The sequence below is a fragment of the Labrus bergylta genome, chromosome 10 (genome assembly GCF_963930695.1).
Source record: "Labrus bergylta chromosome 10, fLabBer1.1, whole genome shotgun sequence".
In the NCBI taxonomy this organism is placed as follows: Eukaryota; Metazoa; Chordata; class Actinopteri; order Labriformes; family Labridae; genus Labrus; species Labrus bergylta.
Genome location: NC_089204.1, coordinates 8551287 through 8688263, shown reverse-complemented (window position 1 = coordinate 8688263; position 136977 = coordinate 8551287). Strand labels below are relative to the sequence as shown.

Genomic DNA, 136977 nt, shown 5'->3' with positions numbered 1-136977 from the left:
TCACCACCATGTTAATGGACTTTTTGTAAGTTTTTCTTAGCACCCGTTATCATGTAAAAAATGGTCATGCATGTGGGAGAAAAACACCTATCACGGGAGGCCTTGTTTGAAAACTTCAAGGGGGCGCCACTGAGCCATTTTGACTAGCGCACTCTTAATCTGGGTGCAAACATTTGAGAATTTTCGTGCACTTTAAAGCCCCCAAATTAGAGATTAATTTGTGCACAGGAATACCATGGAAAACTCCTATAGACACAATAGCGTCCTCACTCCGAGGTCGGTACTCGGGCCCTCGGTACTCTTCGTTGCTGGACTTCCGGTATGTGACGTGTCTGCCTGGGAGTCCCGTGTCTGCAAGTTGCAGACCCGGATGCTGGTGGTATTCCCGTATGGATGTCTGCAGCAGGGGTAACCGAGAATAGGAGCGATAGTATTGTCTAGATACCAAGAGAAGAAGCTTGTGTGGTGTGAAGATGTTGCTTTGGCTGCTTGGAGCTGCGCTGCTAGCTCCAGCGGCCGGCTTCTACCTCCCGGGTCTGGCCCCCGTCAGCTTCTGTGAGCCTGGTAAAGACCAAGTTCCAGACTGTAAGGTAAATATAAACTACCACAGGCTGCCTGTGTTACAGCTATCAGATGGTGAAACAGAAGTCAATCAACAGAGACCAGGGATTGAAAGTCAGAAGAGGAGGAATAAACAGCTGTGTTTTGAGTCAGCTAACGGTAGCCACAGCAAAGCTAACGGATAATATAACTAACAATGTGCTTTGTCACTTGATTCATTATAAAATTAATTATTTGGCAATTAACTATCTGCAGGATCTTTCAGACGGTAAGTGAGTCCTGGTTGGAAAGTTAGAATATTGATCAAAAGTCACACTCTTATAGCTATTAGAGTGTGTGTTGAGTTTATATTGTTAAAGCCTACATGTTTATGTTTGTGTTTGTTTTCCTCCAGTCGACCATTGAGCTGTTTGTGAACAGGCTGGATTCAGTGGAGTCAGTTTTGCCTTATGAGTATACTGCGTAAGTAGAAATGTTCTGCTTTGCTCCTTTGTGTGATATTTGTCTTTTGATCGCCTCATTTATAAACATTAAGCCTTCACTACTTGTCTCACTCTTATTTTCATCCAAATAACAGTTCAAAGCTAAGGTACATTTTTAGGTAAACATTCAAAAAGAAAACAACAGTGATAACTACAAGAAAAATATTAACTACAATATCAGCAACAAATATAATAATTTTTAGGTATGAAAGTCATTATTTTCACATGGTTGGTGGGTGATGTACTCAAAGATGGTCCATATTATGAATAGAACTGAAATGGCTGTGAGGTAGCATGTTTAAGATTGTAATCATTTTCTTATATTTAGTTTTAACATAATTGCAATTGTTTATTTATTTTATTAGCATTATTGTATTTTCATGAAAATAGTAATCAGATTGAGGACCATTCCAACATGTGCTAATTTATCCTAAAATATACAAATTCAGTATTCAAAAACAGATGCCTGAAACCCCTCTCTGTAACTAATTAGAATATTTAATAAAGAAACCAAGTTACTGCAGTGTTAAGGGGGAATAACAAATTTTAAGAAGTGTAACCTGTTATTCCTTCACACTATTTAATGTATGCCTCCTTTTTTTCAGGTTTGATTTCTGCTCAGAAAAAACTTTGAAGCGGCCATCCGAGAATCTGGGACAGGTGCTTTTTGGGGAGCGAATCGAACCTTCACCATACAAGGTAACATGCATTGAAAGCAACACAGTCTCACACAAGGACACTCACTAGTGCATATACATGTTTAGTATTTGCAGTAACAAGCATTTAAACTCAGACTTATTCAAACACGGTACAACACACTGCTGAGTTAAAATGTAAGTGTCATTAAATGGTTGCTCAGAAATTTAAAGGAGGTCAGTTTAATAATCAGTGGCTCTCTTATGAGGACACGCAACATCAGACAAGCTGGAGGCTTGTCTCGAGGCCATGCTGCTTATTTCCAATTGGGATTTCTCCTGTCAACATTGTTACACAAAAAACACGGCAGTTAGAAAAATGTTTCTAACTGCTTTATTTATTATTACATTTTTATTTTAATTATTCATAGGAAAGTAAATAAAACCCTACTGTGGAGAATGATTCAGTGCAGTAGCCCCCGTCTTTGTAGAAGTAATGTTTCCCACTGCACATAAACATATAAACTGCAGATTAAACCAGGAAAATTAATATATATATTTTTTGAATATTTAATTCTGTTTTATTTTAAATGACTTTTTGCATCAATAATACTTTTTTTTTTTTTTTATTCGACCCGGTCTACTTGCTTAATTACTTACTGGTTTGTCAAATAGATTTCCTTTGGTTTATTGTAAAACTTGCAAAGTGGAGAGAAGTGTATTCATATTTTAAATTATGATATGAAAAAGAAACTAGTTGTTGGAGTACCAATAGCAAACGTGTTTTCACTTTGTGTCCTGTGTGTCAGTTTGAATTTAAGAAACCTGCAGTGTGTCAGAAGGTGTGTACTAGAACCTACGATGCCAGCAACCCAACAGACAAAGCAAAACTGGACTTCCTCAAGAAAGGCATGCTACTGAACTACCAGCATCACTGGTATGTATGATTCGTGAAAACACTACTCAGCATTCAGGAAGCTTGTATTCTGTCAATCATGAGAAATGTAAATACTGACCAACAACATAAGAGTTGATATTTTAATACTTTGTTGACTATTTGAGTTTATTCTTTGTGACCATCACAGCCCTTCATTTTGTGTCTGTGTATAGGATCGTTGACAACATGCCGGTCACGTGGTGCTATGATGTTGAAGAGGGACAGAAGTTTTGTAATCCTGGTTTTCCTATTGGCTGTTATGTCACAGAAGCAGGCCGACCCAAAGATGCATGCGTTGTCAATGTGAGTGGATCTCACGTGGAAACAAAACAAAGCCCCTTTATCAGTTATCAGACCTACACAATGAGGTACATATAGTAGTTGTTCAACTAAAAAAAAGACTACTTACTGAATATAATGCCCAAGTCAGTCATGTAGATAATTTGGTATGGGTGAGTTTTTGTTTTTTAAAGAACAAGCAAATTCTCGTGGAGTCTGGTGTCTGTGGATCAGGTTTGTTGGGGATAGAAAGGGGACTGGTGTCATGCAACATTGTTTACCACAGTGTTCAGTTTTAATACTTGTAATTGTCCCAATCTCTGAAGTTCTCTAAAGAGTTATAGTTTATTTGTTTATCTGTTAGGATCCTGGTTAGCTGTACCCGAAAGCTCAGCTACTCTTCCTGGGGTCCACGTGGTTATGTAGTAATAAGTCAAATAATACAATATTACCCTGTCAATTCTTTTAACTTTTGTTTTTTTGTTTTTTTGTTTTCCAGTCTAACTTCAATGAAAAAGATGCTTTTTACATTTTTAACCATGTAGACATCATCATCCACTACCACATTGTTGAGCATGAGCAACTCGGAGCAAGATTGGTTGCTGCCAAGATCGAACCCAAAAGGTAATCAGTGACAGTTTTTTGGCTTAGTATTTTGTTTGATGTATTTTTACATCTAGTCCAATCAGAGATCCTTTTCTAAATGCTGTATCTTTAAAACAATGAATACCAAAGATGTGTTAAAGGTCACATATTATTCTCCTTTTCAATCTGTTTAAATAAGTCTCAGAGGTCCCTAGAACATTTCTGTGAGGTTTCTTGCCAAAAATCCACTCTGATCTTGTGTTTGATCTTGCCTATAAACCCCTCTATTTTCAGCCCTGCTCAGAACAGGCGGTTTCTGCGTCTGTAGCTTTAGATACAAGAGATGGGTCTGACCACGCCCCTCTCTGGAAGGGCTCAGTTGGCTCTGGCTTTCTTGCACCATGCACTATGTACTTTACGGTGAGAAGACTGACTCAGGGGGCAGACCAAACATCTAGCTGTGGGAGTGTCACCCACCTGTGGGGGAATATTTTGTCCTTAATGATGTCACAAAGGGAACATTTCGAAACGGCTGGTTTGAGCACACATTTTTCCGAAAAGTGGAGCAGGCAAGAGTCGGAGAGGCTGGACTTTTCTCATAATTGGGGTTTTGGAGACCGGCGAGGGACACACGCATAATATGTGACGTTTAAACAATGAACCATTAAGTCATGTTCTCATTTGTATGCCCATATTATATTCAGATCTAAATATGCAAACTGGATATTTTGGTATCATTTGGTATGATTTATAACTTATTTCATTTATTTATTTTTCTTTCTCTGTCCAGTTATGAAAACCCTAATGACGACAGTCCTGATTGTTCTGGAGGGCCAAAGTTCCTGAAAAACAAACACACTGGAGTGTTCAAAATCCCATATACTTACTCAGTCAGGTTTGAGGTAAGCACGGTATTATGGCTTAAATGGAGACCTTGGCTAAAAAATGTAATTGGAACAAATACTGAAATCAGGAGAAAGTGAAAAGAGCGAATGTGCCTCAAGTAGTGAGTAAGTAAGTGATTGCACACAGGGGCTTTCCCCGTTATTACAATGACAGTTTGAGGTCCTGAGGAGAGTTTGGAAACAAGTTGTCTTGGAGTTTCAATTGGAGTGCACTTGATAATTCCTTTTAATTGAATTAATGTTTCTCACAAGATAAACCCACAATTGTCGTAACAATAAAACCTAGGTGTGGCTCAAGAAAATGCCAGTTCAATGGCGTGGAGGTTAATGCTGCGTTCCATTTACCTCGGAGCTCAGATCTTGGAGCTGGGAATGACGTCGCACCCGAGTTAACTGCGTTCCAGTTGCAAGTTGGACAAGCAGCATGGACGCCTCCAGGAGTACCTTTGTTTGGTTAGCTGATACCAGACGATAACAAGACACCACGTGATAGTTTCTGACTGAAGACAACATGACAACACCTCGTACAGAGAGAACTTGCACGATACCATCGTTGTGATTGATATAATTACACATAAAACGACTATGCTACTAATAAACACAACAGTTACAGTTTAAACATCCCTGTTGATGCACGTAGCAGCCATATTGGATCTGAACTCGGGCTAAAGAAGATTCTCAGAGTTGCTGATGACATATCAGACCAGCAACTCAGAATTCCCGACTTCCGAGATCAGATGGAACACACCATTAGTGCGCCCTGTGTGCTCACACTAATATTCAGTTTACAGCATCATTTTCAGATTACATGATTAAGACCTGGTTTTCTATTTTTTGTTGAAACAGATAATTGAATTTGCTTGTTTACTGGTATTTCATTGATGTGCATTGATTACATTATATACTAATAACCAACTATCTTTGAATGGCTAATAAGAAAGCTTTGACATTTAGATGGAGTTAATAATGGAATGTAGATCAATTCACAGAGAACTGTTTGTGTGTTTTAGGAAGATAAGAATATTCGCTGGGCGTCTAGATGGGACTACATCCTGGAGTCAATGCCACACACAAACATCCAGTGGTTCAGGTAGAAGACACTCATACACACTGGCGTACATTGGTAGAACATAAGCATGAAGATTTTGTCAGGATTAGTAGCTCACGTATGAATACATAAAAGTTGCAAAAATAAATAACTGAAGAAATAAAGATATAAGGTTTGTGTTTTTTATTTCCAATAATAACCAAAAATGTTTGACAACAAAATAGATATCTTTCTGTGAATAACAAGTTTTCTGTGATCTACAGAAATCTTTTTTTTCTTCTTATATGAGCGTTGAATTGTCTGCGCTGGCGGCACATAAGTCAGACAAAAAACACAGAGTGTTTGTCAGGAACGATGTCTACAGTTTTTGGAGCAAACACAGGGCTCTTTAACGGATATTCTGTTTGCTAAGTTTACAGCTGCAGTGTACAACAGGCTATAACGTTAATAATGTTAAGTTTCAGATTCTCTGTGGGAAATCTGTGAAAAACCATTTAAACTGAATATATTTTTAAAAGACTGGATTGCCTTCCTATTTATACAGCAGCATAAACATAACTTTAGATTCTGTAGAAAACACCGTTTTCATGGGACGGTCCAAGTCCCTGATTATACCACAAGTAGAATTGGGACTGGTTGCTAGAGAGATTCCAGTTTACTTCTCAAGTACTGCCTCAGGTCTTTTAACCAAGAGTATGGTCTGCTCCTTTGTTATGAATTAGTGCTCTACAAATAAAGGTTGAATGATATTTTGATGAGCGGGGCGCCAGTCCCTGTGAAGCCCCTTCACTCTGACATCTCTCCTTTAATTCATGTGTTTAGGTCCTGTTTGTGGTTTTAGGCCTCATGTGTGTGCGAAGCATGTCTCAAAGTGCAATGAATTCTAAAAGTCTAATTTTGTTCCATTTTATTTCACTGATGTGTTTTTAGATGTATTCAGACATTGGCATTGGCTTTTTGGTTGTATTGCCATTTTTCTTTTGTCTTTTTAACAATTATCACTTTTGGTCTTGTTCAAAGGCTCAAAGGCTTAGTCTTAAACCCAAAAAGATTGCACACCTGAGCTGTGGAATTCAGCTTTGAACCCAAGTCATTTACTTTTTCTTCCAACACGTGTGCAGACAGAAATATCAGTCATTACAGCTGAAATACAAGAGACCTCCTGCACAGGTCCTGGTATTTGTCATTTGCTCTAGCAACACAATCACTTATTGCGCTAGCTTACTGTCTTTGTGTATGACCTTTTTTCTCCATGCACAGAAAATCCATATGAAAATACTGATAGAACTTTAATGTGTAAGTAGGGAACCAAAGAAGCTGAAAGTGATTTTTTTTTTCTTTTTTTTTTTTTTTACTGATTTGTCTCACCAGTATTATGAACTCGTTGGTGATTGTGTTATTCCTGTCTGGAATGGTAGCCATGATCATGCTGCGAACTCTTCATAAAGACATAGCAAGATACAATCAGATGGACTCTGTGGTAAGAACCTCCTTTTTCTAACAGAAACACATTAAACCTACGAAGCAGCTGAAAGTCAGACAATTACTAATAGTTCTAGGTTCATACAGCTCTGATTAACTATATAATTGAAACCAAATTACTATCACATGAAATGGAATCACACAAGGCAGTCAGGGTGCCACAAATATTTTCTATGGTCACACTGGGATGGACCAATTATATCTGCATATCTGAAATATTCTACAGGAGGATGCCCAGGAGGAGTTTGGCTGGAAGTTGGTCCATGGAGATGTTTTCCGCCCTCCTAGAAAGGGAATGCTGTTGTCTGTTTTCCTCGGCTCTGGGACCCAAATCTTCATTATGACCTTTGTCACCCTGTGTACGTATTGGCTTCTGCATGATTTCTTTTAGAATTAGGTACAATTAATAAAACGGTCATTGGTTTCTAACTAGTACCACCCATGTCGACAGTACCTCATAGGTTTGTTGTCTAATTACCTGCCTGTCAAATGCCATCAGCTATTTTGGATGCGTTATGTTAATTCTGACCCTGGGTCACTTGATCCGTCTAAACCAAGTTTAGAAAAGACAATGGCAAAAAAAACAACTAAATTTCACTAAAAGGTATTATTTTTCTAACCCTGGGATTATTTTTTCCCCTTGGTTGCCTACCATTACAGCCGCTCCTAACAGCGCATGACGCAAGCGAGCGTCACCGACAAAATCGGCTTAATTCTATTGTTTCCTCTTGGAGTGTCCTAACTGCTTGCGAGAAACTTAATTGACGAGCCTCTGAGTGCTGTGATTTGAGCTCCACAATACAAAGCACCACACATCCGTTAATCCATCTTCAATACCAAAGCACCATGTGTCCTATAGTTTGAAAAGGGAATCTAAAATTCACTGAACGAAGAATGAAATCATACAACCCCTGGCATGCTGTTAGGACACGGTGTTAGAATACATTATCAGACAGTATAATTGTTTGTGTAAGAGGCTGTGGCTATCATGGCCAATCACATTCACCACTTTCATTCATTGTTAACAATAATAGTAGATGTCTTAGTTCTGACATTATTGCTTTTAATTGAATGTGTTGTACTCTGTTATAAAATACAACAACAACAACATTTTCCTATATCAATAGGTCATAATCAGATCAAACTTTCAAATAGAAATGTTTGTATCGGCTTCAAAATATCCAGTTGAAGTAGGGCTCTTTTAATGTCTGACTTACTTTGATTGACTAACTTGTCGTCCCCTGTTTCCAGTCTTTGCCTGTCTTGGGTTCCTCTCTCCGGCGAACCGTGGCGCTCTTATGACGTGTGCCGTCGTTCTCTGGGTGCTTCTGGGAACTCCTGCTGGATTTGTGGCTGCTCGCCTCTACAAATGTAAGTGAGAGCAAAGCAGGCAACTGAAAAAAACAGTGATTGAAGGGAAAAACATGGGGAATTATTTAAGGGCTGTTTTTGGTTACACTGACTATTAGTAAATCAAGGTTGCCTTTTAAAAATAAGTAAATGTATACATACAGGTATTACTTTTACATTTGCAACAGCAGTAAAAAAAAAAAAACTAAAAAAAAACTCTTCTTTTTTGTCTTTGTGTTTGCTTACTTGTCAGCTTTTGGAGGGGAGAAGTGGAAGACCAATGTTCTGCTGACAGCCTTACTCTGTCCTGGGTAAGACTTTTAATCCAAAACTCAAACACACAACAAATGATTCTTTCTCTCTCGGTCGTTAACTGCATCATGTAACTCTCTCTCTCTCTCTCTCTGGCTCAGGGTGGTATTTGCAGATTTCTTTGTGATGAACTTGATCCTATGGGGTGAAGGGTCTTCAGCAGCCATGCCATTTGGCACCCTGGTAGCCATATTGGCTCTTTGGTTCTGTATCTCTGTGCCACTTACCTTTATAGGAGCATACTTTGGCTTCAAGAAGGCTGTGAGTAAATATTAACTTACTTAGCTTAATTTATTTCCAGTCCTTCCAAATACATTTAGTAAATGTTGGTTTTACATTTAAAGCAAGTATTGTCACTGTTACATTTTCATCAGTTTGTCTATTCATTATGTAACTCTGAATGTTTGCTGCCCTCTATCTCTTACTATATCTTCTTTTACTGATTTTCTTTAAGGGTATTGAACATCCAGTGCGGACAAATCAAATTCCTCGTCAAATCCCAGAGCAGTCATTCTACACGAAGCCTTTTCCTGGTATCATCATGGGAGGAATTCTGCCTTTTGGATGTATATTTATTCAGCTGTTCTTCATACTTAACTCAATTTGGTGAGAAGAAAACAGTTTTACTGTCATTGCTTACATCAACTCCGATTATATCCTGAAAATCAATTAAGTATGGGAGGCTGTGAACCAACCCTAAGGCAGAGACTCATTTACATGTATAGAAATAGTCCTTCTACACATGAAGCAAAAACAAGTCCACCAACTTTCATCTTTTCTGGATTTATAGAGGCAGCCTGAAGAGTACTGATTGATTGATTGATTGATTGATTGATTGATTGATTGATTGATTGATGGAACTTTATGGTCAGACGTGGTCTGAAATTTGTTTCGTATCACAGCGTCTCCATTTGCGACATAGAAATTAAGACAAGATACAAACATTTGACACAACATTCAAACGCTTGTAAGGTACTTCTGATGTCATTCTAATTGCTTTTCGTCATGACGTTTATGCTCCCCTTGGACATCCCGAGCTGTTCCTAGAACATGTGTAATGTATAGTCTCTCCTGAATCTTCTGGGACACTGAAAGTTTTGACCTTTAACCAAGCTCACTTAAGCACAGAACAACAAATGGTCAATGGGCTTGAGTTTATAAAGTGCTTTTCTAGATTTTGGCAAGTCAAAGCGCCATTCACCCATTCACACTTTGATGGCAGAGGCTGCTGTGTAAAGTGTCTATCAGTAAATAATTACATTCATAAACATTCATATGCTGCCAACGCAGTAGTGAGCATTCTTTGGCCAGCAACTCACTCCTAAACCAGGGGTAGCATTCAGTCAACACAGACTTGTGTGTGCTGACCTCATAAACTACTTCACATTTTTCCTCCAGTGCATTTTGAAAGTCTTGGTCACATATTTAAAAAAAAGACACAGCTCTAAGCTGCCCCCACCCTGGCTGTGCCTTGAGCCACAGCCACTTGAGATCCTGCTTATGAATATTTAAAAAAGAGTTGGGGACAGGAGCAACCTGAGTAAATTGGTGTCCACTTATTAACTTGTATTGTTCTTTAACTGCAAAACAACCCATTCATTAAACTCTGACAGGATATATGAAAAACAATCTAAGATAATTGGTATAGGAAGCCTTTACCTTGTGCTTGTGTAGTGCCCATTCATACACACATGAATACACTGATGGCAGAGGATGCTATACGAATTACCCAACAGCACCAACTAATCCCATTCATACACATTCAATACCCACTGGCTTTGGCACCTGGAGCAATAACGTGATGACCCACTCTACCCCTGAGCAACATCTGTCCCAAACTCAGTACATCAGTGTAATAACATGACTGAAGGCAAACTTCTTTTAAAACCTTCAGTTTTCTCTGTATTATGTTTACCAAATGTGTTGGCTAACCACAACATTCATATGAATGCAGATATGTCTTTCATCAACATTATTTTCTTTAGTTTCCATGACTCAGACTTTTCTCTTCTGTTCTCCAGGTCCCATCAGATGTACTACATGTTTGGCTTTCTTTTCCTCGTCTTTATTATTCTGGTTATAACCTGCTCTGAGGCCACCATCCTGCTCTGCTACTTCCACTTATGTGCTGAGGTAAGGAAAAAAAAATACAAACTTCCCTGTAGGGAAGTGTTTGGATTGTATTTTAAATGTGTCATATGTTGCTTGATAAATACAAGCCAACATGAGCTTTGAATAATGTAATTTAATAACAATATTAAAGCATTTTAGGTTAAAATCCCACTTAAGTTCTTTAGTACTCTTCTAGTACTTTAACTATAATTCCAAAAAATGTACTGATATTATTGTTGATTTCATGTATGTCAGAAGCTATAAATCAGAGTTTACACTGATGGCCCTCACTTATCAAACGTACGTACGATAGAAAAATGGGTGTATGGTCATTTCCACGCATAGTTCAGCACTTATCACTCTGGACGTGAGCGGAGGATATGCTGAAATCACACGCCAGGGGCCTCATTTATCAACAGTGTGTAGAATTCTGTCTTACCAATTAAATTTAGAATGTGCTAAAGTACAAAAAAAATTTATTTATCAAAATATCCGCCGAGTCTTTCCGCCAAAACAAACAAAATGAACCCTCATTGAATCTCTTCCTGGTCATTTCCAGCATTTGGTCCATTCCCTTTCTGTCAATATACTGTTTGTAAATTTGTTCAGGGACTGGTAAAAGTTTTCTGTCATTTGTAAATTGTTCTCAGCCATGTAAAAGTGTTTCACATCTCGTGATTTAGTTTTATAAAATGTAAAAATGTTTTTCAAAATGTAAATTTATCTCAAATGTTGTAAAAGTGTTACACACTTTGTACTTTTGCTTTGCACTTCCCATCCACCGTAGTATTATGTATCTCCATGTCGTAGACTCAGGGGGCGAGGACAGCTGAACCGTGAATATATAGCGCCGTGGTATTTAAATGACGATCGTTTCCAGCCGCCACACAGATACGCACGTTTCATAAGTCCCACGTGGACCCTGTTACGATGATTTCTATACCCAAATCTGCGCAGGTTTCTACTCCAGATTGATAAGTGAGGGCTAATGTCTTCTGAGGTGCCATATCTGCTGTGTCAGCAAAAATGATATTAGCTGAACATGTCCTTACCACAGCAGCTCTCTACTTGAGTTTTTCACTTACATGACAGAATGATGTCTATAAACGTTATATATCAGTTTGTAAAATAAAAAAAGCCTGCTAATAATGAATCTTGATTTGGTAAAAATATCTATATGTTTGAATTAATGAAAAACAATGATACTTAAAAACTGGAAAAAAAGATAATCATGTTCCAGTTGAAAGTCTTCATGCAATTTTGGCACCTGTTTGGCAAGAACTTCAAACTCTGATGGTTGAATGTAAAATGTTTAGAGGTATTTGTAGTATAAAGTATGTAATTTATCAAACTGTTTCCTCCCTTACACATCAACTCTGACTGTGCATCCTCACTTTGTAGGACTACCATTGGCAGTGGCGTTCCTTCCTGACAAGTGGCTTCACTGCTGTCTATTTCCTAGTATATGCAATTCACTACTTCTTCTCAAAGCTGCAAATCACAGGACTGGCCAGCACTATCCTGTACTTTGGATACACAATGATCATGGCTCTCATCTTTTTCTTATTCACTGGTAGGTATCTGAGAACAGAATAATGAGGTTGAGTGATTTTCTTTTCTATGCTAAATTGTCACACTGTTCTTTTTCTCATGTCAAAGGCTACACATTTTTTACAGATTAATTTTGGAAATTAATAGGAATGTTCCTAGACAGATGATGAAAAGTCTTATTCACAAGTTTGATGTAGTTTTAAATTTGACTTTTATCGTCATTTTAAGTTTGTCAATAGCCTTAGTACATGATATCCAGTATCAGAGCAATACCGTATTTTAAGAGAAGAAGCTATCCAGTCTTGTTCATTTGCATAAAAGATGACACACTCCCTTACTTACTTTTTCAACTTGTCCTTACCTACATAAGCAACAGTCACTTTAAAATTATGGAGTAGAGTTTGCTTAAAGAGCAGAGAAAGTAAGTCCAAATGTGCTGATCAAAGCATCATCAGCCCATGACCTGAGTAAAGAATACAAATTCACACCCATACATGACTTTAGCACTAAACACTAACCCTCTTGTTCTGGTCAACTGGCTGCTGCAGAACAACTCAGCTGTTAACATGGCAGTGACAGTTGATAACCCAGAAACTTAGATGGCCAATAAGTTATCAAACATGGACGTTAGGTAATGTTTGCCAATCTAATAAATGAATCTATCAATTGATCAATCGATTTAAAATCCTAATGCAAGACTGAGCAGGAGCCGGCCAAATCAAATAGCCACTTATTCTTAAGTCTCAACAAACTATTGACAACAATACAGTATATGCCCCCTCTGTCTGGTTTTAAAGACTGGTCAGGCATCAGTGTATCCTCTGAAATCAGCTGCATTAATGGCAGAAAGGATGAGACTATAACATATGAGTAATCATTTTTGTTGGTTCATCATTTGCTGATACAACCGTCACAATTGTTTTTACAAAACATTGTTGACATAATGTTATTCAGTAGTGCACCTTAACTCTGACCTCTGATGTTTATTTCGGTACTCTAGGAACAATATATATGAGCAATGTTTTCAGCAATTACCATGATCAGCACATTTCCCCAGGATAAACTCACTAATCACACACTGATAACACACACTGATAACACACAGTCCTATCCTAAAGCTGAATAATTAAATCAGGAGAGACTTCATGTCTTTGGCGATTAGATCCCATTGTGATATCTTCATGTTCTCAAAGGGATAGTGATGCCAAGATCAGGATAGAATGCCCCCCAGAATCTAGACATTGGTGGTGGTGGTAATGGTTAAGAAAAGAAGTGGGATGAGCTTAGGAGCTTGACTTGGACACTGATGAGATGGATTGGAAGTGACTGGAGTGGAGGAGGGTTGCAATAGCTGAGCTGAAATTACAAACTGACAGCAGCAGACATGAAATTAAATTTAGAAGGCCCTGGCAAAATCTGGTTTGTTAAATACTTAAACTGCTTGGCCCAAGTTTAAGTTGTGAATCTACACTTGGGTTGAGGCATCTGGACTGGTCCTTATTGACAGCCCCAGGTTTGAGAAGGGTGAAACAAATTGGGTCAATTGAGTTCTTAGAAAACACTGATATTATACAATAAATGTATTTCAATTGACGAACATAATATTGGGAGTTATACTGCGAGGAAAATATATAAATATTTGAAACTTATCTAGAAAGCTGTATTTATTGTAACTCTTATTTGTCCACAGGTGCCATTGGCTTCTTTGCCTGTTTCTGGTTTGTTACCAAAATCTACAGTGTGGTCAAAGTTGACTGACGGATTCAAAAAACTCTAAAGAGACTGGAATGGATGGAGGATGCTTTCTCCCAGTAACCTCTTGAGCCTTCAGACCTGTCAAACTGAGCTGAACTTTAGAACCTGAACCTTCACCTCCTCATTTTCTCTAGCACGGAGGTCTCTGTGCCTGCATGTGTACACTTGTTTGTAATTATGTACATTAAGTATCTACCTGCATATAATCTGAACTAAATGAACTCTAACTGTGCAAGGCATTTTTTTCTTTGGTGATGCATTGGAAGATGGTTCATACAATGCCTACTTTATTGACCCAAAGCTAGAATGTCCAGAGACTGTGTCAGCAGCATATTTAAGGGTTGGTTGATGAACTTTGCACTCTTTGTTTGCAGATGTAGTTGAAACTGCTGTTTTATAAATAAAGCTTTGAGGGTCTGCTTCTTAGACAGCAGTTTCGCTGACCATTTGTGTCATACGTCCCCTATTACATAAAATGGGATTTATGTGCATCATATCTTGGAAGTATCTTTGGCAGTCAATCATGATAGATGTTAAATATTGTATCACAAATTAATTGGGCCAAAGCTCTTTCTGCCAGCTGACGCAATCTCAATACTGACTTTGAGCATGGCTTAAACACAAGTCCCAGACTTTATGCTGTGGTGTAGACGATACAAACATAAAGAAAATCTTTACAAAAACATTTGCAGAATATGTTTTGAAGTTTTCAGTATTTTAAACAGGTTTTGTTACAGTAAAAATGTTGTTTCTATACGACACTGAAGAATTATTTTCTTCAAAATTAATTTGTGGCATACTAATGAAGGCTTTTACTACTGCAACAACTTGAGGTTTCATTTCAGTCAACCATAAGTCATATTTCCGTACTGATAAGGTAAAGTATTTTCATGTATGTACTTGTCACTTTTACAATGTTCCTTAAACTGTCTCTTAATGTATCAACATACAACACTTAACTAACAGATAAGCAAAGTATTTGGATGTTGTATTATTTCCTGCATTGTCAAGACAGTTAATTTAACCTGTTTGAGAACAGGGAAGATATTACAGTATTGCTGTCCAAAACTCTTGGAAAAAAGTACACAAATGATGGCATGTTGAGTAACTTGTACAAACTTTTGCTTTTAATCAAACATAAACAAGTATAGGTTGTACCACAAGTGAAAAAATAGTGTTTGTTTATCATGTTTCTTTCAAACAGTGTTTTTAACCTAAAAAAGTTTTTAGTCTAAAAAATAGACAGTGCAACACCTCACCAGAAGTTAAGCAAAATAATAAAGGGCTCCCCTTACTGTGGTAAAATTTAACATCGTAACTACTGAAATCTATCAATCTACTGAAAGTTTTTGCATTTTCTTTCAAGACAAAAACCGTTAACTAGAACTCCTGAAAAGTGTAAAGTTACAAATGATCTACTTCTAGCCTCAGACAGGGGACTGCTCTCTGTGCTTGTGCTGTTAGGTCTTAGAGCTGCAATTGTAATAGAATGTGACGCTCAATCGTGTCAGAGACTGGAACAATTACTTGGCAATACTGGATCTGCTTTAAGTTGGGGCGAATTCTATTTAATAGATCAATCTCAGTTTGTAAATGTTTATAAGTCAGTGACACCGGCATGTAGTTGGGTGAAAATTCAGCTGACTACCATGTGAGTTCCTTTACAGATCAGATGCAATTTGGGTGGCCTTCCCTAACCATAGAGGTTTTATTCACCTACATGCATGACAATTTTTCTGTATATAAACTATGTCAGGACCTACATAAAATCCTCTTGCACCCATTGTCGGCATATGAGTGGACCAGACCGGCATATGCTGCGGCATGTGCTACTCGTATACCGCGGCATATGCCACATATGAGGGGCATAGGCTGTGGCACAAGTGGAACGGCCTGACAGAGCACATGAGTGGACCAAAACGGCATATACCACTCATATGCTGCATATGCCAAGGTACATGAGTGGACCCTACCAAGGCATATGCCACTCAAATGATATGCAGCATATCTCACGGCACGAGTGGACCACACCAACATATGCTGCGGCACCTGAGTGAACCATGCCGGCTTATGCCACTCAAATGCTTCTCATTTGCAGCGGCATGTGCCGGTCTAACAGAGTACATGACTGGACCAGAACGGCCACTCATACTGCAGCATATGCCACTCGTGCCGCAGCTTGTGCCGGTCTGACACAGCACGAGTAGACCTGAACGGCATATGACACTCGTGCCACGGAATATGTCATTCATATGCGGAATATGCCACGGCACGAGTGGACCAGACAGGCATGTGCCGCGCCTAACACAGCACATTAGTGGACCAGAACGGCATATGCCACTTATATGCGACATATCTCATGGGACATGAGTGGACCAGACCAACATATGCTGCGGTACCTGAGTGGACCATACCCGCATATATGCCACTCAAATGCCACTCGTGTGCTGTGGCAAAACTCTCGTCCACTCGTGCCACATATGCCACACTGATCATATATTGTCAGAGTGCTCGTCATTTAGCAGTCTCCCTCACTCTACAATGTTATTAATCAAAGGTTTTATCAATGAACAAAACATTTTAGTATGACCAGGATACTAAAGGAGGATATATAGGCCTAATGATCGTGTAAGACAGGCCTATTCAACTGCCGGCACAGGGGTCAACTCCGGCCTGCGGTTGACATCAGACTGGCACGATGGCAGCATATGCCGGTCTGGTCCATTTCTATTTACAATTAAGAGATACATTTATAAACGGGGGAAACTTGTGAATGACTGTCATTGTTGCCACAGTAAAGTGTTAAAAACAGCTGAGTGCTGCCATTTAATAGAACACCTTTGGTCCTGTGCTTGCAACCTATCACAATCTTGTGTTGTTGATGGAAAAAAACGGCTTTCGGTCCTTAGCTTACTGAAAATTTGGCACCCTGAACTATAGAGTTGAATAGCCCTGATGTAAGAGATGCCCCGACTTAAAGGCAGGGTTGGTAATTTCCTCCAGATACACTTTTTTAAGATATTGGTTTTTAAATTGTCTTTAGGTCTTGACAGAATTAAATAATTAATGTACTCTGAAAAAGGAACGGAGAAAATCCATCATCTGTAGCAGTTGTAAGTATATAAAATCTTTGACCAATGTCTGCCAAGAGGTACCAATTTGATGAACCAATCATGCGACCCTGTCTCCCTGCCTGTTCTCTACCCCTTGTGTGCACTAGCCCACACTCAGTGTCACAGTGTGTCACAGATGACTGAGTTTATACTGTGAGTTTACGTACAGCTTAATAACAGAGAGAGGCGTGGCTTTTGACGGAGCACAGAGGGACGGGGATGGGTCTTGACGGAACCCTGAGTGAATGCTACTTTAAAAATTGTGCTAGTTTTCAAAAATTACCAACCCTGCCTTTAATTTCCACATTTTAATTATTTCCACAATTGTTATATTTATTTAACCTTTATATAACCAGGAAAGAAACTCATTGAGATAAAAAAAAATCTATTTTTCAAGAGCTTCCTGGCCAAGACAAGCAGCAGCACAATTAAGAGTTTCACACAGACAACGAGCAGTCAAGCATACAAATACAAATTGCATACATACAATAAATACCTGCAGGTGATAAAGATGTGGTTAGTAACAAGAAGGTAAAACGTGTTTAACCTACGCTGTATCTCTATGCATCTTGCAGCTCAGTCATCCTTGACTGTAAATCATACTTGATAATAAATGCATGATATTGCACGCATGTTTAAATAAAACTGCAGGTCTTAATGTTTATGATGACAGAGAGATGCTTCTTTTAAGAGCTGCAACACGCTTTGTTGGGATCTTATGGTCTGAACCTGAATGTAAAGAATTTTGATTATATTATAGCTTTCTAAGTTACACATCACGGAGGTTTAAATTAAAATGTAAAAACTCTGCTGGAGCTCATATCAAAGTTCTTACCTCAGGAGACCCCCTGCCCCCCCTCCTGTCTTGACAGGAGTAGTCTCCAGCCGTGCAATGCAATGTGTGAACAGCCAGGTCAGGAGAACATCCGGAGCACTCCTCCATAAATGATCTACATATTTTCAGGAGTGGATATGTGAAAACGCCTGAAGACGCCACTGCAGCAGCACTTTGTAGCTGTGCATCATGACAGTGCTGAACTGCCTGAACTGCTCTTCATTTAAATATTCTGTGATCCTCATAGCTTTACCTGTTTGAACTTGCCAGTACTATGAATTTTACTCAAATCGATCTGCACAGCCCACTACTTAGCCACATCCCTCTTTTAAAAATTTGGTATATTATCTGTATTGATGTGGGAAGGGTCGTTGAAAGTCAGTCACAGTTGGGGGTGCTGAGAGAAGTCGTGCTGACTATTCTAATGAATTTTAATGTTCAGGATTATGGTAGAGTACAAACAGCAGTTCATACCGATTTAAGAACATTTTACAATTCAATGGACAACAAACCTCACACCAAAACACAGACGTTGTGACCTATGGCCATTTTATAGTTTATAGTTCACAAAGCAGCGAGAGCTCATTCAGTTTAAGGTAATGAGCGGATGAGAGGACACTAACGGTATGTAAACTGTTAACAGATCAATGCTGTTAAGAAAATTAAGAAAGATTATCAAATGAAGATTTTGTTTCTTGTCTTTCCCCTTCCATGCATATTGGCATGCGCCAAAATTCCAGATAAACATTTAGTTGTGCTGCTCTGTTTGACAAGATGATCAGATATTTTTTTTATCTCTTAATTATGCCGGAAACCCCTGAGAAGCACCTCAATGTGTGGGCAACGATGGATAAGCTCTAACCTGCTGTGAATGTTACGACACTTTGGAAGTATTAATCCATTTTAGTAATCATAGACTAATAGTTCACAGACAAAGAACTATCACATGCTTTAGTGTTCAAAACATGTGATAGTTGTTAATCGCTTTACCATAAAAAATGGTAAACAATTTTAAAAGTTTTTGTAACATGATAGTTTTAATAAACCTGATTATAGGTGGTAAAATGGCACCCTCAGCACCCCTACTTCCTACGTCTGTGTATGTGGGATGGATTCGGACATTTTTTAACAACAAAATCTTGGTCAGGACTCAGTAGAGTAGCAAACAATATGTTTGTTACTCTGCTAGGAACAGGGAGTCTGTTAGTGCTTGGTCACCTTGTTTTTAAAGTATGCTCTACTTACATCTCTTTCCATCTGCTTGTAGTTATTGAGGGTCAGAGGGTGCTGTGTCCACTGTCTTTACAAAAGCTAGTTTTTAGAACTGATTTGTACATGGGTGAATTTGTAGTTCGGTTTTTCTATAATTATGCATTGAGGCATGTCAACATGGTCAGGACAATATTCTGAAGTTCAAACCGAGCACCAGAATGGGGAAAAAAGTTGATTTAAGTGGCTGAACGTGGCATGGTTGTTGGTTCTAGACGGGCTATTCTTATTATTTCAAAAAGACTGGTTCGAGCTTATAGAAAGGCAACAGTAACTCGAAAACCACAGGTTACAACAGAGGTCCCTGTGTACTAATTTAGCATTGTTTTAACGCCACAGCCTACATGAGCATTGTTGCTGACCATGTCTAACCCTTGATAACTACAGTGAACCCATCTTCTGATGGCTCATATCAAACTAGTTACTTGAACATTACAATGAGTTTCCTCTACTCAAATGGCCTCCACAGTCACCAGATCTCAATCCAATAGAGCACCTTGGTGATGTGGTAGAACAGGAGATTCATCTCATGGATGTGCAGCAACTGTGTGATGCTATCATGTCAATACTGACCAAAATCTCCAAAGAAATGTTTCCAGCACCTTGTTGAATCTATGCCACGAAGAATAAAGGCAAATCTGTTACTCTCTTGTGGCAAAAGCAGGTCCAACCCTGTACTAGCAAGATGTACCTAAAAGCAGATGATTTTGAATTTATGTCATTATAAGGACTGAAAAGTTTCCCGAGTTCTTCCAATTTACTAGTTTACTTAAATATATGAATTTCCAGTCAACTTGATCTAAAGAGTTAAATTATCTCCTACGTTAGAGCAAAAATTGTTAGTTCTTTCTTGTAGGTTGTTGAATTGCATGACTTCTAGTAATAACAACTGAGACTCATGTCTTTTTCTTTTGTAAAGGCTTATAGCTACTATATAACGTTTTTTTGACTGTTAAAAGGTTTCGCCAAAACGTTTTGTGCCTTAATAAAGTGTCATAGATCATGTTAGTGGTGATCTAGTGCTTTATTGCCTTGACATGTCATGTCATTTCTGATGTAGAAGACAAAAGCTCAGTCTGACTGTGGAAAACCAGGAGCCCTTTATTGATTGTATGTACAGTATGTGCAACCAAATTGCTACAGACATTTTTTTTTAGTTACCATTTTTGTTTTCTAGCTATACAAATACTTTTGGCTTTCTGTCTCTTTTATCTCTACAGTATAATAGATGTTAATGGAAGGTGTTTTGTGGTGAAGTCACAGAAAATCATCTGTACTTGCATTGTATGTGAATTAATTTCCTATGTGGATATACATGTTTATATCACAAAACTTTGCGATATAAACCAAAACTATTGACAAAGCCAAAAAAAACAAAACTTTTTTTCATTTTTTGTAACTGACCAAAAATCAGATACAGAAAAAATAGCACCAACGAAAAACTCAGAGAAAATTGCATCAAACAAAGTAATGTGAAGGAATCCACTATGTAGAGAAGACACATTGAAACAGCTGATACAGCTGAGCTCTGAGTCGCCATCAGGGAAACTCAACTCTGCTGGGGGTCCATGTGGAGACTGACCACTGGCATAAAAAGATGATCTGTCATTGTCCAGTGTTTGATAAGCTTCTCCTTGGGTCTTCCTCTGTCAGCTCATCCCCTCACACATCAAAGGCTACAGGTTATGTTTTACTCGAGCTCTACCAGAAGGTCTCCCTCCCCCACTGTCTCCCCTTGCCTACAATGGACACTCTTGACCTGGAGGGCAGGAAGACAAACACACACACACACAATACAGATAGGAGAGAAAGAGAAAGAGAGTTATAAACTCAAACATGAGCAATTCATTGTTAAGGCATAATACCAGTTAACACTTAAAAGGACACAAACCAAGACTTTATTTGTTAAAGAGTACAAAGTATTTAAATTCTACAAATTGTGTTAATAATATTCAAAGTGACTGCCCTCTACAGGTGTTAACCCGGCTACGGCAATTGATTTTTCCTTTTGGCTGATCTGGATCTGCTGATCTGGAGCTGCTGATCTGGAGAATGCCACAGTACTCATTCATGCACGGCCTGCTCAAACCTCCACCTCAGCGGCAAGATAGTGGGGACTACAGGAACGCGAGGGATACAAAGGAGAAATCCTTCCTGCATCGTATCCCATCTCCCCCTAGCCCATTTCTCTTTTGGAACATAAAGATGAGCAAGGTCTTCTACCTGCTCTTATGTAATATTAAATTACAAAGAGTAAGGTTGTTTACCTGCTTTTTGTAAAGCATCTTGAGATAACAACTGTTATGAATTGGCTCTATACAAATAATAACTGATAGATTGAAGTGAAATATGTGGTGGCAGCGTCAAGTCCTCAGCATCGGCTGTCTCAGAATTCCTGCCTGTGCTAAAGGTTCGAACTGACACAGCGCTGGACAGCCCCGCTTGTGGCAAACAGGAGTCTCTGGAGGAGAGAAGTTCTCTACGCCTTTGCTTTCACTGCAAACGTGGCAAAACTTTGGATCTCTCTGCCTACTGGCATATAACTAGAGAGCAACAGTAATGCTTTTAACAGAGGTCTCAAACAATGGCTAACGTCAAATCAACAGTGCTAACATGAATAGCTCTGACTGGTTTATTGTTGGATCATGCTGCCTTTGCTCTACAGTTCATGTGTATATTTGACTCTGAATATATTGCTGCTCTTTTATCAATGTAATATTGCACATTTTATTATTTTAGTCATTTTTCTCTCTGTCTTATGGCTTTTCTTCCTATCTTTAATTGTTTCCTTTCAAAAGTCTCCTGTGGACAGGTGTTGAGAACTAGCATGCATGCTAAAACACTTAAACAATGCATCTGGTTCATCCAATGTATCTGTGATGTCCATGCCAAATGAAGTCTATCCATATATCTATCTACTTCAAACGACATTTCATTCACAAATGTAATTCCTGCTTCTCATGGTTGATTAACCTCGCTAAACTTGCTAATCAGTTCATGAGCGTGTATGTGTGACATGTTTAAATGAGGCTGATGGTGACTGATAAAAGGAGTGAGGGTGCTTGTCTTACACCCCCAGTTCTGTCCATGTTTATATATTTTATACAACGATGATAGGAAGGCTTTTTTTTCAAATTCCAGGGTAGATGCACTTCAGCCGATACATTACATGAAATGATTTATTAAGAAACAGAACAACTCTCTTAGTGTGTACTTTGTGGACAGGTTGTTGTCTGTATACATTAATCAGAAGGGATGCATCAATTCCATTTTTGTTTTAGTAAATGATCCATTACAATCTATTTACAATGTACAAATGACCATTGACAATAACAACAGGAGGTTATTGTCAATATTGTGTATATTTACCTTTGCTTGCTTGACAGCAGTCAAACTGTTCTGCATCTTCATGGCTTCAATCACACATATCTCCTGACCCTCTGCAACCTAAAACCACACACACAGTCAGTCAGTCATAGCATCTTATTTCACCTGGCTTGTGTGCACTTCATTAGATCTTAACTGATCAAAAGAGCTGCCACTACAAGGTATACATTGCAGAACTTGAACAACATGAAGTACATAGGTGAGAATTGCCTGAGGTCTTTTCTGTAGGTAAATAAAAAACCTATGCATATTGGGATGTGTTACCGTATCTCCTGGCTTGACAGACACAGCCACCACTGTGCCTGGCATTGGCGAACGCAATATGCTGCTTGTATCTTCTGGAATTTTTTCTGGCATGAAGGAGTTCAACGCTGCTGCCAACTTGGTTAGTACACGAACCTTAAACTAAATACACGGCATAAGGACAGGAATAAGATGTTTTGTACAACAATATAATACAAATAGCTCTTGATAAGATGGTAAATGGTGAATGGACTTCAGCTTGTATAGCGCTTTACTAGTCTTCTGACTTTTCAAAGCATCAAAGGAGTAGGGGTGAAGGCGATTCTGACCGTTTTCTTTTTTCTTTCATCTAATGTTCATCAGGACATTACATTATTTAACCGGGGGAAAGGGATTTTTTTTCTATGCCACAAGAAGGACAACCAAGCTCTGCTTTATTTGTTTATCAACTATGGCTTTTTCATTCATCGCTCACATGCAGATCGCTACCAAGAGCGATCTGAATAGGCTTTTTTTGAATAGGCAGATGGATATTCACTCTTTCCAAAAGCAGATATGAAAGTGTCCGCAATAAAAACATGCACACTCAGGGCCGTGGATAGCATAGCAGTTAAACTGGCGGCCCCTCCCCTCGACACTTTGATGTAATTTCCCCAATCGGTAATCCCAGTTTCCGACTATCCACTTTCCCCTCCTCAACTAAAAGCCCCAAAACGTATTTAAAAAACAAACATGCCAATCCTGAAGTTTAACATGCTGTGTGGTGGAATTTCACTCCAGAGCGTACACTACACTTTAGCCTTAGATAGCATGAGGACTCAGAAACATGTGTGATGTTTTTGAATTACAAACTCATGCAGATTTGTTCCTTACCGATGTGCCCAGGTACTGCAAGACAATGTTTCCTGAAGAGTCTCTGGACAGACACTATGAACAGAGAAAATATACTCTGCAATACATATATAGTCCAACTGATTTGTGTTAATACTGGTTTAGTCAATATAGATTCATTTAATATAGTTTTATAACACCTTATGTGTGTTTGTGTTACCTGAAGCATTCTTTGGGTACCATTGATGGTGAGTGGCAGCAGTGGGGATGCCAGATTCCACTCTCCTTTGACTTCCACCACTCCTCCATCCACCTCCACCTACAAAGACACACATGTTGTTTAATGTTTAATCAAAAAGGCAGATGAACTTTGTTGAAGTTCTTGAAGACGTCCCGCTTCTTGTTCTAGAGTCTTCTTCACTTCTCTAGTTAGTAATGTCACCGCTTTGGTGATTCTTTTGATACTTTCCCGGGAGCAGAGCCCTAATGCATCAGTAAAACATATAACCTTAATAAGGGAGATATATACATTTTCTTTTCACTGAAATTAATGAAATACTCACTGTATACACATTTCCTGACTTGGTGACCTCCATGGAATAGCATCCATCCCCCAGCTCCACACACATTTCCCAGTTGCTACATTCCATAGGGGTGGAGGATACCCTGCAAAACACAAATGGCACATTTTATTGTGATAGGGTTCAAATGCATCATAGCTTCTTGTTCTGAAGTAACATCCAGTTGAATGCATCCATGGATACCTGTTGACAAAGATGTCATTGTGAGGATGATTTATAAGATGCCACCAGGACATTACTAGACCGCTTTGTCCTGACCCTAGCCAACTGGCTATTTTATTCATATTTGGCCAGTATTTACAGGTAAGGGGTTTAGTCATAAAGGACACTACATTTCATAGTAGTCAGTATATTTCAGACAAAGTTCCATCTAAAAACACTTGCAAAGGGGTAATGCTTTAAAGGCTTTATATGTGATTTTTCACACTTAAATGTAATAGAAATCAAGTATATCCTCTGAAAATAACTCTGTGAGTCATGACTGTCTACAATGGGTGTAACACCCGAGTCCCACTGTCTGTGATGTTTTCTGAGTTTTCCGAGTCATATCTTCAGTTTGTTTACATCGCCAGGACGGCCGGCTGACTCCTCCCCTTGCGAATAAAAGTTGTTTAATTGAGGGACTAGAGAAAAGAAGAATAACATACAGTACTCACTGCTTAATTGAATGTCACGTAAGCGTTTCTAGATCACGCTCATTTTGGGTAAATTTACATGCAGTGTGAAGATACTAGCGTCATAAAGTACGCTAGCATTAGCATGCTATCACAACAATGCAGCACAAATTGTTTTGGTTTCATGCTGGTGCTCAAGGGCAACATATACTGGATCAAAAAATCCCATATAAAGCCTTAAATGTGTCATCTGATTATTTGACATGTTAATGATACCACAAAGACAATGTTCTTTGCAGAACATGGGGACCCTTTGTGTCATGCAAAGGTGTGAATATTCCACGAGTGTTTGTGTAGAGATGAGAGATAAGCCTCAAAGCTATCCATTGTCCTACACTTTGTTTTTTTTCCCCATTTGTTGTTATTGTACATCTCGCCTGCATACATTTGTAAGTGTATATGAATCAAAATATTTAATTCATATGTTCCTTTTTTAATGCCATTAGAAAAAGTAATAAATAAAAACAGTACCAGATCCCATGCAAAAAAAGGCTTTACACCAGCCAGATTTTCTAAAATTAAAATTTCAGTTTCCTTTTCATCATCATAAGAAAATGATCTTGCCTGATTGTGATGATGAGGCTCTTAGAAAGCGCTGCAATTTTTGGTTCATTTGACAGTAGGGATGCTGAATGACAAACGAGACTCCTGAAGCCTCCAGTTGCACTCATTTTGTGGTGTCCTCACCTTAGGTTGCCCAGGACCTTCTGTGAACGGAGCTGAGCAGTGATGTGGATTGCTGCTGCTGAGGCCAACAGCTCTCTGCAATTTTCCTTCCCTAGCTGGTGACCTTTGAAACCATCGGGGTAAACCTCGGGCAAGAAGTTGGTGCTGATGTCACCGGAGATAAAACGAGGGTGTGTGATGATTTCTCTCAGGAGGGGGATGTTGTGGGTTACACCTGGAGAGACAACAGAACATTATCACCAAAGCTATTGTCATTACAAAGTGCATGCTAGTGCTGCATGGAATTGACTGAAAATTGGTTTGGGTACCTCTAATAACATAGTTATCCAGAGCCTCCTCCATCCTGGAAAGGGCTTCAAGTCGTGTTGCTCCATAGGTAACCAACTAAAGATACAAACTAGAGAGGGTTACTGCAGAACCAAACATCTTTCTGGTAATCAACTTTATTGCTGTGGCCAACTGTTTTCTAAAAACAAGAACATGTATAAACTGTTGTTTATTTCATACATAACTGACCTTAGAGATCATGGGATCATAGTAGATACTGATGTCACTTCCCTCCTGGATCCCACTATCTACACGGACCTGACAGTGCAAGGAGACAAGAAATGTTTTATACTGGCAGCTCATTGCATGTCACCCGAGGACATTGAGTGTTGAGATTTGTGTTAGTGAAATACAATTTTAAAATAAATAGCAACATACATTGCTGAGGTTGACTGGCTCTTGGTATTGAGATAGACGGCCAATGGAGGGAAGACCAAAAGATTTGTAAGGATCCTTACAGAACAAACAGAGAAACAAAAAACATTCAGGTTTAATAACAATATATATATTTTTTTTTTCAAAGTACTTAAAGACATTTAAGAAAGAATAACAACAACACAGTAAAATGAAATGTAAAATCAGCAGTCAAGTGTTCTTCAGCTCTCTTGCCCTCTTCTCTCAATTCAATTGAATTTCAATTCAGAGAGCATTATTGGCATGAATGTGACAATATTGTGAAATCATGTAATAACAAAAAAAAAATAGTAATCAATTCATTTTAGATTGAGAATGGCTCCTCAATTTACTAGTTTCAACCTAACAGTATAATCTTAGAGTTTGCTTTATAGTTTCTTTGGAAGTTCAAAAGAACCTAAGTAGTTTATGTCTCATTTGCTGTCTACATTTCTGTTATGGCTAAATGATATCCTTATTCATTGATTTATGAATAAAAAATGGATGATTTTTTTAAATATGGTTTAGGAATAAAATGTATAGAATACTATTTGTTGTTAACCTTTTTCTTATTTACTTGATAGAAACCACTAAATCTTCAAAGAAGAAAAAACTAGTTTCCTTTATTCATCATCCTAAACAACAGTCCAGTGCGTTTTTACAAATCCTTTAACTTGATTTTCTTAAGAACAGTATTCTTTCAATCCAAACATATCCCATGGTCCTTTGAGCATTGTTCAGACAAATTCAGTGGACAGGGCATAACCAAATAGACGGCCCGCATGCTCTCTCAGACAACATGATATATGACAGATTACCAGGATTGATTTTCAAGCAAGACAACCATTTAGGGATCATTAATGTGATCTGATTAATTGTAAATTCTATGTCATTGGCTGCTATGACAATACATTTTTGCTTGTTTCGTCACTCCTAAAAAATTCCTGACTTACTCTAATAAAGTCAGTTAATAATCTAAAACATTCACTATGAGTGAGTGAGCAGGGTGATGATTTGGTAAGTATGTTTTATAAGCATGTTTGAGAAACAGTTCACATACAGGACCATGCGAAGATATCTCTCAAACAATATAACATCTCATGAGAATCTCTCTCTCTCTCTCACTCTCTCACACACACACACACATACACACATACCTCAGCGTAGACACGACTCTCTATGGCCCAGCCATTTATTGGGATATCCTCTTGTTTATGCTGGAGTCTGTAACCCTTAGCAACCCTGATCATCTGCTCCACCAGGTCCAGGCCGGTAATGCACTCTGTAATGGGATGTTCCACCTGGGGTCAAAGGTTAAACAGAATGACAGGTTTCTAGTGGCGTGCTGGATGAATGTGAATCTTGTTGAATGCTTATTGGTCTTTTCAAAATATATAGCTCTCTTAGGCTTGTCAACAGCAGTTGTTGTCTCAGACATGGTTAAAAAAAATGGCTTAGTGAAAATGGAAGTGTCCTGATTGAGGAAGTGCGATGTGATTCACAATTTTTGAAAAACTTTGTAAATAGTCCAGATAGTACTTCCCTTGGACCACCCTGTTAGCCTGCACGTTTCTAATAGTAACCTAGACACACTTTGACATGAACCCTTCCCTGTCTAACCATTAGCCTTGCCTCCATGTGGGGGAAGAGAGACAGACCTACCCATTTCCTTCTCTTCAAATAATCGCACATAACAGACATGCTCCGATGATAAGCAAGGTCCACTTTACACATCTTGCAAGCAATCATTTTTCTTCTATGAGAAGCGTAGTTCTCTTTGTGAATAACTGAGAATATGTGTGGGGGGAGGGGGGGGAGGTGCCGGGGATAGCTATTATGCTACATTTAATTGACCTGCTGCTCCCCTGTCATTGTTTTACACATGCAGAGATAGCCAGAAGGCTAGTTCAGCAGATACCCAGCCATGGAAAATCGTATTTGTCCGTGATGTAACCAACGACGGTGGTGTGTCAAGAATGTCAACAAATCCTTGCACCCCTATTCTTCAGACCGGTGTCTACACCAACATCTACAAGGACACCAAAGTATGCTTACCTGAAGCCGTGTGTTCATCTCAAGAAAGTAGAAGTTCTTCGTAGAATCAACCAGGAACTCCACAGTGCCAGCAGAGGAGTACTGCACTGCCTTGGCTAACTGCACTGCCTGCTCACCCATGGCCTGTCGTGTCACTGAGTCGAGAAAAGTACTACAAATATACACAGCAATTCAAACCCATTAGAGGTGCAGTTGGGAAGTCTAATTGAAAGTTTAACTGATCAAAGCCCACTAGCTCCTATGTACTGATATGGTTTGATGGTCCAAATCCACAATAATCTCAGCCATTTACAATGGACAACAATTCTTCAATAGCATCAGACTTGTACAACAAATACAGTTAATGTTAGTGTCTGAAGCCTCTTAATTACAATTAGTTAAGTGTTCAAAACTGTGAGGGGACTTTACCATCACAGCACCCCTGTGTGGGGCTTCTGGGGCAGCAGAGGGCTGTGCTGGATTATTCTACAAATCAATTTGGGTTAAGGCAAGACAAGTAGGTGAATCTGTGCCCGCTATGGTGACAAAACTGTAGTCAGTGACTTCAGAGCACTGCATCACTGACAGTTGAGCAGAGCGGATTACTTATCATCAATTGCCATAAATGAGGATTTCTTTAAGTTAGCAGTTGCTACTGCAGTATTAGCCTTCACCAAAAAACTTAAAACGTTCTTGAGTAAAATGCAAGTAAAAAAAAAAAAATCAAGGGCAGACAGTCGCTCACTAACCTTGGAGCTTCTTCCACCACCTTCTGGTTCCTCCTCTGGATGGAACATTCCCTCTCGTTCAGCCACAGAGCATTGCCATGTTTATCAGCCAGCACCTAAAGAGGCACAAGGAATTTTCTGGTCTGGAGAAGATTTTCATTTTTATGTTCTTATCTAGCTGAAAAGACAATTTTGACAATCATCCATTATTGATCGGTTGTAAAGTGATCTTTGTATTATACCTGTATTTCTATATGCCTAGGGTTATCTATGTACTTCTCAATGAGCAGCCTGTCATCTCCAAAGCTGGAAGCTGCCTCTTGGGAAGAGAATCGGAAACCTTCCCTGCAACAATGACCCAAAGAAAGTGCTTTTATAGTCCATTTTCTGTTGTTTCAATCATTTTAAAAACCACTTGGCTTACATTAAAATTCTGCCATAGCTTCAAATCTGTCAATTTCTCAGCATCTTTTCTCCAATTGTCTTCTAAATGATAATGCTACTAACAATTCTAAATGACAATTCTGAATGATTACTTGTCTTTTTCTGTATTTCCTCAAAATCCTATTTTTGCCATCTCCTCTCAGACAATTCTGCCATTTGTCCTGAAACTTTGTCAGGACAATCTATTCTACAGTCATTACAGATATAACCTCATGAAGCGGATTTTAAATACCGCAGTCTTTTTTAATATCATTCATTTTAAAATACGCCTTTCTAAGTAAAATATTCCATTAGTGCTGAGAAATCAAATCTGGCTTTACTAAATAGTAGACAATAACCATAGAGTCTATATCAATAGGAAAGAAACAGGAATGCAATACCTCGTCTCCTCATCATTCCATGCAATCCTCATTCCTTTCCCCCCTCCTCCTGCAGATGCTTTGATCATCACTGGGTAGCCTAGCAACACAACAATAAAACAAAACACAACTGCAGTCCTTGCAGTCCACAAGAAAAAGAATCAACACTGCAATAAATACACGTCAGAAAACTGCAAAACAAATCAAGACAGTTATGTAAAATAAAGAGATACAGTTGCAATGAAAAATTTACTTTTAAGTTGAACGTTTTTTAGTGCTGTCTGCAGTTCTTTTATGAAACAGAATGTTTCGGATATGTACTGAAAGTATTTTTTTTCTTTTACATTTCTCATTTTATCTTCTACAATTTTATCTTTTATCATCTTTTCGACGTGGAAGGACAGGGTTCATTCCCCGTCTTCTGCTGTCACGTGTCCACGTCTCCCTGGGCAAGACACTGCACACCAAATTGCTCCTGCTGCCGTGTCAGCAGCTTGTGAGTGTGTATGTAAATATTGGATAAGTTAATACTGATGGACACTTTACTTAGCAGGAGTAAAAAGCACCTTGAGTAGTCATAAGAGTGGAAAAGCCCTAAATTCAAGTCTATTTATTAAGAGGTTGCCTCTTAAATATTTGTCAGTCCTTATTTAGGTTCCTCCAGTTACAATGCCTTAAAGAATTCCTTTCTTCAAATTTTGTTTTATAATTAACTCTTATCTGCTAATTTTGTATACATTACTCATAATCATAATAATACTAAGTCTAACAAGAACAATAATAAAGTTTATTACAGTAATACTCTATTTTTATAGCACTGTTCAGCACTGTTAAGAGGAATAGCTCAAGTTGAAGAAATAGAAATATGAATTCAAAGAAGTAAATTAAAGTAACCAGAAACAAGCTGTTAAATGATGGAACACCCAAAAAAGCCCCAAACACACATCATGAAATCAAGTATCTTCATAAAAGAGCAAAGGTGGGGTCAAGTTGATACATGGAATTACTTACCGATCTCTTGTGCGATCTTTACAGCTTCCTCAGCGGTCTGAAACGGAGAGTTTATTCTTTACTGCTGATAATCCAAAGCATTAGACAACTGTTGTTGATATTTCTTTCTTACACAAGACAAGCTTTGAACTGGCTTGTCAACATACTGTTGGTAAGACATTGTGAAGTTAATAAATATAAAAACAATATTTAAGAAATATTGTTAGGTCTCAGGTCTGAGCAGTACACTAAAATATCCAAATGTAACAAGATAATAGTTTGGTTTTAGATGATGATGAATGAGGAAACAATAAATTATCTCATTTTGGGCTCTGTCATCCACTGCAAATGAGAAAATCCCAAATTGTTCCCATAGAGTTAAATAAACCTGTCAATATTAGTGCAGAGTTTCCCACAGAATGAAGCGATACCTGGGCGGTGGAGTTGGGGGATGGACATACTTTTTTTTTTTTTACTCTTATTTTATGGTATATTTTAATATTAGGTTTGTATTTATATCAAATGTGTTTTTCCCTTTAAATGAATTTAGTTTCTGCAACAAACAACTTTTATCTGCTCAATTTATCCACGCACACGCACAGACTCAAACACAACTACTACGCCTCGTGTTTTGAAAAGTTACACTCGATATTCTGTTATTTATAGGAGTTCAGCACAGCATCAGCAGCAAGCAGCTGCACATTAACTTTATTAAAACGAAGCCATGAGAAGCTTCAGTTCTGATAAAAGCAAGGCACCTCGTGCATTTACAAGAGGGATGTACGGACAGCGGACCTTCTCTCTCTCTGACGATGTGATTCTGCACTCTTGGTTTTGCTGTGTCATATCTCTCTGCAGGAGTCGAGAGGGAAGTTTTTTTTTTTTAAAGGAAGTTTTGTCATGTTGCACGGAGCTGTGAGGTCCTTGTGCACATCTGCACTCTCTCTTGCCCCTGCTGTCTCTCTCTCTTTCTAAAAATAATTTAATAATTAAATACAAACAGGTCGGAAATATACTTCCCCATTGTTATACCTTAACAACTCCATCATATCCTGGGATTGTGTTGACCTTTGCAGCCTTAGCAATCAGCTTGCTCTCAATTTTGTCCCCCATTGCCTGGATAGCATGAGTGTCTGGGCCAATGAAAGCCACACCATCTGCTGCCTAGAAACAAACAAACATACCAGGACATCAAGTACAGAAGGCATACAATTGAATAAAACCCTTAAGTCATCAAAAAGAAATAGTTCAGCCCAACTAGCTCAATAGGTACACCACACATGGGATTTGTTTACCCATCTCCCTTAAATGATTTATTTTATCAAAGGGGATTTCTTGATCCTGTTCACTGACTAATATAGTTAAGTTTGATGCCAATCATTTACAGTTCAGCAAAATTGAAAGCAAATGTGCTTATATCTGTGGCTCAGTTGGTAGTCGTCGTCTCTCAACTGGAAGGTCGAGGGTTCGATCTCCAGCTCCTGCAGCAACATGTCCGATGGGTCTTTGGGAAAGACACTTAACCCCAAGTTGCTCTTGCTGCTTTGTCGGCGGAGTATGCATGCGAATGAATGGATTAGTTACTTCTGATGGTCTCACTACATACAGTAACAACCTCTACCATCAGTGTGTGAATGTGAAGGTGTGACAAGGGGTGTTAAAGTGCTTTGAGTAGTCAGAAGACTAGAAAAGCGCTATACAAGCTCAAGTCCATTTACCATACCCAGAAAGTTAGAAGAAAAATGAATCGTTGTCTGTGAGTTAATTACTTGCTAGATTATCCTTTAAATGCCTAGTCATTCAATTCACAAGGTTTTTTATTTATATTCAATACCAAATTTTGGATGTAAAGTTTTATAAATCAAACATTGTCATCATATTTAAAGGTTTTTTGGATGAATGAAACTAAAATAAATCATTAACATCTTGGAAAATGTTTAAACTGATCAGGAACATGTTCTTTTAAACAGAAATTAATATCATTTTCACCTTTGCATTTTTTTGTCATTCATTTTTAATCAGTGGTAGTTAAGTGTGTTTATAAAAACGACTATTTACCTGATTATATGATACTTACAAGCCGTTTTGCAAACTCTTTGTTTTCAGAGAGAAATCCATAACCAGGATGAACCTTTTCAGAGAGAGATGTGTAAAAATGCATGAAATTGATTACAAATATTTTCAATCATGAATGTACGTTTCAAAGCTAGTCTGGTTGAAAAAAGTATTGAAGAAAAAAAAGAAGAGTAAAAAGTAACAAAAATGGTACGTTAGTGATACTGTATAGTAAAAGTTCAATAACTAACCGTCTAGACAAACTAGTCTGTGTTTTATGTTACTAAGCCACATAAAGGATTTATTTGTTGTACACATGATGTACACAAAATGTCACATATACAATCTTCCACAGAAAAACTTGGAATAATAAAAACCATATGGATGCTCACAGCTTGTGCTCCAGTGACTCTAACGGCTTCCATGATTGCATCCATGTTCAGGTAGCTCTTACTTGTCGGGGCAGGGCCAACACACAGTGCTTCATCAGCCATTTTTACATGAACCTTGATAAAGACACAAAATGGGATTTAGATTTCACCTCACAAGTAATGAGATACAGAGTTGGTATATACTAATTAAAGACACTCATAACAGTAAAACCACACGTACAACGGCTGTTGTTTCAGGAATGTGGAGAACATTGAACGGACATTAAGTATTAACAGTTGATCTTCCTAACTCCTTGATCTATTTGTAATACACCACTCTGTTCTCTGACTTGGGAGTGGATGCATGCAAGTCAGATACCTACATTTGTTTGTTTACAGACTAAGTACAGCATTTTACACTGTTAGATGCAACTGAAAGGTCCGTATCAACTGTGATATCAGCATTTCAAGATTGGACTGAAGTTCCGTCAGGTGACTTGTTAAAACAGTTAACAGACTAAATGTTAGCAGTTTTCAGTGCATAATCTCCCTGGCTTTAACTCACTGGGTACTACTGGCACTAATAGAGCAAAAGGGATTAGACGATGGCAAAATTTTCCCTTTGAAAGTCAGGAATACTTGATGTACACAGAAGGTGACTCACAGCACTGGAGTCCACGTCACTGTGAACAGCTACAGTCTGGATGCCCATCTTCTTACAAGTTTTGATCACCTAATGGAAAAACACAAATCATTAGCACTGATGCTTCACCTTACATTCAATGTAAATTATGAAATTGTGAATTATAGTGGAAGGTACTTGTAACAGAGCATTTCTAGGAATGCACTGTTAATAATGTGAGCAAAAAATGTTTAAAGCAAAGCTTGCCCCGTAAGGTTTCTTTACAAACATCATATAGTCTGTGTGGTGTGAGACTGAGAACTGTGAGTGTCCAACTGTGGATCAAACAACAATTTAATTTCCGTTTGTTTACAGTACACATGTGTAAGCCAGTATTACCCTGCAAGCAATTTCTCCTCTGTTGGCAATGAGGATCTTATCAAAGGTCTGTGAAAGGAAAAAGCGGACAATAAATTAATCAATAACAGAACAGGAGCTTTTCATAGTTCACCATTTTGCCAGTCTATCTGAAATAACACAAACATTGTTTTACCGCCTTCCTCCTATGCAAGACATTTTTTCTATGAATCCCACTTAACTGTCTCATACATTTATTATGTCTGATCATTAATTATGTCCAAAACATATATCTTATCCTTAATGTCAATTGCAAAAATAAAACAGGAATCAGAAAAGAAGATGAGAACTTTGCATTACCTTTTCAGAAGAATTATAAACAGTAGAATACTGAGCTTTGCTGTGCACTGCACAGCATCTGTACTGGAATGACGCATTCTGAAGAGCACACAAAGATACATTTAGATACCATCACCATCTTAAAAAGCTCTAGTTTCTAAAGTATATGTCAATCAAAGACCTTTTAAATTAACTTTCTCAGCAGGAAAGTTAAGTAAAGTGAAACACCTACTGGTTTGATATGTGCACATTATCCCTTTAAACATTTTAGAGTGGGGATTGGGTCGCCCTTCAAACAGGAAGTCAGTATCTTTACTACACTTTATGAGCTACCAAAGCAAACAGACTATCATAATAAACATTTACTAATTATTTCTAATGCCTGAAACTGCTGTAATCAGATGAAGTGAATAAAAGCATGCATCAAATAAAAAAATAAAAGCCTTTTCCAAAGCAAAGAAACCAGGATGCGAGTTACTAAAAACATATTAACATGACATCAACAGGTAGCCTACCTGTTGATGTCATGGGTTTAAACAGTCGACAGTTGTTTATAGTTTTAACTTCAAATTGTTTCAGAAAGCATCATTATTACATCGCACTAAATAAATGTATGAATTTGTGAGTGAAAACCCTTTAAGTTAGATAACTAGAAAAGCACTTTATAAGTGCAGTCCATTAAGTGTGTGTAAAACTTTGTCACATTGTGCAGCCTGTCTGCAGGAGATAATGGGCTGAAGTTGGTTTACTCAGCTAACAGTGTCAGTGTGTAACATTGTCTCCACGGCTTTTGTATGAATCTTTGTAAGATTTATACTTCAGTGGTCATTTTGTTCTTATTGCCAAACCTACGTTGATGTCGTAATTGTGTTACCTTCTACCCTACGCTCGGTAACCTGTGGACTTGTTCGGTCAAGAACATTTCAGACTGTCGTCTTTCCGTATGAGGTCATTTTGGGATACAACAACTCTCACGTTATTCGCAGTGCGCGCACACACACACACACACACACACAGATTGATAAACGAGCTCTCGTTCTGTGTTGGTTTATCGACGTCTCACCTTTAAACCAAACAGGAGCCTGTTCAGTGATGGAGAAAGCCAGTGTGCCGCCATGTTGATAAAATGGGACGGTCAACCTTGCCACTGACGTAATGACGTCAGAGTTCATTGATTTTTTTTAAAAAAAATTTTTAACTTTATTGTAAAAAGTCTTTGGTACAAAACAATTGTACATTCAGTAGAACATGCCTAACACAGACATTGATTAAAATAATAGCAGGTCTTTTTATTTACAGAGGTTAGTAGGGAACCAAAAGAAAAATGATAAGACAAAGTACAATTCAATAAGAGGTTTTGTTTGGGTAGCCTATTATAAATAAGTGCTTCATTTTAATAACTTTTTTGTTAGAGGATTTAAATAATGAAATTGTATCTTGTAAGTAGGCTTTTTTAAGACAATTTGTTTTAACACACGAATATGTTTTTTTTTAATGACTGTTGAATTCTGCTATGAGTAAAATATATAATATGTATCGTATGGCCATTTCAATTTGATAGCCACAAAAGTAAAGTAACTATAGCCTAATCAATACCAAAACGATGTATTAGGTGTTATCTTGATTAATTTATATTTATTCGAGAATTTATAAATGAACTTATTCCTTCACCTTTGGTATATCAGGAAATGTTTGATATTTGTTCTTAATGTATCAGCATCATCTTTCGAACAATGTTGTGAAATGTAATTTCTAAGCGATGAAATAGGGTATAGCTCATTAAAGGTGCACTATGTAGATTTGGTATTACAATTTGAAAGTTGAAGAAGTGAAACAATTCTATGCTATATTTTCTGAACTAAATACAGAAACTTAATTCAAAGGAAAAAGTTGGTCCCTGGAACACTGTTTAGAGCTTAAAAGCTACAAGGAGAGTTTCGTTTTTCCCTGTTTCAGGCCCCCCACCACAACTTTCTGCGTAGCATTTAATCTTCAAACAATGTTCCAGGGACCAACATTTCCTCTGGGAAAGGTTTGTGTATAGAGTTATGATCATAAACCACCAAATCTGTCAATTTCTCAAACTTTCACATTTCTCTACCAAAACTCCATAGTGTACCTTTAACAAAAACTTTCGTATATGAAGAAGTTTGGCAATTTTAGGTTAGTACCAGCTGTCCGATTGTCAAAAATAAAGGAAAAAGCAGGTTAGCATTGTTTTGGAATAGATATATGACATCATGATTAAGGTCTGGGAGATTGAGAGAGGATTACAGAAGAATGAGATTTTGTTTGTTCCTTCCTTCCTTGGAAGTTTTGTTTAAGATCCCTAATATAATATTATTTAATCAAGAGATCTGACATCTTTAATAAAAAATATCACATTTGTCTCTGAGTTGTTAAATATGAATCATAACTGATTTTGACCTATTTTTGACCTATTTCTGACATCAACCAAAAATTGACTCTAGATTTATTAGTTCAATCAGGTAAAAAACATGTAAAATATTGTATGTATCAGGATTTTTAGTAGGCCAAGTATCTTACAATTCAAATACACTACATAATGAGCATGGGATTGTAATGGTTATTCTGAAGGAGATCTAGCCAGCCATTTACCTCACAGCAAAATAAAAATACCACCAAATTTGAAATCTTCCTCTGACAAAGTATTTCACAGTTTCTTACTTCAGTTATCATATTTTTGTTGTGAATGGGGTTTTTATAAACATATACATTTCCAAGGATCACATTTTTTCATTTTGCCCACTTTAAAAACACAAATTATCTGGTGACAAAAAATATCCCATTTAGTGATTGAAGTCTTCCCAGGAAATGGTTCAAAAGTAAACTGTAAGAATATATTCTCTCCCCACTGATTTGACCAGAATTTTGTTAGATTTGGTTTCTTGGAGAAAAAAACACTGAGCTTTTCCATAAAAAAAAAAAAAGGAATGTTAATTTTCTTTTAACAGAATGTCTTGCACTATTATTACGTAAAAGTTAAAAACAAACAATTAAAAGAAGACAAATTCAGATGTAAAAACCTGATGATAAAGATACGAATATGTTGGTTTTAGAACTAAACTATGAGAACCACCCTTTTATAGCCATTAAATATAAAACAAATGCAAATGTTTTGATTTTTGAGGAGTGTAATATGTCAAATTAATAAACTTAAAATGCATTGTTTGATTTTGTGCAGTTTGATATTGCATTGATAATGCATTTTCTGCCACAATGTGACTTTTTCTTTGGAAACCCTAGATGCCCAATTCTCTGGGTTAAAGAGGAGAGGGACCATTTCAATCAATCTTTATTTGTATAGCGCCAATTCATGAAAAATGTTATCTCAAAACACAAAAGTGCAGTTAAAAGACCTTACTCTTTGTGATATTATCTACAAAGACCCAACATTAATCCATCATGAGCAGTAAGCAACATTTAGCAAAGTTACATTGGCAATGAAAAACTTCCTTAAAAGAGGCCTTGAGCTTGCAACAACAACAACAACAACAACAACAACAACAACAACAACAACAACAACAACAACAACGATTAATAAGATTTATTCCTATTATGTCAATTATAGAGGTTGAAAATTCATTTTAATATTTATATAGATGATAAAACATGTAAGGATCTTTTTAATAGTTGTAGCGTTTAGATCCACTTTAATATTTATAATAATGACAATAGATGTAAGGCTGATATTATAGTTGTAGCAATTGGAGTCAGGAGGGATAGCAGCAAGTCGTCCACACCAACAATCCAGAGGAACCTATGAGACAAGGGGAGCTCAGGAGTTCCCAGGAAGATATATGGTTAGTTAAATGGTAGATGAAGATTTAGAGAAAGTGATTTTCAGTAATATGATATGAATGCACAGAGATAGATAGAGAGAGAGAGAGAGAGAGAGAGAGAGAGAGAGACTCCAAATAATAATTAAAAAAAAATACTTCACGCAGAGCAGAATTAGGATGATATCCTTTACTCGTCAAAATTCAAAAGAGAGCTTTTAAATTGTATAACCACAAAGAACACACTTTGACACACTCCATAACAAAGCCCTGACCTCGAGAGAGACAAAGAGCTGCCCCTTAGACACCTGGTTCTGGGACTCTGTTCACAAGCAGAGTCCTCAGACAGAAACCCAATCAGAATAAACCAAAGTATTAAACAACAAAAAGAAAACTACTTAACATATTTGAAAGAATCAACCAAAAAACTGAGCAAATTAGAATGTTTTCTGGCCCTAAATAGAGATTACAGTGGCAGAATACCTCAGCACTGTGACTGATCCAAAGCTGAGGAAATGTTTGACCATGTACAGACTCAGTGAGCATGGCCTGGCCATTGAGAGAGGACGCCAGTCCTGGCTCCCCAAAGAGGACAGAGTCTGCACTACACCTAACAGGAGGTGGAAACAGAGCTGCACTTTTTAAGGACCTCATCTGAAACAGTTACTTCCCTTTCATCACAAAGACACATAAAGGATTTACCTCAATGGACAACCACCACAAACTTGTGTACCTGCTGGGTGAGGCACATCAATGTGCAAACACTGCAGCATGTTATGTGAGCTGCTGCGACCAGAAAAAGAGCGTCCAACAGCTCAAAACCCGCATGAACAAAACAGATTGAGCATCAATGCACCATCATCTGGACTTATTAGATCTGTGTATAACTGTACATACATAGAGACCCACAGAGCTGTAAAGCTGTTGAAAAATATTGTCTGCCAGAGCAATGTCGGGTGTTGTGGCCTGCCGCCAAGCAAGAGGCCCTGTGGCGCCAGTTCAATGACGATGTGTCTGCATCGCTGGAAGCACAGCCAAGGGCAAGGTGGACAAGAGGCTCCAGACTACGAGCATTATCACAGTCAACATTGGGGTGGAAAAGTTCGGCATCAAGGAACAATAGGATGCCTGTGACAGGCCAGTACCTAACCCTAATAGGCGGGAGGTTAGGATCAGTCTGCTTAGGCAAGAGCTGGGATCACTGAGGAGCCAGTACAAGAAGATAAGTGAGGATGAGAGACAAGGCCTGGCCAAACTCAGAAGAGTTTTTAGAGGGAAGCTGACCACTCTCAGGCATGCAGAATGTTATAAGTAGCAAGGAGAAGTCACTCAAGCGTAGCAACATCGCAAATCCTTTTGGATTCACAAGGAAGCTTCTAGGGCAGAAACACAGTGGCCACCTGTCATGTCCTGAGGAGATCAACAGCCATCTAAGAAGCACCTACAGTGACAGTTTGAAAGAACAAGATATTGGTAACTGTGATACCCTCAAATGCCCACATCGACCCGGCTCCCTGTTTGACATCAAGGAACCTTGAGGTCAGAGAGGTCATCAAGTCAGCAAGCGCTTCCTCAACTCCAAGCCCAAATGATTTTCCCTATAAGATATTCAAGCAATGCCCAAAGCTTCTAGAGCATCTTAAGGAGATCTTGAGGTCGGTCTGGAGAAGATAAAAGTGCCCCAGCAGTGAAGATATGCAGAGGGTATATGGATTCCGAAAGAGGAGAACGCTCATAACATCAAGCATTCAGAACGAACTCCCTCCTCTGTGTGGAAAGCAAGATTTTGTTCAAGATAGTTACTAATCGCCTCTTGAGTTTCCTCCTACATGGACACCTCGGTGCAGAAAGGAGGAATCCCTGGAGTGTCTGGCTGCATTGAGCCCACTGGTGTGGTAACTCAGCTGATCAGAGTAGCACAAGGGAGCAGAGGAGGCAGTTCTGTGGCTTGAACTCGCAAATGCTTATGGCTCAATTCTTCACAAGCTTGGGGAAGGAGCTCTGTCCAGCTACCACATCCCTGAGAAGATCAAAAAACTGCTCCTTGACTATTACAACAACTTTAGTCTGTGTGTGGCATCACAGGATACGTCACATCAGCATGGCATTGGCTGGAGAAGGGCATTATCACCGGCAGTATTATCTCGGTCCCTCTGTTCATTCTGGCCATGAACATGCTGGTGAAGTCTGCAGAAGTAGAGTGCAGAGGTCCAATGTCAAAGTTGGGACCCATCAACCCCCGATTAGGGCCTTCATCTATGACCTGACAGTAACAACCATGTCAGTGCCTGGTTGCAGGTAGCTGTCGCAAGGGCTCGAGCGGCTCATATTATGGGCAAGAATGAGCTTTAAGCCTACCAAATCCAGGTCTCTAGTCCTCAGGGAAGGAAGGGTGATAGACGAGTACCGCTTCTTTCTTTGAGAAGACCTAATTCCATCATTCACGCAGAAGCCGGTCAAGAACCTGGGGAAGACCTTCACCTGTGATCTTAAGGACACAGTGGCACGGCAGGCGGTCAGTGGTGACCTCAACACCTGGCTCACTAGTCAAGGCTCTCTGGTAAATTCAAGGTCTGGATTTATCAATATGGCATCCTGCCTCGACTCCTTTGGCCACTGCTTATCTAAGATGTCCCTACACCCATCATAAAAGGCTTTGAGAGGAAGATCAGCCAGTTCCTGCGTAGCTGGCTTTGCCTGACACGAAGCCTGAGCAGCATTGCCCTTTATGGGCGCAGCACCAAGCTGCAGCTTCCCTTTGTGTGGTAGAGGAGTTCAAGGTCATCCGAGCCAGAGAAGTCCTTCTGAGACTCTGCTGACTCAAAAGTCTCCTCAGCAGGTATTGAGGTCAGGACAGGGAGGAAGTGACGCGCTAATAAGTCAGTTGTGCGAGCCGAGGCAAGGCTTCGGCACAGCACCCTAGTAGGCACGGTTACGTCTGGTCGGGAAGCAGCCCAATACCAATTTACTTCACCAGAGCAGGAGAGAAGCCACCGCCTAAACCCAAATCCCAGGGTGAACTGCTCACATCAGCGAGAGACTGGCAGCTCTTGGTTGACCTAGGGAGACAGCTGAATTTCCTTGGGGGTCCAAGCAATTGGTCTTAATCAAGCTGACCGTCCCATGGGAAGACCAGATAGAGAAGGTTCAGGAGAGGAAAAGAGCTTAGTATGCAGACCTGGTTGCTGACTGTCGGAGGCAGGGTTGGAAGGCCTGCTGCGAGCATGTGGAATTGGGATGTAGGGGCTTTGCAGGCCAGTCTCTTCAACGGGTCCTGGGCCTCTTGGGAATCTGTGGGCTGCGAAGGAGGAGAGCTGTCAAAAACGGCTGAGCGGCTGAGAGAACTTCCTGATGGCTCTAGTAAAAGAGGGGGGACACGTGCCAGTGTTTGCTACCTGGACACAAGCCAGGGCCTGATCCCCCCGGCTGGGTCGCCCAGGTGAGGGTGTCTGATGTTAAGACCCAAAACACCCAATGACCCCGGGGCACATCACTGACGATGTGTCCAGGTTGCGCCACTAGGTGTATATACATAGCTTGATTCCTAATTAACGACTGTTTTTTTTTTGTTGGTACATTTCCTTTTTTATTTTTTTATTTATAAGCTGTTTAGCCACAAAAAGGTGGTGGTGGGGTATAATTAATACTAGTGGTTAGTTGTTGTTTATTTAATTAGACTATAAGAACAAAACCCTTCTGACAAAAAGACTCTTCATTTTAAATCCTGGCTATAATGATATAAGGTGATCAAGTAATGGTTGTGTTCACTCTGCCATCAAGGACAAGTTGAGACAGAATCTCACTTCCTACTGCAATATAACATATATAAGAGAGGTTTTCTTTGATCGGATTAATGCTCTATACCCTGGGTTTAGCCATCTGCCTGGTCCTCAGAAGCTGCCCTATCTATGTGGGGAGAAAAGTCTGTGTGTAATACAAGCTGCAAAATATGATCATGGTTGTAACAAATTAAGACAAACTACACATAATGTTTCTCAGTAATAGTTATTGTTAATGTCTTTTGTAAATTTGTTATATTTGTATATTGTAAATGTTTGAGTAATCATTTGTAAATAGTTTTTCTGTACTGCTTTGGCAACATGGATTGCTGATATGTCATGCCAATAAAGCTAATTTGAATTGAATTGATTTGAGAGAGACAGAGACAGAGACAGAGAGAGAGAAAGATCTTCTCTAGTTCTGTTTATTTCAGACTCTTCTTTTTTTGATGATTTTTTTGGGCACTTTAATTTTAATCTGCCACAAAAACTCATGAGATTGTTTATCGGATGCAAGGTTAGAGGTCGTGGAGCGATCTTTGGTCTACCATTTATGTTTAAGGAGTAGAAGAATGAAAAAAGTAAATCTAATTAACATTTTAATTGTCTTTGTTTCACTCATTTATATACACATGATTTTGACTTATTGTCGCTGAATCAGGTAGCCAAGAAATTGAGGTTGAGCTCACTGGATTGCATTCTAAGACTGTACCTAACATTGTAATTGCAAACGTGAATCCATGAATCTTAATTTTAGGAAGGCATGAAATGTTCAGTGAAGAAAAATAAGGGTCAAAATTTGAAGCCTTCAGTATTAGCCGTCTGGTGTGAACTGCCTTTCTCATTGCAAAAGTGCAAACCATCTTCCCTAAAAGGAACACTATGATTAGCATTTTAGTTATCATAAACTATGTCTTCCAATATGCTAACCTTGTAAAAAAATGCAAATAACGTCATAAACTGGGGGCTGGCAGTTGCTTGCTCAAATTAAATCTAGATATTATTGCTCTCGATAATCAAAACTTACATGTCACAGTGCTGTCCTTGCTCCTTTATTACACACAATTATAATTTATCATCCCCATTGTTAATCCAACTAACCTCATCTTTAACCTCCTGTACAAAATGCACTTGTGCATCTAATTTATCTGTATGATTGATTACTGTAGACATTTCAAGTATGCTGTACTTCCAAACGATCTCATGTATTTTTTTCACATGCTCCAGGTTAAAATCCATCTGAAATAGACCTAATAGTGTATGGAAAATGTACATTGGTAAAGTCATATATACCTATATGAAGTGTTCCCAATGCAGTGAATTCATAGACCAATCTTTTTCAAACCAAAGCCTCACACAAAACATTCTGTTCCAATACGACACCTTTCATGGCTGAAACAAGTGATCAAAGGGAAAATACAAGATGTATTTTTCATTGTTTAATACACATTCTATTGTTAAAAGGAATACAGGTATGACATGTTTGGTAACTTCAAATCCTTGGGTAGTGAAGTAAGTGTAAACAAATGCAGGTGAGTAACCCATTGAAATGGCCATAGAGAAGATGAAGTTAAGGAGAAACTTGATAATCAATACAAAGCAGTCCCACTGTCTCAAAAGTTCAGCTGTACTTACAGTTGCTTTGTTGAATTAGACTGTGATTTCATAACACGTTTGAACAAGTTACTATCAGTAGAGACCCAAGTCTGCTTTAAACAAAGTGCTTATGGCATCACCTTACAGCATATGAACCTCAATTCTGATATCAGAATCAGCCGTTTCCAATACAACTTTTTTATTTTTTATTTTTTTACTTTCTGACATTGAACAAGCATGTTTATTTAAAGCATACACAGAATCCAACAGACACAACCCCATTGTGTCTTCTGTTTTGGACTTGCTGTTAACAAGTGTATAGTGCTGCTTTAAGATAAGGTTAACATAAACAACTTCCATCAGTGCCACTTTAGCCCTTGAAATACCTTTATCAATCTGTATCTGTCAGATCTTCAGAAAATCTTTCTCTCTAAAGAGGTCATCATGTACACAAATCCTCCTAATCTTTAACAGCAGGAGCAGTCACTTACATTCCCTGGTACACTTCTTAAATGTTTTGCCTTTTTTTAAGTTCAGGTAAGGTAGCTAACAATTATTTGAATTCCTCTTCTCCCTTCTAGCATGGTCCAAGCCACTGCTTTAAGGTCCACAGATAGCTTAACTCTTCGAGCTGAAGTTTTTTTTATTCGAGATGAAGTAAAACCTCCAAAGGTTTTTTTTCTTCTTGGACACTGATGCCGTATCATACAACTGCTGGTCCTGGAAAACAACAGCAATTATGATTCCACAAAAAAAACCTGCTTGCCTGACTAAGGTCTCACTAACATAGGGTCTCCATTTAAATGTAACATCCTACGTGACATATTCCTCATCATCACTAGGTTCAGATTTGATGTGGTCTGGGTGAAGAAGAGGGTAGTGTGGTGCTGTAGTCCTGGTACAGACATACCATTCCTTAATGTTAGACAGCTGAGGTAAAGCTGGGTTGACAGAACGCTGGCTCCTTCGTGGGGTCCTGCCTATCTGATGCCTCTGGGCCAGTTGACTTTTCAGGCCTGATAGTGAAAGATCCAAAGGCATTGCCATTGGCGACGAACTACGCAGCAGCAACTTATTGTCTACTTCGTTGGCTGAGCTAATATCCAATTCATGATTAGACAGAAGTGGGAAATTGATGTGTTTGCTGCCAAGGGATGGAGAGAGTCGGTTCATCTTAAGGTCAAGGGGCTCAAGGAGAGCCTGATGAGGTTGTTGAAGTTGAAGAGAGTCGTACACGTCCTGGGGTTCAGAGGTAGGTGACAACTTTACATGAACCTTCATGTGTTTTCTCAAGGAGCTAGGGTGGGTGTAGGACTTGGTGCACCCCAGAGCCTTGCAGTCGTAGGGCTTTGATGCTGTGTGGACCTGTGAGTGCTTCTTCCGGTCGCTGCTGTTGGCAAATCGGCGCTCACAAAATTCACACTGGAATGGCTTCTCACCTGCAACACACAAATCACACTAACTATTATCACAGACTTTAATGAGCTTCTAACTATTGGTACAATGAGAGGATACACCAAACCTAACATACATTGTTTCCTAAATGTTGTGGTTTTATTGATATTGTGTGAATGAAATGAGCTAAAATAAACTTACTAAGTAATTAAATGTACTTGATCAGTGGCTTTTTTATAGACAAGGTCAATATGAAGTCTGAAGGAGTTTTGAGAGTGTATTACAAAAATTTCATAACTTCCATGTCATCTTACTAAGACTTCTTTTTTAGCAAACTATAGTTTAACATTTCAATATTGGATGTAAAGCGTCTTTTGAAAAGCTCAATAAAAACAGTGACTGAGGTGGATATTTAAAAATGCCAAGAGATATGACGCAACTTTCAAATATGAATGCAAGCTCAGGAGAGGTTAGGCTTATTCATTTACTTAGCAAATAAGTGTAGCTCTGAACATCAGAAATATGTTCACAACATTACTATTTGGATCTCTGCGGACAACAGATAGTCTGACCTAACATAATAAATACTATATTAATGCTATTAATGATAAAGACCATATTTTAGCTTATAATATTAGTTGTAAAATTGTTACAAATCAAAAGTTCATACAACAATTTTAATGCCAACAGAGACTACTACTAAAGAGATTACAAAAAAACTCAAGTAGTTCTTCCAAGTCATTTTGACTTTGGGGTAACTATTCTAAAGGTACAAGAATCAGAGCCTCAAATAATAGATATTGCACTGCTTACAGATTATTTCCAATTTTAGACACAGAAATGTGACCAACATGTCAAGTGAAGGTGGGATTAAGAGGTAGGATGTGGATCATATAAAAGTACCACAGCAAAATGTTGGTGACCTGAACTTGTTCTTTATACAGAATAACAGAGAACCTAAGTGTTTGCCACTAAGTTTATCTAGTACTTGACTTAAATGTTATTTTTATTCTTCGGTGGCAAGAATATACATTGAACACATATTGTTATGAGGGAAATCTCATTGAGATGAACCACCTAAATGGCTCTTGGCACTATTAACTAATAATATAGTACACCACAAGACAACAAAGACAAATCTCTGTTGGCTCGCACTATTTACAACCTTTGATTCCCCTCAAAATGTAAAAAAAAGAAAATATTTAAATATGTATAAAAACCAATATATCAAAAGATACACCTTATTCCTACATCTCAATTATATTTAAAAGCAAGAGCAGAGGGGTGTACCATGAAGCGAGATCAACATACCAAGGCTTTAGATATCAGCTACCACGTAATTGGTTACAAACTTTCTCTGTGAATTCAGGCTTTCTATTTCAAGCTTTGGCGTGCTGACATAAAAGGGGGCATTATGTTTAAATAAAGTTACCATGAAGAGCTATCCATGTTAAAGGAGAACCTGATTCATGACACAGAAAACTCTGAGTTTAGACTCAAGAGACCCTTTAATCTCGTTTCGTGGTACACCCCCTATGGTTATCTGGAGATGAGTAAGAAAATAAATGCTTATAAGAACTACAAAAGATTGATGGTTATTCAGGGTTAACAATATGGGGATAGTATAAGCTGATGTAATGGAATATATAAAAAGACAGGTTTAAATGTAGAATGGGCTTTTCCTGTAAGACATGGGTATTGTTTATTATATTCATTGCTCAAAGACTCATCTATTTTATGAATGAATGTCAAAATTGTGGGTTAAAATGTAATACTTTTGACTTAAAAATTTTCTACTCTAATTCATAATTGAATACAAGATAAATGGGTCGGCAAGGCTATTCAGTGTGCAGTTATCACTTGAGATATGGGGAAGGAGTCTGCATTTAGTGGGGCAATATTTCTGTACTCTATATTGAAAGATTTTCACTTTTGTTAATTTTCTGCCAGCATTTTTCTTTAGCTTTATTTGCTGTGACGAGTTTTATAGAACATAAATATTGCTGTCCATGAAAAGCATCATGATGAATCCAAAGCCGTCTTTTCACCAGAAGACGCGAAGACTCTGAAGATGAAAGCCTAGGTTAGTAGAGAAAGTTGATAAGGTCCTTTGTTGTGAGAAGTCAGCATTACCGATATCCTCTGACATAACCGTATACGTTTTCTTTTTTGCCGTTTTTTTGGTTCATCAGATTTCTGACTTTAAATAAACTCAGCCTAAGTGAGAAAGTCATCTGAATTAAGATTTGTTAGTGAGTTGGATCCAGAAAAAATATCACATAATTAAGCTGTTAATAATTCATTTTGGTTGAATGTCCTAGTGGTCTAAGAATTTAAAGCACACACCTTGTCATCATCACTGAATCTACATTGTCAAGTCTGTCGCAAACCTGTTGAATATCACCAGTGTTCGCTTCCTCACTGTGTAAAACAAAAATGCTGCCTAAAACACTTAAGTCAATAAAAAAACCCACCAACCACAGGGTTTGTCCAGAACACTGACAAACCTGTAATGGATTTTGATAGGCCTTTAAGCAAAAGTAAAATAATTATAACAGCAAAAGTCCAGTATTTACAGGTGAATGAACCCTGAAGGGTTGTTGTCTTTGTCTTGCTGATATAAATGCATTTCCGTACGCTAATCGTTTATACAAAGGAGTATTTGGGCCACATAAAAGAGGAGAAAATCTGAGATATCAAGATTAAAGGAATACATTTATGAGAATAAAGTTGTAAATGTATGAGAATAAAGTTGTAAGAGATGAAAGTCGTAAATTTACAACAACAAAGTCATAAACTTAAGAGAATAAAGTCGTTGTCTATAGTTATATCAGAAGAGCAGCAGCCGTCTGTAAGAAAATGAGGACCGTGGAGCATCTTGTGAAGTTATACCGTAGTAAAGGTAAAAGAAAACAAGGAAATACGTCCTTGTGTAGGCTGCTCTTCTCATACAACCTTTCAAAATAATACTTGTAACCATGGCCTGATTTAAATTGATTGACGATTTTAATATTGTAAATTAACAACTTTTTCCGGTAAATCTATGACTTCAATGGCGTACATTTTTTACTTTAATTGTTTTTCTATAACGTGGCCCTAACACATTTATAATGGACACACTATTATTAAAATCTTATTCTGAGTTACTCAGATAATTTCCACAATTTCCCAGTTTTGGATCAATTAAGTAAATCTAATCTATATTTCGATACACAGTGGTAATTAAATTAGTCTTCTAAGTCATGACACGTCTCAACTACCTATTTCTGTAGTGTATACCTAATACACATTACATTCTGTATCCCTTTCCCTCATCATCCTACTGCTTCTTGTCACCTTGTACGGCTGGTGAGCAGCAGTATCAAGCCGTGACTCCTCAAGGAAACAAGGGAGCACTGAAGGGTGGACATGAATTGGTACTAGACTGAGCTTTCGTAAACATGGAGGGGATTCCTAAACGACTAGGAACAATCTCAGTTAACCTCTTTATTCGCCGTCTGTGTCCGGAGGCGGCTGTCTTGCCGGATGGATGGATTTAAAGACTATAGTGTAATGTCTGTATGACAGCTCTCTGTCTGTAGTCACAGAATCATGATACCCTACCAGTGTGCGTGCGCGTGTGGATCTTGAGGTTCTCAGAGCGAGCGAACATCTTGCCGCAGTTGGGAAATGCGCATGAAAAAGGCTTCTCCCCGGTGTGCACACGAATGTGGTTGATTAGTTTGTATTTTGCTTTGAACGCCTTCCCGCCGCGCATACACTCATCCCACATGCAGACATGACTGAGGGTCTCGAGCCCCGCTGCAACATGCTCGGTGGTGACGTGGTCCACCAGCTCGTGCATGGAGCTGAAAGTTTGGTCGCAGACGGATGTCGATGTCCGACCAAGCCTCTGTCTCGAAGAAGTTCGGTCAATCCATTTACATATTAGCTCTGTTTTGACGGTAGGGCCTTTTGAGAAATCCAACAGGCCATCTATCCCACCGCCCGTAGAAATTTCGGCTATGGCGGAGATACTAGTGGGTCTCTGCTGGGGTGGTGAGACGATGCTCGAAGCCCCGGAGTTGTTGTTCCCCAACGGAGAGACGAGGCCATTGTGCCTAGCCACTACAGCCGTCCGCTTCATGCTCGGCACGGCGGGCTACCCCGCTCCTGTTGCCAGCTACGATCCTCTTTTCCTCGGAAAATGAGTTCAGTCCAACAGACTAGGCTTTCGCTGCTTCTGTGCGTCCTTCCTGTTTTATTTAGTGAGGGCAAAGCGCATGCGGCAGTGTCTTTACCCCCCGCTGCTCGGTGTTAGATCCCGAGAGCCTCCATGCTTTTATTTACTGTGTGACTGTGAATGGAGGTTAACAGAGTCGATGGAATAGAGCAGGCCGCGTCCCAACACTGTCTGGCAGCGTCCCTGTCTCCTTGCTTCCTTCACTCCTTCCCCATCCTCCATAGTTAAACACAGGGACTTATTCCTCTTCAGCAACTAGGCTACATTCTGTAATGTTAACATCTTAATTAGGTCTATGAGCAATTATCCTGGAGAGACGAGGCATATTAGCCCTTTTTTAATTGTCCCACACATTTTAAACTATATTTGTATGTTTACCCCTCCCACTCAAGAGAACTATCAAGAAAATATTTTTAATTAATTAAAAAAGTAAAGAGTACTGAATGGTTGTTTTTTTCCATTATATTGTGTCAACTTGTCAACAGGTTACTTGTAGCCTGATAGACCATACTATTTTTATTTAAAAAATAATGAATAGCAAAACAACATTAAAGAAAATAATGAAAAAAGATGTTCATTGGAGGAGGAGGATTTTAAGTTATTTGGTCAGTCAATTTGCTATAGGGCAACACAACAAATGGGTTTGTTTTTCTAATATTTAAGATGAAAATAGATAAATATGAATCCAGTTATGTTGGAATAGCAAATTTTAACTCGTGACTTTTATTCTAACAAATCAGACCAGAATGGGCAATTCCTGGATGTGTTTGATGTGGAGTATCTAACCAATGTCTGTACCAATTTTTGCATGATTTCAGTAAAAGACTGATGACTAACAGTAGTTAATTGATTATGCATATTCGGAAAGATATAGAGTGATGAACTTCTGAATGGACCATAGCTTGCAGCACAGCAAACAAGCAGCATCGAAGGAATATGATGTGTGAATATTATGTTCCTACAGCTAGCGGTTAGCAAGTTATTAGCACTGACCACAAAACGCTTAATATCTCATCCCATGGTGGCGCTATGTATCATCTGTTAGTATGTTAAGCATTTTACCATTAGAAACCATTTATTATTTTTATTTAACCAGGTTGGTCCCATTGATATTAAGAACCTATTTTCTTAGGGAGACCTGGTCAAGACATGCAGCAGCAAAAACACAATGTTACAGACAGAGACACAAAGGGAGACAAGTAGCTTTCAAAACACTCCATTTTCAAATAAAAGAGAAACATCTAGGAGTGAGTAGTTCAAGCAGTCAAGCTAAAAGCATCGGCATCCTATAAAAATCATCTTCCAGGTCTTTCATTTTAGATTTAAACATTTTAAGGACACCAGCTCCTTGAGTTTCAAGTCGTTCTGTGATAGATTCCAGGCACAGGGTGAAAATTACTCAAAAGCCATTTTGCCAATTTCCCAAATGTTTGAGCGTTTGGGACAGAGAGAGGTCCTGAGAATGCAAAGAATACTGTCCGGTACTTTTCCGCATGACAACCATATTGCCTGTTTGCTGCTCTGCTGTGGTGAAGGCTGTGGATCAGTGGGTCATCTAGTTGGGTGGTTTGATCCCCAGCTCCTGCAGTCACATGCCAAAGAGGCCTTGGGCAAGACACTGAACCCCAAAGTGCTCTCATTACGTAGCAGCCTCTGACAGCAGTTGCTTCTTACAGATTGTGGTTCCGCAAAGCACCGTTACAGAGTTCTGTTCTCAATACGCCTCAATGTATGTCAAAAATTGTTGTCCCAGTGTGCAAATTCACATTGTATTGTATTAAGGCATTGCGGAACGCCAAGAGGATTGCAAGAGACAAGGCATGTTAACACAAAGCAGGAGCTTCACCTACACATCCTCAGGCATGCACACAGTGGCGGACGCATAATGCCATTTGAAGGTGGATTACTTATGTCCCTGTTACGCCTCGTGTGCAATGTGCAGTGCATGGTTGCGGAACCGTTCCCACCCTGATCCGTCATTGGAAATAATGACAGAGAAGTAAAGGGAGGAATGAGCTGGCAGTGTGAAACGTAACAGTGTGAGTGGGTAAATGTGACATTTCAAAAAAGACAAAGACCCTTTAATATGTAGCAACTAGAGCCAATATCATTGGCAAACAGATACCTAAATTATAGCCCACATGCTCACAGCAAGAATAGTACAGGAATGGCCACTGAGCAGCTGGATAGTGATGAAGGCAGAGGCAAAGTATGGTGCAAATCAAATAACCAAATAATCAAACAACTTTTCCTTTCCACAGGGATGTTTTGTATTAATTAACAAAACGACATGTAACATCTTTCTCCATATTTTTTAAATATATTGTTAAAGGTTCAAAGTTGAGGTACTATCACCATGGGGGCATTGGGTCAGGATGCAGGAATCCAACAAGACTTGAGTTTAGGTTACAGGTTTATTTTGTCAAATTAGGTAAATCATGAGGGTAACAGAAGACACACATGGGATTGAACATCCATGCTGAAAGACAAATAAAATAATATTAGCACAATAAACAAGTCAAATTACATTACTTTCTGAAGGAAATGAAGATAAATAAACTACTTAGGTTAAATCAAAATGGACTAGATAGTAACTAAAATAGGAGTAAAAGCCACCTCACTATTGCTGAACTGCCGCCTCATGTGAGGATGAAAACATGAGTGCAAGGGAGTGCAGTCTTAAATCAGGAGTGAATTCAGTCTAATTAATTAGTGACAGAGTGCAAACAACAACCAATCAAGGGGGAGAGGAGAGAGTGAGAAACTAGGAAGTGTACTAAAGGAGGTGCAGTAGAAAAAGAGAGGAAGTGAAAGGAAACAAATAGTGATCTTTACTAGATATATAATACAACTCTTTACAAAATACCTACATAAATATTGAATTTACAATAAGACAATACCATCTTAACAACAAATTAAACACCCAATGCCCACACAAACTACCCCCTACGCTATCTGCTCCTCTAGTTTCTCATGGAGCCTTTGAATAGGTGTTCACCTTCCCGGGCACGCATTTGCCCGGCCACCCTAGAGAGAGAACTAAAGACAGGTAAGTGAACGTTTCAACCAGTAATCAAAACTTACATTCTTATAAATACACACGTGTATTGTATATTATATTATATGATAATATCTGTCTCTCCATACTGTAATCTGTTCTGCTCATGCTACTTTGACACACTATCCTTACATTTAAGTTAAAGACATTGTCTGACTGCTCATCATTATAGTAAATATTTTCAACTGATAACGTATCTACACTCCTGCACTTTAACATATATCTTTGATTGCACAGCCACAAATTTGCACAGCTCTGGAGAACCCCCTATATTGTTATTACATATGTACCACTGTCATCACTGTTTTTGCAAACTTACATCCAGCAAGTATTTTTGCATTCAGTTGACAAGCCTGAATAAATGCTGTATTTAATTTTCATTTTTTAAACCAGTAAGAATGTTAAGTTAAATCTTTAATGTATAAATCTCTTCTTATTTTTTTATATTTCAAGTGCTTATTTACTATGTATCTATTCTTATATTGTTTTATTTGCTCTGATAACCTGCTGCTTTAACACCACAATTTCCTGGTTTGGATCAGTAAAGTAATTCTATTCTATAAAAGGAGACATCCAGGAGACATCCTTATCAGATGTCCAAACCACCTCAACTGGCTCACTCCGAGCTCAAGCGGAATGTCCAAGCTTTCACCCGATCTCTAAGGCTGAGCCCTGCCTTCTTCCGGAGGAAGCTCATTTGTATCCCCGATTTTATTCTATTGGTCACTCTCCGTAGCTCATAACCATAGGTGAGGGTTGGAACAAAGATCGACCGATAAATTGAGAGTTTTGCCTTCAGGGTCAGCTTCCTCTTTGCCACAACGGTCCGGCACAATGCCTGCATTACTGCGAACGCTGTGGCAATCCGTCTGTCAATCTCACAGTCCATCCTACCTTCACTTGTGAACAAGACCCTGGGATACTTAAACTCCTTCACTTGGGGCAAGGACACACTCCCTACCTGAAGAAAGCAATCCACTTTTTTCTGGCAGAGAACCATGGCCTCGGACTTCGAGATGCTAACCCTCATCCCAGCTGCTTCACACTCGGCTGCAAACCGCCTCAACGCCTGCTGGAGGTCCCAGCATGAGGAAGCTAACAAAACCACATCATCTGCAAAAAGTAGAGATGAGATTATGAAAGAGGTGACGAGACTTTTAAGTTACACACATTTGGCTCCGGTGACCCAAACACATCACTTATAGAGTTAAATTAATGTCAGAAATGGCCAAAGTGTAGATCTAGTTGTGCTAGAAACCCCTAGTGTGTGTTCTTCAATCATGACGTTGGTGGGGGAAGAAATACACAAAGGACTTGATTGAAAGGCATGCAACTGGCGGACCCTACAGTTAGTGGAATGGAGACAGAAGAACTGGGAGTCTTAATTGGAGGCGATCATTACTAGGAAATTGTATCAGGAAAATTAGATCGAGCCTCTCCGAGTCGTTCGATGCACTAGACAACAAGTTTGGATGGCTTATCCAAGGGTCCATGCTGACTGCAACTTCTGATTTGAAAACTAGGAAGGTCTTGTCAGCTAGATGGGTGAATCGAAACTTGCTTTGAGTAGATATTGATAGTGGGTCGTTGTCAGGCTTTGTTTGGACTGAGCACTTAAGTTTCATTCTCTGAGCATCAACAGGAGAGGCAGTTGACGCGTGTCACACCCTCTGTTGATTGCAAGCTGAAAATCTGGGGCGGGATTTTCACGACGCTTCAGCGTGGCCACAGAGCCCGGGCATCCACAACTATTGCTTTGCCTATTTTCTCTTGTCATCTGCTATACGCAACATGTGCTACAAAGAAATCTCTGTCATTCATGGGAACAGGAAAAGACACATCTGTCATAGACAACGAAATCTTAACAACTTGGCTCGGCTTAAGAAAGCCTCTTCTACCCACCCTTCATTTACTTTTGGCCTCTGGAACTGTCAATCTGCTGTGAATAAAACTGAATTCATCCAAGCACTTGCAAAAATGTCAGACATTCAGGCACTTGCCCTTACTGAAACCTGGATCCGCCTAGTAAATACAGTCACACCAGCTGCTCTTTCTGTTGACACAGTGTTCTCACACACACCCCGCTCTGTTGGACGTGGAGGTGGTACAGGTATCCTCATTTGTAATACCTGGAAATTCAATAAGCTCTTCCCACTGAGCAACAACTCCTCATTTGAATATCACACAGTCTTGGTTACTGCTCCTATTAAAATGTACATTGCTATCATTTACCGCCCACCAGGGTGTAATCTGAATGATTTTGTTGTGGAACTGGACATGCTACTCTCAGAAATCCCTGATGATGGATCACCACTGATTGTAATGGGAGACATGAATATACACACTGATAAAGCCCAGGCAACAGACTTCCTTGCTCTCCTATCCTCATTTGACCTCAAGCAGCTCCCAACTCCTCCTACCCACAGAGCTGGCAACACTCTTGATTTAATCCTGACTCTGAACTGCTCGACAGCAAACCTGACTGTCACCCCCCTGCATCCATCAGACCACTTCTTTATTCAATTCACAATCTCCTTGCCGGAACTCCCTCAGGCCCCCCCCCCCCCCCCCCAAATGGTGTCATACCACCAAAACATGCGATCGCTCAAGCCAGCTCAGCTGTCTAACGAGGTAATGGCTGCCATGCCTGCCCAAAAGGTCTTTACCGCACTCTCTACAGACGAGGCTACAGACACACTCTGCTCCACACTAGCCTCATCTCTGAACAAGCTCTGCCCTCTGGTGTCCAAACCCGCTCGCAAAACCCACCCTAGCCCATGGCTCACGGAAGTCATAAGAGAGCCAAGAGCAGGGCTGAGGTCAGCAGAGAGAAAATGGCAAAAATGACCTCAATGAGCATAAGCAAAGACTTGTCTCATTCTCCTCCAGCCTGAAAACGGCGAAGACAACATATTATCAGAACAAGATATGCAATGCCACAGATACAAGAACATTTTTTTCTGCTTTTAACTCACTGCTTCGACCACCTCCTCCTCCACCCTCCGATCTGTTCACACCAGACATGTTTGCCTCGTATTTTACTGAAAAGGTTGCAACCATCAGTAACCAGTTTTCTGAGCCTGACCAACTCAGCCCAAAGGCACCAACCAAAAGTGCCTCACTCGACTCATTCTCCTCTCTGACTGAGGATGAAGTCTCTAAGCTTGTGCTAGACTCTCGGCCCACCACCTGTCCTCTGGACCCAATACCATCAAGCCTCCTGCAGACCATTTCCTCTCCACTTAATGCTGCACTTAAGCATATCATCAACTCCTCTCTGTCAACGGGTGTGTTCCCCACCGCATTCAAGCAAGCTCAGGTCACCCCTCTGCTAAAACCCACACTAAACTGAACTTGGCATCTCAGGATCTGCCCTCTGCTGGTTCGTGTCCTACCTCTCTGGGCGATCCTTTAGAGTGTCGTGGAAGGGAGAAGTGTCCAAAGCGCACAGCTTATCCACAGGGGTACCTCAAGGGTCAGTGCTTGGTCCCCTTCTCTTCTCCTATACACAAGCTCACTTGGTTCCACTTCCAAACTCAATTCGATTTGCAGAGTCCCTCTGCACCTTTAAGAAAAAGCTAAAGACCCAGCTCTTTAATGAATACCTACTAACTTAATGATGATGGTCTCGATATTAATGATGATGATGATGGTTGTGACGATTGTTTTTGTTTGATAACGATGACTTATAAGATGGTTTCTATACTGATTAGAGCTCTCAAGAACTGCTGTCAATGTTGTGCTTTGCCTCTGTGCAATGCCTGTCAGCACCTGTGTGTCCAATCGGACTCAAAGCTGATTGTTTGTGCTTACTGACATTGTTCCCTTTTTTATAGATCCTTGCTTGTGTTGTACTTACTCTCTGATGTATGTCGCTTTGGATAAAAGTGTCTGCTAAGTGAATTGTAGAACTTCAGAACAAATAGGTGTTGGAGCTCTACATGTGAGGATTGGATTGGATGATCAAATAAACAACACACTACGCTCCTTCTGAGATACAGAATCCATCGGGATTGTAACAGAAAAAGAGTCAAGGAAGGTGAGCTTACCTTGGAAACATGACGAAATTGACTTGCAACCCAACCTTGAAGTAGCCAAGAAACATATCCATCAGCTCATAAAAAAGTTTCAAGCTAAAATGCCACTTTATGAACAATATCATAACCTTATCCAGGATTACGTCACTCAGGGTATAGTGGAACATGTTAAAGATGACTATTACACGTACAACCACCTGTTTTATCTCCCACATAGAGCATTAAAGAGGAGTGAGTAGTGTTTTATGCTTCTTTGCATGCTACTGGTTGTCTGTCACTAAATTACTGTTTGCTGACTGACCCTAATCTGAATCCTGAGTAATTAAGTATATTGTTAAGCTTCCAACAGCACAAAGTTGCAATCATCGCCGATATAACCAAAGCCTTTTTGCAGATATCAATACAAGAGCCTGACAGAGTGTCTTATGGGTTCTCTGGAGTGATAACTTTCCGAAACCTCCTGAAACAGTTCAAATATGCACTATGCATATGACCAGAGTACCTTTTGGCAACTCCCAGTCCATTTCTTTTAGCAGCGACTATTAGACATCACCTGAAGAAATTTCAACAACAGTGTCCTAATGAAAAGTGTTTGTATGTTGATGACGTGATTTGCAGTGCACCAAGTGTACAAGCGGCTGCCTGCTTTTCAACACAAGCAAAAAACAGTGTGTTAAAAGTACTTAGATTAAAAAGGACAACGGAGCAAGGTGACTTCATATTTGATCTGAGACAAAAAACATGACAAACACCAAAAGAGGCGTCTTACAAGTTGCTGCATGCATATTCAAGTTCTCTCTCCCTATATCCTCCAGGTCAAATGACTTGAATGGGATAACGAGCTTCCCAAAGACCTATGAACTATATGGCACGAGAGGTGCACTGAGCTGCCTGATGTCAGATACAAAACCATTCCAAGATGTGAATATGCATTGCTCATGGACCAGGAAGCTTCTGTGCAGTACATGTCTTAGGTGATGAGTAAACAGTGCATACTGCGCAGCTGTTCATGTACGAGTCATTCCTCAAGAAGGTAATTGTACAGTTACTCTTGTTACAACTAAAACCAGAGTAGCGCCCCTGGAAAAAAATCACGTTACCCAGACTCTAACTTCTAGGCGATCTTATCAGAGCTAGACTGAGTAAATAAAAAATACAAAGTAATACAAAGTGATACAAAGTATCACAACAGATTTCCGCACCCTTACCTGAACAATACATCACAGAAGCCTTTGAAATCCCTGGAGTGGATTTTCCTGGACCTTTGTGTTGCAGTTCTCAAGATGAAGTGTATATAATCCTGATTACCACAAGCAAGGCTACCAGGCAACAAGTAACAAAAGTGAAACCAAATGGTTGTCACATTGAGAATGGTTGCTCACACTCACCTTTCTGTAGATTCATAAATCAACATTAATCCAAAATCAAATTAATGGTTACATTGATGCAAGATATACATAATGTTTTAGGCATACACGTTTAGAACTGCACAAAGCATTCTTAAGTGAATGAACTATGTTGAATAAAACATCATCTAGCTAAAAATGTCTCTTTTCCCCTTTTTTTGAAAGACAGAGTGTTCTGAGTGTTAGTTTTCATGAACGGTCGGATGCGAGAGTTGGGGCCGCAAGGAATTGTGGGACGGTATTATCTCATCTCCTATCGTAAAGGACGGTCAGGTGTACCCTATGCTAAAGAAGGTTATAAAGGAAGCGTTGATGCACCTTTCCTTAGCTTTTAGAGAATTCGAATGGCTCTTATCATGGCCGCCACTTAAATGCTTCCAGGTCATTTTACTCAATTAGAAACGTTCCTAAGCAAAAAAGTCAATTTGAATGCTCCCTGATGCCTGGCAGATGGTAGTGAAAGTGAACTGGTTAAATGAGCAGGCAGCTAATCAGGCAATAGGGAACAGGTTGGTGATGGGAATGAACTGCTGAGGAGAATCTATGGTTGGAGAGGCAGGCAGGTGGGAGTGGCTGAGTCTAAAATGAGAGGAGAGTTAGCAAATGGCAAAAACAAACAAAACTGAACATGTGAATAAATAAATAATGAAACTAAATCAAACCATGACAAGGAATAAGTGTAAGGGGAGAAACTGATGAACTAAACAAGATGACCAGAGCAAGGGTAGCTCAAATAGAGGTAATGAATCCAACACTGATGACGGATGAGATGGTTTTGTTGATGGCTTATGTGATAAATTATACCAACCAGGTCAAACAAAAAACAGAACAAATAAAAATAATTGTGAAGGGAGATGAGAGGTTTTTAGGTATAAAAGATGTGCCCTTGGAGCAAATAAATAAGAGACTTCCAACAGATGGGAGGCATGGAGGATCAGGTGGTAAGACAACTTGATTATTCTGCAATGGAATACAAAAAGTATGTTAGCAAATGGTCAAGAGTTTAAAGAATTCATTAAAAGTCAGAAAATGAAACCTGTCTTAAGCCTACATTATATTTTGTTATAAGGGGTTATGACAATATTCGCAGAGATAGAAGGGTTGTGGAGGAGGGTGTGCAATCTTTTTAAAGCAAGGAATTCAGGATTTGGAATATATTACAACTGAAATTTGGACAAAAGAAGAAAAAATTTAAATGGCAAATTTCTATAATCCTAATATGAGATGAGATGAGATGAGATTCAACTTTATTGTCATTACACATATACAAGTATAGAGTAACGAAATGAGGTTTGGCATCTCACCAGAAGTGCAAATAAGCAGAAAGTGCAAGAGTCTGTGCTATGTACAGTAATTACAAAATTTACAGATGTAGACTAAAAAAAGTGAATTATTAGGTATATATGGATGGCTGGATTAATGGGATGCTATAAATATAAATAAATGCTATAAATATAAATGTATTCTTAGGATTATAATATACAGATTAAAGGTGCAGTGAGCATGCTATGAACATACTATAATACAATAGTACATATATTGATAATATATTATCAATTGAGTTAATGGATCAACTTGTTAAACATTTTGGAGGGAAAGTGATATGGTGTGGAGATTTTAACACCAATATCACATTATGGGGTAATTGTAATAATGGAAATGGAATGGTAAGTGAAGAATTAATGCAGATTAAAAAAAAATTGGTGTGCTGATGTTAGTGGTACAAGAATAAATATTATAACTGGTACAGAGTCAGCAACTGGTGTCAAATTCATTAGCTGGAATTTTTACATGGGATTTAATTAGAGTAAAAACCATAGTGAACACTATCCTATAAAAACTGAAATTGGTTTGAGACTAGAAGAATATGATACCGTGGACAAGAGGAAACAGTGGAACATGACATTCTACATTGAGAAGAACTGTAGTTTACAAAGAAGACAGCTGATTGAAAACCTGAGATAACTTACAGTAGCCTACGTTTCAGTTCAGTTCAGATCTTTATTGTCCCTGGAAGGGAAATTTGATTTGCAGCCGTGGACACAAAAACACAACAGATAAACAGACATAGGACAACACAACCTGATGAAATACATACGGGATGTTTGGATAGACAGACACAAAGTAACTCTGGGAATGAGAGCTGTAGGATTTTATTTGATTGAGAAGACATTATTTATTATTATTATTATTATTTACAGAACAGTAGTACACATTAGATATTCTGATCCACACTCCATTCCAGTAGGTGGCGGAAATTCAGAAATTCGTTGTTTGCCAACCGCCTTAACACAGAAGAAAAATAAAAGAAGCGAAGAAGAAGAAGAAGAACTCCATTCCGGAAGGTGGCAGTACTGCGCCGTGAAGCTGCAATCAAAGTTAAAACCAGCGAAGAAGAGCCGCTCTTGTGACGACGCTAACCAGCGATGTCGGAGTCTCCGGACGCACACAGCCTGCTCTCTGCTTCTTCTCAGCTCAACTTGATGGAGGTGGACACGGTAATGTGATGTTGTCTTTAAAGACGGGATAGGACATCAGATATGTCGCGGTGTTAGGATGTTGAATTAACTGGTGATAGTACAGCAGATGTGGTGGGGGCGTTGCTGTTGAAGGACCCCTTGTTTACTATCGTAAACACGCTGAAATACAAATAACACTGTTCCTGTCCCCATTATGACAATCACCAGTGCACACACACAGACACACACACATTACCGTGACTTGTAAGAGAGTTTGCAGAGTCACAGTAAGTTTTTAAACAGATGAATAGTCGGAGGAAGATGTAGGTGACTTTGCAGATGCCTGGTTAAAAATGCACACAGTGGAGACTCGTTAATATTTACAGTATTGTTAAGACTAGCTTCTTGTTGTGTTTATCGTGTTGTTTTCACTGTGGATCAGATGTATGTGGGGATGTTTTTACTTAGACGCAGTCTAAAGTGGACACACAGGCCCTGTGTGTGTGTGTGTGTGTGTGTGTGTCCTGCTCCTCCTCTCTCTGTTTTATTTTATAATATTACTGTATAAATTCACAAACTGGTAGTTTATTTTTCATGACTTTTCACTGTTAATAAAACACAGAGTATCGCCATTCAGCTAAACAATATCGAGATATGAATTTTGGTCCATATCGCCCAGCCCTAGTGTGCGAGTGTGTGTTTTGGATGAATCTGGAAAACAACAGTGCACACTACTGTTTGTTATGTCAGGCATTTACCTGAATCCTGTAACACAAGTTTGCGGTTGTGTGGCATTTCAATTCACAGTCAGAACTTCTATCTGCTCCGTGAAGTCCCCTCAGTGTCTAGTAGTCCGGACTTTGTTTCGGCTTCGGTGCACAACTTTATTTACCCCGACCAAAGTGAATTACCAGACTGTCAGACAAGTTTCATTACCTGCAGGCCGGGCAAACGGGACACACTCCGTTAGGAACACGCGTCAAGACAGGTGATACAACACATTAATATTGCTTTCAATGCAGACATTTTGAAAACTACTCAAATACTGTTCATTAATGTACACTTGCACAGCACCCATCTCTACTTCTATGACTTACATTAGATGCCTCCACCTACACTTACAGCTTCAGTGATCAGTCTAGAAAATGTGTCATCACAGGCCTGACTGGACAAGAAAGGCAGGGGAGGCAACAAGAAACAAACAAATGAAGGAGAAAGGAAGTGGGTGATCAGCTGGGGGGAGTGTTTGAGGAGGTTTTTAAAAATGACCAGAGATGCAGCATAGTCCTTGGCTAACTCCTCAGTCTTCTGCCTTCACTCCCAGACTCAATTAAAAGAGTTGTTGTGCACGTATAGGCACAAACGACTCATCCCGGGGGTTTTAAAGAACTGTGGAAAATCTGGTTTTATTTCTGGACCCATTCCAACCTTTAATCGCAGACCTGAGTGTTTTGGCCGTATGCTTTCCCTGCACACCTCGCTCCAGCAGGATTGTAAATCACACAACCTGGATTTTATTGATAATTTGAACCTGTTCTGAAACCGTGATCCACTTTTTAAAAAGCGACAGGATTCATCCAAAACCCGTTGGGCAGCCGAATGTTGTCCGCTTATATCCAACATGAAGAGACACAAATAAAAAGCTCCACAAACTTGCCAGCAGACGTAGAGTTAAAAACCTTGCTGCAGACAGGTGCATTGTTAAAAACCTGTGGCTGAGATAAAACCAGTCTGAAGAAAACCAGTTTGTGATCTGACAGATATCCTTCGTCTCAAAGTTGTTCGGGCTGAGACCACTGTATAAAACTAGATCAAGTGTGTGGCCCTTAGAGTGAGTGGGTTCTTTTATTGCCTGAGTGAGGTGTACGCCTTCAATTTCTCCCGACTTGACTATTGTTACTCCCTTTTAAAGTACAGTATGATCTAAAGTGCACATTTCTGCCTGAGCTGAATTTGCAGCAAAATAGTAATAAACATAAAAATGCTGTAGTGGTATGGACAAAAACTATATGCAAAGTGCTGCTCATGCCGCTTGCTGCTGCTGCTGCTGCTGCAAGAAGCACCCCAGCATCTCCAGCATGCTGTTCCTCCGGGTAACCAGTTCAGCATCATTTGCTTCTCTTTCAGCTTGTGACTGGCCTCATTCGGTCGAGCAAGCGCGCAACAGCTTGGATTTTGAGAGCTGCTTGTGAGACTAAGTTTAAGGTGTGCAAAACAGCAGATGTGCTGCAGTGCCGTCTACTCCACAGTATGAACCATACGAGCAACATTTTTCTGTTACGATGGCAGGGTCTTTGTTTGTTGTCCCCCACTCTTGCGTCACATCGATCAACAGTTCGGCTAATTTCCTTGCTGTGTGTCTAGTTTTAATTTCCCTGGTTTGTAGAATGTGAAGTGAGTCTCCACTCACTGCTGATGTCGTGAGAAGTAACTTGTCAGGTATGAATCTGTTGCCCTGGATGGTGCCTCTGACCAACAGAATGTACAGCATTTGGTATCTTCTCCCATGCAGCATGTTTTCATTTGTTAAGCCGTTTTCCTGAGGTAAGACGTGACGTAAATAAACAACGCTGAAGTAGCGGCTGAAGCAACAGAGTCCACTATACGACGTTATAATGACAATATTTGTCTTTATATCAATGCTATGTGTAATCCAATGGAATGACAACATCCACAAAAGAGAGGAGAACAACATACTAAGGAACAGAAAACATAATGCAGACATTTAATTACGTGCATGGAGATCGTAGTGGTCAATCAATCAATCAATTATAGCGTCAACTCATAAGGTAACTCATGGCAGACACTTTCAGGAGTCACTGTATATAAACGTCATTCTCTTCCCATTGGCTCGAGGTGAAATCTCCGGAGTATATGCTGCCGCGTTCAGACATCAGATCACTCGGAATGTCTGCGGATAAAATACTAGGGGTCTGGCCGGAGAAACTGTGCGTAAAAAATGCGGCTGTTTGCGTTCACATATAGCCTAAAGCCAAATCTCCGGAGTTTTTCAGGAGATTTCTGTATGTGTGAAAAGGGCTTTAGTAACTTAAGTAAACTAAACAATGTATTTGTTTAACCTGGTGACTCACTCACCTTTTTTGTCTCTTTTTTTTTTTTTTAAACTGTTTTTTCCCCCACCTCATCTTCAAGCAGAATTTTCAATTAAATTCTGAACCTTAGCTATGGAATCGGGTTGGAACAGGGAGGCTCTGATAACCACTTTTATTCATGCCTTGTCTGAGAAGGTTAAGGATGAGCTTGCTTCCCGTGATGTTCCGGATTCACTCGAGGAGTTAATCTCATTGGCAATTAGAATTGACAACAGAATATGTGAGCGCAAGAGAGAGAGGAAACTGGCGTACACCCGCCCAATGTCAGAGGGGTTTAACATCTCTTACGAAAAAAAAAGACACATCCTTCTTCAATTTCTGTTGCAATGAAGCCCCTTTTCTCTGCTCTCTTTGCCACCACTCCTCGGAGAGGTGTGTCGTTATGGTAAGGCCTATTGGAGGTATTTCTGAATGTAGATGTCCCTGCTGGTTAATAACTAGTGGGATTTATCAACACTTGATTACTGACTGATGTGTGTATGACCGAAGTCCGCATTTTTGCTAAATACGTATTTTTTGGTTCTTATGCACACTCTAAATTTCATTTTAAAGACATAGTTTGAACCCCTCACTGTTGATAAATGAGGGCCAATGAGTTTTTCAGGAGTTGTGTGCAAGTGTGAACGCGCTACATGTTAACTTTTACACTTAACTATGAGATCTCACTTTCTGCCTGACGGTTTTACTTCCCTTTTATAGATTGATGATAAGGAGTTCGACATTCCCCAAGTGGACACGCCTCCTACACTTGAAAGCATCCTCAATGAGGTAAACTACTTTTACTACTACAAGCATTGTACTAAGCTGCATTACACACTGCCTGTCCTTGAATTCCTGTAATTCCTGTAAGGGCCTAATTTGGCTGATGATAATTATAGAAAAAGTCTTCCCACATGGTGACACTAGATAAAGAGTTTATGATAAGATTTTACCAGCAACAGATTTGACATCAAGTTCGGGAGTAATATATAAAACAGAAAGGGTGCATTTGTGGAAATTCCTTTGTATTAGCAGAGACAGGTAGGTGCTCCATATCAGATTAACATTGTATGTTTCTGTGTGTTGTATGTTCCTGCAAATTTATGGGTCAGGTTTTTACTAAGTTTTATTTTTTTTGTTTGCCCCATGTGTCTGTAGCTAGAGGATGAGGAGGAGCCATTTTTGTTGGAAGACACCAGTGTACTAAACACAGACAACATTGATGCATACTCCTGTGACACCTCCTCTCTCGCCAGCTCGGACAGTGGAGACCCAGCACACCTCAAAAGGCAGGAACACACACACACACACACACACACACACACCCTTTTCAGTCATCAAACACTATAGGTATACAGCATGTGCTCAAGAGTACTGGATTAGCTGGTTAATGAGATACTTGATAGTCACCTGCTAATAGTGCTTACATGGTGTAACTGTATAGTATATGTTTCCCTTACACTCGCTACTCTGTAAATTCAGACATCTTTTAGTCTGCATTCTGGGTATTCTGTTTACTTACTCTGATGATAAAAGTTTGTGTCCCGAGATTAGACAATGCAAGCACAATGTACTACAGACTAAACAAGAAATACAGACTTAAGACTGAAAATAATATGTGGGTTGGGGAAGTGAAATTATATTTGTTAATTGCCAACGGGTAATTCAAAACAATCATGTCTTTTTGTATTTTGGTAAAGCAACATTTTTTTGTTGGACTTTTTTTATCATTGCAGATAGTTGTGCAACATTTTAAATATTTGTGAAAAGATTTTTAAAAATATGCACACAAAGGTTTTTTTTTTTAAAGATTTATTTTTGGGCTTTTTGTGCCTTTAATGGATAGCGAGGACAGTGGATAGAGTCGGAAATCATGGCGCGAGAGAGTGGGAAATGACATGCGGGAAAGAAGCCACAGGCGGGAAGCGAACCCGGGCCGCTTCTAATGTAGAAACTTGCAGGATTTCCATTTGTAATAATAGTCTGAAAAATTGCTCGAGGGGAAAAGAACACTTTTTTTCAAATACATTTTTAAAATTGAAATTGTCTTATCTCTCCGCAGGAGTTGAGAGGGATTTGTGTTTTTAAATGGAGTTCTCTCCCCTGCTGTTTCTCGCATGCAGCAATTTTATGAATAATTAAAAAATGTAAGCGAAAACAGGTCAGAAATATACCTGAGCGGCCCGCCCAGTCATCATGTGTGTGTCATGTGTGGGAAACACTGCACTCATACCATTTTGTCTCTGCATATAAAAAGGTAATAACACTGAAATGTTGTGTGTGTGTACATATGTAAAGAAAGAGGAGGACACAGGATTTCAATGCGCCAGTTCATGGGTCGGTTGTTCGTCAAAGTCTGCTGAAGGGAATTTCCGCACAGATTGTCTCTGCTGCCGTAAGTCAATCACACACTCACAAATTCTAACATAAACACATAGAGCTTAACTGGGGTTGAAAACAGTCACAGACGAAATCTCAAGTTAATGTTGAGATGTCCCTTTCTAAGGAATCTTAATTTGAAGTCTCACATGTACAGTATGTATGTCGTTCTGATGTAATTTATGTAGAACTCAGTCTTTAAGTGCATTCCCATGTGTGACTTTTAACTGACAGGCATGGGTTTGTACAACCTTCAGGTTGAGAGATGGCGACTCTACCACTGAGCCGCAGCCAAGCCGTACCTATTATCTTCTCTGTTACAGAGATCTGTATTTTACTACAAATCTTTAAACTGTCATTTGTGCACAATTGCTTTAAGATTTGAATTACATATTCTGATGAAAGTATTTGTATTTTTTCCACAGGACAAGGTGGATGCTGGACTTCCCACTGCTATAGTGAGTATTTACTTAGTCAGACAATGGTTCAACTAAGATAAATAATTGCAGTTTAAAGTTTAATTATGAAAAACAACCCACCATTCTTTCTAAGTCCTCTGATAGCAGACTTTAAATGCCCTTATGATGATTTATAGCATTTTCAGAATTTTAAAGTGGCTTCATACCAAAGACATATAATAGAATAGAAATGACAGGGTCTGCTTTGGGAATCTTGCCTTTTATCAACAGATGATAGTTTATAGGCAGACAGGAAAGGCAGGGAGAATTGGGAAAGGGTTGGATATGACGTGAAACCACAGCTTGATAATAAAGAAATTCAGTGCTTGGTGTCTTTCTGCCTCTGTTACCCCTGCAGGCCTGGAACATTTCCATTGTGATAGATGGTTATTTGGAGTTTTTCCTGTTGAATGTTGTTTTCTCCCTTTCTGTATTATTGACTTGCATTGATAATGTGTTTGTAGGATATTTGCTCTAAATGCATTTGTTTTTGCTTTTTGCAGCACATTACATGGTTTGAAATATTTTGGATTATTCTATGTAAGCATTGTTTCTAAATGTGCAACTTCTTTCTGTCAAAAACATCTTTTGACATTTGCAGCGCATTAGCCCTTGTCTGTCTCCTTTCTTATGTACAACTACTGCACTCTCAAGGTTTTTCTGTTTATCTGAAGTGTTGTGAAAAATATATTACTGGTAACTATAATAAAGGGGTGTTTTCACTGTGGACTGTTACAGAAATTCAACATCCAAGTTGAACATTTTCAATGACACCAGAGTATCTACATGGAGATCTGTTATTTTGTGTGTCAATCATAAATAAGATGCAGAAATAGAGCTTGAGGATGTTTGCATTTATTATAGTAAAGAAAATGACAGCTCACAAAAGCAAAGGCTAGAAAGTTCACTACCACTAAATACACTCACAAGTTTTTTATCGTATGAGGGCAGTGTTTGATCCTTGTTTTGTCTTCGCTTTATCTAATCAGTTCTAAGCTGTATGTTTTGGTGTGTTGGCCTTTAGACAGTGTCCGGTGTAATTGCTGTGGGAACGTCTCATGGCCTGGCTCTAGTCTTTGGTGAGTCAAAACTTTATTACCCTCCTTTTTTCCAAATATTTTGTGTTCATAAACATATTGTATATTTTCTAAAACAAATATTGCTTTCATCACAGAACTTATTTGACAATTAAATGGTCAGGCAGAGAGATTTAGTTTTTTTTTCTACAGAAACCAGGTTTGTATGTACGACGGAGTATAAGGGCCATCTTAAAGAAAAAAAAAATCTATAATTTCAAGATTAAACTCGTAAATTTACGAGAATAAATACGTAAATTTACGAGAATAAAGTCATATCTCACTGATTGAGAGAGGGGAGAAATGAGGGAGACTGACAAACACACTGTGATTCCTGTTCATTTTTGGGTATCTTTCATTTAAAATAGCCAATGATATTTTTATACAGTTAAATTAGACATACTCATTGCTTAAATTACCTTTTTAAAAAAAAAAAAAAATAACAATTTTATAAGACCCTTACTGCTTCATATAACGTTGGAGCTGCAGGTGAAATATAACTTTTTATACATTAAGATATGCCACATGTGGTAAAATAATCAGTAAACCAGGGACATTCACATTTATTGTGAACTACCTGATATAAGCCTCAATTTACATCAGGTTGTTATGCCATAAAACATGCTCTGGACCTAGTTTTTCATGAAAGCAAAAATTTGGATTGAATAACCCAGAAGTCATGTCCAAACAAATATTTAGCAAATTGTATGTTTAGGGCATTTATTATTGTTATATCATTATTGTAATTTCCAGCACAATTTAAAAAATATTTGTTGCTGATCTCCTTAACTACGAAGTGAATTAGTATCAAGTTCCTACTGGAATTATGCTTTGATGTGACTGGTTTGGACTGATTGGCCTGGCCAATGTCTCTTTTGTAATGTAATGATCCCTTTTCAGGGAAAGGTATGAACATCCCTGTTAAATGGGTCACCAATGCTCATAATATTTTGTTAGGCTCTTACTTACGTCATCAATCATATCCTTTATTGGCTCATTTATTTTGATGCTTTGTTGCTTGACGGTAGCAGAGAGAGCAGTATAGCAGCAAACTACTGTATTTTCTGACTCTTAATTTGGTGCGACTGTGATGTCCTGTAGAATCAGTATGCAGTTTTGTTCTTTTGTTCTGCTAAGCTTATAACTGGGAAAGCATTTATTTTGTCTTTTCAGTTTATTGAACCAATTTGTCCTGAGTCTGTTCTCCTGCTTGAAGAAGTTCATTGTATTCGTAATTGTTCTCTCCAGATAACAACCAGGCTCTGCGGCTCTGTCTGGGTACTAAGTCAACTGGAGCTGAGTTTGGAGCTGTCTCTGCACTCAGCATCAACCATGATTGCTCACGACTTCTTTGTGGATTTGCGAAAGGACAGGTTTGTACAAGGACACATGCACACATACATTCTTATAAACACACTATGAATACTTAGAAGGGACAAGGAGAACTAGAACACCGATGTGCAGTACACTCATGAGATTATTTAACCAATGGCCACATTTGGTAGATTGCTCAGTAAAACACCCCTGTGCAAACATATGAACGGACAGACAAAAGTTATTTATTTCCCTAAAATTGGCTCCTTCCTGCAGAGCTTTATGGAGCTATAAGGATGTGTTAAAGTGCCACATATATATATTTGAGCCTTACAACATAACCACTTTCAACAGTCCAAAAATAGCTGACTTCTGTGGCTTTATCTTGACCAGTTAGGTGCATGTAACCCCTCAAATTATCTCCACATTTCCTGTCACTCTCATGCTTTCCTATCAAATAAAGGCAAAACCCCCAAAAGTAATCTTTTATTTAAAAAAAAAAAAAAAAAAAAAAAAAAAAAAAAAAAAAGGTATTTTTATAACAATTACATCCTTTTTCTGTCAATCTAACCTCCAATCATTTCAGGATGTGAAAAATGTAGAAACTCTTATTGAATTATTTTTTTTGTGCTTAATATTGTACTTATAATTGTGTTTCCCACTTGTTCTGTATATCCTGAACTATTTTGAGAATGATTTTTATCTGTCTGCTGGATTAGATTATGATGTGGGATCTAGCCAACGGGAAGTTATTAAGAACTATCAATGATGCCCACCCTCCAGGAACAGCAATACTACATGTGAAGGTAAACTCATATGATATGCACAAAAACACATGCTACATCATTTATTGAGCCCTGTCATGTTGGGCATTGTTGGATTCTGTAACAGCTAGTGCCAATGCTTCCTCTTACTCGATCATTTCAAAAGAAATAGAGCTAAAAAAAAAGATCAACTGAGTGTGAGGCAAACATAAATTGGGTTTGGGCTTACATGAGATGTATCACTGATATTCTTTTAATTTAATTTATTTTGCCTTGTGTCATTAGTTCACGGATGACCCAACTCTTGCAGTGTGTAATGACAGTGGAGGATCGGTTTTTGAGTTGGTTTTCAGGTAAATGACTCTTATTTACTTTAAAGTAAATTAACTTGCTGTTTTCAATGCTCTGCACCGGGTAAACAGCATAAAGTACTACTAAATATGACCCCCATAGAAATGGGGCTTAGCTGAGGCAAACCAGTATGGAATAAAGCAAGTTCTATGTAGAAAGTTGACAAAGGCAGGCAAGCGGTTGCTGTAGTGTTTGTTTAGTCTCTCCAATGTATAAAAAGTGCTTCGATCAAGCTTTGAAGAGGTGTGCTTTGGAACGGTGCGGGACAACTTTGCGCGTGTGAGTGCGCTCGATCTCCTGAAACGCCACCTGTTCACCAAAGCATTCTGCCTCAGTTAACGCCACTGCCACAAGGCTGTTTTGGACACTCCTAGGTTTGCCAGGAAAACCATAAAACCAACAGGTTTTGCAGCGATGGAAGCTGGCAAGTGAACTGGTTCAGATATAGGATTCTACCCAATCTAAAAAGCCATGGCATTTTTCTATTAAGCTCCAAGACCAGACGCAAAAATAGGATATGTAGTGGAGCTGCTTTTGAAAAATGAAGAGAGGTTAGAGAGCAGGAAGGTTTCAAGGCTGACGCAGAGCTGAATGAACACTGAAGCTTCAGTGTCCACAACATGTTCACAACCTGTGTGCATATCGATTCTAGGGAGGAGGGGCGGGGGGGATGACAGCTCACTCCAATGTTTTGAATGTGGATCTTAGTACCCCTTTTAAGTGCTAGGTGTCAGTTTCATATTGCTCCTTTAAAAGGGACCACGACCAGGGATGACAGAGAAGAAGAGTCTCCAGCTTTATTAAATGTCTTACAACATTTCTTACTGAACTTTTTCATACTTAATCATAAAGAAACTTTGAGTCTTCATTAAGAGCAAGTTTAGCTGCCATGGTAAAAATCTGTCAATGAGAGTAGTGTGTGACTTACATTCATTCTCTCTGTGTCTCTGTTAATGATACATTTTATTGTTTTAATAGTTTTTTGTTTGTGTTTCCAGGAGGGTAATGGGAATTCGTTCCTGTGACTCACGATGCCTTTTCAGTGGTTCTAAAGGGGAGGTCTGCTGTATTGAACCATTACGTGCTCCTCCAGACTTAAGGGACCATCCTATTACACATTACTCTCTGCTGGCAATGGCCTCTCTCACAAAGGTTCAAAAAAGCACAGAGCTAGTGTGAATTCCATCCTCTGCTTTTCCCAAAAAATAATGTAAGCTGTTAAATTGTGATAATTTTGGCTTCTGGTTTTCTTCCAACAGATTTTGGTTATTGGACTAAAGCCTTCTCTAAAAGTCTGGATGACCTTTCCGTACAGCAAGGTCAGTGTAGTCTACTTGTTTCCCTTTTTTTTGGCCCAGTTGTTTGATACAAGGACAGGTTCATTAACGGCTTGTAAGACCTCAAGTTTTAGAGCGCTTCTCACTGGTGCTTTCTGTTGCTAGGTTAGGAAAGTTGTCTTGCTGCACTTCCACCTCCCATGGTAGTGACTGTTAAAGGCAGGGTTGGTAGTTTTTGAAAACTAGCATGATTTTGAAAGTAGCATTCCCTCAGTGCTCTGTCTGCACCCACCCCTCCCCTTTGTGCTCCCTCAAAATCCACCCCTCTCACTTACATGCACAAGGGCCATTGGTCCAGAAGCGGACCTCAGCTCATGCTTTGAGTGTGAGCTCGTGCATGCATTGGGTAGAGAAGGAGCAGGGAGACAGGGAGGCATGATTGGTACCTTTGTTTGGTATTCAAATTGGTACCTTGTGGCAGACATCTGTCAAAGTTTTTAACTGCTACAGATGATGGATTTGCCTCGTTCCTTTTGTCAGAGCACAAGTTATTAATGTCTGTCAGGACCTGAAGACAATTTCAACCAAAATCTTAGAAAGTGTATCTGGAGGAAATTACCAACTCTGCCTTTAAGTCTGTTATAAACTGCTTGGTATATTTAATATATATATATATATTTAAAAAAAAGCTATTACCAAGATAACACGAATAGATGTCAGAAGGAACTAACAACTAGATGGAACAAAATTAACCACCGATACAATGTAATTCTGTTTCCCCAGTCTGATCCATCCAGTGTTCCTCAGCTGGCCTGGCAGTTTGTTCCTACTCAGAAGACTGTCAACCCTGTTCTGGCTTTTTGTAAAGGGGATACTGTCCACTTCCTCCTGGTATATATGCACATCTGTTTTACTCTCATGTAGTAAGCCAGCTCTTAAGCTATTGTTTGATTGTTGAATAGAGGTTTTTCTGAATACATACTTGGATGCCTGAGAAATGTTAATCAATCAATCTTTATTTGTATAATGCCAATTCTTAACAAATGTTATCTCAAGACAAGTTTCAAAAAGAGTAGGTCTTACCTTAATCTTTATTATATTATTTACAAAGACCCTATGTAACCCACCATGAGCTCAGCTCTAAGCAACATTTAGCAAAAGTACAGTTATACTGGTTTTTAATTTAATATGCCTACATGCTAAACTGGCAACAGTGTATTGTGAGAGGGTTATCAGTGAGCTCAGATGTCTGTTGTGTTTGGAAATACCGGTACTTCTTCTCACTTCTGTTTAAAAAAAAACTTTAGGTAAAGAAAGAGGACACGGGTACCATCCACGTCATCAAACAAAGACAACTCAACCTCGTTTGTGACATCATAAGCTTAAGTGTAAGTACCTGACAGTGACAATGATAAAGATATGGCTTATGTGTGAATAAAAAAATAAATTGTTTGATGTAGTGCATCGTGCGTGACTTAATCTTGTCCCATTTCTGTGTTTCTACAGTGGATAAACAATCGCACTCTGGTCCTAGTAGACAGCCATGAGAAGCTGCAGGTTGTGGACCGGCCCAGTCAGGAGGTTTTGGAGACCTTAGATTTAGAGCAGGTTCAACTGGTCTATAACAGCCGGCATTTCAAATCCCTGGCCACTGGAGGGAACGTGTCCCAGGCTCTGGTGAGGGATAAGTTGGTGGAGGACATTATCTGAGTTCAAACTAAACATTTGGGTAAAGATTTAGCCTAAGAAAAATGCTCAAGAACAGTTGTCACTTTAAAGCAATACGCATAATAATTTGGATTTGCTAAGTTAGAGGTAAATTATCAAATATTAGTGCACCTCAAGAAACTTGAGCATTTAGAAATTTAAAAATGGATGGACTGACTGATGGCTCTGGTGAGGGACCAGAGACAGACAGACAGACAGACAGACAGACAGACAGACAGATTATGCTGCCCATGACATAATTGCTTGCAGCTGCAAGCTAAGGTAAGGGAGACAGCCCCTACCTGTTGCAGCCTCGCTTCGGCATGGTGATGCTTTGCTCTCTGGTCCATCTTACTCTGCTCGTTCTCCTCAGTCGGATAGTAGTTCAGTATAATGACATAACCACGCGACACTAACTCAGACTTTGTTACGAAGAAAACAGGGAAGCAATGAACAGTCAATTGTTCAATCTCCCACAAAGCATCTCAGAGTCCCAAATGTTTTCCTTCTTTGCACACCTGCAAGCCTCAGTTAATCAAGACAGTCACTCCCCAGCCATTGGCTGTACGAAAAAGGCCCGCCCCCTCTGACAGCCATGCAATACAGCCTATCAGGGACGGTACTCCCATAACAGTACTCTACCTGTGCCCTGAGTGTTAAATGAGCAAGATGCTAGTTACCTCTCATATATTTTTACATGTAAACCTACACATTATCTACATAAGCTTGTTTCTGGACCCATAGAATTTCAATAAGTCTGGTTGTATTGAAGCATTTATATATCCTGGCAATTTCCCAGTTTTTTTAAACGACACGTTAACATTTTTGGATTTGTAAAATGACAAACTTATTGCCATGTGAATATTTGTTTAAGTTATTTTAAACTAAGCTTTTATAAGGTTAATTAACTTTTAACAAAAACCTTTATAGTGTCTAACAGTCTGTTTTTTTTTTTTAAGGCTTTGGTTGGAGAAAAGGCCTGCTACCAGTCAGTCTCAAGCTATGCGGGGCAGATTGTCTATTTGGGCACCAAGGTACTTTGTTCTGTGTTTATTGGTCAATTTATTGTCTGTGTGCACTCATCTATAAGCTGCCATTTCTGGTTTTGCAGCTTAAGAATGACTGCCAAACCAGAAATGGCAACTGTTGAAGAACAGCATACAAAGCTTACTTTCATTTTTCACACACTAAGTCTTTTAAGCAATATCATACCAGAGGGAGCGATGTTGTGCTGCATGTCCGCATGGCTGTTTATTCTGTTATTGTCCACTGCAGGCTCAGTGCCCAAGATAATTACAGTGTTAAAACAGTTTACTCTGTTGGCACTTGCTTTGTTGATTATCCTGCTTATAACAGGGATACTTACTTAAGAGATAATTACACAACGCTCTGCTAATTCAATTATTTTATTGATTTAAAAATGAATTATTTCTTCCACTAAACAAGTCGTCTGTTCGAATGTACAGTTAAAGCTCACAATAAACTGAACATTTCCAGACAAGTGAACAGATACACATTTATGTGCACAGCATCTGGAGTACTTTTTCTGCCTGGTCACTGTCTAGTCTGCTGACATTTTCTTTTCCATTCACCAGTCTTTCAACACCAACATATCCCATGACACATTCAATCACATCTTCATGATGTTAAATTAACCAGACTTCTTTCCGTGAAATGATTGTAGTAAGTCCTCCAGAGTCTGTGATTATAGCCAAGCCCCTAATTACACAAGCTAGAAATGTCTTTGGCTTGAGTTGGATCATGATTTTTAACAATGTAATATCCCCTTGTCCCCCAGTCTGCTCACATTATGGCCCTAAGGAACTGGAGAGAGGTATGTTGAATTTTGTTTGCACTTAGCATGAGCACATCTAAACTGACTCATAAAGAAGACTCTTTAAAATACGTGAACCACTCGGTGTAATATTATTGTTACATAGAACTCTGATCTCACATGATTGATGTCATAACTTTGACATTGCCGAAAGGAACTTAATTCCTTACAAACTAAAAGCAGGTTTTATCGAAACAGGAAGTAAAGTACCCTTAGCTTAAGGCTATACAAACTACAGATTAAAGGTTAAAAACCCAGTTCTTGAGAATATTTCAGCTTTTTGGTGTAACCATTACTGGATTACTTACTTGAAGAAAGCAGCTTAACGGGAATTTCTGAAAAGTGCAAATGGAATTGCATTAACTACCTATTTAAATAATACAACTAAAAATCAAAATCACGACTTACGTTTCTTTGCATTCAATTGATTTCCAAATCAAGACAACGTTAAGAATTGATTAACATTGTTAAAATGGACTTAAATATCTAAACTATCACAATACAACAATATTTATATTTGACAGACTAGTTGATACACATGCATACTGTGTATTACTTTTCAGACAGAAAATGTATAACTGGAAGAGTGGAAAAAAATTATTAACATCCATTGTACTATGAATGATTTTAGTTTTCACCACTGGACAAACAACATCTTGCATTTTAATTGATCTATGTTCCTTATGTCTCTTTTTTTGTCCAGCGCATAGACTGTCTGTTGAAGCAGGAGCATTTTGTTGAGGCCCTCTCTTTGGCCTGGTCCTTCCATGAGGGAACAGCTAAGGCTGTGGTTGGTGGGTATAATACATCTTACACAACTGGCAAACAAAATGTCATGACTAAAACTTCTGTTCCCTAAAGGAGAGGAACCAGGTACAACACACAAGTATTATGTCATTATAGCAAAACAAACAAACAGCAGGTCACATAATTGACACTCTGATTGCGGTCTATGTAGTTGTGTAGCACACATTCAGGACACAGGAAATGTAACCTCCTTTGATCCTCAGATGCAAAGGAAGAAAGTCAGAAGCTCAATAGCTCAAAAGGCATGGAACTATGGGCTGAATGGATAACCTTCGGCAAATAATTCTCATTGGGGCATAATGTTACCTTGGAACCATCTGGAGTGAACTGGGTACAAGAAGGATGCACAGATAAAATATGATGGTCGCCCACTTGCTTTGAGGAGGTCAAACGAAAGTTACGTATGTAACTACGGTTCTTTGAATCCTGGATGACCGCCAGAGGTGGTGCTTTAAGAACTGAATGATACCACATCGTGCATGCGCAGGTCGAGTAGCTATACCAACAAAGTCACGTATGACCCCGACAGGTCTATATCTCCCAGTGTCATTCGAGGATCTGTTCCTTCAGATCTCGCGAGACACAATGATTCCGAGTGACCAGAAGCTCTGGCAGTCATCGAGTCACAGAGAAGAAGGAGGCCCAGGATGCTGTCCACCCGCTGACGCGATAGATCATACGTGAAGTATCCAGATCCACACCAAGAAAGGTGATGGTCTGGGGAGGAATATGGCGGCTCTTCTCGGAGTTCACCCTGAGGCCCAGCTGGGCCACATGGGAAATGAGGGCTGTGGTGTCCCGGGCTACCTGTGACTGCGACAGCGCACACACCAGCCAGTTGTCCAGATAGGGGAGGACCTTCATGTCCTGGGATTGTAGGGGAGAGAGAGCTGGGGGGGGGGGGGGGGGGGACGATTTGAGTCCCAGGTCCGAGGCTGCCTGGAGGGCAGGCGATCGGGGACCCGAAAGTCCTAGGCTGCACGCCGGCCAGGATGCCGTGCTGGGCGCTGAGGCTGCTGGTGACCACTGGCACCAGCTAGGGACTGAAACCGGCACTGAGGAGGGACCACAGTACTCCTAGGCCTAACATGGGGAGGCAAGCTCCTGCTGAGACCAGAGAGCTGCTGCCTGGTCTGTCTAGCCTGAATAGACCGTTCAAGAGCCTCTAGAGCTGCTGATCCGAACAGCTCCCCAGGCTACACTAAAAAATAGTTATTTATATTGCAACTTTTACACGATTTCAATTGCAGCTCAGCTAATTTCGAGTTGGCAACAGCCAAAGAAGAGACATATTAGTTAACTAGGTGTAGCTGTCTGTAAGATTTGAGTCATTTTGTGCTTCACCACAGCTACAACATAAAAGTAAATGTTTTGTGTCTTTATTCTAGGCCTTTATGGAGATCCAGTGAAAAAGAAGGGAGTGGTAGCTGATAAGGTAAGAACAAATTAAATGTCTTCCGTGTAAAATTAAAATACATTTGACAGTGTTAAAGACTTTCTTGGGCTAATTTTTAATGTGTACCACTCTCTGTGTCTGCAGATGGTAGAGATCTTTTTCCAGTTTTCAGAGTATTCCTTAAAGAAGTGTCCAGACCAAGGCAAGATCCAAGTAATGGAGCAGCATTTTCAAGTAAGCAAATTACACACTTTAAAGTGTCCAGTCTGCCACAGAGGCACAATAGGGACAGAATACAACCACTTTACAACAAACATTGTAGGTAAATTGCTTACATTAAATTAGCACTGTTAAATATACAGTTTAACATTTTGGATACACATATAATCTCTCTTCCTGAGAGTGGGATGAGTAGATAGACATCAACATTATGTCTGTGGTTAATATGTACGCGGCCGGTACATAGTGAGACAAAATAGCATCATTTCAGAAACCTTTTTTTTTCCAGAGTTATGTTGCAGACATTCTAAGTATCCATTAGCAAAAGAAAGCAATTTCTGACAAAATAGTGATTTTTAAATATTATGACTGAGACTCCACTGGATTGCTGACTTTAGTCACTGAGTTATATCAATATATAAAACATATCACAGGTTTTAAGGTTTGTTGTAAAGCCTACATTAGTTGTAGGATTTATTGTGTATAAAATAGAGTTTAGTATGAACAGTTCTAAAGTTGTAAATGTATAAATAATGTAAATTATGTCCAAGATGGGGAGAGTTAAAAAACGTTGCTCTTAATAGCCTCATTGGGCTTTTGTCACTTTTGTAAGATAAAAGGGCCAGAAGTCTAAGTCGCACTGAAAAATGCTTTATTGGCATTACATTCACCAGAGTTGGGCACAGTTAATAAAAAATGTTACTCTGTTAAATCCATTAATAAATTCTGTTAATATTTATCTTAAGTTACAATAAATGTACCACAGGCCAATGAGAGTCTGAGTAGAAACAGGAATTTATTTCTCTCCTCTCCACGGCCACATTACACATGATTCAGATTTGTCAGTTGAAGAAAGGGATAACAACAGGGTCGGCAGTCTTGTCTCTTTGGTGAGTCAGGCACAAATGAGCTCAACTGACTAGAGTTGATGAAGGTGAATTCAAGCAACAAAAATATCATTAATGGAAATCTAATTTAACGGAAGCCAAACTTTTTGATAGAACATTTGATTCTTTAAAAATGAATAAAAACAACTTAACACGGATAATTATAATCATATAATAATACATTTGATTTGTAACGCACTTTGCATTCAAAACAAATCTCAAACTGTTAACGTTTAGCATATTCATGGTCGTGGGTTCTGCATTTCACAAGTTTTCAAAGCACAACTACAAACATGAACATTTCATATAATGACATTCACAAAAATAATGGGGAAAAAATAGAATTTATTAAAATTATTTAAAAAAGAACACGAGACCCTAATGCTTTGTCATATATATATACAGTATATACTCTATATAACTGTGGAGAATGATGATGCTTCGTTATTCTTCTTTTATTTGCTGTTCCTCACTGATTGAAAATTAAAAAGACACTCTCTGATCTTTGTCTCTTTATGGTTTTTTTTAGGATGTAGTTCCAGTCCTGGTGGATTACTGCCTGCTGCTTAAAAGGGCGTAAGTACCCAAGCTTTAAGACACATAAGGCAGATGTGATGAGCATCAACAAGAACACAGCCGTTTATACCTTACTCTCTGCCTTCGAAAGTTGACTAAAATTGTTCTTTTATTGACCCCTTCTAAAACTAATTTTAACATGTATGGAAGGAACAAATATACTCTATTCTCTACTTGAACCAGCCTCGGATGGATACTATATTTTAGATAAGGGCTATTGAAATACAAAATCAGGAGTGAAATATTAGAAAATTGCTGGGGCTTAGTGGGCCACAAAGAATATTTATTCTCAGCCTAAGTACAAGTGACACGGACACACCAACACAGATCCTCTTTGGGGCCTGTCATGGTCCGGCACTCATCAGAAAAGACGATGATGTCCAAAATGATTAACTCTTGAGTGATCCGATTTTAGACCTTTTCTGAACTTACGTGTTCTGCTGTTATATCCTGAGCTAGTCCATAACAGGTGCTGAACAGGTCGACTAAATGAAATCATGAAATCATGAAAACCAGAAATATGTCCATAATAATATTCGATCACTGGTACTGTATATGTTGACTTAATTTGAGACATAATTGACTGTAGTCGTATATGTATCCTACAGTTTGGCCCTCTGGCAGTGACAATTAAATGAATGTGGCCCTTGCTGTGACCAAAGTTGCCCATCCCTTATCTAGATCTAGATCTTTGTTTTTCTTTTTACTGGAGCTGCCCAACTGAAGTTTGTGCACAACAAAAACACACACACAGAAATGAATGGTGATTTTTATCTTTTTGAACAGCTTGTAACTAATTTAGCTTCTCACATTAGAATATTGAAGGAAAAAATATGTTATAGGCACCTACTGATTAACAGATTAATATATTACTATATTTTATACAGTGAGGGCACCTTATTTACATTAAATACATGTTCATCCACTGAACAATTGTTGTGTACCTCACATCTGATGCACAATTAACATTTACTTACTACAGTAGTTTCTTTACGTTTTTTCATTCATTTCGGGGCTATACTCAAAGCGTTTGGGGAAAACTCTTGCATCCCCTGGAACAGGCCGCCCGGTTAAAGCTATTTGGTGACACTGAACTGGTCAGAATCACTAAAAGCTTATTGACCTGTGAACTCAGTGCATTCAGGCGATTCCTCCAACTACAGGTTGTACTTAACAGGTTAGAATTGGCTTTAACCATTTTTACTGTCAAAGAAGCTTAATAAGTTTATGAACCCATATTTTATCTAAAGAGATCAAAGGTGTTATCTACAGAGATAAAAGCATTTTTGTATTTCTTTGTGTCTTTGTGTATGTCTGTGCACATGTGTACAGCGACCTGCTGTTCAACCAGCTGTATTCTCAGCTGGCGGAGAACATGGTTGCCAAGGGTGTCTTTCTGGAGTCATTGGAGTCATACATTGTTGCTGACCGCCTTGGTCACCTCACCACACCCATCATGAGGGACCTCCTAGCCCATTACCATAGCACTGGTAAAATGGAAAGCCTGGAGAGATGCATTGTTCACCTGGACGTCACCAATCTGGATATTCAGCAGGTGTGTGTGTGTGTCTTTGTACAGTAAGGACTGTTTTGGTTACCAATTAAAACTAACTCAACAGTTGCCATCAAAAAGCTAAAACTAGCCAGCCCTTGCAACAAAACAGGATGATCAGAATCTAAATCCATTTGAATCATTGTCACTGAAGGTTGTGTGTGTGTGTCTGTGTCTGTGTGCATCTGTGTGTGCGCGTGTGTGTAGGTGGTTCAAGTATGTTGGGAGAACCATCTCCATGATGCAATGATCTACGTTTTCAACAGGGGAATGAATGACTACATAACACCTATGGAGGCAAGTCCTTTATTTTCACTTTTATAATGTTGAACTTACTGCAATCATATGTGTTTAAAACCACACACCTACGTACTGCCTACTACATATTCAAATAGTACTGCATACTGCCTACCAACACAACCATTAGTATGCTGTTGTAACCATACTAAACTATGGGTCACGTGGCGTGTTTTCAATCCAAGCTCCATTGGATAAGCAAGCTTCAAGCAAGCAAAACTATCGGTCTCGTCATTCAAAGAATTACCTCGTAGACATGCTTCTTTTTTTTTAAGATGAGATGATATTCGATGAGAGATGATAGTTGTTAAATCACACTATCTGTTGCCTACTCTATGTTTGTATTTTAGAAACTCTTTGCAGTGATTGGGCCACCACTTAAGTATGGGAGGAGCCTAACAGGTAAGACTGAAAACCCCATACTCATTAGCTCATAGCCATTTTTAGTATAACAATTTTACATAGAGTGCAAAAAAACACAAATATATTGTTAAATGCTTCCCTTTTTTTCTTTTTGGACAGATGAGGAAGTGGTGATGGGGAACAAACTTCTGGTTTACATAAGGCAAGTCACAAGGATATATTGGTTTCCCCCTCAAGCCATCAAGTCTTGCAGCTGCCAAACAATATATCCAAAAGTTATAAAATACATAAATGTACCTGGCATAGACCAAATCAGACTGTAGATGATGTGCTGTGTAACAAAATGCTATTCTACTAGCTACGTAGCTTACTAAATAAACAGCTGCATGTAATTTTCACAGCCTAATAATATTGTTTTTTTAGAAATCCATGGCCATAAGCGTGTTTTTCCATTTTCTTGTAAAGGCTTATGGTCTGTAATTATAACATGCAGCTCTTACTTGTTTATTTTGTTGCTGTTGTTGGTAGCTAGTAACACTAGGAACACTGTACACAAGATCATTTCGTTAATTGGCGATGAACAGCAAAATATCTTAAAGTCATTCATGGTGGATGAAAAACACTGTAATGAAAGCAACACTGATACTACCAAACCTATCACATGGCCCCTATTGGCTCCCACAGACATAATGCAACTGTTCCTGGTGCCAACGTTATACAGGAAAAGAGAAATACAAGAGAAAGACCCAGTGAAAGTCTGAAGAGAGATCAACCGGGCTGTTGCTCCACCTCCCCTATGCCCTCCTTTTCATAAAGGAAGAGTCGAGAGGAGAGAGAAAAACACAGGAGATGGATGGTTTGGTCCTACTCTTATCTTGGTCCGCAAATGGCATTATTCCTTCTCATCCAAATCCACTTACTGGCTTTAGCTTCTTCATCTGACATCTCCCTTACTATCTTTCGCAAACACTGTCCCTGTCTGGGGACAGTCCAGGGCAGCAGAGTGTTGACTGAGCTCGAGACCTGTGCATGTTGTCACCAGCTCCGGTATTCAACCCAGAGAGGCGGGTTACCTTTGTAGAAAAAGTATTGGGGAAGACGTTTACAACCCAGATTCTTCTGAGTCCGACGGCGAGGAGCCTTTGGCCGTCGTCTTCGACTGGTAGCTAGGCTGATCATAAGGAGTGCATTGACCAGTTAGCTGAGCTTGAGCGCTAGCCAGCCCCTGTTAGGACTCGCTGCTCACCACGATGACTAGCTGGACATCGGCTTGGGTTTGCATAGTTGTCGGAGGATGAACAGAATGTGTTGTCGTTGGGTCAGTATGCCGCCTCTGCTGCGCCGATTAACCAGGACGATACATCCTTCCTCTCACTTTACCGCCTTTTCAAAGCCTTTGCAGCTGGAAATGACTAAAAGAATGCTGACAACTTTTTGATGGCACCTCCATCAATGTATTTTTGTGAATTTATCAGTAATGTTTTTATAACACAATAATAACGTGTGTATTTCTTTGTGTTTGTGCATGTAGCTGCTGTCTTGCAGGCAGGGCATATCCGCTAGGAGACATCCCTGAAGACCTTGTAGTTCAAGTCAAGAACCAGGTACGTACTGGATAAGTATTCATTCCAAACTGAGGATGTATGTTCGTGCATGTGTGCTCTCACATACTTTCATTCCTGCCTGAGTTTGCGTCTTAAAAAAAAAAGTAACCAAAACTTCAGTCTAAATTCGAGTGATGTACTAGTTTTTGCCAAGAAGAAATACAGAGTTTGGATGTGTGGTCATGATTATAGCTCAAAAAAGTTGCAGTTTTTGTTTTGAAAAAAAATATATACACATTTCCATTATTTACCGCCACCCAGGGTGTCATCTCATATCCCTGATGATGAAACACCACTGATTGTCATTGGAGACACGAACATCCAAGCCAAGCCATTGCAGCTCGGCCAGATAACTTTGATTTAAGCAAAAATAGAATAGAAAGAAGCCGCACAAGTAGTCTCCTGACTGCCTAAGGGAACCGCACTTGGACGAGACAAATCAAACCTGCTTTGAAGTGACTAAACGTAAACAATCCTTACAGCCACATAGGAAAATCAACACATTACAATGATGCTGTGACAAGTCAACCCAACACTGTTCTTTGATAACAGCTGATGTAAAAATACAATAGGTTTTTTTTTTGACTGCTCTTAAGTGAACTTAATCACCTTCTTTTAATTATTGCCAATTAATTGGATGTCTACTGTCAAGTCTTTATTAATTCCCTTTTATGTGCAGTAAGCTTTTTATTTAGCTAAGCTAAGTTATTTTCCTACTCCCTTTGTAATCCTTATTTATCCGTTTACTCATATTTTTGGTATACTTTTGAATTTAATTACATGTACTCCTTTATATGAAAAAAGTCAGAGACAGAGGTCACTAATTGAAGAACTCAATACTTATTTTTATCCTTGTTATACTGTTTTTCAAAAAGTTATTCAAAACTTTTGGTTTGTGTAAGATTGGGTTTGTTAAATGGTAAATGGATTTGAGCTTGAATAGTGTTTTTCTAGCATTCTGACGTAACCAATCAGACCACATTCATACACTGATGGCAGAGGCTGCTATGTCTATCAGTATTAACTAAACCAATTTATAAACATTCAAATGCCACTGAGGCTGACACTGCAGCAGCTGCAATTTGGGGTTCATTGTCTTGCCCTAGGACACTTTGACATATGACTGCAGAGCTGGGGATTGACGACTGACTTTTATTCCTGAGCTATCACTGAGCCACATCTGCCCCAGTAGCTAGTGGCTACTAGAGACAGCTAGTACTGCTATGAGATATTGATTTATCTTACTGTTTATTTTTTTCTTTTTTGTCAGGTGTTTGAATTCCTTATCCGTCTTCACTCAGCTGACTCGTCAGAGGAGGAAGAAGTTTTCCCATTTATTCGTTCACTCATCCACTTTGATACCCGAGAATTCTTTAATGTCCTTGCCATGGTGAGATTTCTTAAAATCATTTAAAGTCATTATGTGTTTATGCATTATTTGAATCAGTCATTTTTAACATAACTTTATCTTGTAATTAACAGACTTGCTATTTACTTGCAATTGGATGTACCTGAATTGGGGATAAATAAAGTAGCTACCTATTTATCTCTCCATCTCTCCATATCCATCTAGTTCTCTATTCCTCTATCTATTCATCTATCTCTTTATTTCTTTAAAATGTTTGTAAAGAGTAATTCATACTTGGTGTGTTGGCCTGAGTCCCATAGTATATACTCGTGTGTCCAATTTAGAAAACACATGCAATGGGTGAAATTCATCCCTAAATGCACAAAAACAGCAAACAGTGGCTCTCAGTGTGGTGCAGTTTGCACATCATTTGAAATCATTATTATGGATTACACTGATAATAAAAAATAAGTGAAGTAATAAAGGAAAAAAACAAAGAAAGAAAATGTAACTTTGCAGCAGTACTCAAAATGATGGTGTAAAGTAATACAGAATATTGTATATATTTACATATTGCTAAATGGATGTATAACACAAACACACACATATATCTGCAACTAGAGATCTAACTGCACAAACATTTGTAACTACAGACATATATACAAATACACATCACATGTTAACATTAACATTAATGTGTGATTATATTTAGTATACAATCAGGCTACACTATCAACTGTTTGATATGCTATAGTAGTCAATTAATGAGCGCTGCATGATAAGGGAGCAGCAATGTGACATATATACAACGCAGTACAGTGATTATATAATGAGTGATTATGATAGTGATAGTGATGGTCTACAATAAGATAAGATGCAATGCAACGAAAGCATCACATATTTAGTTTTATGTGATTTAAAAATGACTTACTCTATTCTAGACATTTGAAGACTTCAAGAATGACAAGCAGGCCCTAGAATACCAGCAGAGGATCGTGGACATCTTGCTTCAGGTAAATCTGTCCACATGCTGCTTTGTTTTATTTCACATAACTTAATATAGAATAGACAGCATGGAGCATTAATAGAAGCTCTGTAAAGTGGTCGTGAAAAAAATCTTGCAGATTTATCGCCAACAGTGATAGATAGTATTGTCTCTCTCTCTCTCAGCATACCGTATCTGCCTGTCTCACAGACATATTTAATATCTTAATATTTTTCAAACTAAACAACACACAGATGCAGCACAGCTGTGCATGCACTATGAAAATGATCTGTTGATTGACATACTTGAAAAATATTGTTACTTTGACTAGATTATTATCATCTATCCCTATCACTACCTGTGTGGCCCCCGTAACAGAACAAGCTGCAGCTGTTTATCCAGGCAGTCTGGACAGAAATGTCAAATGTTTGATAGAGGTGCACTATATTATTCATAGTATTATCTGTCTTGGTCAGGTCTCCAGTGTGAAAGAGGTTTATATCTCAATGGAAATATTTCTGGTTAAATAAAAGTGATAGTTTTTATCTTTCTGCATATATTTCTTTCTGATTATTAATATTTATTTTAATATTTTTTATGATAATATAGGTGATGGTGGACAACTCAGACTTTACTCCTTCCCAGGTCGGAGGGCTCTTCACCTTTTTGGCTCGCCAGTTAGCCAAGCCAGATAACACACTGTTTGTGAACAGGAAACTCTTTGACCAGGTAACCAAAGTACTTCATCTAATCTAATTACCCTGTAGCCTAAAGTTCTCTTTGAAACCTCACTTAGTATCTCACTGTTCAAGATATGGTCCACTCCCAGTTTGTGTGCATTGAAGCTTGCAAAAACTCAACCTGTGTGCGTGCGTGCGTCCATGAAGGACATTTCATGTGCAATACATTGCTATTTGTTACATGTCCTTTACTTGCTGAATGATGTTTGATGTTATTATATGTTGTATTTGTTACCTGCCAAGGGACTGCAGATGTAGATTAGCCTAAGGCTAACTCTGGTGCAATGCATTAAATGGTTACATTTATGTTTTAATTGCTCATGGTCCCTTACAAATATAATAAAGTTAAAGGTTTTGCCATTGTCCAGTAACCTGTACAGAAAACATAACACATCTGGTACAGAGCACAGAAAATAGAATCACACCAACCTTGAAATGAGAGGCCCACATAATCCATATTTTGAGTGGCAAACAGCAGGTTCTTGGCTTGATTGACACTGAAACCCAAGGTGACCAGGTGACATGATAACATGAGCGTCTCTCCGCCTCCTTGCTGGGAGCTCTTAAGAGAACAACATCTCTTAGGAAACGGCAGGTGCAACATCACGCCGGCACCAGGATTCACAACTGAACAATAAGACGTAGTATAAAGTTAAGCAAATTTTCCTATACCTACATTACCTCATTCAAAATGGCCGCTATTGGAACCGTTCTTTAACTTTCTATGTGCACTGCTCTGATTTGAACCTGTCAGAGATGTCCGTTTGTATTTGGAGGGGGTAGCAATACTCTGTTTATATTAAAGTAGCAAAACAGTTTTATTGATATAGGTAGCAATACCACGCAACAATACAGGTTAACCTTAAAGTGATAAAACACCATCTTTCACCCTTGACGCTAGTGGAAATAACAATATTTAACCCCTTCCAGCCGAGCTGGCTACACAAGCTAATCATGGAGATGGATAACAAAAGTGAGACTGCAAAAATCCAATCCCCTGCGCCAATAAAATCTGCAGTTTGGACACTCAACCTTGTCTTGCCTGGGACTCTCCCAAGCCCGAGCCGCTGTAAAGTCAACAGACAAGTGCATCCACTGCGCTGCCCCCCCCGGTCTTGCCACAGACAGAATCTTGCGTTACACGTTTGCATACTGCCCTGGTTAACAGAAAGCCGATTGAGAGACCCTTCTGAGCTCTAGCAGATAACATAAGATAGCATTTTTCAGCTTTTATATAAAAAACATGATAACCATGTACATATTCCTCTACATATTTGCAGGGCACTTGGTCTGTGTAGGTATTTTTGGATCTGTGTACACATTAGTTGATCTGTTTACACATTTGTGGATCTGCATAAGTAAATAGTTTTGCAACAATTATAACTCCATACATTATGAACAATCCATGAGAAAAGTAAACCCCCAGCACCGCTCATTTAACATCTTTCCTGCAATGTCTCTCCAGGTTCTAGACTTCCTGTGTTGCCCAGATGATGACTCCCGACACAGTGAGAGGCAGCAGGTTGGTCTACTGTATGTTGTTAAGACTGCAGCCTGTGAGTTGTATGATGATTACATAATATCATGTCACTGTTCTTGTAGGTTCTGCTGGAGTTGCTCCAGGTTGGGGGTGTCATCCAGTATAATGAGGAAAGACTATTGGCTTTAGCCGAAAAGGCCAAATTGTGAGTAGCTTGCACTGAACAATTATATCGAGGAAGTATTGCATTTTAAACCTTTAAATATTAACCTAGCCGTCTTCAGTTCAATATTTTGTTACCTTTTTGAATTGTCAAGGCATAGACTCGTTACAGGTCAGGTAGCTTGCACAAGTTGTTGGAGCCATTTCCCTAACAGGTCAATTGTTTTTTGGTAATGTAGTTCGATAGCACTGTGTGTCACCTTTTGTTCTGTGGTTGATATAGGATGCAGAAACTTTGTGAACCAAAATTGCATTTGGTTTGTGATTGTGTGTAACTAGCCAGTCCCTGGGCTTAAAGTACTCCGTCACAGTTTTTTTTTCTCGAGTCCGCCTGTTTGTAAACTGAGCACGCTTCTTAATAACATAAAGCATGCATGAGTTGTATTACTATGTAATGTACAAGAGGTTATCTTGCTTAGGCTTACCGTGCCGGCCAGCGGGGGATTGGGGCAGCGGGGGACAATCATGCTTGAGTACGGCACGGTACAGATTGCCAGTGTGACCGCGCCATTAGTCTTTATCTATCCCTGTCTGCTCTTTAGTGCCTCACAGGTAGCATACAGTAGGTTTATTATGTCCCTTAGGTAGGTGTCTTGCTGAAATACATGTCTGTTGCTGTTGAAAAGTCATTTAATGAGAGAGTTAAAATGAACCCACTGTAAATTTGGATTTGCTTTGTCACTAACCAAAGGTAACCAAAGAATAACACTTTTACAATTGAAAAGTACAAAAAAGATGCAAAGAAGAGATGAGGGGAAGAAGCAGATTTTAGAATTGTTACTTCAAAGTGACAACTTCCAGATTACATTTTGTAATTTGATCAAAAGTTAATATTCAATATTGTCTGTGTAGCTTCAACTTAACAATGCACTAGTTAGTTCAAATGTCTTTGAGATACTCAATCAAATTAAATGATCAGAATAACCTACAAATATGACTTTTATTTTATTGTTTTGTGATGTCATTTTGTCCCCCTGTCTTGCCCTTCAGCTATCAAGTCTGTGAATTTCTATATGAGAAGAACAGTTTGTATGACAGAATTTTTGACTGCTACCTGAGAGACCCCCTCAGAAAGGTAATGTACATTTCAGATTTTACTGAACTGAACATGTTGATGTGTGATTGCGATTATGTACTCAATTTGGTGTTTTGTTAAATGTTTAAAATTTTCAATCACACAGTTTTAGGGTCAATACAAATTGTGTTTATACTGTATAAACAAAGAAAAACAATTACTCAGTCCACCCGGAATTGTGTGCATTTTAATCAGCCTCTTGTTCAATCAATAAATCTTTATTTGTATAGCGCCAGTTCATAGCAAATGTTATTTCAAGAAACTTACAAAAAGCAGGTAAAAGACTTTATTGCTTCATTGCTATATTACAAAGATCCAACGCAAATTCATCATGAGCACAGCACCAAGCAGGTTACAGTGTCAAGAAAAAAAACTTCCTTTTAAGAGGCAGAAATCTTTGGGCAGAGGAATCATATGAGGAAAAGAGATTTGGTCCAAGCACTGAACCTTGTGGCACTCCATTGCTAACTTTGGTGTTCATAGAGGACTTATCATTAACATGTACAAACTGAGATCGATCAGATAAATAGGATTTAAAACAACTTAAGGCAGTCCCTGTAATTCCAAGAAATTGTTCTAGTCTCTTGCAGCACCAAGATCTAACAGGACAAGCATATTAGTGTTAAAAACCATGGTAAAGGGTATTTTAATAAGCAACCTTGAAAAATGATGTATAGATCAGCACTGTTTTTGGGGGAATTGGCATACATCCAAGGGCTAGTTTTTTGTATGTATAGGTTTTATACGAGACCCCTTGTCCTGTTGATAGCTGTAATGTTATTGGTGGTTTTGTGCATCTCAGGAGGAAATCTTCAGCTACATCCATAATCTGTTGTCCATGCCTGGCTACAGTCTTAAGGAGAAACAAACTGTCATGGAAAAAGTATTACAACACATACAGGTCAGTACACACACAGAATAGCATATACAAACTGTCTCCCGTGTTGTCTCAGCCGAGGTTGCCACATTTTCTTAACACAAACAGCCATTTATCATGGTGTTATAGGTAACTCTAGAGTCTAGCAACAATAATTGATGAAAATTGAGGTGATAAAATACATGTGGATACAAAAATAATTGCAACCATGCAAGTGAATAATGCATATAACTTGGTAACAGTTATGCCCAAAATGAATGTGATTTGATCAATTGAGCTGTGAAAATGCATGTGAACTTCTAAAACAAGCTGTGAAAAAGCATGTGATTTCATAAATTAAGCTGAAGAAATGAAAGTGAATTATAAAGTTAAGCATGCAGAATTCACGAGAATTTATAATTCAAGCTGTGCATAAGCATTCGTCAAATTGAAATTGACCTCAAACTAATCAAATCTGTAATTTTTTAATTTACATGAATTTGTATCACTCCATTTTCAACTCGCATACAGTTCAAGACCTCTGCATTTTCATTTAATTTTTTGTGACAACCACCCCACATAAACAAAGGGATTATTTTACTTATCTATGCAAGATTGTATTAAGCCTATTCCTCAATTTTTTCAGGAGCTGATAACCCTGGATTCAAGCAGCTCCGCCGACCTAGTGTTGCTTCACTTCCCTGAAGAGGTGCAGCAAATAATCTCTGAGCTCCAGGTAAGGTTAAAATATAAAGAATAGGAATATCATGTTGCTTCTTTATTCTGTAACTGAAAATCTCCCGACGTAATAGCTTTTCCAAATAAACATAAATATAAAAAAATGAATAACAATAAATGTTTGCACTAAGACTGTGTCACTTTACTGGGAGTAACATATTCTCATGTCACCACAAGAACACAACAACCTACTGTGCAGTATACCTTATTTATTATTTAATCAGGCCTGGACAAGTGTATTGATATTTTATATTAATAATCAAAATCCACACACACATGGTTGATATGTTTTTATTTTTCTTTAGTATTTTCTGATTACAGCTTTATGAATTAATTAACTTTAATTCTGGATTGGTAATAGTGATAGTTAATAATAAACATCAAGACTGGTCAAAACCACAACTGATTGGCTATCTTCCATGTCATTATTGTGATTATAAGAAAAACGCCCCTTTGTAAGAGAACAAATAATTTCAACTACGGTAATTCATAATTTAATTTATTTGTGTTATTTTTATAGTCTGCAGACCTAAGTTACCTGAAAAACAACTGAAAATCTGTTTCTTAAAAATATTATTGTCATCTGGTATAGAGCACATCAAGGATACTCCTCCCACCACCACCAGCATCACATCTGAAGGATCTTACACGTTTAAACCTAGATGGAAAGAGACTGATTTCATTATTTTACACAGCTTTAATGTCACATAATAAGGAGTCTGCTGCTGACAGGTTAGAGGCATGTAAACTGGAAAATGTGTGTTTGAAAGCCAAAAAAACAATCAATTAATACAAGAATTAAATGATTTAAATACAAATGTTTGATGAGAACCTATATCACCCCGGTCAAGCTAAATCACTGGTCGCCCGATGTTCCAGATACTTGTATTCAATGTTCAGAAGAAAAATACTCACTACTATAGGTATGGAATAGACTCCTATAGGCTAGAGGGATGATAGCCTTATCCTGGAGGAAAACTGATGTGCCTTTGATAAGCGTATGAAGGAGATTGCGTCTAGTATTGCACTGGATAGACTGACGTACATAAAATAACTACATAACTGACAAACAAACATCTGCTACAATAGCCCATCCTCTTTTTGGGCCTGTTAATCTTACTCACTTAATAACTTTCAACACTATTTGTCACTTACTCACTTCATCGTCCCCTCTCACTCTCTCTCTGTCTTTAGGATGACCATTTACTTATGGAGTTCCTCAGTCATCTCCTGAAACCAAGGTATGATGTGTGTGTGATCTCCTAATATTACTCTATTAATCTCCTGTGTTTATTTTCTTAATGTTCATCACCTGCTTCCTGCTATATCTCCTCTGTCTTCCTCTATTTCTTCCTTCTCACATTTCATCTGCTCTGTATCTCAGGGAAGGTCATCATTCAGGGACCATCCTGCCAGTGGAACATGAGCTTCATGAGCTTCTGCTGGACTTGTTTTGCCGCCTTTCCCCTCAGCAGATCCTGAAATTCCTTCAGACTTCGCAGCACTACAGACTGGAGGAGGCCTTACAAGTACTTTCTACCATACTTACATTTTGTGCATTATGGGTGTTCCAGAGTGGGATTCAGATGTAAATTCCCATTTAGAGTTGTTTCATTAACCCCTGAGTCCCATAAGCAGTTACAACAGTAGTTTTCAATGAATGGTCTAGTGAAAGGAACAATACGGATAATTGAAATAATCTGATCTGTTTCAGATGACTTTACTTAGCTGTAGGAATTACTCTGAAATTAAGAGTGAGCACTGTCGTTGTAAAAAGAGAGAGAACTCCCATGATACCCCGCTCGCCACGATGTCACCTTTAGTTATTGTAGTGTTGAGTACTGTGGTAATCAAAGAAAAAAATAATATCCTAAAGATGAATACAGCAAACAGGATCTGCTGGTCTGTCACATAACAGATGGAAATTTGTACGTGGTCTTAAAAGTCCTGAATTTATTTAACTCTGAGAATCTTGTGGGGTTCTCTTCAAACTAGGGATGTAACGGTACATAAAATGTTTGGTTCGGTACGGTTCTCAGTTTTGAAGATTCGGTACGGTACAGTAAGGGACACGTCTTTGTCCATGATTATATTTAACTGGGAAACCAAAATGTTTTCATCTTCCAGCTCGAGCTGCTCATTTGTTGTTGCTGCCATGACGCTTGCCGTCTTTGGTGTGCTGCCGCTTTGCGGTCCGTGCGGGAACACAGACTGAAGCACTTTTGTTCCCTGGGTACTGGGACCGGTCTACATGTGGACCGTACCGAAACAGTCCTGGTTAAGATACCACTATTAAAAAAAAAAGAAAAAAGATCACTATTGCTTTTACATAAAAAATTGAAGGATGCAACAAAAAAGTTTGTCCTGAGAGAAGGTGGAATTCGTATTATGTGCCCTAACTGTGACAGGCACTTGGCAAAAAACTGAAAAAAATAAAACATTGAAAAAGTAAAGGGCTACATGTCCCATGGAAACACATGTGGCTGTATAGCGTTATCCCCAATTCACACATACTCCGTGCGCGCCACGGTCCGTCAGCACCACAGTTTTGCTCCATCAGACAACGCGCGCCCATCTCCACTTTGCTCCATCAGACAGCGTGCGCCCATCTCCACTTTGCTCCGTCCGTCAGCACAGTGGGGGGCACTAATGATCAGCTGTACACACATCCCAGGAGAACTAAAGGATCACGTGGGAATAAAGAGAAAAACGTGCAAACAACATGTTGCTTTGTCTTTCTTAGGATAATTTGCTGTTCATTCGGTGCCTGTTTTGATGTAATGTTGATAATGGGATGAAAAATACTATCGCGGGTCCTTATATTGTGTTTTTGATAAAATATTCACTTGACGAGTGCCTGCAGCGTCCTTCGTCAAAAATAAACTCGCAGCGTATTTGAAACCCAGCAGAGCATAGTGGCGTTGCTGGCACACTCCGGAGACGAACCGTGGCGCCTGCTTTGTGTACACAGTGATTGACTAGAATGCATTGAACTACAGCGTAGTGCGCGGTGCTGATGGACCGTGGCGCGCAGAGTATGTGTGAATTAGGGTTCAGAAAGAGAAACTGTTAAAGGGGCACAGTTAACAGAAATGTAAGCTACCATTAATAGCATACTGTATATAATTATAACATAAGGCTTCTGCCTAAAACAATATTGAGTTGCTGCATTATAGCCATTTTAGCCGTTGCTGGGCAGCTGTGGCTCAATGTTAGAGTAGAGTAGAGTCAGTCTCTCAACCTGAAGATAAGATCCCCAGTACCTGCAGCATAAATTAAGAAATGCCTGTTGAAAGGTTGACCAAAAGTTTAATAGTCAGCATTTCCAACATGGCAACCTCCATAAATTGGCTTCCAAACTGCCCTTCAGAAACCAATGGGTGACATCACCTTAAATTCTACTCGGGAGCTGGCAGGAGAAACTCTGGATTAAGTCTAAATAAAAAAATTTTTATTTTCAGAGGATATACTTGATTTCTATTATATTTAAGTGTGAAAAATCGCAAATAAAGCCTTTCAGCCTTTTCTTTATTCAGGCATAATAATGATGAAATGCCAACCAGTTCCAAATTAACAAGGCCATTGTCATTATAATTTGTGGTGACACTATTTTTTTACATTTATTTTGCAGTGCAGTATACATTTTTGCAACACAGTATCAGATGAGACCAGCTTACCTGCAACCTCTGGACTGAAATCATGTTAATCACTATCTTTCCTTTCTTGCCTTTTTTCCCTAGATAACAGAAAAGTACCACCACAAAGAGGTCTCAGCCTATCTGCTGGAGAAGAAGGGAGATTTTCAAGGAGCATTTTCTGTCTTGTTGGGGGTAACTAAATACCCTAAAAACTTAAAGATTGATCAAGGGCTTCAAGGCTCTAAAACAGAAGCAACACACACACACACACACACACACACACACACACACACACACACACACACACACACACACACACACACACACACACACACACACACACATATATGTTTCACACAAATATACTCAATTTCAACTTGGCTCTTTTAAAGCTGTTAAAGTGTAAATGTGCTGATGACAGACATTCTCATCTCTTCAAAGTTATTGAAAGAAAAACTGAGTCTCCTCACGACTGAGATTGAAAGAGGAGTTCATGGAGAAGATGAAAGTCTAAATGAAGAGAAGGAAGACAGCAAATCCACGCTGACAATAGTAAAGGATTCTCTTGACAACATCATAGACTTGTGTCATCATAGCTCTGAGAACCTTTACCAGCAACAAAGAGAGGTATTGTGACTGCACATATTTGGGGTTAAGGGGTTTGGTTATTGATTGTTTATTTTTTTTATACTTTTTAGTTTGATAGTTTTGAAAAGATTCATAGTGTGTCAGATTAAGCATGCATATATTTGCATATGATTTGTATAGAAATGATATGTAAACATAAGTACATTTCTACACAGACATGGATATACTTCTGGTAGCTCATCCTAATACAGAAAAGAAAATAGAGAGAAAAAAAAGACATGAACGGAGAGAAAGAAGAGGGAAAGGTGAAGGAAATAAACAAAACAGACAAACACAAAAATTTATAAAAGTAGAATAATAAAATGAATGGGCCTTGGCTTGTTCTACTCTAATAGTGTTTTTTTTGTTTTTCTTTGTGTTTGTCACCATCTGTTTGTGGCTTAAGTCCAATGCTCAAGGACACAAAAATCGTTGTTCTTTGTTTATCTACACCCCCCCTCCCCTATTTTAAATCAGTATTTGTTCCCTTCTTCCATCGTGACTCAAAGATGTCGCCTAAATTCCTTATCCTATGTGTCTTTTTCTCCATGTTATACATTTCATTATTTTTTTTTCCTTTTCATTATTTGTGATGTAGTTGGTTTCAGCCAGTTCTTAGTTAATTGTTTGATTTCTGTTATTCTTAAGATTCTATACAGGTATTTTTCTGAAGTGAGGGACAGTCCATGATTATTTATTAATTGCTTTTTTGTTACAGGTCCTGTGGTTTCCACTTCTGGAGACAATGATGTTTTCCCAGAAAGAAGTGAAGGGGCTTGGTTCTATACACACATTTGAGGGTAATGCATTCACACATAACTTTTTTGTATTGCTGTACATGTGATCAATGAGGTTAAAAACATTTACTGCACTGTAAAGAGAGCCTGAAAGTCAGTCGCGCAATGCATTATGGGATCGTTGCAGTGAGTTTCGAGAGGGGCTCCTGCAGGCTCGTCGGAGAAGAATAGACTGGAGCTCTATTCTATGCAAATGAGTCCAGGGCCCGCCCGAAATAGCCGTGCATTCATACCCGATCAGTGCTGCAAACTGTACGCTCAAGCTAATATGCTCGCACGCAAATTTTGAATGTGCACAGACAATGTTAAAACTGAGCTGTTTAGAGCTTACTATACTCAACTGTATACTGCCCACTTGTGGGGCAATTATAGTAAAGCTAAAAAGAAAAAGTTACAGGTTGCATATAATGATGCATTCAGAATATTTCAAGCATGAACAGAAGTACTACTTATCAAAAAAAGAAGTAAAATAATAATAAAAAGAAAAAAATATTATTTATTATTATTTATCTTTCACTTTTAATCTTTCGCGGTAAATTATTAGTTGACAAGTATGAGCTTAATGCTCCTTAAATATTGCTGGTCAATTAAGACATGAAAAAAAACTATACAGACTATATATACATTGCAATCATGATTTATAAAGTCACTAAGTAGAGTTTAATATTTTGTCACCACCTTGAATCGTTGGACGAGGCTTTTTTGAGAATCAATAGAAAATGATATACATTTAATTTATGTTTCAGTGCTGAGGGAGCTGACGATGAAAGTTCTTAACTGCATGAGCAGCTTTATTTCTCTTCCGGCCATCATCCAACGGATTCTCCAGGTGAGTATTTATTTATATGTTGTGGCCTTTCTTAAGCTTCCCTCTTGAAGGAATGGGTGTGTCCTTCCCAACTAATGAATATTTATTTAAAAATGTGCAAATATCTCCTCCCCTCCAAATAGCTGTATATTCTGTATTTTGTTTTTACAAAAACATCAAGTTATTATAAATATTCCTGGTTCTGTAAATGGGTAAAGGACAAGAAAAAAGACAAGGTGGCTCTGAATTTGGCACATAAAACAATTCCAGCCAATCTGAAACATGTAGTATTCCTGCACTGCATCCCAAACTCTTCCTCCGATGAACATATCTAGACAACTATACCCATGAAAGTAACTTCCTCTATTGAGACTTACAAACTCCTATTTGTTCACAGAATAGTCATTCTGATCCTCCATTCATCTCGCTAGCTCACCAGTGCTTTCTGCTACTGCGTCTCTTTTAAGAACATAAACATATGTTAATGTCTGACGTACTTATAGTCGATTCTGGTGCATTGTCTCCCACAGAACCAGTTTACTGGCTGGGAGCAGCCTGTGTCTTTGGCAATGACTTGCCAGCTTCAACCTCGTAGATACTATTTTGCCACTCTCCCTACACAACCTCCCATATAGATCCTCGATGGTGATGGTGGTTGTGGTGGTGGTGACACACCCATCTCGCTTAATATTCAAAGATACACGCAGCATTCTGGTGCAGTATCCATCCAGGGACTTCTGCAGCGTGGGCTTAAATGTCAAACATTTATATCCCAATAGGAAAACATACTCCACATCGTACACATCTCCACATCAGAAGCTGAGCTTTGTATTTAGGAGGAAGTTGGACTTATACACTGGTCATACCATTCAAAGCCTTCCATGCCTGAGCCTCCCCCACTTTAATGTTCTGTTTTTTTGACAAGCTCATCTATGACCCAAGGTAAAGTCCTTGACCTGTTTCAATATATCATCAACTGTTGCAACTTAGAGGTGGACGGTGAGATCGTTACAGGAGGTGATGGCCTTGATTTTCTTGTCATTAAGCCTGAGATGAACCTGGACACGTTCTGGACAGAAGCTCCTGAGCTCAATTCCCTCCGTCATGAAGCAGGCGGATTTCGTCTGCAAAGTTCAGGCCCTTTAGATTAATGCATGCTGTGACAGCCGTTTTTTGTCCAAATGAGTGAATTCAGCTCTTGAAATCCAGATATTAAATAACTGTGAACACTTCCAGGTGTAACTTCCATAACTTTCCACAGAGCTGTTTAAAAAACGTCACCATTCCGCTGACCTTTACATGACACTTCATAATTATATCTTAATTATATCTTGTAACAATTATATATTATATCTTGTGAGAGGGTTCAGTACTGAGATTTTGGTAGACAAGCAGTCCGGCATAGCCTCCCAAAATGTAATTTATTCAGGTAAAACAACCATGGTAATATCAGTTTAACTGTGTGTGACGTCACGGTAAAGCTATAAATAGACATCATAGTAACAGTGGAATACAAATGCCGCTACTCCACATGCAAACCGTTTGCAAACAACCGGCTGTAGGCGCTCATTTATGGTCCATTTTGTCATTTTAAGCTTGAATTTGAAAGTACGGTACATTTTAAATTTGAACTAACAGTGTAGAACCTAAAACCTCTGATGGTTGTTATAAAGAGTTACATAAGATTTTTTCAAAAACGTTTTACCAAAAAAATGATTTATGTTCATGCATAATGACACACTGCTTGGTTGCTCATTTCATGCATTCCAAATAGACATAGTTTTACCAAACTAGGCCAGATGTGCAATTTGTGTGCTGTGCTCTCTCCTTGAGTCGAATGTGACAAATTTCTTTTGACATTACATGAGAATCTGTCTGCCTTTTTTGTCTTCTAGGACCCTGTTTATGGGACAGGAAAACTGGCAGAAATCCAAGGTCTCATTCTGAGTATGCTGGACACTTTTAACTACGAACAGGTAAACAGAAAAAACATGTGCGTGCATGTGCGTGTATTGTGCGTGTGAGTAGTCTCCTCCAAAAATATATCCTCAGAAAGCTGCAAAGCAGTGTCTGTGAGAGTTACCCCACACTGCCTCATCTATGTGAAGGCTGTTATATTCCCTTCTCCTTGAATGGTTATACAAAAGAAAATGGACTTGAGCTTTTAAAGCGCTTTTGTTGTCTTCTGACTACTTGTCCTTTTACACACCTTCCCATTCACACCACATTAACACACTGATGGCAGAGGCTGCTTTGTAAAGCATCCATCAGTATTAACTAATCCCATTCATACATATTTAGGGCGCGGTCACACCGGCCATCCGTACCGTGCCCAAGCACGCTTCAACCCTAAAGTCCATTTCGCTTGAGCAGTTTGACCGCTCCTTTGGCACACTTAAGAGAAGTGTGCTTCGGCACGATACACTTCATGCACAAGCACGCGGATACACAACGCTGACAGCCTTCATTATGGAGGAATCCAGAGTTTTATGGCTGTATCTGACTAAAATGACTCAATATAAGCCACAAAGTAGCTGTCATGTTCTCTGTGTTGTTCTCCGATGTGCCGCTAACTTGGGCTTGCAGCTGTTTTATTTATTTATTTATGTCTGTGTCTGATAAAAATGGCTTAAATTAAGCCGCCGAGTCCGCCTGTTTGTAAACTGAGCACGCTTCATAATAACATAAAGCATGCATGCGTTGTATTACAACGTTATGTACAAGAGGTAATCGTGTTTAAGCAGTCCTGTGTCGTGTGACCGCTGGTCGTGCCAGCGTGGGATTGGCGCAGCGGGAGGCCTATCGTGTTGAGTACGGCACGGTACAGATGGCCAGTGTGACCGCGCCCTTATAAACCACCAAGCAGCGGGAGTATTTGGGGTTAAGTGTCTTGCCCAAGGACACATCAACATGTGGCTGCAGGAGCTGGGGATCAAACCCCCGACCTTCCGGTTGAGAGATGACCGACTCTGCCAGCTGAGCCACTTTCACCTGCTCTTTTGTAATATAATATAACAGTGTGTAATCTGTAACAATCTTTTTGCAGTATCTTGTGATCATGGCCGTAACCAGCTATGAAGACACAGAGGTCTGGACCTCGGAAATTCTTTTTTAAACAAGACAGCAAAAATTGTTGATATGATCACTGGCAAATTTCTTAAAGTACGTGCAGATCAGTTATGTGACATTTTTACACATCTTTTGAACTTGTCACTTACTGTGCACAAGGTCCCCAGGCTGTGGAAAGATTCTAATGTTGTACCTGTGGCTAAAAATAAATCTCACAAAGAGCTAAATGGTCTGTGGCTCTGACTTCAGTCGCAATGAAGACTTTCGAACAATTGGACAAAAGAGTTCTGACCAATCATATTCAGGGCCCGCTTGACCCGATGCTATTTTCCATATCAGGTAAATAGAGGGGTGGATGATACTACTATTACTTTATTTAATTATTTATACAAACATCTTGAGGGTACAAAAACACATGTGAGGCTTTTATTTATAGATTTCTCCTCAGCTTTTAATACAATCCAACCCCACATTTTAGCAAATAAACTGCTGTCCACTTTAAACCTTCATGCTGGGTTGGTGAAATGGGTCTTGGACTTTTTAACCTCCAGGCCCTAGGCAGTCAGGGCGAATGGTGCTCTGTCCGAGAAGCGGTTGTCATCCACAGACTCACCCCAGGGGTGTGTCCTGCCCCCTTTATTGTGTATTTTCTATACAAATGACTGCAAGAGCGCCTATAACAACAGGCATCTACTGACGTTTGTGGACGACACTGTTTTAATCAGTCTGCTCCAGGACGGAGAGGTCGATCATCTGCTGTGGATTCAAGTTGTTTCCATAACTCTGCAAACTGTGTCACCAACAGTGTTGAACTTTGCAAGTGGGCCCGCCATCCTTCACACAGTCCCCCTCAGTGGCTAGGCTATTTGTTTTGTTTTGTTTTTCCATGCATTCTGTGCAGTGGGCAATGAATGCTTGCCACCAATCAGAGTGTGTTCAAGACGGTCATGAAAAATCTATCAGAATACCGAAAATGGCTACAAATGAGAGGGAATTTAAGATTTCCAAAGAACAATGTTGAACATTTATAGTTACTTTTTGTTAAACTCTCTTGGCACACGTGCTTAAGGGAGTGTTAGGTAGACTAGAAAGGTGTCACACAGTTGCATTATTCTTACCATGAATAGGCAAGAAGCAGTATTTGAACCACAATTCTCATCACAGGGCTGTAAGCTGGAATTTGTCTGGGACCCAAGTGCTACATACATTTAGCTACTTCCACCGTTCATTCTATCACTGTGTCATTGATTAAAATGTTATATATCTTTATAACTTTAAGATTCTTATGCTATAAAGGTTGTTTTTTGTTGTTAAAATATGCAAACAAAGTTAAAAAGCCCATTTTCAATGCATTATGAATTCATTGTTAATTGACACAGTACATGCACAGATTTACCTTCAATATATATTTTTTCTTTTTAGACTCTACTTGAAACAACCACCAGTCTGTTGAACCAGGACCTTCACTGGTCTCTGGCTCACCTGCATGCTGCAGTCACAAAGGGACTCCACCCACGACAGGACTACTGTTACATATGCTTCCAGCAGTACAAAAGGAGGCAGGACTCAGTTGAGGAGATCATTGTGTTTAGGTATTATAAACTGGCGTATACACACATATGGCAGTAAGTTGACTAGCACAACTAGAGTTGTAGGCTTGAGTCTACCTAATTAGGTTCACACTTACTTCAGTCTTACTTTAATGGTCCTTTAATGTCTCCTATACTCACCTGTCTACGAGCAAATTAAATTTGTATGTTTTAGACAACCAATTTATTCTTGTTATAATTTTAAAACACACAACATACAAGCGCCAACATGCTGTTGTGTGTATCTTGTCAGCTGTGGTCACCTGTACCACTTCCAGTGCCTGCAGCAGAAGGATTGTGAAGGGGCGATCTGTGCTTCAGAGCTGCAACAGAGTTGGAGCTGCTACAAATGTTCCTCCAGCCAAGGAGGAAGGGGTGGGCCTTTCGCCGAACCAAAAAGACTTCCCAGTACATCCCTGGCACAGGTGAGTGGGTTTGTGCTTTCAAAAAATATTAGAAAATATTGGTGACTTCTGGTCCTGTGATGCACGAGGTAACAGCCTAAAACCTCTGCTGCACCACTTGCACGATATAATCTTCCAATAACTTTGCAACAAACAACTAATGTTTAAATATGAGACTGACTGAACAGAATCTGAAACAGGGCAGCTGTGGATCAGTGGTAGTTGTCTATTAACCCGAAGGTCAGGGTTAAATCCCCAGTTCCTGCAGCCACATGTTCAGTGTGTCCTGGGGCAAGACACTTAACCCCAAGATCATCGGCGGTATGTGAATGTGTATGAATCTGATTACTTTACACAGCAACCTCAGCCATCAGTGTATGAATGAGTATAAATGGGTAGGTGTGACCTGCGGTGTATGTATATGCACTTTGAATAGTCAGAACACTAGAAAAGTGCTATACAAGGTCAAGGAGGAATCCGGAGTTGCTGCTCAAGCTAACCAAGCCATCTCAAATCAAATCAATGAGAAGGCGGAAAGAGGGGCCTTGGTAATTAAGCAGAAGATGAAAGATTTAGGTATGGAGAACAAAGAAGCAACATCACTCACATATGGGTGAACAAAATTGAACATTCCATGTCCCATTTAAAATAGTGGATGGAAAAAAGTTGAGAATTAAGGAAGTGGACTGAGAAATCACCAGGGATGCTCGAAGTCAGTTTCAGTAGGGGGTGCTGAGAGAATTCATTTTATACAATGACGTCATACTATGTGCTGCACAAAATCACATTTTATACATTAACTGTAATATTCAGTATTATTAATATTTAGAGTATTAACAGCTGCAGCTCATACTGATTTAAGAACATTTTACACATCAACAGACATCAAACCTCACACTGGAAGTTCAGACGTGGTCTATTATCAGTAAGGGCGACGATTGGATCTGCAGACTTATGCACACTCAACTCACGTTGGAGTAGTTTTCACATCATTAGTTCACAGAGACTGCAGCCTGCAGTGTTGTTGTAAAGTGTGTTATTCCAGGTTTTTTTTTTCATATTGCAATATATATCGCAGGGGTAAAAAAAAAAAAAAAGCAATGTCAGTCTTTACCAATATCGTGCAGCCCTAATATGAGGTATTTTAAGGATTCGATCTCTGAAGGTAACAGTCTATAGTCCAGCTTGCAGATGGTGGAGCAGGCGGTGATTTAGCCTTAATCAAGCCGGCTGTTTGTATGGAGTGTCTTTTCCTCGGTCTGTCGAGCTAATGTGAGCAGCACCTGGATCTCTGGTGTTTGTAGCACCTGGATCTCTGGTGTTTGTAGCACCTGGATCTCTGGTGTTTGTAGCACCTGGATCTCTGGTGTTTGTAGCACCTGGATCTCTGGTGTGTGTAGCACCTGGATCTCTGGTGTCTGTAGCACCTGGATCTCTGGTGTTTGTAGCACCTGGATCTCTGGTGTCTGTAGCACCTGGATCTCTGGTGTTTGTAGCACCTGGATCTCTGGTGTCTGTAGCACCTGGATCTCTGGTGTCTGTAGCACCTGGATCTCTGGTGTCTGTAGCACCTGGATCTCTGGTGTCTGTAGCACCTGGATCTCTGGTGTCTGTAGCACCTGGATCTCTGACAGTTTTCCTCACTGCTATATTCTTGTTGTTTAACTTGAGCAGGGAACGCTCACGTCTGAATGATCTCTTGCCTGTGTCTGTTAAATGTGCGCAGCATTCTTTGTCCCAGGATGCTTCTGTGATGACGTGTAACCTCGCCTATTTTCTGTTGGCTTTTTCACATAAAGTAACGAGTGCTTTTAAATGTCACTAACTATAATGAAGTTATTGAATCTGGAAAGTAACTAATTTGTTACTTGTTACCCCAAATAGTAGTGGTGTTAGTTACTTCAGGACTTAGACCAAACACTGAACCTGACACAGCCCTCTTATTCTCTTTCTCAGACTTGTGTTACATCAGTGCATCATGATGCAGGATCAGAGGCTCACAGGAAAAAGGTAAGTTTTTTAACATCCCAGACAGTATATTTTTATCGAAACATATTTTCATTCAAGCCTTCACTCTAAAACCCTCAAGGATAGTTCAAGTTCATTGCAAACATATCTACTTAAAGGAAAAAGTAAATTTGAAATTCACTTTTTCTTGTGGTTTATCAAATAACTGTTACTCCAACAATTCCTGTACAAGTACTTTAAAAATAGGATTCAGAATGTAATGATGCCAAAATTTCCCTGAATGTTTTATTTGAATATTTTCAACTACATACAGGAAGTTTGATTGCAAATATTCCAGTGGTGGAGCCCACTTGACTCCAACCAAGAATCCAATAGAAGCCTAATCAAACAGCAGTAGCTGCAGTTTTGCTGTATTGTTCATCCCTTTTCTGCTTTTCATGTAGTGCACCTATTGAGTTAGACAAAGTATGATAACAGAATCAGCTTAATTAATGTTTTTTTATTGTTTTAAATAATTTTTGCTTTGTTTGTGCCCAGGTGTTTGTTGAGGCAACGTTGAGCCTTCAGCAGGAACAGTCCTGGGATCAATTGAGCAGCTTATATAGAGGACCATCCAGGGTATGAAATATTCTATTTGTTATTTTCCAGATAACCATAAAATAAATAATTTGCTGCATGTGACCCAAACATACTGTGAAGAAGTCTTTGGGCCATATTTTAACAACAACATGGTCAATAGCCAATTGAGAAAAGTGGGCACGACCAACCTACATGTTGCTAGTTAAGTGACACACAATCTTGGCACTAATTTAAGTGCAAAATGCTAAGAGGTTTGATGAAGGGGCTTGATGTGTTTTTTTGTAGAGTAACATGAACCAAACCAATCAGAGTGTCAGCTATCAATGAGCGATGAGCGGTTACCTATCTTATGACATCACCAGATTGGCCTCAATCTGAAAGGATAAAAGAGATGTCGGACAGGGGAAACAAAAGTTGCTGCCTCCCTGCACCATGTCCCTCTGAGGAAAACAACACAGCAATGAGTTGTGCCTCATCCCAGATTGCGCAATCCCTCACAAACTGGGTCGAGCGTATGCCTTTTGCTTTCTTACTGTTTGTCACCAATGTAATGTTGGTAGACACTTTTATTATACGTCCTCACTTTCCATAGAATAAGTAATGTATTTCACGTGTGTTTATAACATATTTAGTCTTTCTAATTTGACATAAAACCGCACTGGAAAAGCATGAGGTGAGGCAGCCAGTATTCTGCCTCAACTGAAGGGGGCGTGCGTCAGGTTGTGTGCGGTTCATGAGGCCAAGAGTTTCTGCTTGGTTTGAGGTTGCTCCTCTTCTATGCAGAATTTTTATTTTTAAAATTTCGCTCTGATTGCAAAAATGGAAGAGGAAGATTTCATATCTGAGCTTAAAGAGATCTCAAAACTGGACTTCTAAAAAACTAAAAGAATATAATGAGGACTTTTACAACAAAGGCGAATGGACTTTGTTTACAAGTAAAGGTAAGACCATGAATACACCGCAGTATATGCCTACTCTTATTTTTATTGACTGAGTATGAATTGTGGAATTGCAATAGAAAAAAATATTCTGAGGCGTTATGAGTTTAACGTTCTTCCTTGGCCAAATATGCACCTTACCTCTATGTGTGTGTAAATAATGCTGATATGAAACACAACCAGTCAATGTGCAAGCTGCCAAATGAATGGTGAGTTTAAGCTTCTCTATAAATGGGTTCATATATTTGCAAATCTGACTCTGAAAAAGTCAGTTCCTCACCAGCCACGAACCTGACTGCACGTCGCTGGTTGGACCCCCTTTTCCCTTCAGAACTGCCTTAATTCTTTGATGCATAGTTTCAACAAGGTGCTGGAAACATTCCCCCGGGATATGGGTCAATATTGACCATTGTGCTTTACAACTTTTGTTTGCAACTGTTGAAACTATTTTGTAACGTGCTGTCAACATCAAATTAAAATTGAGCATAGAATTTTCCAGACATGATACAATTTTCCCAGTTGCAAAATTTGACATGTTGTATTTGTTTTATTTTCTATCCAACAATATATCAGTATTGATAATGAAGGTGAGAATCCTGTCAAAACCGCTGTGTAGGTGTTTTAGATGATACATTTAAGTGGAAATTAAAGAGGCTTATGGGGCAATGGGAATCTATTATGACACTTGTCAGTATGTACTCAAAAAAAGGGCTATACATTTATTGAAAACTTCTTGATAACATTGTCACCAGTAAGAACATTGATTTAAATTTAGTTTTGTTTGTTTTACATTCACAAAAGATCCTGATTACCTTCAGTTTGTGTATTTGTGTATCTGTGTTTAAACTTTAAGACAATGTATAATTTTGTAATTGTTCTTTTTTTCTTGCTCTTTTTTACCAGTTGTCCATCCTTTCAGAACTCTCGTACTACCATAGTAATGAGAAGACAGGGCTCATTATCCCAGGCCAACCAGGAGCTGAAAACTTCCAACTTAAACTTTCTCCTCCGCCTCTGTTGGAAGAGTAGCGCCTGTCTTGTCAAGAATCGATTTCACCTTATTTGTCTTGACTGAAGTGAAACTGCATGTTTCAACTGTATAACTGTAAAAATGTTTTATGTTTAACAAAATCAAAATTTAATTAGAAGTCTTACTTGAGCCTCAATTTAATTTTACATTGTTTATTTTTCACTTGTTATGTTTATGCTAGTTGAACATATGGCTTTACCAATTAATGATGGTATGATGAAAGAAGAGAGAAACTGTACTCAATTTTGTTAAGCGAGTAGTCTAAGTGACATTCTGTCTCTAATAAGATACTTTCACTGCTATATTTTAATGATATAATTATGAAACAATGACCAAATTCTTTACATGAAATGTAAAAGCTTAATGATGTAACAATGGGAAATATTAGCAGTGCCTAACCTTTGGTGACTGAAGATGTTCATCTCCATCTAGAGAGTTAGTTTTCTTTATTTGGATCAAACAATGATAATGCACATTGCAGAACAGGAGAAATTGTTTTAATTAATTAATTATTCCTCATTATTCAAAACAATCCTAGGGAGAAAATTCTTTTGGGTTTGGATGCAAAAAAACTGTTGGTTGAGTATTTTGTCATTAAAAAATGTGTTTTGTACTGTGGGTGCTTCCTTACCTTCATCTAGTCACAGCAACATATCATTGTAATGATGAATTATCAGTATTGAACAATACAAGATATTTAACAAGTCCTGGTAAAAAAAGAAGAGCTATTTGACAGGAAAAATAATTCTTCAAATAGACAATATTCAAAGAAAGTACTGAAGCACACAAATCACTTAAGGTGCTTCAGTAATCACCGTATTCATTAAGGTGGACTAACGTTTCAAAGCACTGCATCTTAAAAACGGATTACTTGTCTCAGTCACAAGATGGATGGTAAGGCCCACACGACTATAATTCATGCAGTTTAAACTTCGTTAAGGAGCACTTCCTCGGTGGATATTAAAATAATGAATAACATTTTTTAATCAATCTAATTTTGGGGTTTCAAGTTCTCAAATGCCAGAAAGTTCTTCTCTGAACAACTTGTAATGCCTTTTTTTCTAATAAAACACAAATAAAAACCGATGAATTGGCTGGGTTATGGTAGTGAAAGGGATTTTTGGTTGATAAGAGGCTGTAGGAGCCGCATTTAAGTTTGTTGTATTTGCATTTTAATTTGTAACTGATTTTGTGTGCGCCCTCTAAGTGGCGCGTCTATAAGGGGGAGTGCAGAGCGCACCTGGGGGGAAGACGGGTCACGGCGCATACCGTCATTGACCGCAAACTCAGCAGTCGCGTTTAATTATATGAATTACATGTTTTTTAGGTCATTGGAGACACCACACATACTTTTTGGTTTACTTTTATTTGCAATAAAACTATCAGCAACTTTAAGAATCAACTCTCACTGGATTTGTTTTGGATCAAGTCTGCGCGTTTGATGAACTGTTCCCGTTTCTTCCAAAGTGGTAAAAACAAGAAAAGAGGTTACAGGACAAACCTGATTTTTGAGTTTTTGCTACTTCAGAGGCTAACTAATTTTGCCCTACAACTACAAATATTTTACAGAACTATCCTACTTCAGCTTTGACCACAGCAGCATTGCATGGTTGTGGCCTTCTTGTTGCAGAGTTGTCTCACAAAGGGACATTTTTTGGTGGGGTCAAGTCATTTGCTTTGGCTCCAGTCTGGCCACGCCAGCTCTCAAACAGGTACAGGCAGGTGATGGAGACAAGAAGGGATGGCCAAACGCTTCCAACTTGGTAGGAGAGTGTCTGAACTTTAAACGGTCTATCGTTCAAAAACAAAAATCTTTACTAACGTTTTGTGATTGACTCAAAAGAAAGTTGTTTGAGCAGTGTAAAATGTGTCTTCTAAAAATAAGTAAGAGAAAAATTAACATTGAATATCCTACTTACTTTTTGAATATAAAGATTAAAGTCAAACAAAACATTTTAAAAGAATAGGCTCTGGCCCTCAGTGGCTAATAACATATTATTTAGTAGGTTATATACAGTATATATGGCATGTCATTAAAGAAATAATATATTTGTAAAAAAAAAAACTGAAACTGTATGGAAGTCTAAATGTATTGAACGAAAGTCTGATTATATGAAATGGAAATCTGATAATATGGAATAGAAGTCTGAATACATTGAGAAGTCTGAATATATTGAATAAAAGTCTATTGAATGAAAGCTGAATTAAACTATCAGAATCCACTGTTTATGTATTGTCATGAAAGGGACACCCTGCTGAATTTACTGCTTTTACCAAATAGAAAAAACCTTTGCATATCTACTTCATAAGACATAAGAGAGTAGCTTGTTCAAAAACATAAAGGTACGTACTCTGTCTAACTTGAAAAACAAACCTTTATTGCCTACATATTTGTACTAGATCTTCATCAGGCAAGCAGTTTGGTAAAATAGGCAGGACATCTTAATAGGAAGTGGCAACAAGCCTGCAACCATTGACCAAAAGCCCACTGCTTAAAAAAAGCAATGCTTTGACTCAAAGCACATACACATATGCCTCACTGGAACCAAGTACCTTAATCTGAGAAGGAAGATGCAGCATGTAATGCTGTTTCGGTGAATATTTGCATCTGGAAACAGTTTTGAGATTTGAGAAATTTTGAGATGTTCCTCTATTAATTATATATATATTTTTTGTATTTTTGTTTATGTGTTTTCTCTGTTGTGTCTTGGGATATAAATGTAAATATCTCATGTAATCCTGATTTCACTCTTGGAAAAGTGTAAACTAAGTTAAATGTCATGGCTTCAAAATAGTTAAACATTTTTCTACAAAATATTTCAGCTTCAAAAAAGTTGAAAATTTTCATGAAAAAATTTTGGATTCAAAAAAGTTGAACATTTTCATGAAAGGATTTCCGCTTCAAAAATGTTGAACATTTTATTAATGAAAAATCTTTGGCTTCAAAAAAGTTTAAAATTTTCAGGAAAAAATGTTGGCTTCATCAGGAACCTTTAGGACAAAAACACTTCAACCAGTTTCCGTTCGACCACTTCCGGACGTCATGCACACTCGTGGGTGGTACCAATGGAAAGCCAGGGCCGGTAAATGGGGGAGGTGCTCATCTTGGTCCAAGTCTGTGCGACCTTCCCATCAAGAGTTATTCAATTTTCAAACATGCTACCCCCTAGCATCTTGGTTAAAACCCCCTTTCCTAACCCTAACCCTAACTAGTCGGGGTGTGTTGCAAGTCTCACCAAGTACACAAGTCCACTCACAAAAAGTGTACTCCAAACTATGTACCAATCAACTCCAAATGACCTGAAACGTGCTCCTAAGTACTTTCTGGAAGAACCATTTTTGACAAAAACAATTTTCACTTCCAATTCACCTCATTCATGTCAGATGGGCGGACGTTTGCACCTATAACTCCACAACGGAAGGTCCTAGAGACTCCAAAACCCCATTTGCCACAATTCAGCCACGCTGAACACGCTGGTCTTGTCCCTGAGTCTCTATGAGATACATCAAAAACAAATTTCGACCAATCACATTCAAGCACCTCCCAACATCGGTGGTACCGTTGGAAAGGCCATTGCCAAAATAATGCCAATGGCCTATCTATATGTTATTCTCAAACCAGCAAATAGTGTGTTTGCTTTGAGTGAGGGTAAGGGGTTAGAGAGGGAGAGAGAGAGACAGAGAGAGGGAGAGAGAGAGAGAGAGAGGGAGGGAGAGGTAGAGATTTGATTTTTAATAAACCTTTATTTACTCCTGCAAGAGAAGTCAGATTATTTTTCCACCAACAGCAAACAGACAAACAAACAGCAAAAATCAAAAATGTATAACTACTCGAACACTGAACAAACAAATGTGTGAGGGTTTCAGGCTCAGGACAAAAACCACACTGCTCTCCAACCCCAGGATCAATGCACGCTTTGTATCTGCTTGTAGCTATAGCTCCATGTACCACCATCCACTGGAGGTCAGCGGTCCGTTTCTCAACGGGCAGCTTGTACAGGGACTGCCAGCAGCCTTTCGGGGAAGCCTCTGGGCCAAAGAACTCAGTCCACCTCGACTCCCTGACTCCCAATAGAGACCGGATATTCAGGACCTTCACACACACCTGGTATATGCTCTTTTTCTCCACCTACTGGAAGTTATCCAGGTGAATGGTTGTGAGGGACAGCAGCTGACCTCCCCCCTCTGCCCACTGCTCACACAGAGTCTGGCTCCTAACAAAAGTCCTCTGCCGGTGTGACGGAGCAGCACAGACTTCCTCCAGGACTCTGTGGACCAGTCTGACTGCCGTGATGTTGGTCCTCTGTCTAAGTGTGGCCACAGGTAAAGACGTTAGCTTCATCAGGTGCCCCAGTTTGGTGCATCCTGCCTCTCTCGGGCTGACCCTCAAACTGGCAGACTGCAGAGTGTGAGTCCTTATAAAGGAATTAGAAAACAGCGGTTCCTCAAACAGCCACATGCCCGGAGTCTCGACTGTGACCCGAGACATCTGCAAGGTCCTCCAGGCCTGCAGTACGGAGCTGTAGAATGAGGTCAGGCCACTGAGGTCCATCTCCTCAGACCTCAGCAGAAAAAGCTATCAGTCATACCCCCAGCTTCCAGCTTTCCGAAGCAGCAGGCGAGCCGTGTCCAGCCAGCTGGGACCACAGTCATAAAGCAGTCTTTGTGCTGCCTGCAGTCTAAAAGAGGCAATTCGGGACTGAATGTCAATGAGTCCCTTGCCATCTTCAACCAATGGCAGGTAGAGGGCTGCTGCCCTGATCCAGTGACAACCAGACTAGAAGAAGTCCAGGATGGTGCTCTGGATGTCTTCCATCAGACCCTTGGGTGGAGTCAGCGCATCCCCCTAGCTGGAGACAAAAACATTAACATCATCTGCATAAGCAGCAACCGTAGGGGGACGCTCAATGACGCTGGACCCAGGCAAAGAGAGCCCGCTGAGTCGGCCCCTCAACCTGTACAGCAAGGGCTCAATAGCCAAGCTATACAGCTGGCCGGAGATGGGACAGCCCTGTCTGATCCCCCGCTGTACAGGGACTGGCCGGCTCACCCCTACCCCAATCTTCACCAAACACTGTGCACCCTGATACAACAAGCCAAGCCAAGACATAAACCCATCACCAAAACCAAAAGCCTTTAGTGCACAAAACAAATACGAGTGATCCACCCTGTCAAAAGCTTTCTCCTGGTCAAGAGACAGGACAGGAGAGCTACAGGACAACACACTAACATTAACAGAGGCTTTAAAGAGTACAGCTACACCTGCACTGAGGTTTGTACCATGACTCAGGTGATACGAGCCCTCCCACCATAAAGCCCAGTCTGTGTCATCAGACGGACCAGTATGTGTTTCCTGAAGAAACAACACATCAAGCATCTTTTGACGACAGACCTCAGATATAAGAGCTCTCTTCTGTGTGTCCCGCCCACCGTTAATGTTTAAGGACCCTATCTTAAGGCTCTGCATGAGGAGGGCCGAGAAGAGAAACGCACAACAAAGAACAGATAAAGGACAGTGTAGAGAGAGAGATACCTAGTGATACATGATCATTTTACTTTTTAGATTTCTTTTCAATTTTACTGCTGGTCTTTCTCAATGCAGTCAGGTGTTTTTTCAGAGTGTGGACAGATGTAATGAACTTCTCTGTGTCACTGAAATAATCACTCACTTTCACAGACTTTTTATTGAATGTTGAGTCCATGAACTGATTTATTTCATACAGAGAATAAAGATCAGCGCTTGGGTTGGAGGCTTCACCAATAGAGACATTATCTGATTGGTAATCCTCCTCCATGTCCTCGCCCTCACAGGAGGCCTGGCTGCTCACAACATTACCTTCATTACATTGACTCTTACCTGTAACACTAGAGGAAGCTTCTTCCTCATCATTCCTACCTGTCTGCACTTTTCTTTTAACCGGTGCAGACTGAGAGCTATGTATGGAGGCTGTAGTCCTCCAAGCCGGCGGCCCAGGTTCAAATCCTGCTTGTGGCTCCTTTCCTGCATGTCATTCCCCGCTCTCTTTCTCTCCCTGATTTCAGACTCTATCCACTGTCCTATCTCTACATTAAACGCACAAAAAGCCCAAAAGTAAATCTTAAAAAAAAATATATATATATTTACATTTATATATATTTAATATCATATTTTATTTATATGTATACAGACAGACAGAGAGAGAAACCTGTAATCGTGTTATTTAAAAAAGTATTAATTTATTTTAGTTTTAGTAGTGTTTACGTGTTCCCTCTCTGAATTTAATAACACTTCTCAGTTAAACATTTGTTTTTATTTGTTGGTGTTTTTTAATCTAGGACTGTAAATATGTCTGAGCCTTTAATTATGTGTTTGATATTTACAGTTTGTTGTACTTTTATGTCCGTTATCTTGAACTGTATTGACCACCTGATCCTCTCGCTGTGATTGGTGGACTCAGCCTCAGGTCTGCTCTGATTGGACCGTCAGCCTGTCAGTCAGACACCGTCGGGTCAAGCGAGGACAGCTGATCGTTTCAGGTCATTCTCAGTAACTTTACCTGAAAGTGCGACATCATGGCGGCACGCGCGCTGCTTCTTCTCCGACCTTCTGCAGCAACAACAATAATCAGAGCAACAACAACAATCAGAGCAACAACAACAACAATCAGAGCAACTGCAGCAACTTTCCAGCTGAGGAGCAACCTGTCGACGCTGAAAGGTCAGTGTTTCTAACATTCACCTTAATAACGGACATGAGTGAATTCAACCTTGAATGAGTGTTACATCAAAGAGAGCAGCTCTTCTTTCCATCATTAAAGTAACATATAATCCGTGTTTCACTTTTTAATCTGCACTTTTTTATGATCCAGTTATTTTTAGATATCTATCAGTGACGTCAGCGCGCCGCGTGCTTCTGCTTTTTGGACTCGCGTGAATTAAAAGTTTGTTTGTATTAAAAAATGGACGTTAATGAGCAGAGAGGTGAAGGTCACCTGGCTTTGATGGACACTTCCTGTCTCAGTGTGGGAGGGGCTTAATGAATCAAAATTCAAACTTTATTTATAAAGCTGATGAAGACAGGAAACTTTCTCTTTTGTTTCAGGAATACCGACTGATGAGGAGCAGGCGACCGGGCTGGAGCGCCGCGCTCTGCAGGCGTTAAAACACGGGAAGGTAAACACACTCACCTTTTTATAATCGCTTTTTATTCATCATTGATTGATTTATGTGAAAGAGTTGAACATACTCTTCTATTGATTACAGCTTTTATTTATTGGACATCATGTGATATTAATAATATTGATTTTTCTGTCTCGGTGAAAGGACCCGTACAGCATGCTGAAGCCAAAGGAGTACGCAGGAACCCAAGACGAGCCGCATATCGTCCCGTCCATCGGAAACAAGCGGCTGGTCGGTTGTCTGTGTGAGTGGCGAGCAGAGCAGACGTCAGGATGAACGGCGGTCGACCGTTCAATGAAATAATCTTGTGATTTTGTGTGCAGGTGAGGAGGACAACACGGCCATCGTCTGGTTCTGGGTGCATGAAGGACACGCTCAGCGATGTCCATCCTGTGGCTCTCATTATCAACTCGTCCACCACGAGCTTCCTCACTGAAAACAAAGTCTACTGCCCCCTGATGGTCACTCAGGGTACTGTCTGTATTTAACCCATACAGTTTATCATTAAAACATTTCTCTCAGCTTCCCCCTCTGTCCTTTTTCATGTTTGATCAAAACAAACACCAGACCACGTTTCACATTTAGTGTCAGTGGCTGCACTCGGACTTCTTTAAGGCTTACAGCCGCCACGCCTCACAGGTCATCATTTTTCTGTGGCGGGCGGATAGGCTTGTGTATGTAGCCTGTTATGCGCGCAGATAAGTGAATGCTTATGTGTAACTGTAGGCTGTTATCTGATAGCAATGCACATTCATTGATTAACGTACAAAACCATCCACTTCGACATGTACATAACAGCCTACATCCACGGAGACTTTTCGCTCTTTAGTATCAGCCAATGGCGACACTGGATTTGACCCGGCTCTTCACCATCCAATCAGGGCCCGATGTGCTCCGGGGTTGCTAGAGTGTACCCTCACCAGATAAGTTTATCTTGCTACCTGTAGTTAGCTCGCTCCTGCTATCAATTTATTACACTTCAGTAAATTTAAAACAACAGCTGGCTGTATTTGAAATTAAGATCAACGTTATAGTTAATCAGTGTTTACTTACTTTTAAAGTTGGTTCCAGGTGAAAAGCTCAAAGCTGAGTCCTCGCTGCGCCATCTGCTGGTGGAAGTTAGCTACTGTACGTCATTGTTTACAACGTTGAGGCTTGATTTTCCTCCGGGTGGATATCTCCCCCCCCCCCCCAAACTCCACGTAAATCTTAATTTCAAATACAGCCAGCTGTTGTTTTAAATTTACTTCAGTGCAATAAACAGATAGCATGAGCGACATCAACGTGTCATTATGACTATCTGAAGCTGAGCTCATGAGGTCATCATGCAGAGAAACAAACACAGCAGTCGTTACGGTAACCAGGAATGATTGTAATCTAAAATACTGAGATATCAGAACGTTTGAAATCAACATCAGAGACAGTTTGACTCCTCGCCATCAGTCCAACACATCATCTTCAGCTAGTCGTGTCCAAATATGACGTCATGAGTCTGGCGTCTCCTCGTGTAGCGTCTCCTTGTGTGGCGTCTCCTCGTCTGAAGCTCAGGCCAGATTGAAGCCCTGGTTGTGATCTATGGCGTGTAAAAGTTTCTCTCTCAGAGTTTGAGCGCTCGTGTACTTTGGCAGGTCAAGCAGGTTGAAGCAGGTGTGAGCGACAGGTAAGTACTGCTGCCCTCCACCTGTGGGCTGGATCACAAGCTTCAGGCTCTTCATGCCCAGGATGGGAATGCGGTCACTTCCTGTGAGAAACACTGAGACACACACACTCTTCATTTCACTGAATCAACATGTCTGATAAAGAGACACTGGTGACATCACTTACACAGAAACTGTTTCTTCTTCTCTAAAGGAAGGTCATGGAAGACGTCCCAGAAGAGTCTGATGGTGGGATGGTCGGCCCAGTACTCGCCTTTGTACTCCGTGCTCTGAGGAGGGACACACGGGGACACACACACCATTTGAATTCAGGAGAGAGAAACAGACAGGTCACAGTTTACCATGAGAGAGGTGTAGAGAGGAGACCTTTTGGAGCTCCGTCCAGTCGTAGTTGGTGTTTCCGATCACCATGGCCTGCAGTTCATTTGGATGGAAAAGTTCAAGAACTTTCCCGCCGCAGACTTTATGGAAACCGGCGTAGAAACATTCAAACAGCGGAGCAACCGAAGTGTTGAACATGTAGTCGATGTACGCATCAACAAAGTCTTGCCTGCAGGAGGGAAACCGGAGAGTATAAACACAAAATAATATATTTAATAATCATATATGTAATAATATATTTAATAATATATTTAATGACAGACAGCAGCTGCCGGGCTCTGAACACAAAGTCAGACTCAATGAGATTAAAGATATTAAATGTTTTCATTCACAGGTTGAGCCAAGCTGTTCTACACTTTATGCTAAGCTAAGCTAACCTGTCAAAGCTACACAAAGTTGTTCTGCTGATTGGACAGAAAGAAAAAGTTCAGATGTGACCTGTTGGATTTATTCACGTTGATGTTTTCACCGTTTGGAACGAGTTCCAACACCTCGGTGGCTCCGTAGTTATCTTCTGTGATCTGCAGAAACACCGTTCATGTTTGAGTATCGAGACTCTCAGTTCATTCATCATGATGACTTTTAGTATTTAGGTTGACTTCATGCTGCTGAACCATTCTTACGGTGAAGTTCAGGCAGAAGGTCTCCTCCAGGTCGTCCTCTGGGTAGTCCAACAGCTGCTGCAGACTCCTGGTTCAAAAGAAGACAGTTTAAAATCTCCTCTTTTTATTAACCCCTTGTGTGTTCATTCATCTGTATCGTCTTCATCTCTGAATAAAACACTCCTCCTCTGACCTTCCCACGGCGGGCTGCAACTCTTTCAGGTCATCCAGTGTGGGCTTCTTCTTCAGCAGCTTCTTGTAAAGGGCCACCGGAAAGTTCAGCTCCACGATAGTGAAATTATAGATGGCCAGACCGCAGATGACCCCAATCAGATGAAAGAGGTCGATGTCCTCAAACGTCTGCAGGAGAAGATCGAGAGACACAAATACTGAACAAGCAACCGTGTTAAAAAGATCCCAGCTGCTTTGTGTGACTGTTCACATTAAAGACGCATCAAAACCAAAATATCACTATCAGAATTTATACCATTCAAACCAACTGCACAGGATCCAGGAAAGTGAGCCCAGTCTGGATCCAGTTTGAGTTCAGAGTGAGTCAGCTTCAAAGATTAAATATAATTAATTTCAAAGAAAGATGATTTTGTCAGTACCTTGTTTGAAAACCAGATGAGCCTTGAGTCGTCATGGTAACGAAACATTCCATATTTAGGATCCAGCAGCTCCTTCATGATCAGCAGAAAAAACTCTTTCCTCACCCCACCTGCATCGACCGCCTCCTCCCCCACAAATATCACCTGCCATCATCAGATTAAATGATCAGGTAAAAATCAGGTATAAATCAGGTAAAGATCAGGTGATGATCAGGTATAAATCAGGTATAAATCAGGTAAAGATCAGATGATGATCATGTATAAATCAGGTAAAGATCAGGTGATGATCATGTATAAATCAGGTAAAGATCAGATGATGATCATGTATAAATCAGGTAAAGATCAGGTGATGGTCATGTATAAATCAGGTATAAATCAGGTAAAGATCAGGTGATGGTCATGTATAAATCAGGTAAAGATCAGGTGATGGTCAGGTATAAATCAGGTATAAATCAGGTAAAGATCAGGTGATGGTCATGTATAAATTAAGTAAAGATCAGGTGATGGTCATGTATAAATCAGGTATAAATCAGGTAAAGATCAGGTGATGGTCATGTATAAATCAGGTAAAGATCAGGTGATGGTCAGGTATAAATCAAGTAAAGATCAGGTGATGGTCATGTATAAATCAGGTAAAGATCAGGTGATGGTCATGTATAAATCAGGTATAAATCAGGTAAAGATCAGGTGATAGTCAGGTATAAATCAGGTAAAGATCAGGTGATGGTCATGTATAAATCAGGTATAAATCAGGTAAAGATCAGGTGATAGTCATGTATAAATCAGGTAAAGATCAGGTGATGGTCATGTATAAATCAGGTATAAATCAGGTAAAGATCAGGTGATAGTCAGGTATAAATCAGGTATAAATCAGGTAAAGATCAGGTGATGGTCAGGTATAAAGAGAATCTCTTTGAGAGGGTCACTTAATCCTTTTAGAATCTCTCAAACATTCCCATCATAAGATCGACTGTATATTAAAGAGGGTTGTACCTTCAGTGGTTTTTTGTAGTCCACGTTCTTGGACTTCCTGAGGACCTCCATGGTGTCTCCCACAATGTCCTCCCGCCGGACGATCAGGATGAGACACGGATTCACCGACTCGACGGCTGGCATGAACATGGAGCTGAAGTTCTGCATCTGAGCCTGATCCACCGCCATCTTTAAATACAATGTTATTTAATATAATGATAAGAAATGCTGGAATGATTGGATGATTCAAGAGTCTGAATCACCTGCATTTGGATGACTGCATCCGTCTGCAGCAGCGTCGTCTTGGCCTGAGCATCAAACACAAACGGAAACCTGCACAGAGTCACCCCGCCGTCCTGATCCTGAGACAGAAGTAAACGATCCAGAGAGATTGATCAATCATTTACTTACACACGAATAAACCACAAAAGAAGAAGTTGAAGAGCAGACGCACCATGGGATACATTTGTCTCTGAATCCACCTGACGTAGTCGTTTCTGATGTCCATCAGCTCGTCCAACTCGTGGATGTAAAATTTATCGTACTGGATGATGTGCGCCTCTCGCTCGTTCACCTGCAGCCACAGGAAACTGATGTTTACATAACGCTTCATGTGACATCTTTCTTTTTGATGTGTCATGTTTCAGATGTTTGTATGAATGTTTTCAGTTTTTACAGAGTGCAGAATCTGGAGCAGGCGCAGCGACGTGTCGAGGAAACAGGTGAAGATTCTCTGCTCTGCTGAAGGAATCCCGACTCTGTGCATCTGCAGCAGATAAACCACCACCTCCTTATACAACGCCACGAGGCGCTGGAAGACGGGGGGCTCCAACGTGGACCACCAGTGACCTGTGCTCAGAGACGACACAAAACAAGAGATGAAGAAATTACGTTTGAGAGACGATAAAAATAGCAAAAAGGAAAAGAACAAGCCGCTCTTCGTACCGAGCACCTTTAGCGGAGCGTCTTTCAGGCACAGCAGCGATTTGGCGAAGGGGATGGTGATGGTGACATAATTTTTACGGTCGCTGAAGAGAGGACATTCAGGCAGCGTGAGGAAAAGTCTCAGAGCTTCGATGTCTGGAGGAGAAGTGCTCAGTCTGGGAATCAGGTTCTTCTCCAGACTGGCAGCTATCTGACACAGGAACACAAACATGTTTATTTGAAGGGACTGCAGCATGATGTCATGAAACATCAGATTCTCCAAAAATGTGACGTCTACCTGCTGAGTGATCTCTGGGTGCTCAGGTGTTATCAATCTGTGAAACAGGAGGCGAGCTGTGTTCATGTCCACACCGGAACACTTCCTGCTGGTACTGAAGTGATCGGGATGACTGTGAAGAAAACATAAAGGTTACATACAGCTAGCACGTCTCTTTGGACACTGATAGATGTTGTGTTTGATCTCTACTGATTATTTGACAGCATCCTGTGTTTGCTGCTTCATTTTAAAGATCCTCTATGAGAATGAAGACAGCAGTAAAGAGCCCTGCTTCACGTGCACTAACTGTCCACTGCAGGAACTTCTGACAGTAATGATCTGATTATCTGACAGCCAGCTGTGTTTGCTGCTTTGCATCATTATGAAGACAACAAAGCGTTATTTTCTCCAGGCTCCGCCTCTCTCTCTCTCTCTCTGTGTGCAGAAACTCTGAGGACAGAATCTTTTATTTTACCTGAATGATAAAAAAGATCCGTTCAGACAGCTAGCCGACGAGAACACGAGGTCGATCTGACTGAAAATAAAATGACAACAATCAGAATGACATCTGTCAACAACCTTCAAATATGAATGACCAATCATCAGTTTACTTTGCAACTTCTGCAGGAAGTCGGCCCGATGACACGTTCAGCCATCTTTGAATTATTTCTTCATTCAAGCAGCAAATGTTCCCGTTTGGATTTTTCATCGTCACGTCTTCAAAGTTCTGAATTCAAAATAGAAAAAAACAAGAAATTATTGTTTATATTATGAATATGTTTATTATTTATATAATTAAAGTGGTTAACTTACGTTGCCTTGGCGATAATGAGCGAAGCTTTGATCTCCTCCAGCGTAAATCTTTGTCACGCAGAACCCCGACCCCGAGTCTGTAAACAAATCAAAACTGTAAATAAATAGAAACTGTAAATAAATAAACACTGTAAACAAATCAAAACTGTAAATAAATCAAAACTGTAAACAAATAAAAACTGTAAATAAATCAAAACTGTAAATAAATCAAAACTGTAAATAAATCAAAACTAAATGAATCAAAACTGTAAATAAATAAAAACTGAAAAACCAATAAAAACTAAATAAAAACCGTAAATAAATCAAAACTGTAAATAAATCGAAACTGTAAATAAATCAAAACTGAAAAACAAATAAAAACTGTAAATAAAAACTGTAAATAAATCAAAACTGTAAATGAATCAAAACTGTAAATGAATCAAAACTGTAAATAAATAAATTCCGGATTTGAAACATTTTGTTTAACTCTTATGAATGAACCCTAACCAACTGAGGAGGATCATAGATAGAATCAGTATAGATAGATATAGAATCAGTAGACAGACATAGAATCAGTAGATAGAAATAGAATCAGAAGATAGATATAGAATCAGTAGATAGATATAAAATCAGTATAGATAGATATAGAATCAGTATGGATAGATATAGAATCAGTAGATAGACATAGAATCAGAAGCTAGACATAGAATCAGTATGGATAGATATAGAATCAGTATAGATAGACATAGAATCAGTATGGATAGATATAGAATCAGTAGATAAACAGAATCAGTATAGATAGACATAGAATCAGTAGATATATATATAGAATCAGTAGATAGACATAGAATCAGTAGATAGATATATAGAGAATGAGTATGGATAGATATAGAATCAGTATAGATAGACATGTAATCAGTATGGATAGATATAGAATCAGTATAGATAGACATAGAATCAGTATGGATAGATATAGAATCAGTAGATAGACATAGAATCAGTAGATAGATATAGAATCAGTATAGATATATAGAGAATCAGTATGGATATATAGAGAATCAGTATGGATAGATATAAAATCAGTATAGATAGACATATAATCAGTATGGATAGATATAGAATCCGTTCAGATGGATATAGAATCGATGCACATCTCACCTGATTCCATAAAAGCAGATGAGGACACCCAGGGTCCTTTGACGGGGGCGGGGCTTTTTCTGTTGCTGGTAGAGCGAGTGCCAAGCTGCCCATTCCCCCCGAGTCCAAACGAGTCCATCTTCCCCAAAGACGGCGTGAACGACAAGGTGTGCTGCCTTCAAGTACAAAGATATAAAGTCAGAGTAATCTCACCTGGTGGCTCTGATTATTATTAATCTAACCTTTGACCTTTGATCTAGGTGCGATCAGAGGTCAGGATCATCTCTACCTTCCACATGAAATCTGTGTGACCATGTTTCCCATCAGCTCAAACACCTTCCTGGGGTTGATCTCATGGTTGGTGGAGTTATGTCCGAGCTGCCCGTATCCTCCCGCTCCGAATGTAAACACGCCTCCTTCCTGTGAACGAGTAGCACATGTTAGCCTGTTAGTATTATTTTTAATTGTTGTTAATTTGTCTTTATTAGATCTGACAGGTGAAGAGAGACAGGAAGTCACTCAATCATTAATGAATGTCATCCAATCAGAGAAAGAGGTAAAAACTTAACTTAGTGAGCGCCGCTGTGTGATCCTCACCACATGAGATGTAGATTACTCTCTGAGAGCGGAGCGACTTCAACAGAATCGGAAAACACCGATCTGAAAGAAAAAGACCAAACACATCAAATATATGAAATATTATGTGGCCCCTTTCCGCATGTCATTCCCCACTCTCTCTCCCTGGTTTCCAACTCTATCCACTGTCCTGTCTCTGCATTAAAAGGCACAAAAGCCCAAAAATAAATCTTTAAAAAAAAAATATATATATATATATGAAATATTATAAATAAATATCTGCTTCAAAACTCACTCTGATTTAAAATGATAATATCTATTTTAGAGTGGTCAAAGGTTAAGCACTCACCGTTTGTATCGTTGAGTCCGAGCTGACCAAACTTGTTGCGCCCCCACCCGAACACGGCCCCCGACAGAGTGAGGGCGAAGCTGTGAGCACCCCCTGCTGATATCTGAGCGAAAGGAACGCCGTGCAGAGACTGAATGACCTGAGGCGTCGAAATACTTTGACCATTTAACCCCAAACCGAGCTGCCCGAACCGGTTCTGACCCCATGAGAACACCTGACCCCCTGCAGACACACAAGAGATGAACCAATGGATCAGCGATGAACGAGTGACTCATACGAGTCATTTTTGAATGAGTGAATGATGCATGAACGAGTGAATGATGTATGAACGAGTGAATGACACATGAACGAGTGAATGACACATGAACGAGTGAATGACACATGAACGAGTGAATGACGCTTGAACGAGTGAATGACGCATGAACGAGTGAATGACACTTGAACGAGTGAATCATCTATGAACAAGTGAATGAAGCATTAACGTGTGAATTATGCATGAACGAGTGAATGATGTATGAACGAATGAATGATGTATGAATGAGTGAATCATCTATGAACGAGTGAATCATGCATGAATGAGTGAATGATGTATGAACGAGCTAATGATGTATGAACGAGTGAATCATGCGTGAACGAGTAAATCATGCATGAACGAGTGAATGATGTATGAACGAGTGAATCATGCATGAACGAGTGAATGATGTATTAACGAGTGAATCATCCAAGAACGAGTGAATGATACATGAACCAGTGAATGATACATGAACCAGTGAATAATGCATGAACCAGTGAATGATGCATGAACCAGTGAATGATGCATGAACGAGTGAATGATACATGAACCAGTGAATGATACATGAACCAGTGAATGATACATGAATGAGTAAAAGAATGAAAGGGTTACCTACCTCTCGACAGAGCCAGAGAGTGCCAGAACCCGCAGGCTACCTGAACGATCTGGACGTCTGACAGACTCCTTATGTTCCTAATGTTTCACAGAGACAGGTGAGGTGATGACATCATCATCACATTTAAATATTGAGATCATAAATCATTTCAGTAAACTCACCGAGGCACGCGAACACATTCATCAAAGTTATTCAGGCCCACCTGTCCATCTGAGCCCGAACCCCACGAGAACACCTGACCTTTGTCGTTCACAGCGAGCGTGTGCGACTGTCCGCACGCCAACACCGTGATGATTTGAGCGTCCAGAGCCACCACCTGTTCTGAGAAAGACAAAGGTACACCTTTACATGATGAAGATCTTAGTGCACACCTGCTCTGAAGACTAAGGTACACCTGCTCTGAGGACTAAGGTACACCTGCTCTGAGGACTAAGGTACACCTTTACATGATGATGATGAAGATGATCCGAGTCACAGTTCATAAAATGACTCACCCGGTTTCTTTCTGGTCTTGTCGTGTCCCAGCTGTCCCAAGTCGTTGCAGCCGCAGGTGTAAACTGTCCCATCCTCCAATAGGAAGGCTGTGTGTCTGTGGCCGCACCCAACATCACGCACGTACTTTCCGTGGAAGAATTCACACCTTCGAGGCTCGACGACGATCTCCTCATCGATGCCCCCCAAGCCGAGCTGACCATACGAAGCGTTTCCCCAACACAGCATGTTAGCGTCCTGCTAACTATTGACAGAAGGGTTAAGGTTAGGGTTAGGTAAATCAGAAGGATTGACGTTTGTAGATGATAGTTAAGGGAGTGACGACACCTGTCCAGGTAAATCAGAAGGATTGACGTTTGTAGATGATAGTTAAGGGAGTGACGACACCTGTCCAGGTAAATCAGAAGGATTGACGTTTGTAGATGATAGTTAAGGGAGTGACGACACCTGTCCAGGTAAATCAGAAGGATTGACGTTTGTAGATGATAGTTAAGGGAGTGACGACACCTGTCCAGGTAAATCAGAAGGATTGACGTTTGGAGATGATAGTTAAGGGAGTGATGACACCTGTCCAGGTAAATCAGAAGGATTGACGTTTGTAGATGATAGTTAAGGGAGTGACGACACCTGTCCAGGTAAATCAGAAGGATTGACGTTTGTAGATGATAGTTAAGGGAGTGACGACACCTGTCCAGGTAAATCAGAAGGATTGACGTTTGTAGATGATAGTTAAGGGAGTGACGACACCTGTCCAGGTAAATCAGAAGGATTGACGTTTGTAGATGATAGTTAAGGGAGTGACGACACCTGCCCAGGTAAATCAGAAGGATTGACGTTTGTAGATGATAGTTAAGGGAGTGACGACACCTGTCCAGGTAAATCAGAAGGATTGACGTTTGTAGATGATAGTTAAGGGAGTGACGACACCTGTCCAGGTAAATCAGAAGGACTGACGTTTGTAGATGATAGTTAAGGGAGTGACGACACCTGTCCAGGTAAATCAGAAGGATTGACGTTTGTAGATGATAGTTAAGGGAGTGACGACACCTGTCCAGGTAAATCAGAAGGATTGACGTTTGTAGATGATAGTTAAGGGAGTGACGACACCTGTCCAGGTAAATCAGAAGGATTGACGTTTGTAGATGATAGTTAAGGGAGTGACGACACCTGTCCAGGTAAATCAGAAGGATTAAATGTTGGACACATGCCTTATCTAATGGTTATGTTAGCGAGCTAAAAATGAAGCTACCAGATTGAACAGTTAGCATGCTCACATTGAGAAGAAGCTAACAGGTAATATGAAGGAGAACAGAGCGCAGCTGTGAGTGTAAATGTCGTCGTATCTTGTTTAATCTTCTTTATTGGTGTTTAATATGATGTAGTGCACAGCTAACTCTGAACTTCATGAAGCGTTGCTCTTTAAACAAGTTATAAACGTGTCGTTAAGGTCTTATAATGAATCTTACCGAGCAGCTGTCCTCAGTTTATCTGTTCAGAAGGTTTAAAAACAACAAACCAGCTCGTTCTTTCATTATTTTATCTCCAAATTCAACCGGCAGCTACTTAGAAAGACTCAGCCCCTCCATACTGTCAACAACAGGAAGTTAGCGTCACTACACTCTTTACTTCCGCTCTGTCCTTTAGAAATAAAGTTTCTTCGTGTAAGTGTACCGCCTGTGTTTCCAGGAAACGGATTAAGAAAGCTCCTTCTGTCACCAACACTTAAACTAAAGTATGACTCACGTGATCAGGTTACTTTTAAACGTTTATGTGTATGCTGTAGAGCTAAATCGTAACTGTGCTGACCTTTAATTTGAACATGAATTGATGTAACCGGAAGTATAACCGTTTTTTAAGGCTTAATTTAAAACTTTACGTAAGAGTGAAGAAACGCCGAGACTCATCGACAAGGTTCTAGATGGGGTGCCACCGCGCATGCGCAGCTGTTACATTTGTGCCCTGAAGATTTACCTCACATTGAAGAATACTTAAACCATAACTAACTAGAACTATAATTAAAGGACCAATCAGTGAGATGTGTAGTGAGTGAGATGATAAAGTGACCTTACTATATGATCAGACATTAAGGAAACATGCTGTTGAAGTGTTGGCTTCTCTGACAACTATGCAGCAGCCAGTATGTCCTCCTTCTAACTTTAGATTCTGCTCCTGAACGCTCTGGATCTGTTTGGACCAGAGAAGGTAGACGGTTTTAAGGCCCCACAGTGGAGGTGCCTTAAGGGGGGGGAAAGTTAGGAAGACTGTAAGGGACTGACAGGGGTCCTCAAAAATATTAGAACATGAATTATTTGCATTCATATTAATTAATAAACGTAGGCTATAATCCGTGTGATTATACAAATAACTGCTTCATTGTATTTTCTTGATTTTTGGCAACAAAAAAAAAAAAAAGTGACTCTAGAGAGGAGGGGGGGAGGGGGAGACAGCTCTCTACAATGTTTAGAATGTAGACTGTAGTACCCATTTTAAACACTAGGGGTCAGAGTTACACACTGCTCCTTTAACCATAACTAACTAACTTTATTAGTAGGGTTAGTTATGGTTAGTAATGGAAAGGTACGGTTGGTGAGGCTGTGGCTCAGTGGTAGAGTCGGTCAACTCATAATCGGAAGGTCGAGGATTCGATCACCAGCTCCTGCAGCAACTTGTCCGATGTGTCTTTCGGCAAGACACTTAACCCTGAATTGCTCCCACTGCTTTGTTGGCAGCGTATGAATGTGTATGAATGGATGAGTTAATAAGGATAACTATAGTTGTAAGTTCTGGTTTCTTTTTTAACTCGGTGTAACTGTGAACTGTACCAGAGGACATCAGACATTACAGTTTAGTTTTCAATCATATCTGTGTAAAGTTGAATATAATCTTTACATGATTACATTTGAAACACGTTCATGATAAAGTCATAAACACTGAATACTTTGATATGTTGACGCTTCTCTCTGCTGACGTTTGTCAAATGAGTTATCTGTCCTGTTGACGGTCTTTGATGAAATGTGGTGTTTCCTGTTCTGCTGGTTCTTCTCGCCCTTTGTCCTCATGACTCACCTGTCCTGTTTTTTACCTGATAGTTTCTTACCTGTTAGTTCCCTGTGCAGACAGACTGAACCCTTCTTTCACTAACTCATCAGAGCTGGAGGGACAGAAACAGAGACACACACATGTTGCACCTGATGGGAGTGAGTACCATGCTACGGCACATTTTTCACTTCCTGTGAGAATTTGTTTGTTTAATTTGGGTATTTTATTTTGACACTCAGATTATCGTCGGCCTCCTCTTCATCATCATGTGTTTTTCAAAAGGACTCAAAGAGGTGAGTCGACACTATATTTCTTCTGTGTGTTTAAAGATTTGAATCCTCCTTAAAGGCAAAGAAACTAACTGTTTCTCTGATGATTTCTTCAAAGGGAAATAAAACTCTAAGATCACCGCTCACAGAATCATCTGCCAACAAGAAGGTGAGTCAAAAATCTGGTTTAATGTTGTTCACTGCTGGCTGTAAAACAAATATAGTACTTGTTATATTTATTATATAAAAACAGTAGGAAGTGAAATGTTGTTCAAAGGTCCAATCAGTAAGATGTGTAGAGAGTGAAATGATAAAGTGACCTTACTATATGATCAGACATTAAGGAAACATACTATGTTGAAGTGCTGGCTTCTCTGACTGGCTCAACACTGAAGCTTCAGTGTCCACCACATGGCAACCTGTGTGAGCATCAACTCTAGAGAGGATGGGGGGGAACAGCTCTTTACAATGTTTAGAATTTAGACTGCAGTACCCATTTTAAACACTAGGTGTCAGAGTTACATACTGCTCCTTAAAAGATAAAACAGTAAATGTTAAATGATGACATTTCTATGTGGTCTTCTTTTGAAGGATCTGAGTGAGGAAGATGTTCAGTTGTTGGCTCGGATCCTCTCGGTCGGTTTGGTCGACGCTGATCCTAATTATCTCCAACACCTGAAAGGTTACAGAGACCTGCGAGGAGGAGGATGGTTGAATTAAACAAACGAAGATTAACACAAGAACAAGATGACAGAATGGATGGAGACGAATGCACTTTATTGAGTTTAAAAATAACCTGACTGTTTGAGATTTGATGTTTCTCAATGTTTACATGTTTTTAAATGTTTGATGTGTTCACACAATGCTGTTAATATTAAAAAGACTATAAAACATTTTCACCGTTTGAGTATAAATTAGCCCTTCACACACTGACTAGCAGAGGCTAGTATGGCTAATAGTAACAGTTGTAGAATAAGGCTATCTATACTTTAGCTAAGAGCTAACAGTTGATTACAGGGTAAGGGGTTTAAACTCTTTGTTTTTGAGTTTTGGATGACATTTCTTCAGTTGTTCTTCAGAAGATTTCTCAGGAGACTCTCCGTCAGAGGTAATGGATCTTTACTGAAACAGGTGAGGTGGTGGATCTGAAACAGGTGAGGTAGTGGATCTTTACTGAAACAGGTGAGGTAGTGGATCTGAAGCAGGTGAGGTAGTGGATCTGAAACAGGTGAGGTGGTGGAAGGTGTTAAATGTTGGTAATTTTGGTTTTTAGGGGTTTGTTCTTAGAAATGAATGATTTGATATTTTATAAGCTTTTAAAGAAAAAAGAAACCACGTCATGAAGCACAAGTCACAGACACTCAGGTTAGACGACATCACTCTTCTCTGGATTTAACGGCACGTCTCTGACTCCACACAAGGACGTTCAGTTTGTCTCCGAGCTCGTAAAGAAACGCCACCACAGACATGTTGAAGAAGAAGAAGAAGACCAGACCAGCTGAGCTGAGACGTCCAAGGAGGGGGTAGACCCAAAGCCCGACCGACACGTACACCCAAACAATCCTGCAGGGCGAGTTCAGAGAGAGAGAGAGAGAGAGAGAGAGAGAGAGAGAGAGAGAGAGAGAGAGAGAGAGACACACTGTCAGTGTGTGTGTGTGTGTGTGTGTGTGTGTGTCAGGCCACAGCACAGTTTGCACTCGTTAAGGTTCATCACAGATTAAACCTGCTCACACATCATGTGTTCCCTGTCAGTCTGATAATTGAACTGTTTCTTTTTATACCTGGAAATTTACAGAGTAAGCTTCACTTCATCTTTTTGTTATTCTTTAAATAAATATATAGTTTAAAATGGGGTTAGGGTTAACATTTTATAATAAATAACAATGTTAGCATGCTATAATAAATAACAATGTTAGCATGCTATAATAAATAATAATGTTAGCATTATATAATAAATAACAATGTTAGCATGCTATAATAAATAACAATGTTAGCAAGCTATGATATATAACAATGTTAGCATTATATAATAAATAACAATGTTAGCATGCTATAATAAATAACAATGTTAGCAAGCTATGATATATAACAATGTTAGCATTATATAATAAATAACAATGTTAGCATGCTATAATAAATAACAATGTTAGCATGCTATAATAAATAACAATGTTAGCAAGCTATGATATATAACAATGTTAGCATGCTATAATAAATAACAATGTTAGCAAGCTATGATATATAACAATGTTAGCATGCTATAATAAATAACAATGTTAGCATGCTATAATAAATAACAATGTTAGCCTGCTATAATAAATAACAATGTTAGCATTATATAATAAATAACAATGTTAGCATGCTATAATAAATAACAATGTTAGCATGCTATAATAAATAACAATGTTAGCATTATATAATAAATAACAATGTTAGCATGCTATAATAAATAACAATGTTAGCAAGCTATGATATATAACAATGTTAGCATGCTATAATAAATAACAATGTTAGCAAGCTATAATATATAACAATGTTAGCATGCTACAATAAATAACAATGTTAGCATGCTATAATAAATAACAATGTTAGCAAGCTATAATAAATAACAATGTTAGCAAGCTATAATATATAACAATGTTAGCATGCTAAAATAAAAACAATATAAGTATTTTATAATTAATAACAATGTTAGCATGCTATAATAAATAACAATGTTAGCATGTTAAAATAAATAACAATGTTAGCATGCTATAATAAATAACAATGTTAGCATGCTATAATAAATAACAATGTTAGCATAATAAGATAAATAACAATGTTAGCATGCTATAATAAATAACAATGTTAGCATAATAAGATAAATAACAATGTTAGCATGCTATAATAAATAGCAATGTTAGCATGCTATAATAAATAACAATGTTAGCATAATAAGATAAATAACAATGTTAGCATGCTATAATAAATAACAATGTTAGCATAATAAGATAAATAACAATGTTAGCATGCTATAATAAATAACAATGTTAGCATGTTAAAATAAAAACAATATAAGTATTTTATAATAAATAACAATGTTAGCATGCTATAATAAATAACAATGTTAGCATGTTAAAATAAAAACAAAATAAGTATTTTATAATAAATAACAATGTTAGCATGCTATAATAAATATCAATGTTAGCATTATATAATAAATAACAATGTTAGCATGCTATAATAAATATCAATGTTAGCATTATATAATAAATAACAATGTTAGCATGCTATAATAAATATCAATGTTAGCATTATATAATAAATAACAATGTTAGCATGTTAAAATAAAAACAAAATAAGTATTTTATAATAAATAACAATGTTAGCATGCTATAATAAATATCAATGTTAGCATTATATAATATATAACAATGTTAGCATGCTATAATAAATAGCAATGTTAGCATGCCATAATAAATAACAATGTTAGCATGCTACAATAAATAACAATGTTAGCATGCTATAATAAATAACGATGTTAGCATGTTAAAATAAAAACAAAATAAGTATTTTATAATAAATAACAATGTTAGCATGCTATAATAAATATCAATGTTAGCATTATATAATAAATAACAATGTTAGCATGTTAAAATAAAAACAAAATAAGTATTTTATAATAAATAACAATGTTAGCATGCTATAATAAATATCAATGTTAGCATTATATAATATATAACAATGTTAGCATGCTATAATAAATAACAATGTTAGCATGTTAAAATAAATAACAATTTTAGCATAATAAAATAAATAACAATGTTAGCATGCTATAATAAATAACAATGTTAGCATGCTATAATAAATAACAATGTTAGCATGCTAAAATAAATATCAATGTTAGCATGCTATAAAAAATAACAATGTTAGCATGCTATAATAAATAACAATGTTAGCATGCTATAATATATAACAATGTTAGCATGTTATAATAACTGTTAGCATGCTATAATAAATAACAATGTTAGCATGCTATGATAACTGTTAGCATGCTATTGTTAAGCATGGTTCTCCTATTTGGTCCTGATGACGTTATATTTGAACTGAACACTCACCAGAATAAATAAGCCACGCCCACAGCTGCTAACGCCGTCAGTGCGAGTTTCCTCGGTGGGTAGACGTGAGGCTGCAGCAGAACTTCTCCGAGTAACACAGGAAGTACAAACGTGTGCTGAGAACACAGAGTGATGTCATCAATGTTTGATTATATAATAATAAATATGAATTATTATGTTGTTGTGAGATAGAGACCATGGCGTGGTTCATCCAGGGGGGGAAGAAGGCGTCGATGGTCGCTGGGTAGACTAACTCTCTGTCGAAAGCAAAGATGGTCCAGAAGAGAAGGACGACAAACTAACAAACAAACAAACAAACAAACAACAGACAAACAAACAAACAGACAAACATACAAACAAACAAACAGACAGACAGACAGACAGACAGACAGACAAACAAACAGACATACAGACAAAAGACAAAAAAACAGACATACAGACAAAAGACAAAAGACAAACATACAAACAAACAAACAGACAAACAAACAGACAAAAGACAAACAAACAAACAGACATACAGACATACAAACAGACAAAAGACAAACAAACAAACAGACATACAAACAAACAAACAAACAAACAAACAAACAAACAGAAAATAAAACAATCAGGTCATGTAATATATCTCTGATGTTGCGATTAAAGTTTGTAAACGTTTTTCTCACCGAGCCGACAGGAAACACGAAGACGGAGAAGAGGAGATCTTTGAGCGAGGTCAAAAAAACGAAGGACTTCTGAACACGTTGGAAATCAACAAGAGTGGCGAGCAGGAAGAAAGACATCTGTAACAACTGAGACAAATAAATAAATAAATAATGACAGTGAGAAAAGGGGAAAACGTCTCCCTAACATTCTATAGGTGAAAAGAAGAGCTGTGAGCACGCAGACAAACAGCTGAACACGTTGACCTGATCAAACCTCCTAATAATATAATAATAATAATATAATGATAATAATAATAATAATAATAATGATAATAACAATATAATGTAATAATGTAATAATAATAATATAATAGTATAATAATATAATAATAATAATATAATACTATAATAATAATAATAATGTAATACTATAATAATATAATAATAATAATATACTAGTATAATAATGTAATAATAATAGTAATAATATAATAATAATAATAATAATAATATTCTAATATAATAATAATAATAATAATAATAATAATAATAACAATATAATGTAATGATAATAATATAATAGTATAATAATATAATAATAATAATAATATAATACTATAATAATAATAATAATAATGTAATACTATAATAATAATAATAGTAATATGATAATATTATAATAATAATAATAATAATAATAATAATAATAATAATTATATAATAATATAATAATAATTATATAATAATATAATAGTACAATAATATTATAATAATAATATAATAGTATAATAATATAATAATAATAATATAATAGTATAATAATATAATAATAATAATAATAATAATAATAATAATAATAATAATATAATAATAATAATAGAATAGTATAATAGAATGATAGTATGATATACTGATGTGGATCCAGTCTAACGTGGATCCAGTCTAAGATGTGGTCCTGGTCAAAGATGTGGATCCAGTCTAATAAGGGGTTAGGGTCTTACCAGATTTAGAAAGGTTAGGTATTTCCAGGGTCCCCCGTAGAAAAAGATTCCTGGAGGTAACTCTTCTCCGTCCTTTGCCGCCAGACTCTTGACCACAAAGGCGTACCAGGTAAGCATGGTGACGTGAAACAGCTTCCTCAGTCTTAAAGTCATCGTTAAGTTACTATGACGTCAACTTTAAATGTTTCCACCAAACAGCTGGAGGTCCGACCCACCAGAGGGTCTCTCTCCGACTCTCTCAGAGTCTTTAACCCTTTCAGGGACTTCAGGGTCTCTCTTCAGGGTCTCTCTTCAGGGTCTCTCTTCAGGGTCTTTGTTCAGAGTATCTCTTCAGAGTCTCTTTTCAGAGTCTCTCTTCAGGGTCTCTCTTCAGGGTCTTTCTTCAGATTTTCTCTTCAAGGTATCTCTTCAGAGTCTCTCTTCAGGGTCTCTCTTCAGGGTCTTTCTTCAGATTTTCTCTTCAGGGTCTCTCTTTAGAGTCTCTCTTCAGGGTCTCTCTTCAGGGTCTCTCTTCAGGGTCTTTCTTCAGGGTCTTTCTTCAGGGTCTTTCTTCAGATTTTCTCTTCAGGGTCTCTCTTCAGAGTCTCTCTTCAGGGTCTCTCTTCAGAGTCTCTCTTCAGGCCCTCAAGAGTCCGAAGTCTAGAGCTGCTTTTTCAGGCCGTGTTGGGTCTTAGTCTAAGAGATTAGTGACGTGCAGACAAGAGGCCTACTGTTTGAAATGACCACGTTCACGACTTTCACAACCAACACGCTGAAGCATGAGACCCTCGCTCAGATTATCACACGAGGATCAAAAAGAGACAGAGAGAGAGAGAATGACAGAGAGAGAGAGAGAGAGACAGAGACAGAGACAGAGGCAGAGAGAGAAAGAGATAGAGAATGACAGAGACACAGAGAGAGAGACAGAGACAGAGACAGAGACAGAGACAGAGACAGAGACAGAGACAGAGAGACAGAGACAGAGACACAGAGAGAGAGACAGGGAGAGTTTAGTCTCTAGGTCCCTTCTCACTCCCCCCCTGTTAAGACGGAGAGCGACAGGTACAGTATTGACCTCTGCTATAGTTTCTTGCATTTTCAGTTAGACAGGAAAAGACACTGACCACTAGATTTAAACTTGATATAAATTGGTAGTTGTCTTGTTCCTCTTGTAAACATATTTGATGGAGGATAAGAGTCATTCACAATAAGGTGTGTAGCTGACAGTAAGTGTGTCACCTGTCTACCTGTGTGAGAGGGGCGCTTCTCAGTGTGCGACCCAAAAGCAGTCCGTCCGGCTTTACATCTCATCTGTTTTTGTCCATGTTTTGTGTGTGCTGAGTTTGTTACGTCTGAGACTCTGTAAAAAACTGTGTTTGTGTGTCACATTTTGTGTTACTTTCCTTTAATTCTGTGTTTTATTGGTGCTTAGAGTTCATTGGTCCTGGAGCAATCCATCATAGCAGTCTCCAATTATATTGTGTTGAGCATTAGATCCTCCTTCTTTTATAATTGCTTCCCAGTCAAATGGTTCTTTCTAGCCTTTCTCCTGGAACAAGTTAGAAGCATAGACTGGTGTCAAGTTTCCAGAGTGGTATTATTTGCATCATTGTGGTTCCTTTGTGTGTGTTTCCCTAACAACAAAGTAGGTTTTCTCTATTGGTTTGAAATCAGTTCATTTCTGTTTGATAGTTTGAGTTTGAAGTTTACCCTGCTCAAAGTATTGGATTTGCAGAATGGAAATAGCCACTGATATCCAATGTTATTGCAATATAATCCATGTATTCATAGTCAAACTGTGAAATGTTGAGGTATTTGTTGGATGTAGCCGGATTATCTTGCTGCTCTACTTGTAGACCATGTGTATTGTCGTAGTATACGTGTAACTGTGATAGTGCAGTGAATGCTGCGTGTTCAGCCAGCAGAGGGCGCAGTTGTTAATTACCTTTTGACATATAATGACCTGCTAAGCTTCTATGCTATCCAGCTGTTAGCTTGTTGTGTTTTAGTGTTTCTGCCTCTGATGTATAGATAATGTTGTGTCTAAGAATTTGAAGTAACCTTATTGTTTAAGACGTGAATTTAATTCCTCTTTATGTTCTGCTTTTTGTAGAACACACACACACACACACACACACACACACACACACACACACACACACACACACACACAAACACACACACACACACACACACACACACACACACACACACACAAACACACACACACACACACACACAGCTGCAAGAGTTTCTGCAATAAGATTTGAAAGTACCTGCCTCCTGGGTCCTGACAGAGATAGTCTGATTCTTCAAATCCTCTACAGACTCAGTTTGTGGACTATTTGCTCACTTGCTCAGTTTTTTGCACTTTTATCCATGACAGCGCTTGCACTGGCTTTTCTCTGTCACCAGGTGGAAGGCCACCATGGCGGCTCCAGGAGTCGCGACACTCTCAGCCGTGAGCTTCTTCTTTCACTGCGGTACTCCACTAAAGGAGATGAAACATGGTTTACTGAAACATGGCTCAGTGAACAGGACCGGGATCAGGACCTCGTTATCAGTGGGTTTGGCAGCTTCGGCTGGACCGGTCACTGGAGAGGCGATGTGTGTCTTTACATCTATCAGAGGAACTGTTACACTGTTGTGATTCCACTAAAGCTAGTACTCACTCCGTCCTTACGACTTGCCTCGTTAATTTCAACAACTTTTCTTAAAGCTTGTTTACATTCATCGCCAGCTGCACAGCTGATCGCTGATGATTCACACAGACTGGATTCTATCTGCCCGGATGCCCTGAAGTAAAAAACCACGATTGATCTGTGTTCGGGTTCTGTGTGCAGCGCATATAAATCCATGCCTTCTCTTGGTGCGTCATACCATGACAAACCCTCCTTCAGATGAGTGTGAAGAGAAGGAGGTCGGAGGTCAGCATCTCATCTCTCCAGCCACTGACTGCCATTGTCTTTACAATGCTTGTGTAGATATCAATGAACTTTGTGACACTGTCTCCTCATTTATCTCTTTCTGTGTACTCTGTCATCCCCTCAAAAAGGTTGATATTTATCCAAAGAATAAACCATGGGTAACTAAAGAGCTTAAAGAAGTGATCAACAAGAAGAAAAGGACTTAGGTGATCTTCTGGAGTAAACATGTGTCTCCAGAAAAGTGAGGAAGGAAATAGCAAAGGCCAAAACAAAGTATAAGAATAAAATAGAAATGCAATTTGGAGGTGGGAACATCAGAGCAGCCTGGCAGGGAATGAAATCAATGACCTCCATCGACCAGAACAGAAGTCAGGTCAAGAAGCTCATCAGAATCAATGGGCTGGATGATACTGATTTGTCAAACACTGTGCCGACCAGCTCAATGGAGTTTTTTCTAAACTTTTTCAGTTGTGTGCTGATTGTTTCCAGCTTCCTTCAGTCTGGAAGACATCAACCATAATCCTGATTCCTAAATCAAAGAATCCGAGAGAACGAAACGAGTATAGACCTGTTGCTCTTGAAAGGAGATTGAGGTTGTACACTGTTACAAATACCTTGGTATATTGATTGATGACTCCCTTAATTTTAAACCACATGTACTGTGTCTGGTGAAAAGGCTGAGGCTAAAACTGGGTTTTTGTTTTAGAAACAAGTTGTGTTTTTCTTTTAATGTAAAAAAGCGTCTTGTCGCTGCAACTTTTTTACCTATTTTAGATTATGATGATCTTTTGTACATGAGCTCTGAGCTCTGCTCAGCTTCTCCATATGGTTGATACGGCCTACCATGCATCCTTGTGGTTCATTACAAATTGTACAGCTCTGACTCACCATTGTGAGTTGTACTCTCGGGTTGGATGGCCCACTTTGGCAACCCGTAGGCTCATACACTGGTACACCTTTATATATAAGGCAATTCTTGGTCTGCTTCCTCACTATCTATGTATTTTCATCATGCAGACAAGTGCCGGACAGGAAAAGGGCTTTTGGGTACTCTGCACCTTCAGCCTGGAATCTGCTGCAGAGTGACTTAAAGCTCAAGGAGCTGGTGTCCTTAAATGTTTTTAAATCTTAAATGAAAGACATGGAAGCAGATTCTATAGGATGTCAATGTTTTAGCTCGGCTGTTTGAACAACTGATTCCCGGATATGACTCATAGATGGTTCTATTTTAATCCAAAATGTTGTGTTTTGTAAATTGTATTATGTCTCTCTTTGTGTGTCCGTCTCTAACTTTGTGTTTTTGCTGCTGCCTGTCTTGGCCAGGTCTCCCTTAAAAAAGAGGTTTTTAATCTCAGTGGGACCAACCTGGTTAAATAAAGGTTAAATAATAAAAATAATAAACATCACTTTCAATGAAAACTTTTGAGAGAATTTTAAAAGATGAGGTTATCTCCTTTGTGTGTGACAAACTCGACCCCTCACAGTTCACATATCAAGCAAGTAAAGAGGTAGAGGAAGTAAAGCTCTTCATCCTCGACAGGATTTACAAACACTTGGAGAAACCAAAAATCCCTCGTTAGACTTTTATTTGATGACTTTTCTTCAGCTTTTAACAAGACGCAGCCGCACATTTTAACTGATTGGCTTGTTACCTATTTTAATCTACCTGATCAGTTTTTAGTGTTGGTTTTAAACTTGTTAACAGGAAACAGCAGGTTTTAGTTCATGGAGTCATGTCCTTGTTTCAGACACTGGCTCCCCTCGGGGTTGTGTTCTTTTCATTCTTTTTATAGACAGCTGCATCTCTTGTAAAGAGGGGAGCTACCTGGTGAAATTCTCTGATGATACCTCCTAGTCTAGTCCTAACCTAGTCTCTTCTACAGGGCTCAGAGTCAGACCATGGGAGTCCCCTACCTGTGTTTGTTAACTGCTGTGATGAAAACGTCCTCGACCTTAATGTGTCACAAACAAAGGAGCTCATTATTGACAAACTGTGAAAAACTTAAAGCCAGTGTTGTTCATGGTAAAGATGTGGAGATATAATACAAGTATTGTGGTACCGTGTTGGACTCACAGTTAAAGTTTGATGTGAACACAGAATGTATTGTAAAGCGAGATCAACAAAGAGTTTATTTACTGAGGAAGTTCTGTCATGATTTGGTCTTATTTAGTTTTGTATTTCAGCGTTTAGGTTTCCATGTTTTAATTTCTCCTGTTTATCTTAGTGTTGCTTGTTTCCCTTGTGTGTTTTTGTCCTAATGTTTCATAGTTTAGTCTTTAGTGTTTCATGTGTTATTTTACAACTTTGTACCCTAGTGTTTCTTTATGTTCTAGTGTGTTTTTGTTACTTTCTTGAGTTCTGTGTGTCTTCAGAGTTTCATGACTTAGTTTGTAGTTCTCCTCAGTGTTTCTTGTATTTCTTGTATTTTGTTTTAAGTATTTTTCCTGTGTTTTTTTACTTCTAGTTTTTGGCTTTTGAATTAAGTTTTTATTTGCCTTTTTGTTTATTAAATATATTTAGTTAATTCTGCATGTGGGTCCAGTTCCTTGTTTTTCCCCTGAACGTGACAAGTTCAACTCCTTTTATGTCTGTAAGAAAATGTTGTGCATCTATTAGCTGTCTTTTGTTGACAGTCTCTCAACTTTCTCTTTTGTCTGCTGGTTCCACAGGAACAGCCTGTTCAGAATTGTCAAGGTTTGCTCTAAAATAATCGGTGCCCAGCACAACATCTTTGTAGTCATGCCGTTCTTATCGTGTCTTGGGTTTAATGATAAAGTGGTTTATTCCTGAGACTTCTGCTCCAGGGGCCTGTATGTACATCACTTGAATGTAGTCTTCAGTGTGGCCGCGGGTCATCCTTGAATGTCTTAGTTATGTATTTATTTCGGTTGTCCTTAAACTGAGCTTCTCATCTGGTCCTTGTGGGTGCCCAAACAGACCACACGAGGGTGTCA

At 39.0% G+C, this 136977-nt stretch overlaps 6 protein-coding genes, 2 long non-coding RNA genes and 1 pseudogene across 10 annotated transcripts; 4 read left to right on the top strand and 5 right to left on the bottom strand.

Annotated features, from left to right (window-relative positions):
• The first annotated feature begins 321 nt into the window (after positions 1-321).
• Positions 322-14420, top strand: tm9sf2 (transmembrane 9 superfamily member 2). Its single transcript, XM_020638246.3, has 17 exons — positions 322-590; positions 956-1023; positions 1649-1742; positions 2488-2615; positions 2789-2918; positions 3394-3518; positions 4270-4381; positions 5395-5474; positions 6804-6912; positions 7141-7273; positions 8166-8285; positions 8518-8575; positions 8678-8837; positions 9031-9182; positions 10598-10709; positions 12090-12261; positions 13930-14420. Exons 1-17 carry the CDS (start codon positions 474-476, stop codon positions 13995-13997), a joined length of 1938 nt encoding a protein of 645 aa, XP_020493902.1. The 5' UTR covers positions 322-473; the 3' UTR covers positions 13998-14420.
• A 5868-nt stretch (positions 14421-20288) lies between these two features.
• pcca (propionyl-CoA carboxylase subunit alpha) lies at positions 20289-35785 on the bottom strand. Its single transcript, XM_020638271.3, has 23 exons — positions 35697-35785; positions 34655-34732; positions 34337-34384; positions 33980-34048; positions 33337-33450; positions 32967-33020; positions 31922-32053; positions 30911-30947; positions 29921-29999; positions 29339-29441; positions 29118-29212; positions 28390-28540; positions 27492-27635; positions 26320-26394; positions 26131-26199; positions 25923-25998; positions 25615-25828; positions 24236-24338; positions 23893-23991; positions 23715-23768; positions 22863-23003; positions 22581-22658; positions 20289-20970 (listed from the first exon to the last, which is right to left on the bottom strand). The coding sequence occupies exons 1-23, from the start codon at positions 35748-35750 to the stop codon at positions 20902-20904; spliced, it is 2136 nt and encodes a 711-aa protein (XP_020493927.1). The 5' UTR covers positions 35751-35785; the 3' UTR covers positions 20289-20901.
• Positions 35786-43638: 7853 nt separating this feature from the next.
• Positions 43639-49558, bottom strand: zic2b (zic family member 2 (odd-paired homolog, Drosophila) b). Its single transcript, XM_020638289.3, has 2 exons — positions 48807-49558; positions 43639-45247 (listed from the first exon to the last, which is right to left on the bottom strand). Exons 1-2 carry the CDS (start codon positions 49327-49329, stop codon positions 44622-44624), a joined length of 1149 nt encoding a protein of 382 aa, XP_020493945.2. The 5' UTR covers positions 49330-49558; the 3' UTR covers positions 43639-44621.
• A 10721-nt stretch (positions 49559-60279) lies between these two features.
• Positions 60280-105842, top strand: vps8 (VPS8 subunit of CORVET complex). 2 transcript variants are annotated; one of them, XM_020638235.3, is made up of 45 exons: positions 60280-60424; positions 64198-64266; positions 64636-64766; positions 65776-65872; positions 66282-66314; positions 67339-67393; positions 68639-68763; positions 69424-69510; positions 69754-69821; positions 70818-70971; positions 71079-71138; positions 71880-71987; positions 72404-72484; positions 72603-72773; positions 73763-73837; positions 74602-74637; positions 75341-75431; positions 76833-76879; positions 76985-77053; positions 78476-78522; positions 79855-80077; positions 80282-80371; positions 80722-80773; positions 80894-80936; positions 82266-82338; positions 83609-83728; positions 84628-84699; positions 85281-85400; positions 86877-86933; positions 87014-87096; positions 88104-88188; positions 88991-89089; positions 89691-89780; positions 90977-91023; positions 91167-91311; positions 93523-93612; positions 93862-94047; positions 94766-94847; positions 95591-95673; positions 97548-97628; positions 100144-100313; positions 100564-100735; positions 102671-102724; positions 103220-103300; positions 105103-105842. In XM_020638235.3, exons 1-45 carry the CDS (start codon positions 60353-60355, stop codon positions 105226-105228), a joined length of 4200 nt encoding a protein of 1399 aa, XP_020493891.1. In that variant the 5' UTR covers positions 60280-60352; the 3' UTR covers positions 105229-105842. The 2 variants fall into 2 exon arrangements, with proteins under 2 accessions (XP_020493891.1, XP_020493890.1); XM_020638234.3 differs by having other exon boundaries at positions 76985-77074.
• On the bottom strand, positions 72092-73307 carry LOC114920459 (uncharacterized). Its single transcript, XR_003808782.2, has 2 exons — positions 73106-73307; positions 72092-72770 (listed from the first exon to the last, which is right to left on the bottom strand). It is a non-coding gene; the product is annotated as an uncharacterized lncRNA (long non-coding RNA).
• Positions 105843-111700: 5858 nt separating the features above from the next.
• LOC109987208 (cytochrome c oxidase subunit 5B, mitochondrial-like) lies at positions 111701-112913 on the top strand (annotated as a pseudogene).
• An 825-nt stretch (positions 112914-113738) lies between these two features.
• Positions 113739-123679, bottom strand: herc4 (HECT and RLD domain containing E3 ubiquitin protein ligase 4). Its single transcript, XM_065959492.1, has 24 exons — positions 123533-123679; positions 122069-122310; positions 121736-121895; positions 121575-121651; positions 120667-120888; positions 120306-120401; positions 120031-120157; positions 119763-119917; positions 118626-118702; positions 118424-118539; positions 118288-118347; positions 117834-117945; positions 117557-117746; positions 117288-117460; positions 117066-117185; positions 116875-116973; positions 116633-116800; positions 115640-115783; positions 115222-115388; positions 115050-115116; positions 114865-114947; positions 114412-114595; positions 114212-114314; positions 113739-114140 (listed from the first exon to the last, which is right to left on the bottom strand). Exons 2-24 carry the CDS (start codon positions 122292-122294, stop codon positions 113932-113934), a joined length of 3135 nt encoding a protein of 1044 aa, XP_065815564.1. The 5' UTR covers positions 122295-122310; positions 123533-123679; the 3' UTR covers positions 113739-113931.
• On the top strand, positions 123226-126267 carry LOC109977437 (uncharacterized). Of its 2 annotated transcripts, XR_010667036.1 has the most exons (5): positions 123226-123241; positions 125171-125263; positions 125345-125398; positions 125493-125543; positions 125966-126267. It is a non-coding gene; the product is annotated as an uncharacterized lncRNA (long non-coding RNA). The 2 variants fall into 2 exon arrangements; XR_002277401.3 differs by lacking the exon at positions 123226-123241 and having other exon boundaries at positions 125114-125263.
• Positions 126265-131970, bottom strand: LOC109987207 (androgen-dependent TFPI-regulating protein). Its single transcript, XM_029278127.2, has 5 exons — positions 131117-131970; positions 130137-130262; positions 129668-129769; positions 129472-129587; positions 126265-126937 (listed from the first exon to the last, which is right to left on the bottom strand). The coding sequence occupies exons 1-5, from the start codon at positions 131267-131269 to the stop codon at positions 126751-126753; spliced, it is 684 nt and encodes a 227-aa protein (XP_029133960.2). The 5' UTR covers positions 131270-131970; the 3' UTR covers positions 126265-126750.
• Between the last annotated feature and the right edge of the window lie 5007 nt (positions 131971-136977).

Excerpts from the sequence above, each read along its gene's own strand:
- herc4 (XM_065959492.1), bottom strand. The coding sequence starts at position 122,294 with ATGCTGTGTTGGGGAAACGCTTCGTATGGTCAGCTCGGCTTGGGGGGC. Across the intron at positions 114,948-115,049 it reads CCTTCTGCCTGAACTTCACC|ATCACAGAAGATAACTACGG; the intron begins GTAAGAATGGTT and ends GTGTTTCTGCAG. Across the intron at positions 114,596-114,864 it reads AACGTGAATAAATCCAACAG|GCAAGACTTTGTTGATGCGT; the intron begins GTCACATCTGAA and ends TCCCTCCTGCAG.
- pcca (XM_020638271.3), bottom strand. The coding sequence starts at position 35,750 with ATGGCGGCACACTGGCTTTCTCCATCACTGAACAGGCTCCTGTTTGGT. Across the intron at positions 33,451-33,979 it reads GTGACGTGGACTCCAGTGCT|GTTCATGTAAAAATGGCTGA; the intron begins GTGAGTCACCTT and ends GTCTTTATCAAG. Across the intron at positions 23,004-23,714 it reads TGCAGTACCTGGGCACATCG|TTTAAGGTTCGTGTACTAAC; the intron begins GTAAGGAACAAA and ends CCGTGTATTTAG.
- tm9sf2 (XM_020638246.3), top strand. The coding sequence starts at position 474 with ATGTTGCTTTGGCTGCTTGGAGCTGCGCTGCTAGCTCCAGCGGCCGGC. Across the intron at positions 4,382-5,394 it reads CTTACTCAGTCAGGTTTGAG|GAAGATAAGAATATTCGCTG; the intron begins GTAAGCACGGTA and ends TGTGTGTTTTAG. Across the intron at positions 10,710-12,089 it reads ACTTCCACTTATGTGCTGAG|GACTACCATTGGCAGTGGCG; the intron begins GTAAGGAAAAAA and ends CTCACTTTGTAG.
- zic2b (XM_020638289.3), bottom strand. The coding sequence starts at position 49,329 with ATGAAGCGGACGGCTGTAGTGGCTAGGCACAATGGCCTCGTCTCTCCG. Across the intron at positions 45,248-48,806 it reads CCACACGCGCACGCACACTG|GTGAGAAGCCATTCCAGTGT; the intron begins GTAGGGTATCAT and ends TGTGTGTTGCAG.
- LOC109987207 (XM_029278127.2), bottom strand. The coding sequence starts at position 131,269 with ATGACTTTAAGACTGAGGAAGCTGTTTCACGTCACCATGCTTACCTGG. Across the intron at positions 130,263-131,116 it reads ACCTAACCTTTCTAAATCTG|TTGTTACAGATGTCTTTCTT; the intron begins GTAAGACCCTAA and ends TATTTGTCTCAG. Across the intron at positions 129,770-130,136 it reads TCGTGTTTCCTGTCGGCTCG|TTTGTCGTCCTTCTCTTCTG; the intron begins GTGAGAAAAACG and ends TTTGTTTGTTAG.
- vps8 (XM_020638234.3), top strand. The coding sequence starts at position 60,353 with ATGTCGGAGTCTCCGGACGCACACAGCCTGCTCTCTGCTTCTTCTCAG. Across the intron at positions 64,267-64,635 it reads TTGAAAGCATCCTCAATGAG|CTAGAGGATGAGGAGGAGCC; the intron begins GTAAACTACTTT and ends ATGTGTCTGTAG. Across the intron at positions 77,075-78,475 it reads TAATGGAGCAGCATTTTCAA|GATGTAGTTCCAGTCCTGGT; the intron begins GTAAGCAAATTA and ends GGTTTTTTTTAG.